The sequence below is a fragment of the Thunnus thynnus genome, chromosome 9 (assembly GCF_963924715.1).
Source record: "Thunnus thynnus chromosome 9, fThuThy2.1, whole genome shotgun sequence".
NCBI lineage: Eukaryota > Metazoa > Chordata > Actinopteri > Scombriformes > Scombridae > Thunnus > Thunnus thynnus.
The window spans coordinates 29,899,642-30,024,051 of record NC_089525.1 but is presented as its reverse complement, the minus strand read 5'-3'; the positions used below and the strand labels follow the sequence as shown (position 1 = coordinate 30,024,051).

The window sequence follows — 124,410 nt, the reverse complement described above, 5'->3', positions numbered from 1 at the left end:
GTATTGATCAGTTCTACAGTAAATAAACAGTGTGATCAATCAAACTACAACTAGTGACCTACGCTGACCCACTGACAGACTCAGAACAGTCGAAACATTATACAAGTTATGAATGGTGATTGACTATCTGCTTGTGTAAATGTTAGTTTCTCTCTGCAAACACACACACACACACACACACACACACACACACACACACACGCATGCACTCGGTGACCTTCATCAACACATTCATACCGCTTCAAAAGATCTTTTCACCTTTTTGAGATGAAATGTTCAAACAAGATTTTACACCTTCGCGTCACTGACGCAGTATCCCTCCTTTCCAACTAAACACTGTGTGTGTGTGTGTGTGTGTGTGTGTGTGTGTGTGTGTGTGTGTGTGTGTGTGTGGGTGGAGTAATAGCCCATCACAGAATGCTAATAAGAAGTCTGTATAGGAGATTGAAACATCAAATGATGCCTCTGTGTCTCACAGCTGGGAGAGACAGACAGACAGACAGACAATTAGTACATTGTTTACTGACATTTATCAATCTGTCGAGGACAGAAATTACAGTTCCCCACAGCCCACTATTAGTGAAACTGGGCACAGTGAACAGGAGGGAAGCCTGAGGAAAAGACAGTAACACTGAGCCAAATAAAACCAGATAGATAGATAGATAGATAGATGGTTAGATAGATAGATAGATAGATAGATAGATAGATAGACAGCATGTCAGACTACCAACTTACCAACTCTCCAAGTTGGTGTGGTCTTGAATAAGCTCATCTCTCTGTGTCAATGCACTGTAAACACACACACACACATTCTCATGCCCAAAGACAGAGAACAGAGGGAGCAATATCCAGCATCGTCTGTCTGTCGAAGGCTGACCAAGCAAGGAAATGTTTGTCTAGTCTGGTACCTGCTGAAGTTAAGTGGAAAAACACGAGATTGGAAGCACGAGATCCAAAATATCAACAGCATGACGTTCCCAGAGCGACTGTTTCCCTGCATATTGAATTTAGTGTTGCAGTAGATACTCAATACCACAATACCAAACAGGAAGAAAAAACACACACTACAACACTACAGATGTAACAATGAGCATTAGCCAACATGTTATTAAGTTAAATATGTGTTCTTTGTAAAAAAAGACACTCAAAGTCAGAGCAGGACTGATAGCTATGAGAATAAGTTAGCTAACATAGCTAGCTTGCAAACATTAGCCAGCAGGCTCAGTATAGCTAAGCTCCCTGCTTAAATCCACTAGCTAGCTGGGAAAATAAAGTTCTCAATGCTAGCATATCTCTTATACCACTATAAGGACAATATATAACCAATAAAAGTGTTATGATATATTGTCACATTGCTTTTTTGCCTCACATATACTGGGTGCTATAAAAAAAGAGCTCCAGTACATACAGCAAGGAGATTATGTACATGATGGAAAGGCACATTGTTTTGTAAGCACATTGTTGTAACATAAGACTTGAATAAGTGCCAATGAGTGTGGTTTCCAGTAAGTTTCCACAGTCTCACACCCAGGTTAATCCATCCACCAGAGGAAGGTTTATTATACTTAACATGTGAAACAACATGTCCAACACATAGTCTACCATCCACAACACATCCATCACAAGCAACAATAAAACACATTCCCCCATCGGCCGGCTCAGCTCCAGCCTGTTTGTGCTGTTTGCCAGACACATAATTAGCGGGTGGAGAACATATTACAGGTGTGATGAGACTCACAGGTACGGTATGTTGCACCTCCAACACCTCTCATAAATGTTCACAGTGACATCATGATAAAAAAAAAGGCATAACAGTTGACAGATTAAAGACGAAAATACATTAGAAATATCACAAATTATCTTCAGGCACTGAAGTTTCACTGTTCAGCAGATTTTGGCTAATTTCCAATTGTCATGTTTACATTTTAATGATTTTTGCTAATGAATAAAGTGATTTACAGTGATTGCAACTTACATCCTAGATGGGAATATAATGATGTGGAGTTAATACCGCAGGTCAGAGGTTGCAGCACCTTGCTGGACTGTAAAACAAAGTCTAGTTCCTTTATTGTGACTGTCATAAAGAAAATAGGCTGAGCAATGAACGCACAGAGAGCATGTTTGCAGGAATTAAATTAGAAAAAAAAAGCCACGACTCAGGTATTTTTATTTCACACTAAACTCAACCTGACAAAGCAGGTACCATCATGTGATATTTTCTTGTTTTGCCATGGATTTAGTGGATGAAAAAAACTACTCTACGGTAAATTGTTGAGTCAATATTGCAGCGCTGCTTCCCATGGACTCTGATTAGATCACCTCTCCTCTATCAGACTCAGCACTGTTTGGGTTTTGGTTGAAATCCTTTATGTTGGCTGCTTACACTGTCAACAGTTTTTGGTGTTTAGTGACAGAGTGTAAGTCCGCGTCGCTGTTGACATGTAAGCCTTATTACAACCACAGCAGCAGGAACTCTGCATGCCTTCACTTCTTAGTTAAATAGACTTTTCGCACATTCATTCATTATTTTTCCCAAACACTTCAGAGTATGACACAAAATGTTATTTTTATGAATGAAAAGAAGCAGGGAAACAAAAGTGTGTTTTATGGAACATCCGACTAAAAACATGAATGCGTTCTTATGTTTTATCACGAACCAGGTCGTTAAATACCTATATGTACAGTAAGAGGCTTTGTGTTGATATGGGTCTATGTGCACGCATGTGATGTCTTCATTTACAAAATACTGCCTACACAGTTGAGTAACAGTTAATATTTCAAAGCTAGTTTCCAGCCTGTGAAGACGACTCAAGTATTTTAAAACCAACTAAAGCTTTAAAAATGTTTTAAAGTAGTATTTTTAGTTGTTTTAAGCTTTATTTCTATTGTTTTAATTGATGTTTCATTTTAGTTTTCATTTATTTTATTATTGTTTCTCTAAAATTCTATTTGTATCTTTTAAATATCTCTTATGCACTATGGACAGCACTTTAAATTGCTTTTGTGTATGAATTGCACTATATAAATACACTTTGTTTATCTGTTTTTTTTAAAATTGGTGCATTTTTCATTTTGGAGAAAGCACTAAAATACTATAAAAGATTTTTAGCATGTGTTCGTTGTTAATCCGGCAGAGCGTGTTAAGGTGCTTATATCTATTTCCATCTGTGTGGGGTTACATACCTTCGTGTATTGATGTGTGTGTGTGTGTGTGTGTGTGTGTGTGTGTGTGTGTGTGTGTGTCCAGTCTGGCTGGCACCCAGCGGAAGCATGTGGCAAACCCTCGTTCCAAAAAGCCCACTGTAAGGAACGGGCTTAGCTTTATACACTTTGAGATCCAGCTCAGGAATTACAGTCATGCTCTAACAGGAGTTTACAGCTCCATCACCATCGCAGCCAATAAACAAATTCCTCACTGGAAACTAAGATGCTTGAGCGGGAGAGGAGGGGTGAGAGCTTTTAAAGACTATCTGCTCATTCAGAGGTTACAAAAGAATCTTTTTAACTATCTGGGGTAAGACGGAGAGGTAAAATGTGAGCATCGTCTCAAATAAAGGAAAATCTTTTTTTTTTTTTTTAGCCATTGTTGTTCTGCTGAGTAGCATTTTGTCTGGGAAAGTGTGACTATATGCTGGTGAATCCAGGTATAAGCAGACAGAATATGCTGACACACTGTCTGTGCTCACTGCCCCTCAATCTGATAACATTCTTAAAAAGGGTGCAATGAGTTTAAAGAGGATGGTTAAAACCACATTAGGCGCTGAATATCCACCTGTCTCATCAAGATAAACCATCACAGAAGACTGCTCCCTCTGTGGATTCAAATTATTTGACTAAATGAAATTCTGATGTCATGTATGGTCAGATTTCAAACTATCATAAGACAAGTTAAATCTTAAAAGCAAATTACAGTGAGGAGCCCTTTATCAAGGGTGAACTGCTGTCATGTGGGACACTAAGCTCCAGCGGGTGCAGGTCTTCCTCAAACAAATGAAAGTCAATAAAACAATGAGTGATCAAAATCACATGACTTCTCAAATGTCCAATCATCCTACACTCACTGGAGCTTATAGCAATCCACTGCAAGTCGGAGGTCAATATAATTCCAAGTCGGTATTCCCGATTTACAATCTAAATGCGTCCCAGTGCATCTGCTCAGGAAAACATCAATCCAACCCGAAACTACAGCAGCTGATTTAACAGCACCGCACACTTTAAAAGAGATGGGAGGAGTAGATGAGTACTTCTATCAAGACTTCTATCAAGTACAAATCAACTGAATGGAAACATGGCAACTACAAAGCTGTTAGATCATGTTTCACAATAGAAACACTACATGAAGTAAAAATTGATGAAAAGGTAATTCTGCTTACTGTTTTACTGCGTGTGCCGTCATATTGCTGTGACGTCAGGTGTGTTTCTGCTGGTGAACTTGGGTTAGATGGATCTTGCTCAAGTTTCCGACTTGGAATTGCAACTTGAATGAACGTTAAATTGCGCTTTTCCGTGCCAGAGGTCATTTTTTTACGAGCTCTGAGTACAATATATTGCAGCATAAGGTGTCCCACATTACTGTGATTCACTCCATCTAAAGTCTCATCAAGCTTTTTTTTTTTCTTGTTTCATCCTTTTTGCGTCCTGTACTTGAATGTAAAGCGTCACAGACTGAACTTACCAGTAAACATGCTTTCTGGGTATTTTTTCCATGTTTATATCCGGTTGCCATTTGGTTTTTGCCAAAGAATGAAAGTGTTTTGTCCAGTTTTATAAATCCCATGTTTCTGTGCTTTAATGTGTTTTCCACATAAAACAGGATGCTGTGTGGGGACGTGTGAACATTTGGAAGGACTTCAGTTGAAGATTTGAATGACTGAGGAAGAGGTGACTGGACTGTATCAACACAAAATTTAAAGCATACTCCCATTTTATGAAATTTTAACTGTAAATACACCCCTTGAGTGCAAAATTCAATCAGAAAAAGCATTTTGTGGCTTAACAGGAGGAGAATATGGTGAGATTTTGACATAAAAATACATGAAAATCCTTTTTTTATACACATATTTAGCATTTAAAGATGCACACAAGGCCACAAGATAAAATAAATGCATTTATGTTATTTTCATGATGAGACCTGTACTGTAATTCCACAGTCAGCCAATGCTTCATTTGATTTTCAATAGGTAGACCATGATCCAGCACCACCAGGGATAAACTATACTCCATGTAGTGCATTGCTCAGAGAGAAATAGATTCTGTTTGTTCAATTTTTATAGTCTACATCATGATGCATTTCAGGGAGTTTTATGAGGAAGAACACTAATGATGAAGTTACATCAAACTTATGGGCTTCTCTTGACTTATTTAGTTTCTTTTGTCACTCATTTCTTTAATGTTTCTCTTCTGTCTGTCTTCTCTCTGCCTTGCCCTTATTCCTCTATGTCTTGTCGAAGTAGTGCAGCTTGTAAAGAACCTTCAGCTGCTTTCTCTGTGTGAAATGTGCGATAAAAATAAAGTTTTATTATTATCCAGCGCACTAGGACAGTAGACTAGGCACTTAACAGCTATGCTGAAGCAGTCTGGGATTCCGTGTCCTGTTCAAGGGCAGCTCAACAATAGATGCTGAGGCAGGAAGGAAGTGTTGCTCCTTTCTGACCTTGATTTTCAACACAGCAACCTTCCAGCCGTATAATTACTTCCCCACACTCACAGCCTACAGTTGTTTACTGATAAAACAAAGATTTTCTATCATGTATACTGGGGCAGTTTGCACAAATGGAGCAACAAGATGTCTTAGCAAAGATCACTGCAGGTCTAGTGCGTGAGTATATTATCAGGGCGTTGGTGGGCCTCCTGGGCAAGGGGCCAAAATAAACCCCACAAGGCAGGAGGTGACTGATCCCAAAAAGATGTGAATGCAGCTACTGTGACTGTTTGCTCCCCTCTAGACCCTCAGCTTCCTCCACACCTCCTGTCTGCGTCTCTGCATGCACACATAAACATGCATGTGCACATACCAGTGCAGAGATAAATGCACCGACACACATGTACACAAAGTGCTGCGTGATCCCCCTGTGATCTTTACACTTGACATCTTTTTCATGGCAGCAGCATTCTTCGTGTGTCAGGCCTCTTATGGACTCAACCTTCAACTGTTTATCGACCTTGAATGACCAGCATACCAGTTGGCTGGCTAACTGGTATGCTGGCCTCTTGCCTGGGAGGATGACTGGAGGGGTGATTATGTCGCTGGTTGACTGGGTTTCTGGTTGGTAAACTGGTTGGGTGGGACAGTTGTTGAGCTAGCAGGTGCCTAGTTGGCTCTCTGCTTGGCTTGGTGACATCTGGCTGGATTTAATGGTAGTTAGCTTGCTGTCTACCTCCCTGGTCTGCTGCACAACAGCCGACCGGTTGCCAAAGCAGCGGCTGCCTGAATGCTTGGCAGTGAGCTGGCTGATTACTACCTGTGTGTGATTGGCTGTTTTGCTGATAAGCAGGGTAGGCAGATGGTTGGCAGGAAGCTGATTACATTACTTAAAATCTCTCTACTCGTGGAATAATCTGCAATGTCACCTAGAAATCAAGACTCGTATACCTTTCTGTAACTTTAAGACCATTCTGTGATTGCTTTTACTGAGCCTCTATCTTGTTTATTGTCAGTTTTCAGTTTTGGTTATTGACTCATGTTATTTTGTTTCTATTATACTTCTAAACTGTTAACAGGGTGTTGCCGGAAAAGTACTGTATGTTCAGCCAACACTGCCTGTATAAATAAAGGTTAAATAGAAATAAATAAAAGAGGAAATTGGCTCAAGAGGACTCAATGGGTTTGACGAATTCAGGAAAGGTTTGGGCACATTTTCAGGTACCTTCAAGCTTGACATATTTTGTTTATGTCAACAAGAAAAGACAGGAAAGAACTGCCGCCCTTCCTCCATTTTTGTTGTTGATGGTTGCGCGTCACGGCATCCCCTTCGATTGAACAGCACAGAAATATCTGCGATGATGTCGAGCTTTTATCTGCTCAGAGTTAAACTGTTTTTTGAGTTGCTCAGGATGCTCATTCACAAAATGCAAGATATTGGGTGGATACAACGCGACTTTCCCAGAGTGCAAACTCTTCAAACTCATTGAAATCAACCAGAAAAAATCAACTACCAAGAACGCTTTGTGAGATTGTCACATTGAGACAAATTTATAGTTTCCACGTCTGCCTAGCCACGAGGGAAAACTTTGTCAATACCTCATGTCAAGAAGGGACTGTCTGGATGTCAACTGTATGAGCCTACAAGTGCATCAACAGCTTTGTCTATGCTGCTTATGAATTTGTCTACTTCCAGTTGTTTCTTAATAATTTAAACAAAAAAAATCTTCTGTCTGGTGCTCCTTCTCAGTCGGCTACTGGGGAATTTGAGTCACTGTCCTCTAATGTTTGATGTTTTGCCTCGTTTGTAAGTCACCTTGGATAAAAGAATCTGCCAAATGACAAAATGTAAATGTAAAAAGCTCTACAGTATCATCCTGGCTAGTTGGCTGATGATTTGGCTGGTTGGATACTTGGTAGTTTAGTTAAACGGCACATTGTGAAGGGAGCAACTGACTGGTTATTGGCTGGGTAGATAGTTAGCCGGCTAGCTTGTTGGATGGTTGACTGCATTTAATAATCCAAGAGGAGGTGAGGTTAGTTGGCTTGCTGACTGGTTGCTGTGGTTTGCCAGCTGATGTCATGGTGCATCGGCGAGCTGGGTAGCGACATATGTGAGTGGCTGGCAGGTTGGTTGGCATTCTGTGTTAGTACACGGGTGGGTGGGTGTTGGGCTGTCAGCCTGATGTTTGCCGGTTTTCTGGGTGACCGACTGGTTAACTAGATGTGTGGATGATTGGACAGCTGGCTGTGATGGTAGAAGTAATCAGAGAGAGAGACTGAGAGGGGAGGGAGGGATGCCTGAAATGTTCATAATTGCAATGATGCAGTTTGACATGTGGAACACTAAGTGTATTAATCCAGCGCACTGCAGCCCTGTCACCATGCATCTGTCTACTCTGCTGACACTGGCTGTGTGTGTGTGTGTATGTGTGTGTGAGAAAAGTGCTTTTATACAAATGTGTGCAGTTTTGTGTCAGTCTGTGTGGGTGTGCACACAAAAATATGAGTGTACATTTGCAGATGCATGTGTGTGTGTGTGTGAATGTGTTCTAAATCAGTTCCACCACAAGCTAGTCAGTTTGTAATATACACCATGTACTCTGGGCAATCTCAGAAATAATGTAGAAGCAGAGAAAGGGTTTCTTGCACAACTTCGCCTACTTCCAAGGTGCATAGAGAAGGATGTCAGAACTCCAGAAACACTTGTAGTACATAGAACAACTTTATTGTTAGACTGACGTGTTTCAGCTTGTGGTCTTCATAGGGGTCATCATGACACACATTGCAAACAACATTTAAATAGAGTAAAAAAAATATAAAAGACAACCAATCATGCACATCCTCACACATATCAGCCAATGGGGCACCTACCAAGATGGGTTGGGTATATGGTCATGCGGCTTCAGGCCATTTGTTGTCCCAGACTGGCAGAGAGGCACGGGGAGTGTCCAATAAGGGACATGGGTGACACCATATTTAGTCCATAAACTGGAGAAGTGCAACTGGGGGTGTTACTTCAGTTTGTACAGAGGAGGCTTTAACTCTTCATTGTCAAAAATAAAACTGACACATCCTCTCTCCCTCTGTCACACACAAGCCAACACACCAAATTACTGTATGCTTTTCAGTGTCCCAGTCTGTTTTATGTATGTGTTGCATGAGTCACACCCGCTGTAGTTCAGATTATTGTATTCCAGTTCCCAATTCTATGTGACATACAAGATAAACTGTAGCCTGCTTGTATTTCTCTATAACAATGGATCATAACAGAATAATGAAACATAATCTGATTAGAGGCTTGATCGCATGTGGCTGCTTTAGTTGACAGTGATATCATAACCAATAGAATCAATGACAAAAGCTACGAAAAAAAACGACATAAATTCTAGTAATCATGAATTATCCTGTAAAAGATGTGGCTGGCAATTTTCTTATCGTCAACTCATGTGCAGAGCCAGACCAACAATGAACTTATCCTACTTTTAATTATTTTGTGTGTATCTAAAGCCTGATATATCTTATTCCTCTGTGCCATTGTTGTCCAAAAAACTATTAAAAACACATCAATGAGCCACACCGCTGCACTGGGTGACATGTTCCTTCATTATGAATGGTTGGTTTGTTTAGAAACGGCCCCAAAGACCAATAACAGCGATCATGTTTTCAGTCCCCGGAGAGCAGTTCTGTGTAAGGCAGATGCTATTGTGCATGTGTGGGAACACATTTCCATTTACAGAGTTTCACTGGCTTGTTGTGCTACATATCACAACCTCTTGACTTTGTGCCACATAGTAAATTTAAGTTAAAGTGTTTGCTTTACACAGAACTCTGGAGTCTTTGGAGCCGTTTCAGGGTGAAGGAACATCTCACACAGCGCAACCTTGTGGCTCATTGATGTGTTTTTTATCATTTTTAGACCAAATCAGAGGTCTTCGGCACAGAGTTATAAGATATAACACACAATACTTGTAAGTAGGATCAGTTCATGCATTGTTTTTGATTTATTGGGTGATCATTTTCAGGGTAAAAATTTATTTCTAATTGCTTGGGGGAACAGTGTCCATTGCCGAGACATAAAAGCGGAATGGGAGGCACTGGTTTTATATGTATTTTATATGTAGTGAAATGGTTTGACCTCCTCCCTTTTACTGGTGAAACGTGTCATTTATCTCCTGCTGGTTAAAGGATAAAAAACGATCTCGGGAGGAATCGGAGAGGCAGCTGTGAGTCAAGGCCAACAGAAGAACATCTTATTGACAAAATCACTTAAGCCCCCTCCCACCTCTCTCTCTCTCTCTCTCTCTCTCCCTCTGTCTCTTTTTCATATTGATATACGGGAATCCTTTACTGAGCTCCTTCGCCCTTTCTTCTCCCCCTCCAACCTATTACCTCACTTTTTCTCTCTCTTCCTCTCCTGACCGTCTTTACATTGACTGGGTTTTTATGGGTTTAGTGATCAACGCAACCTCCTCTTTCTCCTTTTTCTTCCTCCTCCATGGTCTTCTTTATCAGCTGCTTCGCTTTTATTTTCTCCTCTTGGTCCCTGGTTTTACTCTGTCTCCCTCTTTTGACCACATTGTCCTTCAACTCACCCCTTTTAGCTCACCTCTTCTTGTTTCTCATCTTCCTCCCCCCTTCTTCCCTACCCCCTCTTACATCTTCTCCTCCCCCTATTCCTACTCCTCCTCCATCACCCTCTTCTTCCACCTTCCATCTCCTCGTCCTCTTTCTCTCTTCTTCTTGCCTTTTCTCCTTCTTTCATTTCCAAAGCATCTTTACTTCTCCGCCCGTCTACTCCACCTCTATTTCCTTCATCTTCCCATCCTCCTCTTCTAAGACAGATAGCCACTTATCCTTTTTTTTATTTCGTTTTTTTTTACAGCTCAGCGAGGTGGAGCTCAGGGTGAATCGAGCAGAGCAAGGTCACAGCGGGCTTTAGCTCTTTCTAGGAAATAAGGAGAGAGAGACTGAGGAAAGAGAGACGGGGAGAGAGAGGGTCTCGACCTCTAGTTATTGCCTTGTTGTCTCTCTGCAGCCTCATGTGTCCAGGTTACCGGGAACAAATCATCCGAGACTGTACCCACACGTACGAGAACAGCCACGGCCATTTGTTCAAATGTGTTTTTCCTGGAAATCAACCCTTGGTGACTGTCCTCTTTCAGCAACAACAATGGAAGTCGCATTACTGTCGAAGCACAGCAGAACCTCTCAGGATTTCACAATAACATGCGATGTAGTTATATATTACAGTATATTACAATAATGAGGAAGTCAAGTGTCAGAGGTGACTGGCAGTAATAAAATGTCCAACAAGGAAATAGAAGAACTGTAGACAGGAAGAAAGGATGGTTTGTAATAGAAAAGAGAATTTAAGAGTGATGTGAAATAGATTCACGATGAACCGGATGACACACAGAGCGAACACTGCACTGACATACTATTAGGAGTCAAGATATTTCTATTCCACAAGTCAGATTTTTTACCAGAAGTTAATCAGGTATTCACGGCCCCGTGACCGACCTCGCTGCAAGTTTCCTACTAATCCATTGAGAAGTTTCTGCTGGAAGACACACAGACAGAATCAGGTCAAAAACATGAACTCTATCAACTCTGGTAAACCAGGATTAGTCACCTGATCTGGTTAATACTGATATCAAGCTGTCATCTATTTGTGCTGATGTGATTCATATAATAAAAGGTGCATATTTACGCTTTAGGTATTTAGCTGTTTTCTCTGTATGATGGGTGCAGTTTCCACAGTTTTCAGCCACTGTGTTTTATCTTTTAACTTTATTTTTCCAGCTTTCAGTCAAATTGTCCGCGACTCATTTCAGTTCATTTTGTAACACTTGGCTGTGACGGCCCAAAAATCCTAAACAAAGCAGGCCTGTACCCTTTTACAACAAAACATACGTGTGGAACTAAAGCATCTGCTGCAGCTAATTGGAAAGATTTTGAAACATAAAAAGCAACTATAGTGACAGTAGATCAAACGTTAAAGCCAAGATCACAAAGATTACACGCATAGAAAAAATACAGAAGTAGAAATTGAATGATTGAATGAAAACAAAGTGAATATAAAAGTAAAAACCATTAATGAAGCAAAGTAAACATATGGAATAAACCGGATTAAAGTCACCTGACGACATCTTACATCAAATCTTAGATCACAATGTAAAGTATTTAAACATGTGATCAGACAAAAAGTGAAGTTTTAAAAAGTTCAGGTTTTCTGAACTGAGTTTAAAGTAAACAATGCGCGACATTACATGGAGTAAGACTGGCTCACTGCTGTTATTTTGAATATTCATTCAGTCGTATCACATAACATAACAGCATTAAGCTCAGACTGTATTCAGTTTCCTCCATATTTCAACCAGGCTGCTATTCAGCTGTGCTCAGTCTCTGTATAATGTAACACACAGTAAGACAGCTAATGAAGAGTGACAGTTCAGGCTGTAAGATGAGAATGATAAGGGTGTGTGTGTGCGTGTGTGTGTGTGTGTGTGTGTGTGTGTTTATGCTTTGCAAAGAAGCAGGGCTGAAGGTAGAGAGTTGATGTTTGTGTGTGGCGTCGTGTATTTGTGTGTTTGAGTGTGTCCAAATTTAATGACAACAATCATCTGATATGTGTGAGAGCATGAGGGTCTCTGCCTAAATATAGACGGCACCACATCATCAGGCTGTAATGTTTTCTTCAGTGTGTGTGTGTGTGTGTGTGTGTGTGTGTGAAAGTTTGTTAGACACAGTGTGGATCGGTTTACTGAGATCGTGTGTTTTTATTTTTTAACCTTTATTTATCCTGAGGGAGTCTCAGCAGCACTGTATTTTATATTAAGTGTCATAAAATATGACAAATCGTCCTTTTGTTTTGATGTCCTCTGGTCTCTCATTTCTGGTGTATTTTTACTCCAGTATTTCTTTAGTAACTGAGAATAAACATGTTGATTATCCTTGATTTTTGTCAACAAACTGTAGTATACACTGGTATGGTCAGTGGATATAAATACTACGATACCCATGAGCCTCAGCCACGGTTTGCTATGGAGAAAAAGCCAGTCAAAGGTCAGAATCAGAGCTTTAACAATTCAGAACATTTCGTTGTTGCAGTTGCAACCAAAACCTTCCCCATGTTTACTAGATTCATCTAACACTGACCCATAATCCAAAAGTGAACACAGGAGGCCTTCGAGTTAGTTAAGATGCCATGTAACCGCCACCTCCACGGCTTGGATCCAGCAGCAGACCTTTGCTGCACGTCACCCACGTCTCCCTCTCCCTTCATTTCCAGTCATGTCTTCACTGTCGCTGTAATGAAGGACATAAAATGCAACCCTCACCCTCCCGAAAAAGAAAACAAACTGCTGAACGTCTTATCAGGTTTCTACAAATTGCAATTTCTACACTTCTAAGCTTGATGATTGGATGTTTCCAAATGCTCCTTGGGAGTTGTAGTTGACCTCTCTCCTCAAGTTTGTATGTCCACAGGCCTGTATCTTTGACTTTTTATCAAATATCCAGTCAATTCCCAACACACTTGCTCATATTTTACATTGATGATTCAACCAAGAAAGTTTTATACTCATCCGAGCCTTGAAGGTGATCCGAGGAAGTGATGGGTGGATCAATACCAAAAGTATCAATACTAACTTCCTGCTAAATTGCCTCATACACATTATTATCAATGTCCAGTGTCAAAGAAGAGATCAGCTGTCATGCATATAACACCTTCCTTTGGTGCCCAACTTTAAAATTCGAAAAGAGAAATTACTTCAAAATTATTTTTATTTATTATTGCAGTGAAACGGAGGGAAAAATATGGGATTTGCCTTGAATTATTACAAATTAGTGAGCCATTCATTGTGCAATTTCATTATAGCTGGGTTATGAATACAAAAAAATGTATGAAACTAATGAGCTTGAGCTTCCAATGATGACTACACACACACACACACACACACAAACACAAACACACACACACAAACACAAACACACACACACACACAAACACACACACACACACACAGAAGGGCAAAAACATAATTTGAGTTGGCAAACAGCAGACAAAACATGACGCATTTGTCTATCAAGGGACAGAAAACACACACACACAAACACACACACACACACACACACACACACGCACACACGCACACAGACAGTCGGTCATGTTACAAATGAGTTGGTGTCTCTTACTTACAGCTCACAGCAGCAGCAGCAGAGCTTCAGGGATAAATGTGTGTGAGAGTGTTTATATTTGTTTCTGTTTATATCTGTTTGTCTGCACGTGTGTTTGTGAGCGAGTGTACTGTACACACACAAACACACACACACACACACACAGAAATACAGTAGAGGTTAAAGCCACTGACCTAATTTCACTCACGTTTATAGAAGGAATGTATTGATGTCACTTGTCAACATGACACCACCCCTCTGGCATCCACTGAGTGGCAAAACAAACTCACGACAGCGGCTATAAGTGAACGTATAGAGCTGAGATGATGGGAAGAAAACAAACTAACAACAGCTCCACACTAGTGAAGCAACTTTAGACTAAAAACAACTGAAAGTTTAAACTGTAGATACCTGATCCTATGGAACTTTTTCACAACAGTTAATTTGATAAATCACTACTGTAATAGATTATATAATGGTTTCTCTTTTTCAGTGAAGTGTCCCAGTGAAGCAAGTGAGCCGACATGCATAATATCAGGGCTTTAGGACTGGTAAACCTAAATGAAATGTGCCTATAATTAATGTTATTGTGGCTATCATATGTTGCTATGAGCAGTATGGACCTTTTCACATCATTAATAATGGCTCTGTTCTATTCTAAATGCATTTCCTGCTTTGAAAATGCAAAAAAATGTCTGCTGTGAAAAGCTTCAATTAAAAGATAGATTTATAATGATTCAAGTCCGTCTTAAAACAACAGTCAAGAGCCAGAATGAACATTAAAAAAGGTTTCGCTGTCGTTCGTCCTGTTCATACCGACCATTAGAGTCCCCACTTTCAGTGTAAATGATGGGGAACAAAATCCACAATCATGTGCAAAAATGTATTCAGACTTTTTTCTCTGAGGCCAATATGGGGCTTCATTAGTCTGAGTTAGTCAGATTAAATGGATATCTTCCAAAGTAGCAGCCGTTTAAGTACAAAATTCCCTCATTTTGTTACAAACCTTCTGCTATAACTCAACAGTGAAACACTGTCCAGAGAAGCACAAAGAAGGGATTTTATTCTAAAAACACTGTAACTTTGTAAAGGATCCACTTTGTTTGACTAATCCAGACTGCTGAAGCCTAAAATTAGCTTCAGATAGACTTTGGAATACATTTTTTGCACAAAACAAAGAATGTGGATTTTCTTACATTGAAAGCAATAATTAGGAAGGAATCTCCTAATGTTTGTTAAGAACAGGAGGAATCACTACAGCAAACACCTGAGTATTGTTTTAAACAGCAAATATGCATCTGTCTGCAGAGAAAAAGGTCAAAGGTTAAAGTATTTGTCAGCCTGATCTTAATCACAGAAACTCACAAGGACTTTCTGCTTGTGTGTGAACAGGTTTTGTTGCAGAAAACAGCGCTTGTTTATTTACACAACCTCTTAGAAAGCGCTGCTTAATGTTGCTTCTCTCCTGATTAGCTGTCAGGAGTCTACAAACTTGTGCCTGAATCTTTGTGCCTTCTGTCTCTGCTGTTGATTACAATAGATCTTTTTTTTTTCACAGTCTAAGTTTAGACTTGTCAAACACAGGTTTAAGTAAGAGCATTAATTAACAACGGCTCCATTATGTTTATATGTGTCAAGGTCTTGTGCCTGCTTGCTGAATAATGGAGCAGAGTCATCGTTAATGTTCTTAGTTACACCTGTGCATTAAAAGCAGGTTAAAAAAACGTGCAGAGAGAGAAAAGTCTGTTCTGGCTAAGAGCAAGAAACAAAGCATGCACGCAGACTTTGAGGTGCAGTGGCTGAATTCAAAATAGGGCTGGAAGGTGATGAGGTGGACAAAATATTAGAGACACCCTTCTGGCAAAAGGAGGTCACATGTGTGGGCTCTTTCGGAGGCTTCAAATGTCTTTATCTCATAACGATGTGTCAATTTCTGTCATATAAACACACACATCCTCTCACAACTTACAGCGAGCCAAATTTGATTCATCTTAAAAATAATCAGGCATACAGGAACAAAATAAACCTTAAAAAAAGTCCTATAGATAAATCCAGTAGCTGTTTTATGTGTGAAAGCAGAGACGTCTCCAACAGATGAAGGTAATCTGTATAAATGTAGAAGTTATTCAGTCTCTAAACATAAAACTAAAATGAATTATGACGCAGGCTTTGTGAAGAAATAACATGAACGTAGCACTTCTGTCCGACCTCCACAGTCTGGCTGTTAAAGTGTGTTTGGAATAACTTAGCTAATTAAACCCTGCAGGAATTACTTGTTAGCTTATGATTTAATAAATCAAACTCCGTGATTTTTTTTTTTTTTTGCATTTTAATCAGAACAAAAGCATCGTTTAGGATAATAAAAAAAAATAAAAAAATCTGAAACACAAGATACTGTAAAAGTAGAATTCTGAATGAAAAATGCAGCGAGCTAGCGGGAGAGATCAGCGGGGTGGCAGCTCTTGAGGATTTAATGAAGATATATGAAAGTTAAATTGATTTTGTGGAGCAGAAGCTTGTGACTTATACTTCCTGTGTCGGTTTCTTGTTAGAGCAGCTGATAAAAACTCATAGTACAGTAAAGAGACGTCTGTAAAAACTGGACTAGCTGAAAAATCAAATAAAGATTATAAACTGTATTTTAATAGGCATATGATGATTGTATTTTGAACATATTACTGCTTTTACGGGATCTCTTGGACATATTTCTTGGCAAAAAATGTCCAAACACTGAGATCCTTTTACATAAATTACAGCGTGCAGGTTTACAAGTGAGGTGCCACCGCAGTAATGGCGACTGGCCTACTTCTGCCTGCAAACTGGATTCATCTATACTTATGATACAGTAAATTAATGATAAAATGCTGCATGATGCATCCTTAAATTCCTGGTGATGCACAAGTGTGGAAAGGATATTAATATTGTGCGTTTATGTGTGTGTGTATTAGTGTGTGTGTGTGTGTGTGTCATGTCCGCTGAGCCCAGCACCTCTCCATCTCCTTAGGGGGCTTGACTTTGGCTGCTCCTAATTTCAGACATCAGCTGTCACCGCAAGCACAAGCACACACACACACACACACACATAGACACACACGCACGCTTTACACCTCATCTTTCACAAGTGTGTTGTGATGTTGTGACAAAGTTTGACTGCAGCGTCAGGGCCAATCCAGTGTGTGTGTGTGTGTTGGTTTGTGTGTTTTCTCTCTCTTGCTTTCCTCCTCTTTAACTATAAATCATGACGTTCAGGATCAGCTGTAAATAAGGCAGCGACCGTGGCAGAGGCGCAGATGGCTTGCTCTCACCCTGAGGCCGCCCTTAGCAACATGAACAGTTTGGTTGGCCGTCGTTGCACACACGCACACACACACACGTATACGCAGTTTCCTTACCAGGATGAAGACACAACATGCTGGTGGCAAGAAGATAACAAACGGTCCTTAAACACACTTAAAGGTCCAGAGTGCAGGATTTAGTGACATCTAGTGGTGAGGTTGAAGATTGCAACCAACTGAACACCCCTCAACCCCTCCCTTTCAGTCGTGTAGGAGAACCACGAGGAATTGAGAATGACCTCGATGTAAAGGTAGGTGGGAATAAAGATTAGTTTGTCAGGTGACCGCGTCTCCTCAGTTTAACTATTTTCCAACTTTTCTATTTTGCTCTCTGCAGCAAAACACACAGCCGTGTTGCAGCGCTGTCACGCCCTGCTGCAGTGCAACAAGATGCATTGCTGTGTTGAAATTTATAAAAACATGTTTCTCCTGCCAACAAGTCTCTGAGTAAACAAAAACATACATAGCTACCCCATATCTGAAAAACATTATAAACAATACTTATGGGATTTCTTTAACGATTCCTTGGTTTCTATTCTATTTCTCGTACAACTATCTATTTGAAAATGAAAGCCACAGACTCTATATAAAGATGTTTGTAGCGAGGTGTGATGTCACCCGTTGGTTTGCATTGGAGCCGTTTTGAAGTCTAGAGCTGCAGCTTGTGGTCGGCACCATCTTTTCCATTTGGAGCCAGGAGCTTCCAGACAAGAAGAGCAGGGTGTTTTGTCTTTGAGGCTCTGGAAACACGCCCTGCTACATTGAACCCAAGCTAACGCTAGTTTACTGGGAATACTCATGGATGTATAAAGAGAACTGGATACAGCGTCGGAGGCGGGGCCCCGTTCATTCCTATGAAAGTTGCTCAGTGGTGCATGAAGCCAAAAAAGTTCGACTTCCGCGTATAAAATTACCTGGATCTTCCTGGATCATTGGGCCCATAGAGCAAGCACTGTAGTGTCTTTCACCAGCCGAACCGGCTACTTCTGGTTTAGCCCTCCGGCTAACTTGAAAGGGGATAAAACAATTCAATTGTGCAGTTCTTTTAGGCTTTCAAAATGTGATCAGACCGAATGAATAGAATTCTGATAATGAGACAAGTCATTTCGCAGGGGTTGTGATGCTCAAAAACATGTATCCGCTGATTTATGGACGTCTCTTTCACAATGTAAGTCTATGGAAAAAAGTCTTTTTGGGCCCAATTACATCACATGACGTTGTAATTCCACGGTTTGGCCGCTATGTCAAATTGGCCTCACAGCCCGCCGCTGTTCCTGGGGGCTTGAGAATACTGAGTGCTGCTCACTTGGGCTAACGTTAGCTACGTTAGCTAAATTGTGCTAACAGGGCAAAATCACTGTTTATTCTTCAAACAGAGGCTCCAAAGGTCTGACTCAGTGTGTCCTGGAGCTGGGGGGAACAGCAGGAGAGCAAACTGTCAATCACAGCTGACATTATATTATATTGTTCCACATCTTTCTCTCCTCAGTTCCTGTCATCTTGCTACTGTCATTTATCAATGATGGCATATAATTCTTAAAAAGTCTATATTTTTATTCTAGGGTTTTACTGGAATATCTTTGCATGATTTACAGTCCAAAAAACTTTATTTATCTTATACTGGCTCTTTATGCAGCCCTTCATTTCCCTGACTTTTGACTTGTAGGGAGCATTTTTACATATATTCCCCTCAGGTTTTGGACCTTTGACCACTGTTTAACATATACATCCAACATCATAACGTTATAAAAATAACAGAAAATCACAAAAAGCTTAAACTCACCAGCTTATAAATGACAAAGCATATTTTCAGCAATGTCTTATGTGTCATATTTCAGTAGCCTAATAACAGATGAGTACCAGCCAATTTTTTTTTGTTTCAAGTACCCCAGTGACTGTTTCATAGACAAACTGAATGAGTCAGAATATCTGCGGCTAAATGACTGCAGAATCAGCCGTGTTGTGGTGCTTGAGGACCAAATGTTACCCAACTGTGGAAACCAGTCCAGGAAGCAGGCATGCCAGATTTAGGCCATTGTTAGGGCAAAACCATTTAGAGAACTTGAGGATAGTCAAGCCCTAGTTTCTTTATTGCTACATTAGGACTATTTTAAGGTAATTGCATTCATTTATATACTTTTCATGACTATAATCCCTCTACATAAATACAATTCCTCTATTGCACTTGCTTCTCCACCTACCTCAGTCTCTCACATCTTCATTTTTTCCCTCCTTTGCATCTTTCCTGGTGAATCATTTTTCAAATCCCAGAGAAGACGGACACTGGAAGCTCTAGGTTATGATGATTCTGCACAGAAAAAAACAAAACAAAACAAAAACACACATAAACTGTGTTTCCTGAGATGTCAGACCTGGATGCAGTTCCTCTGTTGCCCTCCAGGCAGCAGTGTGAGCTGTGTGTCTATTTTTAGCTCGCCATCAGCTAGAGGACAAGATATTTATAGCATGAGATCTATTCACTGTTACACTGCTGAGGCTCAGCCACACACACACACACACACACACACACACACACACACACACTGGGAGGGCACATCCTTGCACACACGGAAAAAAACATGACCGATTTATAAACACACACTCATGCATGCAGTCATTCAGAGGCGATCAGATGCCTTAAGACATTTTTCTGCATCAAACCACCGCTGACAGAAAAAAAATGTTAGCTGACACAAGCATTAATGAGCACGACACGTTTACACACATGCTCATGACACTGTTAAAACTGGAGAAACACGCATGAACGAGGACATATGTGAGCCAAGATGTGAACACAGAATCAACAATGTTCGCCCCGCACAAATATACGCACACAACCATAAGATATTCATGCATGCATGTGTCCGCTTTTACACTGATACGCACAGAAACTAGTGGTCCAAGAGTCGCCGCACACTCATGCGAGCATGCACACAGCACGCCTTGATGTGCCTCCACACAAACACAGAGGCAGCGTTTGTTCACTAAGTGCCACTCTAAAAGCCCCCGAACCAGCTCTCCAGTTCACACTCCAGTGCCCGCTGGAGCCGGCTAATGCTCCCTGTGGAGACGCTCTGCACACACACACACACACACACACACACACTCATCTGCTCAGATTCCACTGGCAGCTCCAGTCTTAAACACAGAAGACAAAACACGCTCAGCTGACATGATGCAGCTGTGGTCAGCATGCAGCGGTGCCCTGTGCCAACACACATCGAGGTTCTAGCCATTAATAGACCACAGAGATAAATACTTCTTCTTGGATATAATTCAATGATTGAACATATTTATAAGATGATAATCAAGGTAAGTTATGTTATGCAGGCTGCCACGTTCACCGCCACCGTGTTCAGACCACTATATACTCACCATAGAGAAAGAAAAGCTTTTTGGCTAAAACCTGCTGCAGTTTCTCAGAAGTCTTTGCACCGGCTGGGAGGATCAGGTCAGGACAAAACACTCCCTTTCACTGCTGCCTGGGCTGTAGCTGGCTACTCAGTCAAGTACAGAAGATGAAAGAGAGTGTCTGAGTCAGTTAGGCCTAAAAAAAGAAAAAAAAAAAGTCAGACCGCAGAAACAGCAGAAAAAACTCGAGTGAATACTGCTTTTGTATTTTTGAAGAAGCAAATCTCTGAAGATGGATAAAGAACCTCTGAGTGATCGCTTGATTACTGTTTGGCATCACTAACCAAATGATCTATTATACAGCTACTCTGTTTCTGACCACTAATGGCACTATGAAGCAATGTTTTAAAGAGCCGGTTCCATTTAGTTTGTATATCGTACTCTGCAAACACGAGTATAATGCACATGTACGCACACGAGTATGTATCTGACGTCATGCATTCCTGCTGACTGCAGAGGGCGACGTCCTGCTGGGTTCAGACTAGATTGAAGTGAAGTAGGTATGAATTATACACTCTACAAAACACTCTATACACTCTACTAACTACAGACTACACATGTCCTGTCCTCTCATATTTTTAAAATTACCTCAAGAATCAGAGATGTTTCTACTACTACTGCCACTACTTTCTTCTCTACAGTCAAAAAAAAATCAAGGCAGTTTGTGCCACTAAAACCTGCGCAACTGTCCAGGAGAGACAGTCTTTCTCTGCACAGTGTAAAGGCCCCTTTACACTTTGTGATTTTGGAGCCTGACTGAGACAAAAGCAGACAATCGTGAGAAAAACGTGGTAAAATATTTAGTTGTCAGTCCAAACTGGTGCACTGTGAGACACGTGCACTGATGACTGATTTGGACCTTTGGAGACTGAAGACTCGCCACACATTCAGCGCACAATCTGACATGCATCATTGATGTCGTGCGGTCTGACACAGATTGCAACCAAGATTATATCATAAGCATCTTGTTCAATGTGACACATAATAAACTTACATGATACATGTCTTTACACAGTCTAAAAGTGCCTTTAGACTAGCGTGTTCATTGTGTGAGACAATCATGGTACTGGTTGGCAGTGGTGGTAATCTGTGAAGAAATACAGAAAGGTGGGAACGAAGAACAAAAAAACCTGTTAGCTGATATAAACATGGATGTCAAGTCAAGAGTTAACAATGCAGGTTTCAAACTCAGTTTTACAAATGTTTTATAAGGAAGCTGTGTGCAGTCAATATTTACATATATATATGTATTTGTGGGCCTCTAGGATACAAAAAACTTGTTTTGCTGAAAATAAGCAAAAATTTGCTTTCTTGCTAGTTTCATGTCTGTGTTTAGAGTGGAGCTGGAGTCAGGAAAGGATTCATTTAGCTTAGCATAAAGACCTGAGACAGGTGGAGACAGCTAGCCTAGTAAAAAAAAAACCTGCACATCTTAAACTCACTAATTAACACATTTGTATCTCATTTGCTTAATTTGTACAAAAATAAAAAAGTAAGTAAGCTTTTATTTATGTAGCACTTTTTAAAACACACAGTTACAAAGTGCTTTACAGACACATACACATGCAAAATTGAAACAGATAGATTAATAACACAGACAAACACGACACAGAGAGAAATCAACCAAAGTGGAATAAAACTGGACACGAGGACAAGAAGGGAGGTCTATAGAAAGGCTTGATGATATAAACGGGTTTTGAGGCGTCCAAGGATTCGGCAGATCTAACAGATTGTGGAAGATGATTCCACAGAGTCGGGGCTGAGAACACAAATGTGCGGTCACCTTTCAATAGATAGAAGGCCGAGATTTGAGGATCAAAGAGGTCGTGAAGTAGAACGGGGAACAAGGAGCTCAGAAATGTAGCTAGTATAGTTTGTTCTGAATTATTCTGAATTTATTCTGAAAATAAAACTTTACCTTTAATGTCAAGAGAGTCCAAACCAATTTGTGTTTTTGTCACTTGGAAGATTTACCCAAACTTCTAGAAGTCATGCTGGTTCCTGCTGGTTCATTTACTTTACTATCATGTCTGTGTTTTCATGCCATTAATATTTGTCATCTTGTGTTTTTCTCTCTTTCCTTTGTCTCAATTTTCTTTTTTTTTACTTTAATAACATAATTAAAGTGCAGCCTAAAAAAATCAGCTAAAATGATGCAGACAGACAAACAGACAAACAGAAACCCATTAGGGCACCTGTAGCTGGGGGTTTGCTGTCAGTCTATTCATGATGCTCGTTAGCATTACAAAGTGAGCCGTCTGTGATGGCGACCGAGAGAACAAAACAGGTAAAAGCAGACCTCGCTAACGGCGTCTGACAGGCAGAGAAAAACACAAAATAGTTTAGGTTTTGTATGTGGGGAATATATTAAAAAAAAAAAAAATGCTGTCACAACATTTTTCTTCCTACTTTTATGTCTCTGGAAGAGATTTTTGCTGCCGAGCTGTTTTTACATTCACACGTCAGGTGAACGGTTTCACTGAAGGCAACGCTCAAGTCTCCTGAAACAGAAACAACAGCTGAACACAAGCGCAGCATATAAATGTGTGTATGTATGCAGCTTTCTATTGTGCATTCATTTTGCACTCTGCTGCACTCAAGGTGTATGAAGATGAAAGAGGTACGTGTACTCTGCAAAAAAAAAAAAAAAAAAAACTCCCAGCAGCTGTGGTGAAAAAATGACTAAGAAGCCCAGAGAAGAAGAGGATTTAACAATTGTTTTATATATTGAGCTGAAAAATAAGAAAAAAAAAGATAAAATGACTGATGTTGGACCGCTAAATCAATGCTGGGAACAAGGTGGAGAGTTGGAGACACATAAAGTCAATAAACAAGATGAGAGGAGAAGTAAACCCGATATTTTAGATGATGTAGTGACAGCTGGCGTGTAAAGAATCTGACTAGTTGGGGCAGCGGGCCTGATCACACCTCCGAGTCTGAAACCTGTGAGGAGCTTTGTTTACTCTATAAACATGTTCGGTCTGTAAGAATCTGCCAGAACTAGTTGCTGACTGCTCGGCTTCATCCAGGAGCTTCACAGAGGAGCAGTGATGGTCGGTCGTCTACTTCCAAGCTTGTCTAGGATTTCAAGTAGCTACCTGCAAGTTGAGAACTCGTCGGTTTGTTTCCCGTAGATTCTCGGGAGGTGGATACCTAAATTTTAAAAGGTTGAGGTTTATACAAATTTGATGGATAGTATCTTGAAAAAGGAGGCGACTCATTAATCATTGATTTGGTGATTTACTGGTCAAAAAACTGAGCTAAATTTGTCAGGAAAGTTATAGTTTTTAAGTCATCTAGTTACATGAAGTTAAAACCTGGTTTATACTCTAATATAGGCATTGAAACAACAGTTATATGTCCCTTACACATCTAAAAAACAAATACTCTTCAACCAAACTTAACCTAGATATTTACACATATTTTGACCTCCAAATGACATTATCATCATTTACTGGGAGGGTTGTAGTGGGTGAGCAGCTCTACATAATCATTGTAATCATTTATCATGCAAAAAAAGCTCCTTAAACGTGAGGATTTTCTGCTTTACTTTGTCATTTACTGTATATATATTTCATTGTGCATTAAATGTTTTCTGGTATGAAATGAGACAACGACGCTGAACAGGTTTCAGTTTAGTTTTATTGGAACCACACAGTCGATTCACAGCTGCCCAGATAGACGTTACTGCTGCACTGCAGAAACTCCCATCTGCTGCGTGAACGTATGTGAGTGTGTATGTGTGTGTGTGAGTGTGTGAGTGTGTGTGTGTGAGTTCAACATCATAACTTTGGCACAAGACCTCAAAGACTTCATGATTCATTTCAGGGTCATGCAGCCCTGCAGCGTCAAATAAGTTAAAACAGCAAAATGACTAAACACGAGTTATAAAACAATAAATTATAAACAGAGAGAAGCTGTACAGACTGTAAAACCAGATCATCAGCAGGTTAAACATGTTAAAACAACATCAGGTTAAAAAAAAACAACAACAATAAGTCACAGGTAAACTGAACAATATTAACAGAATATACATGATTACATTTTGGCTTGGCTGCTGTCTCAGGCAAGCACTAACACTGACAAATGAGAGGATGGAGGTCAGACACACACACGCGCACACACGCACACACACACACTCTCTCTCTCTCTCTCTCTCTCTCTTTCCAGTTACACAGTGAAATACAAAGGCTCTGTTAAACACATCCAACAAAGGTCTCTTAACTCCCTCTAGTGGTGGAAAGGTGAAAAACATAGCTTCCTTTGGCACACACACACACTAACACACACACACACTAACTAACACACACACAAACACACACACACACACATTCCTGTAGGCACATCATCATACCTGTAAGGCCAGCGATCATGCCCAAATTACTCAAATTAACTTATCCAGTTTCTGATCAATAATTCAGATTGTCATGGTAACATCCACACTTTGCTACATATACGTGGTCATATATTATCAGCTTGTGGTTCTCAGTATTTTTCAGGAGTGTGTGATGAGATGATTAATTTAAATTTTTGTGGTAAAAAGCTTGATTTTTGGTTTTCAAAGGGAATATGTTTAAAAAAGGATTAAGAAGTGCAGGAAGGATCACTAACAGCGGTTTCACACGCTTGTTAAGTGTGATAAAAATATATTTAACAGTTGAAAGGATCCCAAAATGTAAGATTTACTGACATTACCTGTTTTTAACAACATTTAATGACCTTTTGAAGAGGTAAAAGGCAGACACATGTTGTCCAGTTTGGGGTATTTTCTTAATTTTCCTTCATCTTACTAACCTTGAGGACATTTAGCATTTTGGCAGATATGTAGCAGCACACACACACACACACACACACGCGCACACACACACACACACACACACACACACACACACACTGTCCCTCCTGCTGCTCTGCTCCGTCCTGACATTCAGACTGATGGGAACAGCTAAGCTCCAGCTGAGCAGCTCTGAATCCCGGCCTAACCCGCTCTGCTTCATATCAGCAGCTGATACAGCACAATCCAACAAGAGAGGACTCAAATTAAATGCAAAACATGCTCGCGTGACCAGGAATGTCATTAATAGTCGCTGTCAAGCAGGCTCCATCATGTAGAGAGTGATTTAAGAAAACATTAATGTTTTGTTCTTCCTCAAAAATGTCCTATTTGATTGTGGGGTCAACTGCAATTCAATCAGTGTTTTTGGACAGTTTTCTTGGAGGCTGAACTCAACAACAAACTCAAAATCATTATGGGCTGGTAAAGTTGATATGATTAACATGTTAGAAAACTATTGCCAGGTTACACAAGTGCAACATTCATTCATTTTGAGGGAAATATTTGGCTCTTTAGTTGCTAAATGCTCCACTACGTTCAGCAGCTAGAAGCTAACGGTGTCTGTTTGCTGTTTGTTGCTGAGCGGGTAGCGTACAGTGTACAGTATATGGTGTTTGGTGGGTTAATCAGAGCTTTTTCTCTGAGAAAAGCCGCCTGCTGCTGCTGAAACTAAACCAGGACAGTAAAGTTTGGGTCAGCTCCATTGAGCTGCAGATTTGGTGATGACTTCAACACTACGCATGACCACTTTAACATCACACGTAGTGATTTGAGCCACTGTTAATATAAAAATAATAATTAGTGCAGCTTTCAAATTCTAGTCAAAAAACAGGGAGATTATCAATTTGATTGTTTGATTGTGTAGTATATATATATATTTATATCTTTTACATGTATAAAAAGTCTCTTATATACAGTCTGGTGTTTAAATGTAAGTAGTTGGTGGTTGGTATAGTTTTGATTAATGTAATCTATTTTATACTTAAAGCTGTTAGACTGTCAGATTTACCTAAAAATCTTGGGTTAACCAACGACTGTCATGGATATGATGGACATCTAGATCTTTTCTCCATTAGATAATATTTTAGCTGTAGATTAACTCACCATACATAAGAAATGACTGGAGATGAAGACTTGACTCCAAATCCAAAAGGCATGTTTGCAGGGTCAGAGAGAGTATTTACTTTCTAAAAGAGACAGGAATCAGTTCTCAGGATGTTGCAGCAAGGTGGCAGGTAGGTTATTTTCTGGACTAGAAGCACAGAAATAAAATATATAAAACAGAGACGTTCACTCTGCGGGGAAGGAACCGTTTAGCTCGTCGTCTGTTTACATCGCGATGAGGAGACACTGAAAACCTTCTGGCAAACCTTCACTAAACACACACACACACATGCATGAACGTTACTGTAGCGAAACGTTTTCACAGTCCTGCCAACTTAAAGAAATGTCACAACGACACACGCAACACGCACACACATACGTTAAAACTGCACCAGCTACTTTCTCTCTTTGGGACTGATTTTGCACCATTTATCTGTATCCTGTAACCATCCTGTATATATTTCCTACATTATTATATTTACTATCATCCCTACATGGCACACAGCACTGATCCCATGTTGTAAATAGACCACAAAAATGTACAGTACAGTATGCAGGAGAGGATTATTATTGCACTCAAACATATTCAGCAGACATGACTATGACTGACCAGTGTGTATCTGTTTATAATGAGTTTTAGTGACTTTCAGTGGTGTCTCATCATATGTTGCGCTGTGGAGAAGGATATTTTGAGTTTGTACTACAGAAGTAACTGTAAAGAAGTTGAACTTGAATTTAAATCAGCTTACAGGCAGAGAAGGAAACAGAATCAAGCTAACAGGATAACTTTGTGCTACCGTCTCTTCCTCCCTGCCTGCTATTCCATCCTTTTCCCATTTTCCCTCCAACTCTTTTCACTTTTTCCCCGTTATGAATTCCTTCCTCTCTCTTTACATCTCCACCTCCTACTCCCCTCTCTCTCTCTCTCTCTCTGTCTGTCTCTCTCTCTTGCCGTCTCTCTCCTACTCGGCCCTGGAGACATTTTGCATTTACATCACATTACACAGTCTGAGATGATGAGAGCGCGGCATACCTGTCAGTCTCGATACAGTGCTGCTCCTGCCTCCAGGTGAGGAGGAGGAGGACACTCTACACACAAACACGCACACACATGCACACACTCACCTGTCAACCCGATTTCATATCAAACAGATGCACACACACACACACACACACACACACCTTTCGCTCTCTGTGTTGCAGTTAGCTCGCTAACACACTTGAAGAAAAGCATGCAGCCGATAGATTTCAATACAATCTCTCCTGCAGAGGATCATGGGATATGAGTCTTCATATGACCTCTGCTTGCCTTCAAAATAGTTTCACATTGTCTCTGGTGCTTTGTAACACTGGCCAAAAAAAAAAAAAAAAAAAAAAAATTTGCAGTGCGACCTTAAGACGCAGGATTAAATTCCATCTCAGAGCAGATCCAGAGCTGCTGCTTCCTTCCTTCTCTCCAGTGTGTCGTCTGTATGTTAACACGACTTCACTAAAGGATTTTCTGGGGCCAAAGCCAGAATTTTCTCTCATATGTCTCAAGGTTTTCTACCCACACTAGCGTTTTTTAGATTGTTTTACTGGTTTGCTGTCATCAATTAAGCGTCACAACGATAGCAGGTGTGTGCGTTGAGCCTTACGTCTTCACTTTGGAAAGAGATCTTGAGAAGATGAATTTTTTGGTGTTTTAAAAAGCAGATTTGGATTGGAGTTAATCTTAGTTAGTGCAGAAATGGCCTAAAAAAAGGTCAATAAGCCCTTACTTGTAAAACTTTAGCAGACTTTGTTCAACTTTCTTTTCCTTGTAATTTGAAAATCTTACAAGATACGAGATGGTTAAGAACTAGAAGCAGAATTTGGCCTTTCTATTGCTCACACAGTTGCCAGTAAATAATTGTAGGTTATTTAATGGCTCTACAGTCAGTTTAAACATTTTACTGACAATCAAAATAACTGATATGTAGGCTCATGCTACTGTTTGAGAAGCAGGTGCAGCTTCGTTGCAAAAATACTGCTGTAAGTCTTCAAATCTACCGGTGAGACTTTTGTCTGTACATCCGTCCCTCCTAGCAGTAGGGCTGGTAGGTGCCGGGCGGCCCCGTCCCAATTGGCGTGATGATAAGGTAGTTGGAGGGCACGTAGCCTCTCTGCCCTCCTCTCAACTCCACCAGGCTCCATTCATTGTTCCCTCTCTTGTCGTGTGGCTCCAGGACACGAACCGGCTCACCAGCCCGCATCGACACTTCGTGGTTTCCTCTCGCCATGAAGTCATAGGCAGCGAATACCTGGAAAAGAGGACGCAGAGTTAAAAACAAAAAGTCTACAGCCGTGGTAGCAACCTTGTTAAGATGACAATGTAGAGGCAACTTTGTGATTCCTAGATCTTCACTACCAGTAAAATATAAAATATAGCTGGAGGATGATGTGACAGGAATGAATCCAAAGACATCTCCAGCTCAGTTTGTCAGACTTTGCTCAACTTTGATTAAATTTTAGCATGTTAGCATGCTGAGAGTCATCATGTTATCACGGGATGTTAACATTCAAATGTCTAAACATTGAGCATGTTAACATTCTCACAATTAGCATGTTAATAATGATATTAACTTGTTAGCAAGCTAACATACATATACTTAGCCGGGTAATAAATTCAATATGATCTTTTACTGACTTTCAGAAATATCATATTGTGATGATGTGATATTAAGTTTATCGTTTTATCACTTCTGTTGATCAAATTAATGATTCAGAGAAATTAAAAACAATACATTTAGTGATTTAAGTTTCTGTTTTACACATATGAAGAGTTTGGAGTCATGTGAGGCATAACAGTGGAAATGGTCAAATTCTCTCAACTTCATTTTCATTAATGTTGTATTTTAGTGTAACATGCTAATGTTTAGCATCTTAGCATACCATGTTAACATTGATGTAGAAGTACAGTTGAGGCTGATGGGTATAGTTTTAGAGATATCTTCTCATGAACTGATGTCAAAAGAATTCACAACACACGACTTCATGAAATGAGGTAAAGGTAGCGCACACACACACACACACACACAACTGCAATTCATTGTAATGCTCTTTGAAAAGGTTAAGTCCACTAGTTATGTCTTGACAAACCCCATCTCATCACACAGACACACACACACACACACACACACACACACACACACACACACACACACACACACACAGACACACACACACACACACAGACACACACGCACACAAACACACACACAGAAGGAAGGCGTCCTAATGAGTCCTGTGTTGCTATGACAGAGCGCTCCAGCCCTGCTAATAGCTGAGTTTAGCCGGCTGCTCGGTGTCATTAACAAACCCTTCACCTCAACTCACCTCTCAGCTACGACATCAGCTCTGCCCTGACGGTCTACGCTAATTAGCATATAATTAGCATTTTGCCGAGTAGAAGCAGGGAGGAGAAAAAAAAAAAAAAGAGTAGAGAGTGACCATGGCTATCAGCTGTGGAGTGATTCATGTTGCTGCAGTTTCAGATGGAAATGAACTAGTCGAGTGTAGTGTAGATAATCAGTGCCTCTTTGTGGTGGAATATGGTTATGACCATATGGTGAGGCCACAAGTGAGGGTAAAAGTAAGAGCGTTAGCATTAAAATGTCAGAGGGTGGTCTCTGACAGACTGAAGCACTAAAGCCATATTGGAACATTATATCAAGAAGCTGTAAAAACTTTCTTTAGGATTTTGAACAGGAACGGGAGTCTGGAGATGAGTATAGTTTTGAGGGTTTGCTTTGTCTCCGTCCTGTCAGCTCGGACTTTCAATGACCTCTTATTTTGGCAAATCTCTGGTGTTATTGTCAGACAGAAATTATTTACCAAGGCTACCGGTAATTTGTGGGCTGTGGCATAGAGACACTGAAATTACTGTTACACGCACAAAGCGTCTGACGGCATTAACACTAAATAGGTCAGTGACAGGACTGTTATGTAATCTGCCACAGACACCAAATATGTGACTGAGAATTAAATCAAGAGACCTTAAAGGGCATATACACAAAAAACTTCACATGTTTTAAAGGGGACATATTCTGCACTTTTCCAGGTTTATATTTATATTCTGGGGCTCTACTGGAGTATCTTTGCGTGATTTACAGTTCAAAAAACTTTATGCAGCCCCTCAGTTCAGCCTCTGTCTGAAACAGGCTGTTTTAGCTCCTGTCTCTTTAAGGACCCTCTCTCGAGGAGCCCTCTTTGCTCTGATTGGCCAGCTTCTGGAAGCTGCCCCTCAGCTGTATGTAAACAAACAATAGTAGTAGGATTTAGCTTCTTTTTCTCATTTTTCGCACATGTTCGAACCAAAATCCGATCCAAAATATGCCAACACCCCGTCGAACAACCTTAGGTTTCCTAGACAACAGAAGTAGCGGTAACTTTTTAGCTTTTCACATCTGCATGTCTCATGTTTTGTAACACTGAACATGTTTAACATGATATCCAACATCATCACGGTATAAAAATAACAGAAAATCACAAAAAACATGATCTGTCCCCTTTGCCACTCCTATAAAATCAAACAGCAACACAAGAATCACTCATTGCATTACGTCATGACCCAACTTCCTGTTTCGACAGGAACAGCAACATATTAAAGAAGTTGAGGTTTTAACGTTGCTGCCACCAACTGTACATATATACGCCCCTGTACAGATACGCCCCACAGTGGTCAACCACAGTACTGCAACCCCCTGCAGCCCATAGACCACCGTTATAACAGAGACACCAAACAAGGTCAGTTATTACTATTTGTGTTATAATTTAGTACCATGAATATTTAATATCCAGGAAAAACTGTGTCAGTTAACGGTGCCAACTTCGAACACACTTGTCATAACACATCAGCGGCCGCTACACTGAAGCACTCGACCGTGTCTTTGAAGGTTGACGGCTATATATCAGCTCCATACTCGTCAGCTGCAAACACACAACCGGTGTCCGCGGCGTTATTTGAAAACCTTGAGTTTCTGGGGGTGATAAACAGAAGCTCAGCGTTGATGGAGGAAAACGGAGTGAAAAACACTCATTTTTCAAATTTATCTGCATTAGTGCGGCCGTGTCCTGAGGTTGTGTGTGTTTTTGTATATGAGCAGACTCAGGGTCACGAGGGATGGACATGAGGGAGGAGAGGGGCATGAAAAACCGCCCGTATAAGGTCAGCGGAGCAATCACTCACTTTAACAGGCGGTGTGGAGGCATATCTCTCTCACACACACACACACATGCACACACACTCGTTGCCTAATGCAATCCCGCTTTCTCATACACTCTCCTAAATCTAAATCTCTCTCTCTCATGTGCACACCCACATAAACCACCGCAAATTTACAATCTATGACACTCCCCTCTCACACTCACATGTGTTGCTAATGTAAATCAATCTCACACACACGCACACACACGCACATACTCTCTATCTCAGCCTGCAGTGCTGCTTGGCATAAATTAACTCTCAACCTCTCATACAGTAACCCACTTACAAGGTTAAACAGCTAATTATGGACCTTTCCATTAATAACGCACACATACACACACACACACACTATCTATCCCTAACACACTCCGGGATGCCCTCTTACAGATATGGAAACACACATGAATGCATTTACAGATCATTGGATATCTCTCGGTTTCTTTCTTGCACGCTCATGCACGCTCATGCACGCGCACATATGTCCACCCATGTGACAGACTGTTTAATTTAGGGAATTAACACACACACACACTCACAGTGAGGAGCCTGATGTCAGATAAATTACAGATCATTTAAACCCGCTGCAGCAGGCTGAGGGCAATGTCACAGCCTTATGCATGTATGGCCCTTCAAGTTTACTATAAATAAGAAGCATTTGAGCTCCCTAGCAACATATTAAACACTAATGAGGCCCCGAGATAAGATAAATGATGCATTAGTTAAGCAATGTCAACATATTTCATTTCACATACTTTTATGGTGTTGCAAATATGATCTATGCATCTTGCAGCATTAAAGAGCTATAAAAGAATCGCTATCTAACTCATTAATATGCAAATGTTTGCAGCAAGGTGCTCCAACATCTAATCAGATCATCTACACAGTACAGAGAGCCTGCTTGCATGTCAGTGTTAAGTTTCCATCATGTATTATTTTTAAGTTTTATTTGAAGTCGGTTGCTAAAAGACATTAGACACTGGTGGTTGAGTCTGTCAATCAGTCAGTGAATCAATCAATCATTTAATCACCTGGAAGCAAGGCTGGATCGGGACCGTCATCGGCCGGCTCTCGGGGGTGTATGAGTGTCTTCTGATTCCCGTCGTGCTCTCGGGCAGGGTCAGGTGAGGTGAAGGAGGCGGGTCCTCTGCTGGCTGATGATAACGAATCAGCTTCGAGGAAGGAGCGTAACCTCTTCTGCCTGCGTGTGAGATAAACACAGATACAGGATGTGTTGAGCATGTAAAGGCTGTAAGACGTATTCGGTATTAATGTATGGAAAGTATTCTGTAAACAAAACATTTAATTTTCCTCATGATTTACTGTTGTGATATTTAGTCAGTAACCAATGAGCTGCATTTCAGAAAAGCTGCACCGGCAGTAGAATATTTGGTCAGCTGCTGCTCTCATTCCTCCGTTTGTCTCTTAACACCTGGTTACCAAACATCTGGTTTACTACAGACAGCAGTTAGACAGAGTACGACTGTAAATATAGAAAGATATACAGTAACATGGCCAGCCAATAAACATCATAATGTCCCATTTGCTTATAATAACCACCTGCTCTCTTTCTCTCTACTTGAATCACAAATTATGTTCTTATAAATTTGTCTGCACGTTTCATTTTGTTATTTTCATTAACTGAGTCACAGACACAACATTTCCTCAAAACAAGAATAACAGTTTGTGTTTGATAGAGTTCAGTCTCTAACTGGGTGAGACTACACACGCTGCTTTTTTTTTGCATTGGTGAGGTTGCATAAGATTTACACAACTTCAATTGCATGAATGTAGTTGCAAAACAGTTTCAACTGGACTTCACTCAACTTCTCATCCAAGTGTATGACTGATAATGGTGTAACAATTTGTAACTCTCAGTTTCATTCAAATTTCAGAGGTAATGACAGCACTTTTTGAGTAAATACAAGAAGAACTCAGTCGACGTTTGCACGGGCAGAAACAGCCAGCATTAATGAATAAAAAAGAAGAGAGTCTGAGTGACAGGTAAGAACATGACAAAACAAAGGGAAAAAAAGGGTTTTGTTGGGTAATATTTCAACTGGTTAACCAGTATGATGCCGCTCTTACCTCCTGCATCTACCAGCCATCTCCGTTTGTCTCCGCGGGTATCGGCCTCACTGATGATGGCCACCAGCTCCCCTTTGGCCAGGTTCAGGTCCAGGTCTCGGCTGCCCACCACCGTGCTTATCACCTGGTAGATCTTTCCAGAACCGTGCTTATCTGTGAGCTGCTTCAGACGGTGCTGAGAGGACGGGCTCAGAGGCTGAAAGAGAAAAACACGAGAGAATTAGAAGAGAGTAGAGGACAGGACAAAACACAATACGGTTGTATGTGAGAACACTCAAGAGTGAGAAATAGGGCTGTAGTCAACCAAAGAAATTCTTGGTCGACTGAAATTGTACATAATCTTCAACTAATCGATTAGTCGCGGGGAGGTTGGATGTAAAGGGGCAGAGTGCGCAGTGAACTCAGCAGCCACACATTTCTCTGTTCTCTATTTCTCTGTTTTGGGTCTTCAGGTTAAGCTAACCCATTGTTGCTAACTTTGGAGCTAACCCCCTTTACTTTTCCAGCACAGACGTGACTTTATAGCATTTATTAACTGACATATTGTAGTCTGTACTGTACATTTACTGCCAGACTGACAACTTACCGCTATCTTTTCCCTCTGCTCTGCTCGCTCTTTCCCCACTCGCTACGCAAACATACTACGCTATGCCGTATTCCTTCACGGAGTTACGCAACCAATAGTTTCCCAGGCAACGACACAGAGGTTGACTCACGTACCGGAACAACGCTGCACAGAGACTCCCAAACGCTATTGATTTCCGAATTAATGGATATTTGACGTTATTTTTGGCATTAGAAATTTTTGGGGGGCCTGGCGGGGGTTCTCGTTGTTATAATAATAGGAGAAACACTTAATTCAATAAACGCTCAGTAAACGTTGAGTACAGTTAGACTTAGCAGTCTCCATTAGGTTGGGCGAGTTCAAAGTTGTGAAAACAAGGGGGTGTTTTGACTATACCCCCCCCCCCCCCCCCCCCCCCCCCCCCCCCGTTGTTTTCACAGGTAATTTGTTAGTCTGTCCCCCCCGCTGCACGAAATAATGGATTAATCCTGGAAGACTACTGATGTAGCACTTTTCTTTTTATGAAAGGAATTTCATTATTCGACCAATGAGAATTTGGTCGGATAAGAGCATATCGACCAACTAGTCGACCAGTCGACTGGGAGACTACAGCCCTAGTGAGAAATGTGGCATAACTAACTAATTTAAGCTGTTTACAAGCACCAAAAATATTAAACTGCACAGGGTTACAGACTAACACTACTGTATCTGGTATGCTGAATTACTTAAAAACATCCCATGTGGAAAGTCCAACGTTGAGGTGTTTTTGAAATCATATAAACCCTTTGTGTCATAGTACATAAAATGAATCATGTGGCACCTTAACTGTGATTTTGCGTGTCTGGCATAATGACAGCTTAGCTACTTTATGGTCAAACACATTAAACATTTCTTTACTATAGTTACAGATATTACGAACAGCAGTTTTGACAACAGACAATGTATGCTGGACTGCAGTGTCTATGTTTAGTCTGCTGTCACGGTCGAGTGTCTCCTGTAACATTTTGTCCTTCCCCCTCCGTGTTGTTGTGTAAATGTTTTGTCCTGAATGTGTCAATGCCAATTAACCAGCTCAAATATCTCGTGCACCTGTTGTAGTCAGTGAAAAAAGCAAATGTGACTGAGGTCACGTATTTGACATCAGCTTGTTTTGTTGACTGTTGCGTTGATGGTATTGTTAACTCGCAGTCTGTTGATGACCATTTGTGTCACTTAACATTTTATCTATCATGGATTTTTGGCTTATACAACAAAACCTGGGTTTCAGAGGGTTAATGAAATAAATTAATCAAATTATCCCTCAGCGTTCATATTCAACAACCTGACAAAACACAATCTGACACGACGCTATTTTAGCTCCATCTGCGCTAACCTGAACGACGGGTGCGTTGAGCGTGTCCTCCACACTTCGACACAAGGTCTCCAGCCTCCTCGCACCCCCTAGCGCCGCGGACTCCGCCCACTCCCAGAATGCACCGGAGTCCAGAGAGCTGTGAGGGAGCTGGAGGGAGAGAAACAGACAGTAGGAGTATGAAAATACCAACAACCTGCCAAATTGTTGTAATTTTTGCTGTAGTTTTTATATGCGTGGGCTGAATTCCTAATGGATAAAAACATCATAGCTATTACTTGATGTTGATGTTACCTGTTGTGCAAAGCTCTGGAACAGTTGCTCCATGTCTGCAGAGAGGTCTTTATGCAGACAGCTGAACGTCCCCAACATGCTCCAGATCATCTGCAGAGCCAAACCGTTAAACCGAGGAAGCTCGTTAAGGAGCAACGTGTTCATCGTCCTGACAGGAGAAGAGAGGAGAGCTTTAGTTGAAGCTAATGATAACTGAAAGTTTTATGTAACTTTGACGCTGATTCAAAACACAATATTTAATTTGGGGTTTTACTAACGTACAATCTTGACATTGGATGGGCTCCGCAAGCTTAAATTTAATTTTCTGATGATTCAAAAGAGGATGTTGTAAAAACAGAACCACAGTCAAGCTTCTATACTTCTGACTGACTCTCTACTCTCACAGTAAAGGAGTGGAAGTCAAACAGCTGAAAACATTCAACAGCATTAAATAGTTCATTACATCTTGAAGTGGATCCAATTCCACTTACGCTGGCTGATAAAACTGGCTACGAGAGCCAAATTGAAAAAAATACTTTTGCTTACAAATCAAAATCCAACTTTTAAATGATGCTACAAAGCTCAAAGTCAAAAGCCTGGTATTATGAGAATTATACTTGTACTTAAGCAGTCCAAATGACTCCTAAATACTACAATTTTAGAAACTGTTGTGGGCTGTTGCCTCACCAATTCCCAGCAGAGCAGCTTATTATAGAAATCATAAAAGTAGTTATAGTTTTAATGAGTTTAGCTCCAATCCAGCGGTGAAGCAGTTTGTCTTGTAGATTGACCTTATGACCTTCTGTTAATGCAACTATGTTTTCACCTGATCAGTTTCAGTCTGTTAATTTTTAAAACTATCTCTCTGTCTACCGGTATGTGTTGGCCACAGCCTGTTCCTCATAGCTCAGGTTGGATTTGGCCTCTATCACTTCATAGTCCAGCAGCTTGTCCAGCCTCTTCCTGATCAGGTTCCTCGGGCCCACCAGGAGGTCACGGAGCGCACATAGAGGCTTGTGGATCAACGTCCTCATTCTCTTTTCCTGGATGGAAGCAGCAGCGATGGTTAGAAAAACTCTTTGTATTCAAGTCTAAAACATCCGGTATCTGAATGAGTTTCAAGTTGACTCACAAACGAAGGAAGGATCCACTGTCTGAGCGCCGTAGTGATCTCCTTGTAGCAGATAGGTGCCTTCTCTCCATCCATGTCCAAGTCAAACTCCTCTGTTTTGCAGGCCAGGAACGCCTGAGGACCGACAGAAAAGAAGGTGCAGATTGTTGGATTACAGATCATCTCAACACTGTCGCAACAAGGATGGAAGGAACAAACAAATTCAATAGGAAGAAGATAACTGGACAGACATTTGGAGATGAAACCACTGGTCAATTAATCACCAGAAAAAATATGATTTTGATAATTGATTAATAATTTCAGTATGTTTTTTAACCAAAAACGCCAAACAGTTGCTGGTTTCAGCTTCTCAAATATGAGACTTTGCTGCTATTGTTGGTCAGACAAAACAAACTGAAAGAAACAAAGAAATAAAGAAACAAAGACAAAAATAACTGGTCTTTTATCAGCAGGAAAATGTGAAAAAAGGGGGGATAAAGGGGATTCAGTGCTGATCCTTGTTGAGAGCTGACAGCTTTTTCCGGGAGAGACGGAGAAAAAAAACCAAAAAAAGCAGTTTCCACAGAGGATCATTTTAGAGCAGAAAGGTAAACAGAAACTCATGTGTTTGACCTCAGGGACTTATGGAGCCTCTGAGTTTACACAGTGTGACTCATAAACATTTGACAACATTTTCAAAAATACATTTCCATTTATATTTGACTTCCCCCACAGGCCGCTAGTGACTGAAGAGAAACTGGTTAAATCTGCATTGAGCAAAAAAAAAAAAAAGAATAGGAAAGAGAGAAGTGGGTGATATTTTGGTATTTCGTGAGAAATAAACAAGAGAAGCAGGACCTGAAAGTGTCGTCAGTTGTTACTTTGTCTCTTTTCAAAACGCCTCTGTGCATCACACTGCTGTCACAACTCTTTAAATACATGAACGCTCGAGTGAGATATGAGCACTTTGCAGTAAATATGATAGTTGTGTGAATATAAACTACGAAAAACACATTTACTGAGGTTTAGTGCCTTGCTAAAGGCAATATACCTCATGTTTATTACGTCCTTCTATGTCATAATGTGTATTATAACCTTCTCTGTCAACCTGTAACTAACTTCTCTTTCTTTTGACGGGGTTTTTTAACACACGAACAGCAAAATGTTAAAGAAATTATTTGCAGCCTACCCGTAAGTGAAGCAGGTACATCTCTACGTTCTCAAGAAGCTCCAGGATGCCGTGCTCCAGAACGTAAAAGAAACCTTCCAGGGCGTCAAACTCCTCATCCACCAGCTTACAACAGAACACACACAGAGAGAGACGTGTTTATTGCCAATACAATGAGATAAAAAAAGATGGTTTATTAGCCTGTATGTTTTGATGTGTGGGTTACAAATACAAGATCACATCTAGTCTTTTCTGAGCTCGGTAATTCCTCCCATGTCTCAAAATGTGTTGTCTAAATGCTTAAAATAATGCAAACAGGAAACAGTTTTCATATGCTTTGGTTGCAGGATGTCAGTTTTCTTTATTTAGCCACTGGATTAGCCCCTGTAGGATAATGTCATACAAAGTTTAAGAACCTATGATTTGAAATAATTACTATAATCACTTGGACTAAATCTTCCCTGTAAACACTGGTTTCCATGTGCATGATGTAACATACAGTCGGCACATCAGAGCATTTTGTCAACATGGATTCTAGACACACAGCTACTCCCCTTTTCCCTTCTGAGCTTTATTACTTCTCTACAAAGTCTTACAACATTCATCATAAACACAGAGCAATCACTCCATTCTGTCCTCTCAGGCAGTGATTACACTTGTTTAAATGCTGCTTTGTAATCACAACACAATGCTTTAAATGACAAGTGAATGCACAGAAAATTGTTTTTTTGCAAAGCTTCAAAGTCATTCTCTTTATATTCTACGTATAAGTCATCCAACTACAACCTACATATGAGAAATGTTAAATAAAAAACTTATCCAAACAGGCAGCAACAACTAAACTAAAGCCACAGGAGACATGAGGGGATGCTAATGGATGCTGACTCTTTGATCAGATCTGATAAAACTTAAACGGACTGACAAGTGTAACCATCACATAGCGCAGCGTAGCAGGTCGGAGCTTATAGCAGGTTCAATAACAAGTCATATCACACATTTCTCCTGCAGGCTCATCACTCTGCTGGTTAATCATTAACTGCTGAAGTGCAACTGAAGGGTGTGTGTGTGTACTGTGAGATTATATATGGCTCAAAGGCGTGGAAGTGTTACCTAGAGGATTAGCATCCAAATGTGTTGCTTCATTTACTCTAATGGGTAAGGCTCTAATGCCTATATATATATATATATATTAGGAGGTGATTGGTCAGGGTCGGTTACAGAACATCATTCTGGAGGTGGAAGGGAGTCTGTGAGTTGCTCAATAATACTTAAGAAGAGTGGGTGATAGTTTAACTAGGGCCATTAAATGTCTGTGTTACCTTAGTAGCCATTCCAGTCTCGTGTTTGAAGTGCTGGCTGAGCCTCGCCGTCTTCTTGGCGATGCTGTGGCTGTTGAGGCGGTTGATCTTGTCCTTGATGGTCAGGGTTTCTGTCTTCTTGTATTTGTCAGCTACAAAACATGAGGGACGCTTAATTTAGAGTTAAGCTAGTAATATAAATAGTAACATTATCGGACAAACTCTGGGTTTAGCTTAAGCACAGATGCCAGCTTAAATGACAGTAGCGGACAGTGCGGATGGTGACCCGTCTCACCGACTTCTCTGAAGCGTTTGTACTCGTTGATGCGACAGTTCAAGGCGATGGAGGTGTGAGCCGTCTGCTCCAGGAGCGCGTACGCTGGGTGACTTCTGTCGGTGTGTTTCTGGATGGTCTGCAGGAGGAGGGGGTAGCGGGCTATTCGCTGCACTGGCATTACCAGGAAGAAACTCAGAGAGGTGGCGTTGACTTCGGGCCTGGAGAGACAAACAGCGACAGTGTTACATGTTAGTGCCACCGTTTATCCGGTTTCTGTTTAAGGCAATATTTAGCGCGGTTAGTCCCAGTGGGAATCAAAAGAAAATTATATAAACCTACGCTGAGGTCTTGATGACCTTGACGATCTCGTTCCAGAGCACTTCCTTCTGTTTGTAGCTGTTCTCCACCACCGTAACATGGTTGTAGTTGGCCAAGTATTCCTTATAGGCTGCCTCGATGTCTGAGGACAGGCTGAGGAATGAATCACCTGTCAGGACGGTAAAAAAAATACCAATTATTTATGGATGAGCTATTAAAATTAGCAATCAAATTAGCTTCACTGTGTATTTAACTGTTATCATGGCCATCATCCAAACAGACAAATAGTCTTCATGGTGAGAAGATATGAAATGTTATCATGGTAAGAGACACGTTTAGACTTGTTTTAACATTTTGGTCCAGAGAGTTAACAGTACAGCAGATATTTTCAAGTATTAAATCTTCAGGATGATATGTGTGTTCATTTATTTAGAGATGCACCCCTTAGCATCTCCTCTAGTCGCCTTTCTGAGACTGTAGACTCTCACATGAATGTGAAACCCACATCTGACCCACAGATGTGTGAAGACTTTGTTTATTTCCTGTCAACAAGTGTGATCAGAGCACTTGACCTACATAAGAAAGGCCTCACCGAAAGCAGCTGCGCCCTCATCACTTCCTGGTGGTATGCTGAATGTGGTCATGTTACCAGGTAACGAAGACAACTCCAGTCAACGAGGTGGGAGTTTTGAGGCCAATACTGCTAGAAAAATTTTAAAAAAGTGAAGTTGTTTCACTTACAGAGCGTCTCCAGGAAGAGAGGGTCTCCAGTCTGAACCTGCTTCTGGTCCAGCAAGCTGAGGAGTCGACCCGACACGTCGATCACTTCTTCTATGTAGAGAAACATGCTGTCCAGGTTGGCAAGAGGAGGCTGTGATAGACAAACAGACAGAAAGAAACACATACAAATTAATCTTCATAGAAATGCACTGTCCAATCATTGTGCAGACCTGAAACAATCATTAAACTTGTGGGTGTTTCAGTGGATGTTTTGGGATTTTTCTTTAATGATTTTCTTTTATTCCCATATAACATGATTTTTTTTTTGCTCTTCCACATCTATGTCCTTCCGCTATATAAAACCTGATTCCATCATGTTTTATGAGACCTCATTTCAATACCAGAGCATCAGAGTGAAATTTTATGATTTCATTTAATTATAATAAACATATTTTATTTGATGCGATTTATTTATGGATCTACAACAGGCACCAAAATCAAGGGATAATATGTTTAAGTGAGGACGTTAAAGGACAAAATGTTACATAAAATTAAATAAGTACACATTAAAAAATTTTTTTTCTCTATTTTCTGACATTTTATAGACAGAATGATTAATCGAGAGAATGATCTACAGATTAATCAATAATGAGAATAATTGTTAGTTGCAGCCCTGCATGAATGCACCTAAATATAACCAAACAATATAACAAATCATATAAAACTATTTAACTAGTTGAGCTAAGTGGCTACAGATGTTTTGGTTGTGATAGGATACTTAGCTACAAACTCTTAAAACATACAAATAATATATGTGAAATGGTAAAGTTGCAACAAATATTATTCTGGAAATGCGACATAAATCATAAAACATACAATAGCGACTAAATAAATAAATATTATTAGAATAAGCATCAAATTTCAGGTTTCTAGCTGAACTGCTGTGTTATTATTTAAAAAAATATCTTTCAAAAATAAGATCTACTCACATATTTTAATAAAATATCTAACGAACAGGTACAGTATAACGAGACATGCCTCTATATGTGTGTGTGTGTGTGTTTGCTTCCTTTACATACAAGACAAATGCGAACGCACAGCTGATAAAGATGCATGTTGTTCTGCTCCATTCTATTCTAATGAGAGAATAGTGGGCTCACTCTGAACAATCTGCACATTGCCACTGAAAACAAACCAGCAACTTTTCTGTCTCACAATGGCACCATTCATTCACATATTTATTCTGTTTCTCCGTCCGGGGCCCTCCTCCACTCTGCTGCTGTCCTCTCTCTGTTCTTTCTCCGTGTGTCCTTCCTCCATCCATCATATCCTTTAAAGCTTTTTTCACCTCCATCATCATCATTTTGTTTCCACGCATTTCATTTTGTCTCTCGATATTACGACAGACAAAACCGTTACAACGTTGACAAATCTCTCTTAATGCCTGTTTCATCACCCCGTCCTCTATTCGCCACTTTCTCTCCGTCTCTTAACAGATGAGCAGCCCGTAATTTAGCCCTGCCTCTCCTCCTTTTTATTTTCATTTTATTTTCTTGTCCCTCATGTGCTGTTCCCCTCGCTGTGATATCGTTTTCATGCTCGTCCACCACTCAAGTCCTTCCGCCCCATAAAGCCTGATTCCATTATGTTTTTACGAGACCTCATTTCATTACCGCCGCGATAATAAATGATTATTTAGAAGTAATAAGCAATACCTCAGACGTAATGAAAAGCTAACGTCAATAAAGCGTGGAGCAGCCTCTGCGATAGAGTCCCTCTGGATGCTGCTGCGCCAATCAGCTAGTGATTACTTTTTATCTAAAAGGCGCAATCAAAAAGGTTTCTCCATTATGAAACAAATCACAACACAGGGCTGTACCTGATATCACTCCAGACAGATCTATTAATAGAGGGATAAACGCTAGACGACGATTAAACTGGGGAGGTGGATGTGCCAGACATGTCAACAAACATGCTGCGTGCCCGGTCAAGGGAAGAGATGCAACTGTATGGAAGTTGTTTGTAGGTTTCTGCCAGACTTGTTTGAGATAGCAGAAGAGTTACGTGAACTTTCAACTGGGACAAACTGTGCAGATCGAATTTACACCTGACTGAAATCCTATCACCAATCCAGCTGATCCAACGCCATCCTGACAGTTGTTTCTGCCTGCACTGACACCCTACATTAACAAACATTTTTAATTATATTCACATGTGAATAGCAGGTATATTTGGGTTCTCAAGTTATTCATGTTTGTTGAGGCTGTTAGAGGTTGTTTTTTTAATGACATCAGTTCTGCAACACACAAAATGTAGATTTAGCATCTATAAGTAAAACACTTCAGTGGGTGCATTGAGCTGAACATGAACTGAGCAGCTCAAGACTGGATTCAAAAAGCTTTAAAACCAAATTAAAGCATCGTTTGTTAAGTGAGTTTGAATTTGATAAAAAGGCAAAAAATACAGCATATTCATTTATTCATGTCTGAATCATGGTCAGAGCTAATTTAATATCAAATTAGCATTATCAGTTAGCAGTTTAGTGAGTTTAAACTAAAAAAAAAAACAGTTTTATAGTTGTTCTCCAATGCAACAACTTCAAATAATTGTTCATCTAATTGTTGTAAGAAAGGAAAAAGGCTTTCAACCTGCTACTACTTGAGAAATACTGCAAATAAAGAAGTACATTAGTAAAAGAGTATTGTTTTAGGAAGGAGTTAAATCAATGATATGAATAATCTTGCCAACATTAGTGCTGTATTTTATCTATTTATCCATTCATACCTGTAGTTTCTGCAGGTTGCTCCTGATGGTCACTGTGCTGACATATTCACTTATTTATGTATGAAACATGGTCAGAGCTAATTTTAATATCAAATTAGCATTATCAGTTAGGAGTTTAGTGAGTTTAAACTAAAAAAAAGACGGTTTTATAGTTGTGCTCCAATGCAACTACTTCAAATAATTGTTCATCTAATTGTTGTAAGAAAGGAAAAAGGCCTTCAACCTGCTACTACTAGAGAAAAAAAAAGAGTACTGTTTTAGGAAGGAGTCAAATCAATGATATGAATAACTTTGCCAGCATTAGTGCTGTATTTTATCTATTTATCCATTCATACCTGTAGTTTCTGCAGGTTGCTCCTGATGGTCACTGTGCTGACTTGCAGCAGTCGAAGATAATTCCTCTCAGACTGCACCAGCTCCTCGATGGCCATCAGCTGTCTCTGGGCTGCCCTCTCTTTAGCCGCCGCTTCCTCCTCCTCAGTCTTCTTTTTAGCCTCTTTTAACTCCTCCGCCGACCTCTCCTCTGAGGAACCATCCTCTGAGGAAAGTCTCTCGTTTGAGTCCACAGTGGAAGTGTTTTCATCTACAAGTTCTGATTCTTCGGCCGGTGCGTCCACAATCACAGAAACTCCCGAATCCTCGTCCGGGTTGAACGTCTCCTCTCCAGACTGATCTTCCTCTGCGGATCCATCCTTCTTCTCCTGGAGTTTTTCTTTCATCGGATCTTTCTTGGTGACCTTCTCTACAGCTCCGATGGGAGACAGAGCAGCAGAGGATGCTGGTTTATGAAGAGCCAGCGTGAAGGAGGAAGGCTGAGGCCTCCTGGGCACCTCCATGATGGAGACCACTGTCAAAGAGAAACACTGTCAGTGTGTGAATACATCAAATTTTATGTTTGCATTTAAAGATAATATTTCATCATGATAAACAGGTTCTAGGCTTTATGTCTAATCATAATGAAGTACCTCTCCTGCATGATTTAAGTTTAGAAAGACTGGAGAACAAAAAACATTTACTTAAACAATCAATCAAACCTACATTTACTGACATTTCCAACAGCCCATGTAGCTACCTCACTATCTCAATTTTCCTATCGTTTTCAGCCTTTAAAATGACACCGCAGACCTCTTCTTGATGTTATCACAGTGTTACTGTTCCTATGCCAACAAGATAGTTGCTAAGCCACAAACTTCAATAAGCTGATTCTTATTTTTCAGAAGCTGAAATATGATCAACAAAACAACTTATTCTGTAAGACTAAAGGCAGGAAACAGTTGATTTCCTTTTACTGTTCTTCCTTTTTTTAGAGTGTAATTAAATCACTTAATTGTGATGACGTATCGGCTGTAATGAGCAGCACTGACATGAAGCACAGCAGGGAGAAATATCTGAAGACATTTGAAGCGGTACATTAGTTCAGACAAAACTATAATTAGCAAACATAGTTGACTTGTTACTCTGCATGTGTGTTCACTGTCAGTTACATACAGTCTATATTAATGTTACTTTCTGTTATTTTATTAAAATACAAGTTAAAAAAACACAAATACAGAAATCTTTCACATGCAAAACCTAAAACTGTGCTATGGAATTTTAAGTACTGATAATACATGAGTCAAGTTTTATTTATATAGCGCTAAATCACGACTGAAGTTATCTCAGGACGCTTCTAACATAGAGCAGGTTCAGACCTGCAGATGGTCTAGACCTGGATGATTGCAGATGTAGCCGTTGCGTGATTCCCCCCCCCCCCCCCCCGTCTCTATCTCTCCTGAGTTACTCACTGCTGTGTTATTCAAAACAGAGGAAGAGACACATCAACACATTTATCACTGACTAGGCTGCATCTGTCTCTCTGTTCTGTGTGTCCTTGGGAAAATTACAATTTGTAGGAGCGGTTTGAAACATGTTAAATGAGTTGAGGACAAGCTGCTGAAGAGATTCAGTAACTGTTTCAGTCTGTAAGTAACTGTTTACAAGTTAAAAACTAACATGTCTGTAGTATGAAGAGAAATTACATGTTCTACCTTCTATATACAGAACACAAAAGTGAGGAAAGAGTTCAAGAAAAGTTTTTCTAAACATCTGGTTTCTGATAAGTCTTCCGCATGAAAGATTCCTGGAATTGCACGGCACAGAAAACAGTCCTGCATTTGATTTCAGGTTTATTACTTGGAAGTAAAGTTCAGAAACATGATGGAAATGACCGCTTGTTCTAAAAAGAGGCAGAAAAACAAGAGAAACCGCCTTTTGTTACCTGTGTTAATGTGGCCCGAGCTGTGTGATGACAGGGCTTTGTGTATAGTAACATGCAGGAGGTGAGAGGAGATGTATTGTCATGGATCCTCTGAGCTGGAACACCACGTGTGAAACTCACCAGGAGGCTGGCAAGCTGCTTACAGAGCGACTAACGCCGCTACCGCTGTGACAATTAGCCATTACATGGTTCGGCTGAACAGCCCTTCTGTGGCTTTAAAGAGAAGACTCTAATGACAGTTTTATTTTTGAGTCAGTGATTAAATTATAACCTCTCCATAAGAAATGACTCATGACAACACTTAAAGGATCAGCAGCTTCTACACGTCATAGTTACAGAAAGTACAACTAGCACGCTTTTTGCCCCGTTACACTACTGAAGTCTCACTATTATCTGCATCCTGACGCACGACTGCACATAAAAAAGGTTTACTTTGTGATAGTAGTGCAATGTTTACTTTTCTTTCACTGTTTGCGCTCACTTAACACTTGTGAAAGTCAGACTTATGTCACTACAGATGGACTGATCTTGCATCAATGTCACAAGAATGAATACTTGTGCATTTACTGTAGTTGTGAAGTAAATGTGATTTTACTTCAAGGCGGATGATTAAATGATTCAATATAAGTTCTCATACACAGCTGTGCAGTTGTTAAGTGTTATTGTTTCTCTGCCTGTTTGTGATTACGTAATGGTTGTCTCTAGAGGCTCTAGTTATGTAACTAGAGCTGAAATAATGAGTCAATTAATAGATAAGTAATTTCACAAAATTTATCAACAACAAATCAGAAAATCAATTCATCGTTTGTGATTCATCAGGCAGGAGATATTTATTTCCTGTTCTTCTCAAATGTAAAGATCTGCTGCCTCCGTTTGAAGATAAATGTAAATTAAATATCTTTCGGTCGATGAAAACAAGTCATGTGAAGACGTCATCCTGAGTTCTGGGAAACGGTGAAGGACTTATTACACATTAATTACAGATTAATGGATGATGAAGATAATCATTGGTTGCAGCCCTCTATAGATACAGAACAAACACTGATTAAACTTTGACTATTGAATAAAAGCTAATAAGAACAAGTCTTAAAATAACTGTTGTAACTTTATATGAGATGAATATAAATAAAGATACATGTTTGAACATCTTGAAGACGAATGTGTCAAGATGTATTTAAAATGTTTGTATCCTTGTATTAACTTTATATTGATACATTACAATTTGTTTTACTTGTACTTTTAGTTTTATTTTAAACATTTTAAATTGTGTTTGCAACTTAAACTATTTTTAGATTTTTTTCTTCTTTATTTTTATTACTTGCATTCAACCGCTTCCATGTTAAAGAGGTTTTATTGTGATTTTTGTCATTTTCATCCTTTCTTAATCCTCCTCTCACAGATTTATCTTTTCCCTCCTCCGAAAGGTTCAGAGGTTTAGCAACATATGGTGACCCAGAGTTTGGGATAACTGAGATTTACGACACCGAAAAAAAGGGAGTAAACTGAGGTTTTAGCTCTTTATAAACCATATAATTATATTCTAAAAGTTAAATCAAACAAACACACACCTAGACGGATTAATCTAAAGACACAAAAGCTTTTTTTACATCTCAAAACAAATGTGTCAAGAGCTTCAGGGTGAGACATCTGCTGCCCACAAACCAACACCAAAACTAAAGCAAACTCTCCACGAACCTGACAATAACAACATGTGAGTGTGAGACTGACAGAGTATCATTAAAAAAAAAACATTTACATGAGATCAAGCTGCTATCATTACCTTGTGCAGAATCCCTGATTCAGCTGCGGTGCACCTCGATCTGCCTTGTTGTGCTCTGTCCCAACTGAAGCAGAAATCTGCTGCAGAGGAGACGCTGCTGCATGGAAAACACACACACACACACACACACACACACACACACACACTCCGGTGTAACTTTCTCCAGTGACTCACACACAGCAGGCTGCTGCTGGGCCTCATGTGGCAGGAGTGTGTGAGTGTATATATTCACGAGTGTGTGTATGAGTGTGTGAGGGAAGAAAGGGGGGATGGGAGTGGAAAGGAGGGTGGGCCGGCGGTTTGTAGAGGAAAAAGGGGGGGCGGGGGGGGGGGTGGGGGAGAGAGGCCGGCCACACACACACACACACACTCATGCTGCTGAATAAGCTGATTGACTGCAGCAGCTGGTGGGAAGAGGAAGTGGCACTCACCCAGGCAGAAGCCGATTGGCTGACAAGTCTTCACAGTGGGATGAAGGACCAATCGGACGACACCTTGAGAGGCTTCATGGAACACTTAACGGACCAATGAAGACACGGCATTGAAGTGATTGAAGTTTTCCTCTCACAGGAAACAAAAGCACTGCGGGACGTCCCATCCTCTTCCAATTGCCAAAGGGATTGTCTGGATTTTCTGCTGGAAGGTAACAACAAAGACTTAAAGCTCATTTCAACCGGAAATAAAAGATTTATGCCAGTTGTGTGTAAAGTTTATTTCAAACTGTTAAAGGAAGTGTGTACACACTGAGCACCAACAAGTTGGTGCAAAGGTATTCAAATGAAAGTTAAAGAGGACTGTCCACAACATAAATAACAACATAAAGTGAATGCATTTACTTCATTCAATATTAAAGGGTGAGTTCACTCAAATATCTCCTAAAAGTATCCAACCATGCAAATATATCTGATTTTTATGGTGTTATTTTGAGACATGTGTCCCAAAACAATAGAAGAGACATTTCCTTTGTGGTGCTAAAAGCATTAAAAACATCACTAGACTAACCCTAACCCTAACTACAGCTGTACTAAAGCACAGCAGTGTTTTAAGCTAAATGCTAACATCAGCATGCTAACATGCCTCCAATGACAATGCAAACATGTTAATTTTTATCATGTTAAGAATCTTAGTTTTGCTATTCAGCACTAAACACAAAGTGCAGGTGAGGCTGATGGGAATGTTATTAATTTTGCAGATATTTGGTCAAAAAGCAAAATATTGGACAAATTAGGATTTTTTTTTGGAAATTTTGACCTGATGATGGCGCTACATGGAAAGCTAAGGGATCACCAAAGTTATACTATTTCATCCTGAGGGGGGGATCATGGATGTCTGTATGCAAAGCCATGTCAATCTGTCCAATATTTATTGAAATATTACTCTTAAAAACCAAAATGTCAACCTCAGGGTGATGCTAGAGGAAAAGTCACATAATCACAGAAGTCATCAGGATTCATGCTCTATGAACCATGGACATCTGCACATAATTTAATGCCAACCCATCTGTTAGATGTTGAGATATTTCTTTCCTCTGGGCACCGTGAATATTACCATGAGAATTTCACGGCAGCAGGCCGACATCTCCAACCAGCTGCTAGCGTGACTATAAACACACTAGTGGATATCAAAAAACGAAACGATGGCTTGATGCCACCGAGGGTTCATAATTTTTTCTGAGTATCTCCTTTCTGTGTACACTTATCATACACAGCTTCTCTTTTGTAAGATACTATATAAACAAAGATTACTTTAATAATTTACTTTAATAATTTGATATTATCACATACAGAAAGCAGAGAGACTTATTGGTTTAAAAGGTGTAAGGCTGATATTTCTGGCTTGCTCCTATTTGATTGTTGAATATCATCATGGTAGCACTACAGAATATCCACTGACAAGTTGGAAAGCAGGTCCATAGAAAGTTTAATCTTCAAGAGACAGTAAGAGGATCTTATTGTTTCATTCAGCTTCGGTGGTTTCCTCTGGTATGGCCCCGTCATACCATCACAAGATCAACCTGTCATCTCTCACAATAAACCTTCCCTCAAAGCAGGAAATCTGTTGTTTGATATCGTTCAGACAGGAAATGCTGCTGCAAATCCAAGAACAGGTTTGAGGTTTTAATGTTGACAGAACAAACAGGATGCCATCATCATCATCATCGTCGTCATGTCTTTCAGTTTTACCGTTGTCATCTTCCTTTAGGCTTTAGATGTTTTATTACTAGAAGAGCTGGTTAGTGTCAAAACTGGACGAGCAAACTCTCCGACAATCCAGGATAACAACTGACAAAACAATGTTGATTCAAACCACAACATCTCTAATCCAGGGTCTGGATGTCACTGAGGACCTGCACGATTCTGACAGATATAATTCAGAGTATTTTCATTATTGATTCATCTGTCGATCTTCTCAATGAATCGATTTTCCTATACAGTTTTCTTTACCTTCAGACCATAGACTGAATATGGATAAATATGGATGTAACCACCGTGACGTCACCTACTGGTTTCTGAAGAGTGGTTTTGAAGCTAAAGGTCACCATCGCCATCTTGGCATCTTGGTTAGACTCCACCTAACTCCCGGCTAATCCAAAACGGGCAAAGAGGTGGAGCTGAGGCGGGCCGAATGAAGCCTGGTTGCTGAAACAAGCCAAATAGCAGCTAGCGCCCTGTCGCTCAAAGTGGCCACGTCCTTACCTTAATTATTCACAACTTTACAGCAATGGATGAGTTATAAAAAGATTCACCCCCCGTACAGTTGTCATGAAAGGAGAAATTAGCTATAGAGACCAAAGTTGTTTATGTTTATTTTGCTGTAAAGTTGGGCATTTTAACATGGGGGTCTATGGGGATCGACTCACTTTTGGAGCCTAAAATGGCCATTCAAGGAACTGCAGTTTTTGGCACTTCCGCATTGGCTTAATTTTTCAGTCCCATAGGTTGCCGCTTGCTTCAGACGATTCAACAGAACATTTGTTCACCATTTCTGTCTTTAAAATAATAGTAAATGGTAATAAAACAGAAAAAAACACACAGACTTAAATGGCCATCTCAGCATGTGCCTATAAACCCTGAGAACATGATGTGAGCACGAACCCGACCCGAGACAATGAAGTACTTCATTGCAGTCAGACATGGTGAGTGTGGAATGAGGGAGGCAGGAAGGTAGCGGCTAATCTGGGTTCATCAGATTGGTATGACAGTGAGGAATGCTGCAGGACGGGATTCTTCTACCAGCTGACTTGTGTTGATCATGATGACAACTTAGGGTGTGTTGTTGCACGAAAGTAAGGTTTCTGCAACGTGGCATTAAACTTCAGGCATTTGTCCAACACTCACATGGGAAACATATGGGACAGCAAAGATCAAAACATCTTCTGGAGAACCAAAACCTTTATTTCCAAGAAGAAAAACATTCCTAGAAAGCAGTCAGGGAGGCAAAACCACTGTCCAGACAGCAAGAAACCTCTGAATGCTTTATGCTTTTTGTCATTGACAATGGAGGACAAAGTTTAATTTCTATCTGTATGCAGATATAAATTAAAGGATAGGTTCACAATTTTTCAGGTGTGTCTTAAAACAACAATCAGGTGTCCATGTGAACAGTGAAAGAGGTTTTCCTCACTGTAATCATTCCTCCTGTTCATCCTGGCTGTTAAAAGATCCCATTTAAATGTGCTTTCAATGTAAGTGATGAAGTCCATATAGTTATTTTGAGCAAAAAAATGCATTTAAAGGTTTGTCTGAAGCTTATATGAGGCTTCAGCGAGTGGACATTTGCCACATTTACAGTCTTTTTAGCATCAAATTCCCTCTTTGTGTTTCCCTATCGGGCTGCGGTGGAAGTATAGTAACAAAAACTGATTGCAATGTTGAAAGATACCTACTTGATTTGACTTATTTGGACGGCTGAATTGTCACGATTCCTGTGTCTCCCTACCTGTTACGATTCCCCAGTCGCTCTCTCTCTCTCTCCCTGTGTGTTTGTGTGAGTGAAGGTTTATTCCAGAAAGCAGGTTTAACAAGCTCCGAGCTTAACCCTGAACTCTGAGTTGATGAACCGTGACATGAAAAACTCTTGAGTTTTTAGTTCCAGAGCGGCTGATCAGAGTCGGTTCAATCAGCTCTGAGTTATGTTCACTCTGAGTTAAGCGTGTGTGTGATGAATGAAAAAAGTCAAATCATTAATGGAGCTCTGATATTACAATTCACCATGGCAACAAGTAAATAAAAGACAGAGCCTCTGTTTTAATCCAGTGGAGGTAAAGATATTAATGCTTTAATGTTTAGACGTCTACTTGGATTTTTGACGGTATTCAGTGACTTTATTTGAACTATTTCAACAATGCAATGAAAACTATGATAGGAATGTTGCATAAGTGCAACCGATCAGATCATGAGCGATAAAGATCATTATTCATTGATCTTATCTTTCTAAACATTACACATTATGTGCAATAAACATTTCAGTGTAGGATTGTTTTAACAACCTCTGGTCAACGTCCACGGACACAGTGTTATAAAAAACTTCCGCTCGAAAAAACAAGGACATGCACAGATTTTACTCTGAGCTGAGGATGAATTCACGATGTGTAATATTTGGATGTGAGGGCAGAACTGACTGACTACCACATATAGTCAAATATAGTCCTTGAGTAACAAACTAATAACCAGGATGTTGATTCTGACATACAGTAAACCTTTGCAAATGAATGCGCTTCAATAAGCGCTTTGATACAGACTGAATGAATGAGGAAATGAAACAGCGTATCTGGTTCTGTACAAGGGAGGAGACAGAGAGAAACTCAGGGTTTGTTGGAGAAAACCTGCCAGCAGGTTTGCTTCACAGAGTCAGTTACCATGGTAACTGACCCTGAGTTTTACCTCTTTTTCTGGAAGTGAAAACACAGAGTTTCCCTCATCTCAGGGTTAACAAACTCAGAGTTTTCACTAAACCTGATTACAGGAATATACTCCAGGTCTGCTGAAGTCATAGCAGAGCATCACCAGCTACAACCTGTTCCATAATCAAGACCTCTACTTATACTCAGCCTTGCCAGATCGAAGCCTCTGCACCATCCCGTCTGCTCTGGCTCCAATCCTTGTCTCGTCTCGTCTCGTCAGCCCTCCTTCCCTGCCCTGGATCCCCATTCCACAGATCCTGCTCCCAACCTGCTTACCTCTGTCCCAACCTCCTTTTGCCGCAGCCTAGTTCCAAGCTACCAACCTGAGCTTCCCCTGGCCTGCATCCCATTCTCCCCCCTCCTTGTAATAAATACTTTGTCCTACCGTGTCTCCTCACCTCTGTGTGCGTGCATTCGGGTTCTCCTGCACCGCCCCCCATGTAACATGAAGCTTCATATTAGCTTCAGATAATCTTTTAAATACATTTATGCAAGGAAGGAAGCTTGTGGTTTTTTGCCCCCACCACTTTATGCATTATGGAGGGTTCTTCTAATAGCCTATATGAACAGGAGGAATGATTAAAACAGGAAAAAAACTATTTCAACTACTGTTTTAAGACAGACTTGGAAAAACTGTGAACCTGTCCTTTAAGAATGCCCTATATTGTAGGTCAAGAAATAATCACTGAATCTGTCAACATGCTTCTGAAATATCCTGCTCACTACAGACAGACAAACAGGACCAGAAACATTGGTGTCCTTGGTGGAGGTAATAAGAAAAGGATGATGAGAAGCAACACAAGGGTTCCTTGTTGTTAGACGGACAGATTTCGTTCACGTCTGTTAGCTGCGGTCTACATTTGTCGAGCCAGTGCTGGCACTTGAGAGCAAAACACTGATTCAAATTTTTTTTTAAGATCTTGGAAGTTTTGATTCATGATTTTGTGTCCGTGGAACACATGTAAACAAATATCATCTGTAATTTAGACAAGATGGCAAGATGGGTGCATTTTCCCATAAATGATTTGTACAGATCTTGTTCAAGCGTCACATGTCAAGTGGTTCTTGGAAGGAAAGTTTGTGAGTGAGAAGACAGTAGGTGACTGATGTTATGACTGGAGTGGGAAGGTGACTCCAGAAATAGAAACTAAAGGTGGAGTCAGAGGTGGGTGGAGTGATGACTTTACTCGAAGGCTAAATGTAGAACTATGTTTCTTGTAATTGCAGGGTTGGACCAGTTTCTGACTCTGTGTGTCGAGTCTTCACATAAAGGAAGCTTGACTTTGTTGGTATGCTATTACATGGTATCAAGCATGTTCATAATTGTTGTAATCTACCACAGACCGAATCAAATTACAGCTGCTACAGAACATGCTCTTCTTTAACGCTGGAGTCGTGACGTAAATAACTCATCATTTGCTGAACTTGAAGTTGCAAGCCTGCTGTCAACCCGTGCTGACGTGCCGTTGCTGCGGTGACAAACGGTTGAGAAAAGGTGACAAAGCTTAAAATGATCGCATCCTGTCTGCTCCGTCAGCATTAAACATCTTCCCCTCTCAGGTTGCTGCAGCGTTAGTCAGAGCAAGAGAGGAATTATTTTAGGATGACTGTGAGTGACAGAGGATTAAAGGTGTCATCGCGACTTCACTTTGTTTTGTTTGGTCTGAACAATAGTGAGGAAAGTTCACGCTGCCTCATTTGACTTGTTTCACACTTCATGTCATGGACTCAAAGGCTGCATGTTTACTGGACAGAAGTTTGGTGCACTGACTTAAATGAAGACATAATGACAAGTTATCAGACAGTTCTGTATCCATAACGTACAGGTTAGATGCATTATACAGCTAAAAGCGGTGCATTGGTGCACTTTTGGTCTGTTTTTCATGACTTCTACTTAAAGGAAATCCATTTCAGACTGTTACTAACTTTGTGGCAACAGTTTGGGGAAGTCTCTTTCCTGTTTCAACTTGACAATGCATCTGTATACAGAGGTCAATAACTGTTATTCCACTTTTGTGTGTGAAAACTTGACTGGCCCGCACAGAGCCCTGACCTCTACCACATACAATACCTCAGTGGTGAACTGGTCAGCCGGCCACATCTTTCTCCCACTAAGGGAGAAACTGAAAGTAAGAAGGTATTCCTACAATGATGATAAACTGATCATAAGATATAATATTACCTGTATGCGTTAGGTTTCTTCTCTCGGTGTAGTTCCACTCAGGACATCTGTAGCGGCAGGAGGAGGAAACATCGTGGCAAGCTTGGCTTCCTAATCACCGGAGAAGTGAAATAAACCAACTCAGACAGACTAAACAACATTTTTCACAAGTATACAGTGTGTTTATCGCTGTCCGCTTCAAACAACCACCGACTATCCCTCAGGAATCTTTGCAGGCGGCTTTCCTGTCTGTCCCATTTTACATCTGACAAGAAAATGGTTTAAGGACAGTCATCATAGTTGCCTTGTACATTATACATGACTAGAGCTGCAACTAACGTTTATGTTCCTTATCGGTTAATCTGTTGATTATTTTCTCAAGTAATCAAATAGTTGTTTCCTTTATAAAAAGTCAGGAAGTGATGAAACACGTTTATCACCGTCTCCTAAAGCTCAAAATGCAAACTTAAATGTCCTGTTTTGTCTTGTTAGTCCACAACCCCAAAATACTCTGTTTTCTTTCATAGACGACCGTAAAACATTCACATTTAAGAAGCTTAAAAATCTGAAAAAGATGACTCAAAACAACAAAATGATTATCAAAATCAGACGATCGACTAATAGATTAATCAACTAATCATTGCGTCTCTACTGGAGTTACCTGTTAAAATTTAACATTTGCAAATATACTTAAAAATATGTTTACGTCAAAGTATAATCGCCAATTAATATTGGGACATAATCAAGATTGTATGTGAGAATTTTTTGTGAAATATGTGCTCATATTTTTTTTTAAATAATACTAGCTCCAAGTGCAACAGGTGGACATATTAAAGGAATGCCATTTAACCCCCAAGCTACTGGTGTAATTAAAATATATAATTCTCCAAAAATCTTCTAATTATCCACCATAAAATAGATGATTAGTTTGTAACAGTCTCTGCTGTAATTAACACTTTACCTGACAGCATAATGTCATCTTCTGGGGATAATTAGCTATAAAAATGACACCAGCCAAAACAGCATCTGCCTCATTATGAATGAGAGGAGACAGAGACAGAAACAAACAATGATTTTTAAAATGTATTTAAGCATTTTTCTTCACTTAAAGCTCCATCAGTCGGTAGAAATGACCGCTGAGGGTTTTTTAACAGAGTCTCGTTAGCAAACTGCCGCAGAGCGGGATAAACAAAAAGCCCAAACCCTCGTTTGGTTTAAGGTTGGGGAATAATGCGTCTGTCTGCTGTCGTGTGTTTGGATAAAGACACACAGAATGACAGAGAAATGTAATGAAATGTTTACCTCGCCGTTACCGTCCTCTCATCGCGTATTAAATCCCGCTGAGATGTCTTAAGTGGGCTCTGTGTTTCTGATGCTGAACTCTCGTTCACCTGTTGTCAGTCAGCAGCCTGTAAATCTCGCGACAACAACAAACCACCATGACGTCCGGTCTCTACCGTACAAAATAAAAGCTTTAAAAAAGCAACAACATCCGTTTTGTTTTCAGAGTAAAAACCGATTGAAATGTAGACTCATACAAAAGCAATCCCTCTCTATTATCACTTATGACCCACACCCACTAGGAGTGTGTGGCTGTATGTATCTGCATGCAGACTTGCCCTCTGCCTGTATTTTCTTATTTTCTTATTATTTTTGCTGTGTTTGGGCGCTTCTGGGTGTCAACCTTTGGGCAGTGGGTGTGTAGCCCCCAGTCAATAACAGCGCACAGCGTATGAGGTCAGGACTCATAGCATAGCGACCAGGTTACAATACTGTCTCCGTCTTTCTCCTCTGCTCTGCTCTGCTCTGTGTCTCTGTGTCATGGATGTATACAGAGCTGCAGGTCTGTGTGTCTACTTGACCGAGGGCAGAGCTGAGCTACACACATGCAGAGCAGAGAGGCCACAGCGGGCAGGATGAAGCCCTGCATTCACACAATATCCGGCAATGCTACACCTTCCCGCAGAGTTGTGTGGAGTTGTGGACGTGTTTATGTGTGCTTCAGAACGTCACCACCATGAAACAATCAGAAAATAACGTTTTATTTCTCTGATCCACAGCTTTGCTCTCACTCGCTCTCTTCATTCACTCTCTTTCTCACTCTAGTGTCAAGCAGGGGAGGAGGGGCCAACTGACAAATCCTGCATAGTATAACTTTAACAAAACACCTGTAGAAAAAAAAGATTAATATAAACATGAAGCTAGTCATATGCATATAATATGATAAGACTGGAAGTATGAAGTGAGTTTTCAGAGGTATATGATATAACATATGTACAGATGAACATGTAAAGCACTTTGTAACTTCTTTAAAAGTGCTATTAAGTGCTATTATTATTAATAATATACATATATAGATACATATAGATATAGATAGATAGATAGATAGATAGATAGATAGATAGATAGATAGAGATAGAGATAGAATTTTTTAATGTGGTTTGGGGGGCTTTTGTAAGTTATTTCGGGGTACAATTAGCTAGAATAGTAACATAATTCAATATTTTTCATATCTAAACATCATAATAAAGCTATAGCTGTCTGGGACCCTTTTAATTGGGGCCCCAGGCAGTGACCTACCTTGACTACTGGTAAAGTCCGCCCCTGATCCAGACAGTAACATTACTGCTAAGTAAAAGAAAGAAAATATGTAATGTTAGGTTTTCTGTCTGGAACATTTTAATTCTTGTATGTATGGAATTTACCAAAAACTATTACCAGTTCAATTAAGAAGATAAGATTTATTTTTTTATTATATTTTATCATATTTTTTATATATTTATTATATTATATTTTTTTTAAAATAATTTGCTGTATGTTCACTCCACGCCTGTAGGGGGCGACACCGCCGTCACCGTCGCGTACCTGAGTCAGAGGTCACAGCGCCACATGCATGTTGTTGTGTTGTTGATGCTGGATACTTAACAGATTTTATTACTGCAACCTGTTTCTCCTCGGTAGGTTTTTATAAGTTTCACATCAGTCATATTCTGTTTGGTTTGTTGAATTCTTGTCGCTTAATATCATGTCGTTCCTTATAGTTTAAAGGTAAGCTAATATACCTAGTTCCATTTTCGGACACGCTGTAACTTAACTCTCCCCATTGCTAAAACCACCAGTTTCCATAAAACTGTTAACAAACCATTTACACTGTCAAAGTATTTGTAAAGCTACGATGTTATGTTGTATTATAATTTGTGTCTGACTTTCGGTGGATTGATTTTTGTCTCTGATTCTTGTGAAGAGCACTGAGACGAGGCTCAGTGAAGTGGTTAACGGTTCAATGTAACGTTAACGGCTCAAGAAATCATAAAATTGTCTATGTAACTGTTAATTCTAATTATATTGGTTAATTTGGTTATAAGTCGTTAACTAACCTCATAAAGGCGTTGTCATCTAAATTGTTAAAAATGGAACCGTGTCGGACAGGGTTGTGTCCGATAATGGACTACTGTAACTCAGCACCTGTATTAGCACCAACGTGATGAAACATGCAGTATTTTCCGAGTCCAGTGATGTTTTGTAACTGTTCGGCCTGATACCCATAGTACTGAGATTATAATCGAAGCCAACACTTGTTGGTTTACTCGATAAATTGTTAAAATTATTTGTTAACACCATTTAATTTCTTTGTGCATGTCAGACATTGAGCCCAAAATCCTCCACAACAAGGCTAGGCCAAAGTCCACCGTCCAGTTATTTTTGACTGAATACCTCAATATTGCAGATAATATAATAGTTAAGGAATGGCTGTTGGTGCTTTCTGAAAATATTTCACTCAAGGAAAAAGATGACGAAGCATTTGCTGTCAGATAGTCATGGACTCCACAGTTCATTTACAGTGAAATGTAATTTTCATCCAAGAAAATACATCATTGAAGCCATTTCACCATGTTACAGTCACCAGTTACTGATAAATCACCCAGATCTATCTGTCAGTGGTTTGTTGAAATGTTTTAATTTTTGCTGTTGCAGGTCTTTTGCAGTCTTTGGGACCAGACTGAGGTGCGGTGTGTTTTCCCTCAGTCCTGAGGTTAAATGAGGAACCTAAAGCTGCTGAAGAGCCTGCGGAGCTCGGAGCTGCAGGGTCCGGGCTCCCCGCAGTGTTTCTCCGTGCGGGGCGACACTAGCTCGCTGCTAGTTGCCTCTCAGTACTCCATCACAGAGTTCGACCCCCGGACTGGGCAGGTAAGCTGACTGTTTCTCAGCCTCAGGAGGCGATGGAGTTTATTTGAACAGCCAGCTCATTTTAGCTTTCTGATGTTAAAGTTTAAAATTTAAATGTGTAAAAAGAATAGTTAGACATTAGATGTGGAGGTGAAAGTCTGCTCATATTCTGTCTGATCTTATCGACTCTCTGTTCTGTTCTGCAGGTGGTGAGCGAGGCCTCGCTGACAGCGGACGGTTTCCTCCCGGAGGACGGCACCGGTTTGGTGGTTGGACTGCAGGACTTGGCAGAACTTGAGTCAGCATGTTTAGCCACAGCCAGCGGTGATGTCGTCCTCTTCAACCTCAACACCTGCCAGGTCGGTAGCATAGAAAAGTCAGAAAGTAAACACATTTTGTGTTGTTGTCACTTCCTCTAAGGGCTGTTTGAAAGTTCGCTTCAGGGTCGATGTTTGTGTTAGTTTGAAGTTACAAAGGTTAGAATTAGAGGAAGGTTCAGGTTCCTCACTAAATGTGTTTGGTTCTGTTTCACAGTTAGAGTGTGTCGGCAGTGTTGACAGCGGTCTGACCTCGATGAGCTGGAGTCCTGATGAAGAGCTGGTTGTTCTCACCACTGGTCAGTATCTTGTACAACTGTCAAAAGCACGTCATTCATAAAAATGTTAAATTGCTGTTTAAACTGCTGTCTCTCAGTTGTAGTGACAGATTATCTCTACATTTAGTCTTGTCTTATTAGTGGGCTCAAGACCAGTACTTACTCAGTCCAGTTTTAGAAACATTTAGAAAGTTGTTACCCTTAAAGATGGAGGAGAAGCTGGTCTTCACAGTGAGCTGGGTTATTATAAAGCAGAGGTAGTCATTGGAAGTAGAGGTATTTTAAGGTAGCACCACATCTTTTGGAAACCGTCAAAGATGAACAAAAGTTTCAGTTTCCTGTTTGACATTACGATGGTCAAACACACTCTTACTCTCTAAAATACAAACTGACTGATGGATAAATGTTTCCCTTCTTATTTCTAACAAAACATATTAAACAGCGTTACAAATGAATAAATCTTAATAATTTGTGCTTGCAGGTCAGGAAACTGTCATCATGATGACCAAAGACTTTGAGCCGATCACTGAGGTCGGAATCCACCAGGACGACTTTGGTGAAGGTACCAAATGACTCTGTTTAGATTAATGGTTCCCAACCTAAGGTTCAAGACCTACAGAGGGTCACAAGATGATTCATGGATTCTAGAAATATTTGTGTTATGGTTGAATGATAATATATTTGTATAAAACTTGTCATCTATGTTGTGCGTATTGCAGGAAAGTTCATCACGGTGGGTTGGGGGAAGAAGGAGACTCAGTTCCACGGTTCAGAGGGGAAACAGGCAGCACAAAGGAAGAACCAGGTTAGTGCTCTTCAGAGTATCAAAACGTCTGAAAGGTTTATGAAATATTTGTCTAATATGAAAACATCCTAAATGTACCCACAGGAGGTTCAGCCGGCTGCAGTCTGGGACGACCGCAGGCCTCGGGTTACGTGGCGAGGTGATGGTCAGCTGTTTGCCGTCAGCGCCGTCTGTCCTCAGACTGGAGCCAGGAAGGTCCGGGTCTGGAACAGAGAAGGTGTTTTGCAGGCCACCAGTGAGCCTGTCAACGGCCTGGAGCAGGCGCTCTGCTGGAAGTACGAGAGCTGTTAAAGCAGTTTTCTTTTTGTTATCTTCAGTTTCTGCTCTTTTCCATTTGAAAAAAAACTGTATGAATGTGGGAGAGACTCTGGATTCTCTCATGAATAAATAATCAGTCACATTAAAAATAAGCAGCGTTAGCAGTTGCCTGTATGCTGGACGCTCTGGGCTGACTCTGTTGTATAAGAAGTGTGAATCCATGTTTAACCTCGTCCTGGTGTTTCAGACCATCAGGCAGCCTGATAGCGAGCACTCAGCGTCATCCCAACAAACACAGCGTGGTGTTCATGGAGAAAAACGGACTGCTGCATGGAGACTTCACTCTGCCCTTCAGCAAAGACCAAGCAAAGGCATGTTCAGCTAAATCTGAAGCACACAAGACATACTGAACAAAACAAAATACTTCTGATTATCACTTGTCAGCATGGCAGTGATCAATCTTGAAGTTTATGTTATCAGATTATTTGATTGATGTGTGTGTTTCAGGTGAAGGAGCTGCTGTGGAACAATGACTCCACTGTGTTAGCTGTTTGGTTGGAGGACATGACTGCTGGGGAGGACGGACAGGTCAACACTTACAGTGAGTTCAGCCAAAGTTTAGCTGCAGTGTGTAGCAACAATTAATGTCGTCTGCCACAGTGTCTTTTTTTAAATTATATTATGACTAGGAGTGACATGTAAAGTATAAAAGTAAGAAGAATTGTACAGGATACGCGGGGGTTTAAATTAATTATGCTGACACCAACTATGATCTAATTCAGATTAAGCTAACCGGATAATTTGCATGATAAATTATCCAAAATATTGTCTTGAATTTCATGTAAATGTAGTGAATGACAGATGCAAAATTCAGGCAACAGAAAGTGTTAAATTCCAGAAACATGGTTATAAGAGACGTTTTCTGGAATAAATAAAATGTTTATTGAGGTCAGGTTTGTGTTCCTGTTTGTGCTGAATTCACTTTAAACTTCTGTCTGCAGTCCAGCTGTGGTCGGTGGGGAACTACCACTGGTATCTGAAGCAGAGCCTGGAGTTCGGCAGAGACCCTCAGAAGGCTCCGGTCTGCGTCTGCTGGGATCCTGAGCGCCCCCTACGGCTCCACGTTGTGACCCGCAGCTGGACCAGCGTCAGCTATGACTGGGGCTGGACGACGGACAGGAGCCCCGGGCTGGATGCTGCAGACAACGCCAACGTGGCTGTGATTGATGGAGGTATGAGGACCAATGAGACGAGAGGGAGAAGCAACCGATGGACGATTCTGCCGTGACGGGCTTCATTAATATTTGTCTTAACTCCCCTCAGAAAAAATCCTGGTGACGACCTTCAGGCAGTGCGTGGTTCCTCCTCCCATGTGTTCGTTCGAGCTCCAGTTGACCTCACCGGTCAACCAGGTGACCTTCCTCTGCAAACCTCAGCGCACCAATCAGCTGTCAGCATTCACCGCTGATGGAAACATCTCAGTCTACAGCCAAGGTGGGTTATACATTGCTTTGTATAATAAGGTGGTCATCAGAATGAATGCAATTAAATTAGTTGAATGATGAGTTCAAACCCAACATTTTTTGTTTATTTTAGCTCATTTGTCCATGTCAAACAGTTTGTTAGACCTTATTTAGTGGGTTTTGGCCAGTTTGGGTTCAAAGTTTGGCTTTTATTGTATGTATTTTATTTTGTCTTCTTTTGTCTTTCCGTTCATCGTGACATTTAGCTTTTTACTTTGGCATTTGTCAGTTTAAAAAACAAAGTGTGCCTATTTGTAGTCGGTATATATCACTTTCTGATCCTCTTTATTTCACCCACAAACCTCTCTGTGTTGTTCCAGGTTCAGGAGAACAGCCTGAAAAAACAGCAGATGGATTCAGGACTGTGTCTAGTCCCCTGGTCCTCCAGAAAACCCTCAGGTAACACAACAGCCTGCAGTGCTGCTGTTTCTGGCTGATACACACTTGGCTGTCTGATTCCTGCAGTGTTACAGCTGATTCACTCTGTGAAATTCACCTAATTAATCGCTGTCATGGCAGCTTTAATAAATAGCATTGTGTTGAATGTCACTGCAAATAACCGTCGTCTCGTGAAGGTAGACTCACTGGCATTCAGCTTATGGGTAATGATGCTAGAAGTCGTTTTAATGTCAATTATTTTTTCATTGTTTACTATGTTTCTCTCCCGCTGCCTTTCTTCCTCCTGCAGAGTTGCGGTTCTCCAGGAGGAGCCTCTGGCCCTGCGGCAGCTGCTGTGGCTGGACGACGAGCTGTTTGTGGGCGTGAGTTCCGGTCTGCTGCCGACCTCCTCCACGCTGCTGCTGCTCCGCCCCGCTCAGGACGCCACTGACACCCTCTCTGTCAGGTCAGCGACATATGTGTTCTGAAAAATCGCATTGAATCTGTTCAACTGAATCGTTCAGCAGCCGTGTTTGAAATCAGGACTCAGCTGTTTGTTTTTACGCTTCAGGTCTGAGGTAGAAGTGGCCGGTGTAGTGGTCAGTATGGTTCACTGCTCCCAGACCGGCACTGTGGCGCTACAGCTGGAGGACGGACAGATAAGGAAACTGCTCTATGGTCAGTTAGCAACACTCTTCTTCTGCTGCTGTATTAGGTGTTTTAATGCTAATGTTAATAGATTTTGTAGCAGGTATGTGCTTTGGTATTAAATGGCTTTTCCACCATTTTTTCCAGTTTTATTTTTCTGAACGTATGTTGATCCAGCTGCTTTTATAGCTGAGGAGAAAGTCACTATATATGCATGTAAAATCCATCAGTTTACCTTGTTTTTTTTCTGTGTAGACGGTCCTGAACCGTCAGTGGAGGATTGGCGTGACTTCAGTGGATGCACCATCAACTTTCCTGTTCCTTGTGTTCAGACGGCCCTCTGCAGAATCAGCGGAGAGGTAGAAACACATCACCTGCATTCTGGAGACTCATTAAAACAATGAATTCAGAAAGTAAAAGCGCTATCTGCAAAGGACACCTGGTGATAATGAGTGATCTCTAATACATTTAGAGACCTGTGGGGATCTGAATCTGTGAATCATTGTGTGCAGGCTTGAATGTGTCTTTTGTCTACAGGAGTGTCTGCTCGGTCTGACGGACAGATCCCACCTGTACGCTGGAGACACAGAGGTATGCTGTCAACTGTATTTAACAAATCCAGTAAAAAGCAGCAATCTGCTCATATAAAATGTTGATGTAATTTGGTGTAACAACATAACTTTGTGGTCTGACTTTGGACAGATCAGCAAATATTCATCTTTACCATGTGCCTCTTTGTTTATATCTGCTTCTTATTCAGCTCGCCTCCAATGTTTCCTCTTTCGCTGTTTGCAACGACTTCCTCATCATCACCACACACTCCCACACCTGCCGCTGCCTCCAACTGAGCACGCTCAGCGTCAAAGGTATGGACACACACATGTGGACACGTACATTAACAAACCCAGAGTGGGAATCAGTCCCTGTCACAAAACAGATGCATGCAATGAGTAGTGAGGATGGTGTTGCAGCTGAGTTGTATGACCTTTGACCCCGCCAGCTCTGCAGGCAGCTTTGGCCTCAGACGGAGGTGAGAACGACGAGACGCTGCGGCGGGTGGAGAGAGGATCCAGGATCGTCACTGTGGTGCCGCAAGACACCAGAGTGATTCTGCAGGTCAGCTTAACACATTTCCTGTATAAAAACCACGACAGCGCAACAAATGTGATTGTCTATGACTGCGTGTACATAACATTAATAGACCAAGATTTATTTTTGTATCTGTATGTCCAGATGCCGCGTGGGAACTTGGAGACCGTACATCATCGAGCGCTGGTGCTGGCTCAGCTCAGGAAGTGGTTGGATTGGTGAGTTTGATATTTTTCCATCATATCACCTGCTTATTTTTTACAAGATATGTTGAGAGTCACATAACTATTGAATGTAGCCAAAATCTTGGTGACAGTCCTACAGGCCAACACTGACCTTTTTTAATACTGAAGCATAATCTGTGTAACTTCATGTAAATGTCACCTTTTTTCAGTTTGAGATTCAAAGAAGCTTTTGATTGCATGAGGAAGCTGAGGATCAACCTGAACCTTATTTATGATCACAACCCAAAGGTACGAACAAGGTTTAACATGTAGTGCAAGTTTCTTATTTTCTTGTCAGAAGTAATAATCATTTTGCAGACTGGATTTCTCTCAAGCTACTGTCTGTTTCTGACCTTGACCAGTACATACATAAATAAAAAATCTGTCTCCTCCTGCAGATTTTCCTGGAGAACATAGTGACCTTCATCACACAACTCAACTCCATCAACCACATCAACCTCTTCCTCACTGAGCTCAAGTAAGAGTCGTTTATCACACAATAAAGCTCTTGTTTAACTGGTATTTTACTTGTTAAGACTATAAATGTTTTTGCTTTGGTTTCCAGAGAGGAGGATACGACCAGCACCATGTACCCTCGTCCTGAGAGCAACCCAGTCCAGCCCCAGCCTGCCACTGGGCTGAAGAAGGTGGACGTGGTGTGTGATGCTTTACGGAGCGCCATGGAATCCATGGATCCAAACAAGTCAGTGATACTGTGTTTTGTTTGTATCTTTTATTCTTTAAACATGTGCCAACAGATGACACAGATACAAAACAGATGAATTAACATTAACTGTATATATGAATATTAATATAACAGTAGATAGTGCAGTAATGTGATATAAAATCATCATATTGTCTGTCCAGGTTCTGTCTGTCTATACTGACGACTCATGTGAAGAAGACGGTTCCTGAACTTGAGATCGCTCTGCAGAAAGTCCACGAACTCCGAGGTGAGAATATCTGAAACACCTGCAGACCTCCAGCCATTCACTCAGCTATGATAACACACACACAGTAGCAGATATTGTGAGTAGAAGTGAGCTTTCTCTGTGTATATTATACTGTATGTTTGTATTTATCCAGAGAACCCTCCTGACGCTCCCAATGCTGTGAGTGCCGAAGAGGCGTTGAAGTACCTCCTCTTTCTCGTCAACGTCAACGACCTGTATGAACACTCTCTGGGAACGTACGACTTCGACCTCGTGCTCATGGTGGCTGAGAAATCCCAGAAGGTACGAGACAGCGGAGGAGGAGGAGGAAACATCTTCACCTCACGCAACGTCAAAAAGTGCTTTAAAGCAAAGATAAAAAGGGAAATCCTCATGATCAGTTATTCTAATGAGGTTGTTACTGAACCCAGTTGATGGTTTAAAATGGACACATTTTGACATCCAGTTATTTCTCTCCACATACCACCTGTAATATTTATAACCTCCGTATCCTGCTAGAAGCTTTAATGGCAAAACATTTTGTCCTCGTTAATATTCAGACTTATGCACCAAAGCACCAGAGATGGAGCCAATATGAAACAAGATGAATTTAAGCTACCAAATATATCAAAAACTTCCTTATTAATATGTTAACGTTCACAGAAAGATGCTGCAAAATCAAATTAAATAATCAGCTCTGACGGGAGAAAAGAAATAAGTTTTCGTTGTGCGTTAGTTCTCAATGTTTGTTTTGCATCTTTACTGATCTTATTGGGGAATTTTGTTCTGTGTTTATGGGAAACACAAACAAGCCATTAAAGTATACTGAGATGATATCAAATTAATAAGCACTAACATGTAATTTGTTCAAATTAACAGCAAATCATATTTTTTTACAAGGATTTCTAAAACACTCCAGGAAGCCAAATATTCAAAAACACCAACGTCATCTTTTAATCACTCTGATGATTAAGCTGCGATTTGTGGATGAATTAGACAGCATGTTATCTGTTTATGTCTGTTAATTATTGTCCACGATCTCTGCAGGACCCCAAAGAGTACCTTCCCTTTTTAAACATGCTGAAGAGCCTGGAGCCGAACTACCAACGCTACACCATCGACAAACACCTGAAACGCTACAGGAAGGCCCTGCTTCACCTCAGCAAGTGCGGTCAGTCTAAATATCTCTGTCAGCTCGACACCGTTTGTCTGGAAGATCTTCCAGTTGCAGGACTCGGCTGTTTTCCAAACATAATAATCATTCCTCATACAGCTTTGTGTCAAACATTTGATCTTTCTCTCGATCCTTTCACAAAACAGATCTGAAGTGAAGACAAAATAAGTAGTAAATGAGATTATTGTGCTTTTCAGAGTCCTCAAAACACAACCTGATGTCTTGTGTTTTTATATCCAGGACAGGAACATTTCCCCGAGGCTGTGCAGCTGGTGAAGGAGCAGAAACTCTACAGTGAAGCTCTACGACTGTACGCAGCAGACAAAACTCACTACAAGGTACAGACACAAACACAGCTGCGTCCGCTCAACCCGAAGAACATCAACCCCTGATTCACTCACCTGACTTTGACCTCCTATACTTTCCCCCCTTTGACCTCTAGGCTCTGAGCTGCGCCTACGCCGAGCACCTGGTGGAGCAGCAACAGGCAGAGCAGGCCGGCCTGTTGCTATGGCGATGCGGCGAGCCAGCCAGCGCCCTGCAGGCGTTCGCCAGCAGCTCCAGTTGGAGAAACGCCATCTGTGTCGCTCAGCAAATGCCGCTGCCGCCAGACCAGTTAGCTCTGCTGGCCAGAGACCTGGCAGGTAACCATGACAACAGGTAGTCAGACAGAGACAGACACAGGTCAGACAGACAGATAGCGGTTAGCTCGTTAGACACGGGATTACTTTCCCTTTAAAACCTATAATTGACTGTTTCTCTCTCTTGTAGAGAAGCTGACTGAACAGCGGCGGTTCTCAGAAGCTGCTCTGCTGTTGGATCAGTACGCCAAAGTAAGTTCTCACTGTTTGTCACCGGAGCAAAACCAAACAGATGATGTCAAAACAGACATTTCGAGGGTTTGATTTCAGTTAAAATCTGCTACATCATCCACAAAAATTCTGTGCATTAACTGTACATGTACGCACACATTTGATCGTAAATTAAGACATCTGCAGCAGCCTGTGGAAGCTGAAGGTCTAAACGTTTCTATCTTCAACAGGACTGTGAGGAGGCCATCTTGGCTCTGATCACTGGTGCAGTCTGGGAGGAGGCGCTCCGATTGGTCAGTAAATGAAATAACCAACAACCATTATTTTGGTGCTGTTACCAATTTGTAGAATGTGCTAAAGTGTTTAACATAAAATTTAAGCATATTTCAAAACATGTAACAAAAAATACTTCAACTAGAGCACCGTCTTCTTCTATGTTCTTCTTTATGACTTACATGAAGCTTATATGAGATATTTTCTTTGTTTGCTTCAGATTTACATGCACAACAGGCAGGACATCACTGAAACCAACCTGAAACCTGCTCTGTTGGACGGTGAGGACAGTTCACACTCACGTCATTAATGCTTCTCTATTCCTGAACACACTAGAGATGAAATAAGGATTCAAACAAACAGAAACTTTTGCTTTGTGATAACGTCTTGTGATGTCGTCTTTCGTCAGCCGTCAGCGCTCAGACCGTCTTCCTGGAGACTCAGGTTGCGACGTTCACACGACACAGAACCCGTCTGGCTGTGGTCCGAGAGCAGAAAGAGAAGGCCAGACTGAACATGCTGGGTGAGAAGAAGTCAGAATTAACAGGACATGTAGAATCTGATCCAGTATATTTGATTGTATGTCAAATCTGTCTCTGTCTTCTTCACCCAAAATGATCTTTTTAAGGATTCAAGGACTCAAATGTTTTATTTGTCACACCCACAAGCAATATGGGTAGTGAAATTAAGTGTTGCATAGTCAATTAAGGCCGTACGAAAAGTGTGAAAAATAAGAATTTAGAGAAGGAGAAAGTCTAAAATAAAAAAATATGTATGTAGAAATGTACATATCTCAATAAGATATGTACAGAGGGTGATGTGATAGACAAGAGGAGAGAAGCTGTTTCTTTGTCTCTCTGCGTTGGACTCATGGCTACAGAGACATTTGTCAGAGTGCAGAAGCTACAATAGTCTGTTGCCGAGGCGATGAGCATCGTAATCCTACTAGATCTGGATCTGCACCTGCTGGTTAAGTCCTGCAGAGAGGGAAGTTCACTCAGCTGACAAATCATTCAGATCAGTCTCTGTAGGCTCTACAGTCCTGAGCAGTTAGGATGTTTTCACAGCACCAAGTAGAAGAGCTTTATTGTTATTTTATTATCTTTAGTATTTAATTTTAGTATCAAATCACATTTTCTCCAAAATACGGCATATTACAATCCACTTGTAACCTGCATTTTGTTTTGAGAGACCAATGTTAACAGCTTTATACCTGCTAAAGATAATAAAGATTATGTTTATATTCTTTACTTAAAATCACCATGACAACCTGCATTTACAGCAAATCTGTCTTTCCCATCAGATGAGGACGGTCCAGACTGTCCTGATGCTGAGCTTTACTCTGAAGCCAGCAGTGTGATGACCGGCTCCAAATACTCCCAGAGTAACTCCCGCATCTCCTCGTAAGACAAACACACTCACAACATAAACACACAAATCTTGTTGTCGCTGTTTCTTTTTTTTTTTTTAAATGTAAAGGTTTTTATATTTTTGCTGCCAGGGCTGCAGTTTCAGCACAAATATGGAATAATAATGTAATAATGCTAACTGGCCAATCAGTCTCTATCCCATGTTGCAAATAACATAATTGATCCTGATTTAATTTAACGCTGGTTCAATGTGAACGCTCGGTCTGCAGGAGATCATCGAAGAACCGGCGGAAGGCCGAGAGGAAGAAGCTGAGTCTGAAGGAAGGAAGTCAGATGGAGGACAGAGCGCTGATGTACGCTCTGAGTGAGATCATCACCACTGTGGACAAGATGAGAGGTACGTACACAGTTCTGTAATGTACACTATGGAGACTGCAGTAAAAACAGACAGGAAGCAGCCAGGGATGATGGGAAATGTGGTCTTATTTTGGAGAAACAGCATTCACAGAATCTGAGCTATTTGAACTATTTTTATTTCCTTCTCAGAGCAGTTTTCTGTAGCTCACAGTGATAATGTCTCGCTTTATTTCTCAACCTCTCTCCTACAGAGGAAGTTCACAACCTGCTGAAGGCCCTCGTGCTCTTCCAGTTTGACAGACAGGCTGAGAAGCTTCAGCTGGCGTATGAAGAGGCTCTGCAGATGATGGAGGCAGCCGTTCCTGAGGTTTGGCCAGAGGGCCTGCAGAACAACCAAACCCCGGTAACTATGATGTCATATTTAACAATATACTCACAGTAATCTGCTGTTTCACATGTTTCTATCTAATGCTCAATTTTTTTTGTTTAACCGTCGTCTGGTTCCTCTTCAGCTCACTGGGCCAAATTCAACTGCAAACAGCATCATGGCTTCTTTCCAGCAGCAGCAGCAGCAGCAGCAGCAGCAGAAACCTGTAGCTCCACAACAAGGTTAGCAGGCTGTGTGGTGTTAAAACATGTTTATATTTCTTTATGTTGACCTGTTTGCTCACTATTTGAATCAATGCATATCTGATCTGTGCCACATGTGAGCAAACACATGTAACAGTCAGTAGGAATGTATGGAGATTCATTTTCAGGAGTTTTTTCTTTTTGTAATATTATCTCATCGTTTTTATCTTCCCAGATGCTGAGGTCCCGACGGCACCAAAGATGAGAAACGGTGTGAAGTGGAAGCTCACTGTTCTTAAGTAAATTAGTTTTGTTTTAATGTTTTTTTAAACTGTAAAGTAAAATGGTAATTATGTATTAATAAAGATCCAGTCACACGTCTTCTCTGGCCTTTTTTAAAAAAAATTTAATTCTCTGGAGTTTAGAAACAAAACAACATGATGTTACATGAAGATATTTCCAGCATCACAGCAGAAAATGTTTCTTTCAGTGATCTAAAACGATCAATACAGTCTCAGGTATCAGTCAATAATCAATGAGTGAAGTCTTCCTAAAGCCGCCATGTTGCACCAGCGTCAAAATCATTCACAGTGGAATTCACAGGAAATTTCTACACTTACAGAAGCAGGAAGTAGACGAGGATACAATAAACAAGACACAGTGACTCCCTACAGGATTATATCTCACCAGGAATAGTTATAATAAGAATATTATTGTTAATATCACAGGAGTGTATAAAAAATATGATAATTGGTAGGCTGTTTTAGGAGTTTTGTGCTTTCAGATCATTTTATGAATCGCTTCTAAGTTGAGATGATTTTCTAGACCTTTTCAGTTCATAAATGTGTCGTGTCATCAACCTAAAACATCACTGCTTTTCTCTAGAGCTCCAGAATAGTTGACATTTTAATATTTTTGAGCAGGCCTTTTATATTCTACCTTACAAAAACCTCTTTACATCTGTCACATGAAGGTTTGAAACTGTAAAAGTTTTCCCTCCACTCAAAAAATTCATAACGTTTTCATCACTTCCATTTTTTTCATTTCTTAAATGATACATTTTGTATTGTGAATGATGAATATAAGACAGGAGAAATGTTGACACACAGCTCTGTTTTTCATTATCTCTCAACAGTTTTAATCAAATTGGCTTTAAAAGAATCAAATCAATTGATAATTTATCACTTCTATTTCCAATTTCACATCCATTTTTACCCCTCTTTTAATTCCCATGCATTTTCATCACCTCCATTGTTGTAATTCATTAATTAGTCATGTAATTTGTTACTTCCACCCTTCATAAATTAGGAGCCAATTTTGGTCTGATATTCAACTGGTGTGATGTGGAAACTTGAAGCCTGGAATTTTTATTGAGTGAGAATTATGTCATTTAAAGGATTTTAACAAGACAGCTGAACTTTTTTGTAGAAAAATTATATCAGACACAAATGATTATTCCTAGTAGAGTATTATATATAGGCTACGCGTTAAAACATGTCTGGAGGGGATCTTTCAGTAGGCTATGTATACAGTTACATCTTACAAAGTGCAAATTAGTGTTTTTATTTGAATAAGGTTGTCAATGAGACGCACGTGTCATAGTGAATTAATAGTAGGATGTGGATACAACGTTAAACCTCCACTAAAACTCTTTTTTAAAGGAAACACAGCAGGTTAAAAGACTAAATGTCTGGTTGGAGCAGAGCCGGGGTCCTCGGCGCCTCCGTCGCTCTAGCCGGCGGACTCGCCTATCTTATCTGGGACTCTGTGTCCTCCTCCCGGGAGGAAGACTGTGAGATGGGGCGGCGGCTGGGACCAGACGGTCAAAATTCCGGAGATGAAGAGGACAGACCTCCGGTTGGAAGAGCTTTTGTTATTGATGGTGAAACGTTAACTCGATAACTGTAAATTCGCCATTTTGACCGTTAAAGTTCTTCAGTCACTGCTGTAACTGCCGCACGAGCTAGCGTTAGATCACTGCTGGTAACCATAGCAACAGCACCGATGCTCCATGCTCAGTGGATTTATATTTATTAACTTATGAATTTATTTATATTTATATTTATTAACCAAACTAAATAGTTAGATGGGAAGTTCAGCTTGACCTTGAAAATAACTGTTGATAAAACAATCTCACCTCATGGTCTATTTAGTCTTAGCTTTCAGTCATATCACATGATCGTCATCACAATTTTTTCCTTGTTTTTTGGGTATAAAAGTCATAATACTTTCAAAAGCCCTGATAATCCCAGCTTCCACTGAGATCTACAAGTTAAAACAGGTTCTTTTCTTTTTCATTTATTGAAGTTAAGTCAAGTTTAAAATTATGTTTTTCTTCTTGTTCCTTCACTTGGATGAACTTCACTGTGCACATTGTTCACACTCAGCTGCTAAAATTGTAAAGTTTCTCTGTGCTCACCTTAAATCTGAGTGTAAGGAGCAGGTCTACAAGCATGATTTTTAACATCACAACTAGTTTGGAAGCCAATTAAATATTCAACTTACACAAGTGTGATGTGGAAACTTGAAGCCTCCATTGCACATACACTGAACATGAACTTTACATTGAAGTAGGAGACATCTTCTCATCCAGAGATGAAATATATTTGCATATTCATAGATTCTGAAATTTTTAATGAGGAAGAAAGAGGAGATGTCATTTAAGGATTTTAAAGTGGTAATTGTACATTTTTGTGTATTTGTTTTTGAGGAAAAATCATATCAGACAAACATTGTTCCAAGCAGAGTATTTTTATATGTCTTAAAGGACCAGTGTGTAGGATTTAGTGGCATCTAATGGTGAAGTTGTAGACTGCAACCAAATGCGTACCCCTCCCCTTCCAAGCATGTAGGAAAACCTACGGTGGCTGCAAAACTCACAAAAAACGTGAAAGACCCTCTTTAGAGCCAGTGTTTGGTTTGTCCATTCTAGGCTACTGTAGAAACATGGCAGTGCAACATGGCAGTGTATCTCAGTACAGTATTTTCTCTTCAGTCTGTACAGCAAATATAATTAAAGGTCTTCATCTTTGAGTTAATACATTATAGACTATTAGCTTATTGCTGTCCATGCAGACATATAACATACAGTCAGCAGTTTATTGAAGAGCTACACAGCTCTCACCTGTATGCCTTTCCTTTACAGTGTAGGAAGAATAAAGCAATTTAAATTTAGGCTGTCCTGCACCATTAAGTTAATTCATAATTATTGAAAGTTAAAGAAGTATGCAGCAGGGCTCAGTTGAAGCAGCAGTTTATACAGCTACAATCATTAAAATATACTATGAAGAGATCAGTTATCCAAAAGTTGAGATATCCAGTTTGCAGTTTGCTCTCTTGCACCATATCTGATGTGCATGTTTACTGGTGTCTGTGTGCTGCAGCCCAGGCCTGTGGTGTCAGGTGGGGCACGGGTGCTGTTTCTGGGCCTGGATGGAGCCGGTAAGTCCAGCCTGCTGCACTGTTTGGCCACCGGCGGCTGCCTGGAGGAGGACACTAAGCCGACACATGGCTTCAATGGTATCTCCGTCTACAGAGAAGACATGCACATCGAGTTCCTAGAGAGTAAGTCTGACCTCTCAAAATATCATCATGCTATTTGGTGTTTTTGGATTTTTGTTGCTCTAAACCTTTTAGCACCAAAATCTTTAAATCCAGTCTGTCTGTTGTCTGTCTGTCAGTTGGAGGTAAAGAGGAGCTGCGGCAGTACTGGCACAGGTACTTGTGCACAGCTAATCTGCTGGTGTTTGTGGTCGACTCCTCCAAACCGCATCTCCTCCCTGTTGTTAAGAAGCATTTACATGATCTGCTGGCCTCTGACCCCTACCTGCCTTTAATGGTTCTGGCCAACAAACAGGTGAGCATGACAGGAAACACTCCAGACTGTCTTCAACAAGAACTGGCAGGCTTCTTGTCCTCAAAAAACCTCGCAAAGTTCATATTTGGATACGTTTAATTTAGCATCTGCTCAACTTCTGATCCAACTGTAAACAAAATCTGCACTGCACAGCTTTTAGAAAAAATAAAATGCTGTTTTGCCATCTTTACTTGTACACTTTATTAATATAGTTTACATAGGAAATGTATAAAGTGCCAAAAAATTAATGATTTTGACTGAAAAGGTCTGACTTCTGTCATATTTCTACACAAATAAATGGTCCTCCAATCTAATAATAAGGGCTGAACTAAAGGGTTTTGAACTTTAATTACATTCAACGTTTTAGTAATTCAGCTTTTTAACTCAACAAAAGATTATCGTCTCTTTGGATTTCAGGGTGTGTGAACAATTCAAATAAAGAAAAAAATGTAGTTCATGCATGGATATCTTTGGAGACTTGAGGTCTTGAGGGTTGACACAAAAAAAAGATTATATTCTATTTACATAATATGAAAATACATTCAAGGTAATTTCACTTTAACTGAAGTCTGTAACCTCATATTTTTAGTCGGATACATTTGGGGAATAATTGAGACTTTTTTCATTCATTCAGATGTCTCGTCATGTTTGACTCATGTTTCCAGGATCTTCCAGGAGCCTGCAGCATCGCTGAGCTGCGTGACGCTCTGTCCCTGTCTGAGGCCGGAGACCGCATGTTGTTCCTCTTAAGCACCGACGTGAAGACAACGGAGCTGAGCTCGTTCATTCAGCAAACTCGAGACCTGATGATCTACATGATTTATGACAGAGAATAAAACCCCATGACCTCCGTTCATGAGCGTTTGTCACTCCATCCTGTGTTTTTAATGTTTGTTTGTTGATTTTATTATGTTACCTGCACTTTTTCCACTTTATTGTTGGTTTCACTTCCCAAAGTTGATGGAAACTGCTTTATTAATGTGTAAGAAATGAAAACTTTTATGTTGTTATAGCTGGGATTATAAAACTACTAGACGTTGGATGTGAAAGTGTAAAACCTCACTTACTTTGAATAGTGTACTTATTCTTCTTTTCATACATCTTATACCCTCACAACAAAAAAACCAGATCATAAGTTCTTTTTTTCCAGACTCAACTGTTTTTATGTTTAAAATCGTCACCAAAGATTTTCTCCAAGTAGCTGATTGTTTTAAAAAATCATGTCACAGTACAAGTAAAAGAAAAGCTTTAAAATTCAATTCAACTTTCATTCCAATTTTATTTATATAGCACCAAATCATAACAAAAGTTATCTCAGGGCACTTTTCACACAGAACAGGTCAAGACTGTACTCTTTCATTTACAAAGACCCAACAATTCCCACATGAGCGAGCACTTGGCGACAGCGGTAAGGAAAAACTCCCCTTTAACGGGAAGAAACCTCAAGCGGAACCGGGCGGCCATCTGCCCTGACCAGTTGTCAAGACAGATGGCTGCATGAATGAATGAAGATGAATCATTGTAGGTGATACTCAAAGAATCCTGGAAGTAAATCAGTTGTTTTTTGGGGAGATTGTGAGATGATACGGTGGATTTATTTCAGGCCATCTGTGAACCTGCTGGGTGTAGCAGCAAGGACCAAACATTACGTAATACCTTGGGATTGTAGTTTTTGAACGACCTTACTATGATGATATGAGTTCATTGCTATATGTGTTTTGACTTTATGTTTGAAAAGGGAGGAGTATTTGTCTCTCTCTTCTTGGCCTTCTGGTGTAGCTTTGTGTGTTTTATGTTTTTTTTTTAAATGTCTCGACACTGTTTCCTTTTGGGAAAATATGTCTGTGCATGGTCTCTGCTGTGCTGTCCAAACATTAAGAGACTGTTAAAATTCCTTCATTGGGTGTGAACGTCTTCAAACAGCAGGAAAATCAGCACTTTATCCACATAGTCGCCTCATCTCAAATAGTGTGCTGGTGTACAGAGCCTGAAGAACTGAACATGTAACCTTCTTGATAAAACAATTCAATCTGAAACATGGAAAAGACATGTAATGTGACTAAATTTAAATTATATGGCTGGCGAACTTCAATATTTTTCTTATTATCAAAAAACTCATGTGCAAATCAGCAATGAACTCATCCTACATACAAGTATTGTGTGTGTATCCAAAGCCTGATATCTTAATCCTCTGTGCAGTAGACCTCCGTTGTCCAAAAACTATTAAAAACACCTCAACAAGCCACAATGTTGCACTGGGTGACATGTTCCTTCACCCTCCAAAAGGCGTGCTTACAGTAGTTTGTTAAGAAACTGCTCCAAAGAGTAATAACAGCGACCATGTTTTCATTCTCCAGAGAGTATTTCCTGTAAGACAGATGCTAGAAATTCAGTATTAACACTGGAACATGTCACCCAGTGCAACAGTGTGGCTCATTGAGGTGTTTTTAATAGTTTTTGGACAACAACAGAGGTCTACTGCACAGAGGAATAAGGTATCAGGCTTTGGATACACACACAATACTTATAAGTAGGATAAATTCATTGTTGGTTTGGCTCTGCACATGAGATTTGTTGAAGAAAAATATAGAAAATTGCCAGTCATGTCCTTTAACATCAACCATAAACTGTTTCCTCAGTTGCTCTGCTGCTCCACAGCAGAGGATGAAACTGTTCATAACTGTTTACATGTGTAAAAACATTGTGTTTTGCTGAAGCATGGTGCCCAGCTGTCTTGTCCTGGATAAATAACAACTTAAAAAAAAAAAAAAAAAAATGACATGACTCCAGTGAAGATAGGTTGTTTTTGAACCCAGAATGAACTGAACTAAGTCCTGCTTTGTTCTCAGATTATCCTCCATTATTATCATCATCATCATCATCACACCTTCTTTGCCCTTTTGGCGGCAGCAGCACGTCTCCGGTTGATGGCTTTGGTGGTGACGCGGAGTTTACGAAGACGTAGCTGGCGCAGCCGGAGCTGCAGGTCCTTGGGGAGTTTTCCCCCCTTCGCCAAAATCTCCTTTAGCCTCTGCTTGGGCATCTTGGTGAGGCGGAAGTCACAGATGGTGGGGTAGAAGTCGTACATGACCTGGCAGGTGCGGGAGGAGGGGAAGTAGCCCTCTGCGCTGGCTGTCACCCGGTACTCACCAGGGTTCAGCAGTCGCCAGTAGTCACCATCAGCCACTGGAAGAGGAGATGGCAGAGGATGACAATTGTGGGCAGTGACCTGAAGTAATACTCAGGATATATATATATTATATATAATTTAAATCAAATACCATTACATTATATGGCAAGGTGGAAGTATATCCGCCAAATCCATTGGCTTTTGTACTGTTAATACACTTAATTCAACTTATTACTACAACACATTTCTTCTTTTTTATATAGAAGTGTGTAAGAAAGTGCACCAATCAAATTAGCTTTAAAGATAACTTTCAATTGTTTATTTTGGATGAAAATTGATAAAGAGGATTAAATATAAAACTACTTTTAACAGTAACTTGTACATTTGTTACGTATGTGCAGAATGTTTTCTTTATGTTTTCCAACCAAAAACTTTATTTAATGTGAGATGTAAGACAGTACCTGATCTGATGTGATGATCAATATCTTCAACCTTGATGATGGCGTCTGCGATACCAGCTTCTGTGTCTTTATCCCGAACCACACCTTTAATTCCTCTGTGGACCTAAAAAAAAAACATTAAAGAAAAACAATGAGCTATTACTGTTTTTTCGGTGTTGTGGATATAAAATAGAAATTTGCTGGTGAATAAGTCACAAATAATAGATATTGTAAACATTTTCATTTTGCTCTGAGATGTGACATCACCCTGTTTGTTCAGGGAGGGATGTTTGCCTAATGGACGGTTACACTGTAACCCAGGTTCTCTGATTGGAGAGACTCTCCACCCTACATATTCCATATGTATGGGGACTGAAGCAGCTAATGTGGATTACTCTTTAAGACACATGACCTGTGGTTGCCATGCACTGATTAGCTACTTGTGGTTATATAAGCACCGTGCGTGGCCTCTCCAGTTAACCTTGATTGGAATGCATTTCAGAGCGGCTCTTAGCTGGAGAGATAGTCTCTCAATGCACACGTTGATCATGACCATCCTCCATTCTCAGCACAACAAACACACACACACAAAAAAATGTGAATGCTTGTGAACTGAGAGGAAAGTATGTCTATTGGCTGCAGCTGATACACTCAAACCACACTTGGCCATGTTGGTGTAGCGATCAGCTGGGAAGCACACCGTCCACTTCCTCCGACGAGGTTGGATTTCACGTGAGACATTGACTTTGCAAGCAGACCGGCAAAGCCCACGCTGCAAGCTGCCACGCTTCCACCAGCCTTTGTAGAAAAGACAATGCATCGATCCAGAGAGGAGCCAGTAAGACCAGCTCTCTTAACACACACATGCTAAAACATGCACAACTCAAATGCTCTCAAGATACACACACATCTGACTGCTTGACCATGGAAATCAAGAAATCAGAGAGGCCACACATGAGTGGTGCTTATATAACCACAGGTTGCTAATCAGAGCGAGGCCACCACAGGTGATGTGTCTCGAAGAGTAATCCACCTCAGCTGCCCCCGTACACGTGGAATATGTAGGGTGGAGGGATGGTCTAGACACGATAGAGAACAGAGTGTTTTAATATAAAAGGATTAAAAAGAAAAAGAGAAAAGACAAGTTTAAAGAAGAGGAACTAAAGACGAAAAGCAATAAAAGATTATTAAATGATCAATATCTTTGCAGATCTAAGCAGTAGCATCCAGACCTGCTCCATGTAAACCAGCAGAGACTCTCTGTTGTTCTCCCACTCAGTAGGAAGCTCGCTGGCGTGAGGAAATTTATCGCAGGACAACTCCACCGTCACCTCGAAGCAGTTGGTATGCAGGTAACTGAAATCATTCATACCTGCAACGACAGAACAAACAGACATCCAATGCCATTTTGTGAAGTTTTGTTTCATCACATTAACATAGGACTGCAGTGAAAGTGTCATCAGTCAGCCAGGTAATGAGAATATGAATATAGTATTCAACCCTTTCAATACTTCCATTCATCTACCTGCCTCTCAAAGTCTCTTATTAGCTTCAAATGTGAATGTTTTGCACATTTTTCTTTTTCAGAGTGACAAGGGTTGTTTAAAAATGAAGTCAATATTTATGATGGTTTATACATTTATACTGTAGGTCTGCCTTGAAATATTAACTTACATAATACATTTATTGAAATGAAGGTGTCAAATATGAAAGCTCATTACGGAGCACTGATCCAACTAATATGCGAAATCTGAAAGGTTTTTGATGTGACTGACAATAACTATTTACAACAGCAACTTAAAATCAATAAATAACACAGGTGTTATGCATTATTAAAGCTCTACAGTAACTTTTACTCAAATTTGCTAAAGTCAAATCATTTCTCTAACCTCTCTGTCTTATTAGAGGTCAAGGATGAACAACTACACTGAATTATTTATGAAAAACATCATAACTGATAACTAATATGTATGTATGTACTGATAACTAGTATGATAGCACACCAAAAACAGGACTCTTCATATGTTGATTGACAGTAAGATACACCAATTAGTTCATGTGTAAGCCTCACTGGAAGGGTGAGGCTGACACAAAGCAAACCTCACCATCATCAATAGATATAATAATGGTATATTAATTTTAAAACTGAATAGATTTGAGCTTTAAATCAATTTAGATCCAGTTAAGTTAACACATTCTTACTTCCTGGTACGTTGTGCCAGTCGGCTCCGTTGATGATGTTGTTGTATCTGAGGAAGTCCCTGTTGTGGCAGGGCCGCCGGTCTGGATTGGACATCATCTGGTTATATGACATTAAAAGAACATGTTAAGTAGATAGTGGTTCCATCTGATCCCTAATTCAGTCTCTCTCCTGAAGATCAAGGTTTGAAAAATAAGAGCAGAGAGTGACAGGACAAGGACTATCAACCTGATTGGTGCTGGCGTACGCTGTGGCCAACCAGCGGAAGAAGCTCTCGTCAGGAGTGGGTGTGTGCGCGCGAGGCGCCCAGTCCTTGGTCATGTCATACGGGTAGGTGACCACCACCTCTCCACCATGGAGGTTGGCACTTAGAACAAATGGGATGTTCTGCATCCAGTTGATGACAGCTCGAGTTTCTGATGCCACCTAGTGACGGAGATTTAGACAAAGAAACTCAGTAGAAGAAGACAGACTTAACAACTTTTAATAGAGGATTTCTTTCATCATCATCATTCTAAAAAGGTGAACCATGTTCCTGAAGTTTTATGTCCATATTCAAAGCTACATGGGCTTTATGAGACAATACCATGAGAGGTTGTGGCAGACAGTAGCCATGTTTCCATCTCATTTTCAAACAAATTTTAAGTGAACTTTTGAAATGTTGCAAAAAATAAAAGAAGTAGAGGTTTGCGAACCAGAAGCAAAAACCATCGCCTTGGCCATTTATGAGAGAAAAATGGAGAGGGGTCTTTAGGAATTTGTTTAAATTGGGCAAATTGTAATTGTTCTTTCATGTTCATGCTGTTGTTGCTACTACCAGCCATGTTTTATGGGAATATCCAGGAAGACGATGACAGCTGATCAGTCATGTGAGTTAAATGTTCAGCAACATATCGTCTGTACCCGTGTCTTTTTTATATCCGGCCACTGGAGGGCACCAGAGTTGCAATTTTACAATTCTACACATGGCTGTAATGCAACATGTAGCAACATGAGACATAATTTACTGGTAACACTTGACTTTAAGTCGCCCTGTTAGGCATTTATAAGCTAGTCTAAACCGTACACTTTAATTTACAGAGACCCAACAATTCCTCCATGAGCAAGCACTTGGCGACATCGGTAAGGAAAAACTCCCCTTTAACGGGAAGAAACATCAAACAGAACCCGGCTCTTGGTGGGCGGCCATCTGCTTTGACCGGTTGGGTTGAGAGAGAAAGAAAGAGGGAGGAGGGAGGGGGAGAATATCAATATAGTGAATCACAGTTGTAATAATATAAAAATGTCCTTATATTCGCTTATAATTATATTTTAGTGTGTTATAAACCAACCATTAATGCTAAATAGGTGGACTTAAAGTCAAGAGTCACCCATTTATCAATTCAGTTAATCACTAAACAAAATGAGACAATCATCAATATGTTTAGTGCTGTTGTTTCTATATAAATAGTATAAATAAAGCTAGTGTTTCTCAACTTTAACTTGAGACTGATTTTCCTATAAACCCTGTTCCTGTTGCATAATAATGTTTATGACAAACTGAAACAGATAATCATGTAAAAAAAATTAATTTAAAGCTATGCTGCCTTTACAATGTTCTCATCAAATATGAGAGAAAACTAATGGGATAAAGAGCTAAAGAGGCAAGAACGGAGAGTTTTTATTTTTAGAAAGAGAAAAACATTGCAAGGAGAAGAGGATGACAGATATTTGGAGCTGATTTTCAACACTCCTCTTTCCAAAATGTGGTATTTTGTATTTAAAACTTACAAAGGCCTCCTCTGAGGTGTATTTCTCAGGGATGGGAAAGTAGTGGTTGATGAGTTTAGAGTGGTCCGTCTCCAGCTCGATGGCGGTCCACATCCCTGAATTGAGGTCAGCAAAATTGTGGTTCATGTCAATACCTTCGTAGCTGTAACGTCCAGTGGCCCAACCTGCCATCTCTGAGCCCTGAATAAACAAAGAAGGATGGAGCCTGTGAAGTTAGTCATGTTTATGTCTGGTCACCTTATTCATCTACAAAACACGATCTCGGACTAAATGCAGTTCCAGGCACCTCTTTAAAGGCTATCTCATATCCGTCGGGGTTCATGGAGGGCAGGAGGTGGATACGAGTCTCTTTGATCAGGTGGACGATGCGCTGGTTGCCTTGTTTGTACTCGTGGCACATGTACTCCATCAGATTGAGCAGAATCTCCCGTCCCACCACCTCGTTCCCATGCATCCCTGCGACATAACGGAACTCCGGTTCTCCTGCAGGGGACGCCGACACACAGGGACAGGGTCTGATATACTGTACAATCTGATATTTCAATGCTTTTACTTATGCTGTTGCTGATGTGCAATGTCCAAAAATGGCCAAATGAGTTAATACAGATAGAATAAGGTCTATCTAAAACTTTTAAATCAAGACAGAGCAAGAAAGAATGCACAAGGCAAATGTTTTTAAGAATGCTCCTTGTCCCAACAGCTGATAATTACAATATGTTGTTATCAGATCAGCCTGTCACATAATCAATCGTTCATGTGCAGTTAATATCACATGCAAAAAGGATGAAGAGTTTCCTTGAAACTTTCTGTGTTTTCAAAATACAGCTGCATGAAAGTCATGAAAGACCCAGAGCTGCTTCCTGTTCGGTCCACATACATTGCACTGGCAGGCAGCTCCTAAATCTCACACATCCTCCTCAAAACTGTTTATGAGGAAGAGTCTCAGTTCACTCTTCTGCTAACAAAACACTGTACACTGAGATGAGTTTCTCATGTAGTGGCTCTGAGGGTTGGCTGATTTGGGTTTGTCCAGATTCTTAGAAAATAAAAGCATATAATCATCAGCAAGCATCTATGTTAGGATATGGTAAATAATCCCTATTTATTTAGAAGTTTTTAGTTTGAAAAGGTTGGGTTTGTAAATGGGCTTCTATATTTAGAGAGCAACAGTGTAGAAATAAAGAGAGAAAGACATTCATAGTTCAACTGCGGAGAGGGAAGGAAGGGGCCAGATGGGAAATATGACTACTCTGAATCCAATTTGCGTGTTTCTACTGTAATGACTGAGATGGCAGAATGGCCATGAAAAAAATGAAACCTCAGTCATTGGAACCAAGAAAGCACCAAACCAACATTGATCTCTGGAAAAAGACTTTGAGGTGGACAAAACAATTATGTGAATCAGGAGAATGGAGGGAAAAACAGATGAAAACAAAAGTCTGCAAACTATCCGCAGAGCCATTAAAAAACACTTAAGACTCAATGATTGTTTAAACAATTGTTACCTTTCATAATAACAATTAGGATTACATAACAACACATTTACACGACTGATCAATCTATCTTCCACTCTCCCTCCTCTCCTCCATGCTGCCTTCACTGCCATGTGTTTTGGCGTGGAAAGCTCTCCACTCTGCTGCCATGTGGGCTTAGCAGAGGAGGCCAAAGAAAACATTTGTACGCCTCAGAATAAACGAAGAGGAACTCAGCTCTGTACGGGTCTATGTTTCACACAGTGCTGGAGTAGTTTTGGAGGACTGGAATACAGTAGCAGCCATTGTAGAAGTCCTATGTGACCCTCTGACCCCTGAAGCAGGATCTGGCCTTCATTAGACGAAATGATTCCTCCCACTGCAGTGAAGCATGTGGTAGTTTTAGATAAAGAAGTTGAACTGCTTTCAATGCTGCTTTTTGAGTATTGGTTATGAAAAATCATAAGTGAACAATAAATAATGACACATTATAAAGGTCAGGATAAGGATTTTTAGCTTTTGGTTAATGAAAATGTGGATCTTCTACACTTTAGAGACAAATCACGGTGAAGCAGATGTAGGCACATTTGGAAAGTTTTCTCTCACGTCTCGTCTCCTCAGTGTGTCTCACCCAGTTCGTGCTTTCCTGGGTTATCAGAGATCTCCATGACGTAGAGCTTCAGACCCGCGTAGCTCTTCCCGATGCTGTAGATGCGGGTGATGTCAGGACACGCCTCGTTCACCGATTTCATCAACTGGGAAAAGAAAAACAATAAAAAAAGCTGTTCAGAGGAGCGAGATTGTGACTGTCGTCTACCAGAAACTGCTTAAGTGTACTCAGAACAGTGTTCAAGGAGGAGCTGTAAAAAAACACATTTTGTCATTGATTATTAATTTAATCAATTAAATGCATCAATAAAGCCACATTATTATCAATAACTAAACTTTACATTTTGTCTTTACGATTTCTCGATGCAGTTTGGACTCATGACTTATTCCTCTCTGTGCATGCAGGTGGATTTTCTTTCTGCAGAACCCTCCTTCAGTCTGATATTCCTTCTCACTTTTTGTCAGTGTTATTTGTGAGCATCAGTGATTAATATATTGTAGTGAGGAAGCATGCTGCACAAGAACATGGAGGCATGGGATTGAATCCCAACAGAGGGTCTCAAATATTGTTTCTTACACATGAAAATGAAGCATAAAAGCCATAAAAACATCTTGAAACAAAAGCTTGATAACAAAGATGACCGGAATTGACCTGACTCTCCTCGTATCAATGCCACTGATGCTTAAAAAAAGCCTTCTGTCATCGAGGATTAATTTATGCAGTGTGGTTAAGTGTGTAAATATCATGAATTCACCTTCACAAACAAAGTAATGACTGGAGGTCTCAGCAGAGAGCATCTGTCTGGTGAGATTGCAGTGGCCAGTTGATTGAGCTAAATGATTAATATGCAATTATTATTTCATTAAATGACCCCTAGCTGCCTGAGTTGTGTTAAAATGCTAAACGAGTTTCCACGTGTGGAATGTGGATCAGTGTTTGCCTCTGTGGACTGTTTTCTGACCCTCAGATGCCGGGCGGCATCTCCAAACAGACCACTGGTAGTAGCAGCACAGTGAGGACGCTGCCTCGAAGGAGTGAAACCTCCCATAATATTTGTTTTACGGTCACACACTGAAACCAGATCACACACTCTGAGAGCTTTCTGGACTCACTGCAAAAAACAAAAACTAGCTGGTTTGTCAACATGGGACAGAGTTTTATTTATAAAGAATATTTCTTGATGGCGAAGCTTTAAGTCATACATGCCCACCTTTCTCATCTCCTTGTAGTTGTGGTGCCTGAAATCCAGTTTGTCTCTGGACTCCATCGGCTCTGTCTGCCAAGCGTAGATGTTATTAGGATCTATAAAATGAGAAAAGTGTGTGTGTGTTACAGCGGCCAAACATAGTGTAAATAAATGATAAAAACTCTTTCCAGCAGTTTGCCTCTTGTACCTGGGACCGTGCAGCCCAACACCTCTGCTCTCAGGCAGATATCACCCTGAGTCCCGTTCTGGTACCAGGTCTGTGGGTTGATGCGGATGTAACGCGCTACTGTGGAGGTGTTGAAAAGGGCGAGTACAGCTATCTCTGTGTTCTGGTTCCCTTCAAACACCTGAAACACAAGAAGACATGGTGAAACACAGGGAATTTAAGAGTCTTGTGGACAAATGGTTAAAGATGATCTTGATTTTTAGCTTCCATTGGTGCATGCTCGCCATCTTCTACTCTCCTTTGCTTCGGGGTGCTTTGTTTTCTTTCTGAACACTTTTGAATACTTGTGTTATGCTCAACAAAATACAAAAAGACCTATAAAGTGCCTTGTGGGAAGATGTCTATTTTTACTCGATTGTTCCTATAAAACATTAAAACCTTTTTGAAAAACATCCAGTAAATGGTTACAGTTATATAATGTTGCAGGCTACTGGTCTGACGCCCTTTGGAAAAAATCTTTGCATGATTGACACTTCACAGTCAGCTGTGGCTGTGGTAAACATGCCAGAAAGACCAGTAAAATAAACAAACCTAACCAAGTCTGAAATGTTTCCAAACCTGCACTGGCATCCTGAATAACCAAAGGGAAGAGAGGAGTTTCATAAATGTAACCTTCCCTCCTAACAAAAAGGAGGAACTTACAAGTGTTTGTTCCCTGCAGGATGTATACATAAGGCTGTAAAAGAAAACATTATTTTGTACAAAAGTACAAAGTCTTTCCTTCCATCAGTTCTCCATCATGGCAGCCTGTCTCCCATTTAAGTTTTCCTTTACAGGCCTTTGTTGGAATGATGGGAACAGCTTGTGGATAAATTACACTGTAATGACTTTCCCTTTCTTATTTTCTTCCATATACTGGCATTCAGCATCTGCTGCATGAGTTTCAACATGAAGCATTATGGTTAAAATGTAATCAAATGAAAATTAAGACTCAAATTAAATTTGACCAAAACCAGTAAAACATGCTGTATGAGATTCTACTTCTGCAACGTAGAGCGTATAATGATATATTACTTCATATATATATAATTACCAACTTAGCAACTACAAGATGGTTACATCATATGTTCACTTACGGTAGAGAGTTTATAACCTCTTGGTAATCCTTTATTTTATGGATCTCTTAGTTGTTGTTTTTTTATATACAAACTTCCAAGAAATGTTCCTAAGAACTTGCTGGTATGTACAGTAGCTGTTAATTCTGAGGACACTTCCTAGAAAATAATGATGTAATTTCATACTACAGTTTAGTTTTGTTCAATTGGTATAGTTGGTATACGCAGTCATATTTAACATTTAAAGACATAATTAAGAAATTAACTAGTAGTTAGATGGAAAACAGAAAAGAGTATAGGTAAATCAGTTTCTTGGAGACAGCTGAAAAAGTTATTAATAACTTAGCAATTCTTCATAATTATTCAACTTTCAGAGATCTTGCTGTACCAACTACCACTCTCTATGCTTTCAAATTCAGGGCTGCAACAATCATTTTCATAGAGTTAATCTATCAGTTTTCCTATGAATTGATTCATATTTTAGTCAAGAACATGTCAGACAGTTCTTACAGATGTCTTGTTTTGCCTCACCAACACTAAAATATACAATTTACAATGATATGAAACAGAAAAAAGCAGCAAATCCTCACATTTGAGAATCTGGAGCCAAAAATGTGCATTTTTGCTTGACAAGAGTTTTAAATTATTAACTGATTATTTATAAACAAGTAAAGGATAGTTTCATCTCTGCAAATACGTTGATGTTTAATCACAAGTCTGCTTGACTCGTAGCAGCTTCTTTGTAGCCAAGAAATTCCGATGCAGTCTTTTTATTTTCAACTCTACAAATCAACACTTTGCCTTCTTTAGTGTGAAAACCAGTAATCCTCTGAGTAACCCTAGAACCTCTGTCAGCTTCAGACAGAACCGCAGAACCACATGATTGAAAACACACCTGAACACATGTAATGACACATATTTAAACGAAAAAACAGGCGACATTGAAATTATTTATTTATATCTACATAAAATTAAAGGTGCATTTTCATAGATGAATTAGGACCAGCTGGGAATGAGCGGAGCGTAGTTGGCAAGTCATTTTAACATTTAACTCCTGAGCTGATGGAGGACGTGGGGAATGAGGAAGGGTGAAATGGGTGGGTAGTAGGGTGTGGGGGGAAGGTGGTGGCTTCTGGGGTTAGGGGGTTAGGGTGGAATGGGGAACAGGAGGGTGTAGGGGAAGGATGGGGTTGGGGTTAGGGGGTTAGGATTAGGGTGGAATGGGGAATAGGAGGGTATAGGTGAAGGTAGGGGTTGCTGGGGTTAGGGGAAGGGTTAGACCTCCTTGTTAGCCAGTGTCCTCCATTTCCTCCTGATCCTGCCTGGTAGTTCCTGGAAGAAATGGTTCTTTTCCAGCTTGGTGTCTCCATCAGGAACTTCATCTGCAGAACATCCCTCATCCTGGGTGTCCTTTCCCTGGGCCTCCAGAGGGTCCTGTATGTTTTGCTGGAGCCTGGCGGCAGCAGACACCTTCCTGAGGCCTGCCATCACCTGGTTGGCCAACATCTGACTGAAGCGACTGATGACGTTGTCGTACTTCTTAACTGACTCTGCCCAGTCGGCAGCAGATGTAGCGCCGCTTTGAACTTGGATCATGTGACCCATTCCCCAGGACGGTGGAGGGAAGAGGAGCGACGTCAGCAGGCGTTTCACAGCTTCCTCAACGAATAAGTACACCTCCTCGCTAGGAGTGACGACACCGACGGCACCTGTCGTCGGCTGGCTGAGGTCTGAATCGGACCGAGCGTTTCTGTTTGGATCCTGAGAGTCAGCCAGACTTTGCGCCTGCTTGTGAAACATGCTGCTGACCTTGTCCGCCAGCAGCTTAGAGAACGTGACCAGCTTGTCGTGGCTGATCAGCTCTTCCAGCCTGGTCAGCGGTGCATCAACACTCTGGCCGATGCTGCCATCTTGTTTCAATGACAGCTCTGTTTCGCTCATGAAGGAGCTCACCACATCTGCCATGCCGCTGACCCTGGATTTTCGTGAACCAGTTTCCGTGCTGTGGACGCTGTGCACAGCAGTGTCTTCCTGGGTGTTCTCGTCTGTCATGTCCCTTAGGGAGGTAGACGTTTCCGTTTTGCACTCCAGTTTGTCTGAAACCTTTTTGTGGAAGTTGAAAAAATTCTGCAGTTTCTCCTGCAAGCTGAGTTTCAGCACCAGTGCCGTGGAGGCTACTTGGTCCTCCGACACTGTAGTGTTTTCAGTCTGCTGCCACGGGAAGGTAAACCTTCTTGGCTGTGGCTGACACAGCTGATTTACACTGTTCACTACAGCGTCCAGCATCTCTGAGGCTGCAGAGTCCACTGAGGCCAGGACAGGTTCACATGAGGTGGACAGTGCCCTGAGGCTCTGTGGGGAAAACATGACCAGTAACCTCATGAGGAATCCCTTCAATACCGTCAGGCTGGTACAGCGAAACCTCCTGCATGAAAGGTCTTTGACGACCTCTGCAGGAGACACACTCGTTGGATACCTTATGTCCTGTAGACGTGACCCATCTCCGTTCTCAAGGTTTGCCTCCTCTTGTGTTTCATCCTCTCGGCTTTTCTCAAAGGCGTCTCTTACTTTGCCGGTAGAGCGCTGAAATTTCTTGTCAAGGTACCAGCAGCAGCAAAAGTAGCCCGATCCGAAGTCCTCCAAACTGTCCTGATCAAACTTGTCCAAACACTGGTCTTCTGTCTCTTCCGCGGTACATTTCGGGCATCTCATTTTGACGGCCAGGTGTCTCAGGATTCTCCCAGCAGCGCTTTCTGTCTTAACACCTGCCTCCTTCTTCTCTTGACAGATGGCCAAGCTGTCAGCCAAGGCCGAGATCACCTCCCCCGGTGCCGACTCCAAAAACTGATGGACATCCTGCCATGACGCCACCTCAGCGAGGGCCTCGCCCGCTAAGCCCAAGGACTTCATGGTGGCAGACATGACCTCAGCCACCTGTTCCTGGGCCGGCTCTGCTCTCGTTTCAGCGGGGCTCTCATGAGGCGGCGTGTAGGCAGCGAGTACAGACAGACCCTGGTTCACCTGCTGCACAACCTCCACCAGCATGCTTCTGGCAGACGACTGGGAGGTGGAGCTGCCTAACGCCTGGGCCAGATTCTCCTCACTGACTCTAAAATACTTCTTGAGAGGATCTTCAGCGAGGTGTCTCAACATCACAGGGGAAGATCTGCAAACAAATGAACAATCACTGATTAGTTAAATCACACAATCCGCAAGTGCCTTATTGATATTTGCTAGTAAGTGCTTTTTTACAGACCTAAGGCTCCAGAGCATTTCACCATTTCACCTGCATATTTGAGTAAAAAAAGACTCACAGTCTAAATCAAAACAAAAACATGCAACAGCATTTTCTTTTAGCACTGCCATTATTGTCATTACTGATTAATCTTTACGTTATTTGATTAATTGTTAAGTCTATAAAATTAAACAGGAAACAGTGAAAAATGTCGTTTGAAATTCCTCTGAGCCCCAGACGACATCTTAAAATGCCTGACCAACAAAGATACATACAAACTATACCAAAGATCAGCTCATTTTCACACGGGAGCATTTTTGCTTAATAAAAGAACAATTAATGGATTTTTTCCCATTGACTAATCAATTAATCAACTAATTATTTTAAGCACTATTCTCTCTTAATCAGGAAAACAACTCTACAGGAAGACTCGTGTGCTAAAATGTCCTGCTGGTTCCTCTGTTTGTATTTTGCTTAAATCCACTGCTGTACTGTTAATGATTTTATTATTTCTTCATCAAATTAATTGACTGAGTTTATTAATAAACATTTTAAAATGGCAGTTTAAAAGGAATATCTTGCTTTCAAATCTATTTCATAGTCTTTTATTATCATAAGTTATTAAATTAAATAGTAATAATTTGTTAACAGACAAACTGAAGGATAATTTTGGATTTGGATGCCTATTTAGGACCCAAAAGGCTTGGACTGACCCTGACTACACCCTCTCCTGGTCTTACACATATAAGGATAGTTTTGGTGTGAGGTGTATCTGGGTGGACTTTCCAACCTGCTGTCTTTGCTCCGAGGTTCCCCCACGCTGTGATGGTGCTGCTCGCTTGATTTGCTGGCCGAAGCCTCTGAAACATCATCGGTCTGCAGACGGACCATCAGGGCAGGGACCAGCAGCTGGAACACCAGCTCAGACACCACCCTGATGATCCTCCTGGACACCCTGGCCATGTGAGCCTGAGTCAGCTGGAAGGAAAACACACAGAAGAAGCTGTTTGATATCAAGTGCACTGAGCAGATTTAACTGCAGCTTCTGTCTTAAAACGTTTCCAACACCAGAAATAAGATATTGAATTATTTCAACTGCTCTAAATTCACTAACAGAACCTGTAAATTTAATATCTTTGAACACCTTTTGAGCACTTTTCATACTAAAATTACTGTTTTTAAAGTGTTAAAACTGTATAGATCTTGGCAAAATGTATGATTTATTTTAGAAAACAGTCCCAAAATATTAAAAATCAAGAGATCAAAGGTCAAGTTTATGTTACAGTAAGGTGTGCGTCCATCATGAGATCATTTTCAAAATAAGACATCCACCATCTGAGAAAAAAACCTGCACATACAGTATATCTGGGAAAACAAGGCATAAAGTGAAACTCCACCCAAAATGTGCAGTACAGACAAAAAAAACTATTAGTTTTGTTTTGTTGTTTTGCTAAATATTTGAATTGAAACAACACTTATGAGATGAAGTGTTGACTTCAATATAATAATTGCAACCTTTTTCATATATTCATTAGTTCCCCAATTTCAGGGAACAAATTAATTTAAATAATGTCTTCACATTTATTTGGTGGCAAATCATTTGCAGTGTGTGAATAGTCTTAAGTTTCCAACTTACAGACATCAGGAGACACAACAGACAAATTTTGGGAGGAATTTCACTGTAGAGAGCTGGTTGGAAAAACACATTTTCATCCTGCTCCACTAAAACACATTTCCCAGGACTAACCAGGAACTTATCATATTAAAATAACTGTTTTTTAAGTGTTAAAACTGTATCGATCTTAGATTTAAAAAATAAATAAATAAATAAAAATAGAAATCATCATGAATCATTTTTAATCTTTATTTTTTAATGTTGTCATTTCTTTAACATCTTATAAACCTTTTGTAACTGATCCAAGTTTTATCGAACACAAACTAAACTCTTAATACTGTTGAATCACTTTATTTTTAAGCTGTTCAGCGGTGCTGCTGAATGGATTCATCTGTAAGTGTAAGTTCATCTTAAGTGTTAAACTATCTACTTCATTTACTTGGTATGACTTCAGACTTTAACAGAAACCAGACTTTCTGTAAAAATGCTCAGACATATCAGGTGTGTTGTAGTAACTTACTGGTTCTCTCATCCTCTCCCGGATTCTTTCCCACTGTTGGTCCTGCAGGCTGTCGATGAAGGATGAAAGGATGTCGGAGCAGAGTAGCTCCTCTTCCTCCCCCTCCTCCTTATGGAATATTATATCATTCAAAAAGGTGTACTTGAAAACATGGTTTTATATCTGTAACTTTAGTTTTGTAAGTTTATAAAACGGTTACAAACATAAATGTACAAGTTTACAGAAGTAAGGTTACACATATAAAACCCTGTTTTCAAGTAAACCTGTTTGAATGATATAATATTAAATACCTCGTCGCTCAGCACCATCTCTGCCAGAAATGTCGTCGCCGCTGCCCGCCGTTCACTGCGGGATGCCGGTAGCAGCGAGCGCGTGCCGGTGCTCCGGTCCACACGTGTCTGTGTCTCACCGCCGCCCTCCATCGTCGCGTGGACACCCGCGAGCCACAGAGTTAATGTGGAGAGGTGGTCCCGGTGGGTGTTTGGATTAAGTAGCTAAACATTGGACTTTAAAATGGGACACTTCTGTTTGTTTCAACCCGATAGTTACTTTTTTTTTAAAGAATGACCACGATCGATAAGTTTATTATTGTAACCATGGCGACGAAGCTCCACTACTTATTTTGACTCAAACCAAAATGTTTCTCTAACTCCAACAGGCTAGTTATGTTAACCCAAACCATAATCCTTCAATCTTTCAGTCAGTTTTAAAACAACAGACAGGAGCCAAAATGAACATGTTTTTCTTGCTGTAATCATCTCTCCTGTTCATACTGACCATTACTGATGGAGGACCAAATCCACAGTCCTTCTGCTGTGCAAAAAAATTTACTTAAGAGTTTATCTGAAGCTAACATGAAGCTTCAGGCGTTCAAATGAGACAAATCAAGTAGATATCTTTCAGTCTTTTTAGTGCCAAAGTCCCTCTTTTTGTTACTATTCTTCCACCGCAGCTCAACAGGGAAACACTGTCCGAGGAAACACAAATTCGATGCTAAAAAGACTGTAAATGTGGCCGATATCCATTTGACTATGTGGACACACTATGGATTTTGGCCTCCATCATTTACATCGAAAGCACATATAAAAGAGGATCTTTTAATAGCCAGTATGAACAGGAGGAATGATTACAGATTGCACAGGTTGCATTTGAGTTACATCTTCACTCTCCAGCTAGTTTTATTGTAGGAAAAATTATAACTTTATCATTCTTGTCAATACATGGAGGTGACCTCAATTGGAAGCGGCAGCACTTTGAAAGTGAAATGTGGAAGTGGGTAAAATAAATGAAAGAGAATCAGAGAGGATCTAATGATTAAAAAAAAAAAAAACAACTTACAGCCTCTTCGGTCCCGTTCATACACGGCTTCCAGACCACAGAGTCGTTACTGAACTGCACCTTGTAGGAATGCACCATGTTCCAACTGTGTGAACAAGACGTATGTAGTTCTTTAGTATCACATGTGATGCACACACACACACACACACACAAAACCTTGCAGAGGAGCTCGGGTCCAAAATAAGGCATCCCCCATTTGAGAGAAAAAACTGCACATACATATATCCAGGAAGACAAGCTTGGTATATGTGTGATGCTCCACCCAAAATATACATTACTTTTCATATATATAGTTTCCCAATTTTAGGGGACATAAATTAATTTAAACAATGTCTTTATATTTAGAATCTGCATATTATTTGCAGTGAGTGAATATGTTAAGTTTCCAACTTATAGACATCAGCAGACAGACTCTCTCAGGTCTGTTCTGCAGCCGTTCATTTCTATTTTATTACCACCTTTCAAATCTACATGGGTAAATGTTTGAAACTTGAAAGATAGCCTTTGGGGTGAATATCACTTTACAGAACTGGTTTGAGAGACACATTTTCATTCTGCTCTATGAAAATACATTTCCCAGTGTTCACTCAGTAAATGGTGCTCGGTGACTTCCAGTACTGACCTCCAGATGGAGTTGCGACCCTGCAGGATGACCCCAGTGAAGCGAGTCGGCCGCAGAGCGTCGACCTCGAACCACTGGTTCTTGTCTCTGTACTGAGCGCACCAGGCTCCATCATAGATATCTCCATCCTCTATCCCTGACTGCAACACACACACAGGAAACACATCATGTTACTCTGTAGATAGCTCATAGTATGTTAAACTTTTGGTTTGCCGTCAGTCTGTGTGGTTACCTGGATGTTGAGTCGGCCGCGGTGGGGGCCCAGACCTCGACGCTTGTAGGACGACGCTCTCAGCTGAGTGTCTTTGACCCTCAGTGACTCCAGACCCAGCGGAGGACATTCTGACACAGTCAACAGATGTTTATTTACCATATGAACATCATCATATCATGTCAGTAAAGAGTAGCAAAGTAAGAGGAAGCCACGTTTCCAGAGGTAAAAGTCAGACTAGTAGAGCGTTGGCATTTAGATGTTTATTAAACATCTGTTCAAGCATCTGCACAAACAATGAAAGACTGTTTTGAAAAGAAAGAGATTGCAAGACTTTTTTAGGAAAGAAGCCAACTACAATACCCATAGAGCATTGTGGCATCAAACCTCTGCACTGCTTTAATGGTGGTGTTTAAGCTTTCTTGAACTTGTTCTGGATTTTTGATCAATCTTGGACCAATTCCACAACTAATAGTGCTGATAACAGCCATAACATCATCTCCATAACAGATGAAAGTCATGGCTGCTGTAGTGTTTAGCGCCATTAGACAAACAAAACTGGTGGGGGAGAGTAAAAAAAAGTCCAATTTCAAATCCAAACTTCAACTAGTGCAAAGAAAACTTCTGGAACCAGCATCTCCACATACTTCACTGCTCTGTATAATATCACAGTGTATGCAGGTTTGCACACTGCATGTACTGCAAATACACAAACACACACATGTACATATATAATATTGGACATATGTACACAAACTTGACCTTATGAGAGGAGAAGAAGGTTTGTGTTTCTATGTAGGTTAAATGGTATATAATGCACAGGTGTTATGTAACACTGAAGGAGATTTGTCACATTTTATCAATGTAACAAATTACAGATGAGAAAAAAACATGAATAAATGAAGATATAACAAAATTGCATTTAAATTTAAATATGTGTTAGACAGCACTCTTCACCACCATCATGCAAAACCTATAATTTCTGTCTTTAGTTGAATATTTTTACTTGTATTTGAATATTTCTTATACTGAGATGTTGAAACTTACTCTTCCGACACTGATGTTTTCAAATATCAAGCCAAAGAAGCAAGTTTAAAATAAAAGTGAAAAGGAGGGCAGGAAAGAGAAATGTTGAGATGTCTTTAAACCTGTCCAGCGTCCTCTAAAGCCGCTGACAGACTCTCGTTGTCTGAAGGGTTCAGCTTGGTTCAAACTGCCTCCTCCTGCCAGGAAGCTTTACTGGCTGCTAAAGAGTCTCCGGCCAAAATATAGAAGCAGTATAAATTAATTCTAAATGTAGGTGGTATTTAGTATTTAAAGACCCTTCCCCCCTTTTTGCCTTGTAGTCCTGCAGGATCTCTGCTGAGCTGGTTGTGACTCGAAATGTTGCTCAGCTTCTAAAAAAAGTAATGTCTCTTTGTTGCAGTTGACCGCTGGATTCCTGCCAAACCACAGATTTCTGTTGAAACTACTGATGTTGAGCCAGAGAAACTTGGCAAACATACAATGATGCCCAGAAGATAATACCATTCAATTGATTGTACAGTGAAGCAGCTCATAACTCAGCTTATCTGGGTAAAGAGAGAAACTCTTTATTTCTTTTGGGGGCAAATCTTCTAAGCACTTGTTGGAACTGAAATTTTTTTTATAGGAAGAAGGTCATTATTATGTGTCTTTAATGCTCTCTCAAAGAGAAGGTAAGATAAGGAAGTTAAATCTAGTATTTAAGTCTAGTCTCAGCAGCCCCATTGCTCCTGTTGATCTCACTTATCACATCCGCTCCCCTAAAGCTCTTTTCCGTCTCCTTCTGCCTTCTCTCCTCTCTTTAAAGGGTGACTCCATCTGCGTTTTTTTTTCCATGTTGGTCAAATAGAAACGCCCCCTCATCTGTTAGTCCTCCCACCCACCCGACACACACGCGCAGTTTGCTGGTAGTGTCTTCCTAACATACTCCCTCGCTGTATGTTAGAGCATGAGTTCACACCAAATTCTGCTCAGTTTGCCGGCGGGAGCAGAACTCAGGCTTTATTTTTCAATCTTTGAGCAGCAGCAACATTAAGAGCTCAGTCTGTCTCTGTGGCTACTGGCTAAGCGGGCTCTTTATATCGGTTTATACGTAGCAACGTCATGCAGAAACCTACGTCAGGTTACGTGGGAAAAAGGTTTTAGAAGGGTTCGGGAGGTACTTCGGCCAAAATTTGAATTTTCGAAGATATGGAACAATACTGGGAAATTACAGAATGATGTAAAAACTTTAAAAAAAAAACAAAAACTAATGAATCCGCCCTTTGAAAATGCTGTAATAATTGTGCAACATTTCAAGTGACTCAAACTCACGAGTAGCCAAGTCAAACGTTAAGGCAGTTTACTGAGACCAGTTACAAGGAAATGAGTGTGAGCTTTGGGATTATGAAAGAAAACTGAATAGTAGGTTATCATTTGATGTATTTCTTGAATATATCATACATGTTACAGATAGTTTGTGTTTCACACCTGTTCTAAATCCCTCTTTGCTGTGTCTGTTCTAAACTTAGTTCTTTGCTGTGTCAGATGAAGCAGTTGTGTGTTCAACAGTTAGTTTATTCTGTTGTACTTTTATCTGAGCCGGTGATAAGATGAACTATAGTTCTGTAGATGTTTATGTGTTAATCTGATAAGGTTAGTGTGATTTGTCCTTAATTTAATATGGGACTAATGTTATTTAGTGATGTTATTTGGTGCATGTTTGAGTGTTGTCATATATGGTCGTGGGTTAGTTGAACTTTTGACTTGTGTTTCTATCTGAGGGTTGTTTGGCTGACCTGTAAGGTTAGTGAACAGATGTTTTAAATTCTGCACAAGTGGTATTTAAGGGACTGGTTAAGAGCCAACTTTTCAGGCAAAGAAAAGATAGCTAGGTGGAACTATGATGCATTATACTTCTGATTGTATTATTTGATTACATTATTTCATAACCTGACAATGCTCTCTTTGTGTGATTATTGAGTGATTACAGGATATGTACTGAAAATTGGTGGCCTTTACTGATAGATTGGTATTAAACTTGATAATCTAGTTATAAAAAACGATTCTGCCAAAAATGGCCTCTAGAAAAACAAATGACGGAGGAGTAAACATCTCTTTCTGGTGGTTGAAACTCAAGTTGTTACTGAAACATAAATTAAATCGGAGCTGCTCATCAAAAGTGAATTTATGCAAACTGTCACACTCATTAATTTGAAAAGTGTTCTTAATATTTTGTCCATCCCATTAACTTACATGAGGGTGACAAAATATTAGGAACACTTTTCAATATAATGCACTCCAGTACACCACCACCACCCACTACGACCTCAATAATACACATAAAGAAAACTGACTATCCATATATACAAGAAGGGAGAGTAGTCGGGCTTTTTATAGGAAAGCAGAGATTTAAAGCAGAGTTTATATTTTATTTCTGCCTCCCTTTTGAGATCAAATAGTTACACGTTCTCCAGGGCTCGTAAAGGTGATTTGGGCCTTTTGAATAACAATCCTGTCTCTTTATCAAGACTTTATTTTTCTTATCACGGTCATGGTGTTTTTCCCTCCAAACCTGCCCTGCATCAGCCTCGTCAGCCCCGCCCTGCCTCGCCTGCACTCCAGAGTCTTAAATAAAGATAAATTCTTCGGTTCCTGTGCCTGCTGTCTCCACCTGCTCTGCTCACTGTTACACAAAGAGCATTTCATCTTTTCACAAGCCTACAAAGTCTCTCCTTCATTCTGCATCATAACAGCGTCCTGTTTGGCTCAGTTATCTGGAGGAAATAGTTCCCTTCTGAGTCTCAAGCTGCTGATCCAAAAACCACCAGATTCTTTCACCAAAATTACATTTATGGCAGGCTTTAAAGCAGCTTTTAGACCTCCGTGTTGGATAATAAAGTCAGAAAATACTAATAGAACAGTTACAGCTGAACAATTCAAATATGAAAAATTCAAATGATTAATAAAATGTTTGTTTCCTTGCCCACAAGTATTAAAGGATTATTAAAAGTGACACAGGAAATGTATATATCAGTAATTGAGCATGATAAGTCTAAAGTTCTCCAAAGAGAACAAATAAATAGATTAATAGGCCACAAATAAGTAACGAATATAACATTTTCTCAGTATTTATATATTTGCTTTCTACAGTGCTGCAAACCTCCTGCAGCTGCTGATACGCTGCTTTAGAGGATGAGTATCATCAGACAATGCAGCACGTCTTTCCACAAACTGCGGGAGGTCGCTTTCTTTGCAAGTCGAGCAGAGAGCTCTTTGATGTGAGTCTGCACTGACCGGACGACGGCCGCGTCCACAACTGGATCCTGCATTAATATGACGGACTCCAGCAGAAACCCTCCGCTAAACCTCTCGGTCGGGTCTTTCAGCACGACCTTGCAGACTTTCTTTGTTCTCTTCATGTCTGAGCAGAAGCCTTCAGCCACAGCGAGCCCCTCCAAAGTCTGGTTCACCATTTTTCTCTTTGTGTGTGTGACCCGCTTCTCCTGGTTCAGGTTCTGGAGAACAACCGGACCTGGTTCTCACTTTCTGCCTCGGTTATAGACTCACAACCTGACAATCTGAAGAAGCAGATGTGTCAGCAGACTCTGTAGTTGCTGGTTCGTTGTGTTTTCTACTGTATGTATACACGCACACACAAGTATTTGTAAGACATGAGCTATGTATATATACACACACATTTACAGGAACCGATACACAAAACAGCTGGCAAACCAATTTCAGCTCTCTGGAAGATGAAACTGAGACATGCAAACCAAACAGACTGTACAGGATAAACTACACTATGACACCAAACCTCCACATCATAGCATGTGTGTGTGCATGTTGTTTATATTACCACAATGTTAATCATGAATGAATCATAATGAATGTCCTTAGAAAGTAGTTCAAGTTTGTGTGAGAGAGACAGAAAGTGAGTGATAGGAAGAGAAAAGTGGACAAATATGAAGTTAAAGGAAGGAAGACGAGGAGCTTGTTTGACTACAGGCACTGTGCAGGAAACATGTCTCCAGAGGACAGTTAATAGAGATACGGGACATTTTTTCCACTGTGTATAAAGAAGACTGGCAGCTGCTCTACCTGTGTAGTTTTCAGCAGTTAAGAAGTAAAACCTGCATACAGTACTTTTGTATGGCAACAAAATATAAAATCTCTAAATGAATCCAATGAAATCTCTATTTTATAGCTACATTTTCCAAACTTCTCAAAAGGGAGACGTATTGGATATATACCCTAAATAATGTATCTCCTCATGGATTGAAAGATGATTTTGACATTAGACCTTTTCAGTCACTTTGACTCCCCTGTCTAGTACGCTTGGTTACTCACGTCTTTTTTTGTATTTAAATTATGCCACTGTTATATATATGTTACTTAGGTCACATGATAAAGGCCTGTGAGTTCAGATTATTTTGTCACACATACATTACAGTGTGCTTACAGATGGTAATGAATCCAAAGGAGCCCTTGATAGTAAAATGGTTTGGAGCTAATATACAGTACTGTGCAAAAGAGTTAGGAATTAAAAGTAAACTGAAGATGCTTTCAAAAATGCCATGAATAGTTTTTTATTTATCTATTAACTTCATATAAAGTTGAGTAAACAGAAGAAACCTAAATGAAATCATTATTCGGTGTGACCATGATGTTCTCATCGGTACACCTGCTGTTTTTCAGGTACTCGGCAGGTTGGTTGTTCCTGCATCTTGGAGAAGTTGCCACAGTTCTTCTGTGGATTTCAGCATCTCAGCTGCTTCTGTCTCTTCATGTTAATCCCAGACTGACTCCATGATGTTGAGATCAGGGCTCTGTGGGGGCCAAACCATCTGTTGCAGGACTCCTTGTTCTTCTTGTCACTGAAGATTGTTCTTTATGACTCTGGCTGTAGTTTTAGGGTCATTCTCATGCTGCACAATAAATTTGGGACCGATCAGACGCCTCCCTGATGGTGTTGCATAATGGATATGAATCTAAAGTGCCTAAAACTTTTGCGCAGCACTGTATATATAAATGTAAGATATGAATAAACTAATTTCATAAAGCAATGCTGGCAACAGATAAGAGAAACTACATCACCTATGATACTCTTTTGACTGAATATTTGCAGATAGAGGTGAAGCTGCTCCCAGTCTTCTCAGAGATTTGTTTTTGGTGAGTCGCAAATCGCAGCAACGATGATTTAAAACAACAGATTAAGTTAATTCCTATAAAGGTTTAGATATACAGTATGTCTCCCATCAGCACTGTGGTGTGGTAGGAGAAACACCAGTCACATCAGAAAAATTAACACTTAATAGTGTTAATTTAGCAAATAGTTTTAAGGTTTGTTTGATGCTACTGTGGACGAGGTTTACCTGAAAGAATAATTCAGTATCTCAGCAAGCTTCAGTATTTCTAGGAAAGTCTTTTTAAGTTGATCTTGAACAAACATCTGGATCAAAAATGTTCTCAACTAAGACCACTTGAATTGTTCTGACAGTAAACCCCACATGTTTAAAGCAGATGGAAGCACTGAAAACTATTTGCTACTAATATCTGATTGACTGGTTGACATACTGTATATATATCGAGGCTCATCCCAATACATACGTTCGACTGTCTCCTTGGTCACTGACTGGCTCACACTTTTTTTGACCTGAGGTTTGTCTTTCTTAACAACCTTTGGCTTCTTGGTGATGACTTTGGGTTTCTTCGGGACCGTTTTGGGCTTCTTTGTTACCTTAATGCTCCTGATGGACCTCTTTTCTACAAAAACGCAAACTGTGTTATGCACAGCAAGACACATGCATACCTTATAGTATTAGACTTTATACATTTGTTTATATATACAGTTTAATATACCAAGAAAAACAGTTTTGCAACTTAAACTTAACTTTCAAATAAAACAGTTTGACATTTTGGAAAGTATGCTTATTTTCTAACTTTTAAATGAGATGATACCGCTTTTATCTCTTTCCATTAAATATGAAGCTGGTTATCTTAGCTTAGCATAAAGACTGGAAACAGGGGTAAACCACTAGCCTGGTTAAAGGGGACGAATCGTGCATATTTCAAGGTCTGTATTTATATTCTGGGGCTCTACTGGAATATTCTTGCATGATTTACAGTTCATAAAACTCCTTATTTATCTTATACTGGCCCTTTATGCAGCCCCTCAGTTCAGCCTCTGTCTGAAACAGGCCGTTTTAGCTCCTGTCTCTTTAAGGCCTCCCTCCTGATGAGCCCACTCTGTTCTGATTGGTTAGTTTCCTGAAGCTGCCCCTCGGCAGACTTCCGCCAGCTCCAGAGACTACGTCAACAAATCGTAGTAGTAAGATTTTTACTTATTTTTCTTGTTCTTTACTCAAAATGGAAACTTCTCAAATATGTTTGAGCCCGAATTTGAAATATACGAGTGAACAACTCATGGAACAACCTTTGCAACAAAGGCTACCAAATGGACGGCATGTGTAAACAATATGATGTCATCATGAGAAGGAAGTAGCGTTAACATTGCAAACAACGCGATCAGAGCAGGCTGAAGCCCTGGCTTTTGACTTACAGGGGGCATTTTTAGGTTTTATGTTAACCTCAAGTTTTGGAACTTTGACTATGTTTAACATAGACATCATTACAGTATATAAATGACAGAAAGTCAGAAAAAGCATAAAATGTCCCCTTCAAAAAAATCTGACTACCAGCATCTCAAAAGCTCACTAATAGTCTGTTTTTATACTTTGATTTTGTACAGATACATCATTATAGAATATGGACAGAACCAGGCTAGCTGTTTCCCCCTATTGCCAGTCTATGCTATGCTAACCATCTGTAGCTTCATATTTAAAGGACAAAGATAAGAGTTGTATTGATTTTCTGGTCTAACTTTTCGAAAGAAACAAATAACGTAAGATACAATAAGACTTTATTAGTGATCCCACAAAGGGAATATATGTTACAGCTTACAGCAAAACTGATTAAACAACAACAACAAAATAAACTAAGAGATAAAAGAAATATAATAATCATATTTCCCAAAATGTCAAATTATTCCTTTAACATTGGTTGAAAAAAAAAAATCTTTCACTTCCACCTCCAGAGGATGCTGTAGAGCACAGCAAGCAGCACAAACATGCTTTCAAACCTGAGACTGAATTAATTAATGTAAATGCTGCTGTGGGGGGAGTTTTTGGCTGCAGATGTTTGCATCTATTTACATTCAGCTCAGTGTGTAGATGAATATACAGTCTGCCTGCGTGACAAACATTACACATGATCGGTCTTACAGAGTGTGAGGGGTCTCTTTCTTGTTTTTTTTTCTGCCTGAGGCATCACACCAAGCATCTGGTTTTCATCAGTAGAAAACACAAGGCTAAAATGTCTCACTGCACACAGCGTAGAATGTGGAACATCCTCCCCCAACCCTCGGACACTGACTCTCTGACCGCAGATATGTAGACCAACAGAGAGCTTTTTTACCCTGCGAATCTAAGAAGCTTTGAGGAACCTTGAAGGATTCTTTGGCTTGAAGTTGAAACCTTGAGGCTTCAACATTAACTGCATATCAATGAGTCATGAGCCTTTGAGGTTTTGTTTAAGAGATCTTTTACATATTTGAGTTCGGTCTAGTAAGAAACCCACGGAGGAGGATTATTCCCAGAACCCTGACAGCTGTGAGTTTGGATCTGTTTTTAAAAGATATAAACAAAAAAAAACACATATTCCTCATATTAGAGTTTTGGTTTCTTTGTTCACAGAGAAGGTTAAGAGAGCACATCTTTACTCAGCAAGTTACATCACGGCTGTTTCGTTTTATGAGGAAAGTAACGAGATGCATGAAACCAATGAGCAGTTGACAAAGTTGTAAAAAGTACATTTAGGCTGATTAACTTAACTGCCCTCATGAACATATTTCCATGAAGTAGTAATCATACAACAAAGCTCACAATAAAAGCCATAAATCCTTAAAGGAATATTGAACAAAGGTTTTTGTGTTCAATTTGTTCACTGTAAAGTTATTATTTCCATCATTGGAGATCAATCAAAGACATTTAAACTTACAAAAATACAATTTTGATATGCACTCACCAAATTCCAAAGGACCTTCTTCTTCTTCTTCAGCTTCTTTTCTGGGAGCTACTTTTTTATCACTACCTTCAGTCTGACGTTCAGTTGTTGCTGTGGTCGTAGGGGGTTTAGTTGTTGACTTACTATAAAGTCCTGTGGTGGGAACATTAGTGCTGTTTCCTGTAGAAAAACTGCTCACAGTTGTAGTAAAAGCTGCATCTGAAGCCACAGTGGGTCTCACTGCAGAGTTGTCATCAGCAGGTCTGGTGGAAATCAGAACAATTGATCCATAATGTAGAAATAAAAGCAAAGTGAGGTGCAGAACTCTTGCCATAGTAACTCTTCCCTGCAGAGACCCTCTAACACTAAACACTCATTCAACCTCCCTGACCTGCCGCTCTGCAACGCCGTCAAGACACCTGCGACGCAAAAGCAACTTCCGGTCACAGAGTTTAAAAATAAAAGACATGTTTTTGACATGCTTTTGTGCAGATAATAGTAGTTGGGAAAAAAGAGTGTTTAATTAAGATTCTATAGAAAAGAGAGCTGAAACAATTTGTTAATGAACAGAAAAGTAAGTTTGATTATTGATTTATAACTGCAGTCTTTTTTTTCAGCAAAAATACCCCAAAATTGATCTGATTCCAGTTTCTCAAATGTAGAGCTGCAACGATTAGTCCATGAACAGAAAATTGATCATGGACTCCAGGAAGACTAGCTGTGCTTTAAGGCACAGATAATAGGGATCCTAATATACAAACAAGCACATAAACAAAGATCAGCAACTATTTTGATAATCGACTAATTGTTTCAGTCATTTTTTAGGCAGAAATACCAAACATTTGCAGGTTGCAGCTTCTCAGATGTGAGGATCTGAAGCTTTTCTGTGTCCTGAACTGAGGCTGAACTGAGGGGCTGCTATAAAGTGTCAGTATAAGATAAATAAGGAGTTTTATGAACTGTAGATCATGCAAAAATATTCCAGCAGAGCCCCAGAATATAAATACAGACCTCCCAGAATATAAATATAGACCTTGAAATATGCACGAACGTCCCCTTTAACTTTCAGACAGAACCAATTTACCTAACAGTAAACTGAATATCAGACTGTATATTATTATAATTATTATATTATAATATTGGACTGTTGATCAGACATTTGAGGACATCAACATGGGCTCTAAGAAATTACAACATATAGAGCATTTTTCACTATTTTCTGATATTTTATGGATAAAACAATGTATTGATGAATAAGAAAATCATCTGCAGATTAATTAATAATGGAAATAATAATTAGTTGCAGCCTTACTCAAATGTGAAAATTTGCTGCTTGTCTTTGTCATATATAATAGAAAACTGTTATATTTTGGTTTTGGACAGATAAAACAAAGAATATGAAGATGCCATCTTGGGCTCTGGGAAATTATGACGGCCATTTTTTTGTACTATTTTCTGATATTTTATATGATGATACAATTACTTGAGAAAATAATCTGTAGTTTAACTGATGATGAAAATAATCATTAAACGCATACAGAAAGTCATAACCTATAGGTTACAGCATATAAGGCATGCCAGCTATCATAACAAGTCAGTTTTTAAAACATTGAGCTCATTAAAAAACTACAAGTGGGTATGATGAGATGGAGAATCTGTGATAACTTACATTAGGTAAATAAGACAAAAATACATAGTATCATTATGAGCAGTAAAAAATCGAGCAAAAATTGCGAAAAAAACTTAATTGTTGATAAAACAAATGATGCCAACAGCTTCTATTTCCCTCCACTGATCCATATCTGACGTCTGAAACACTGACATGACATGAGACAGTCCATCATCGTCATTTCTCTTGATTATTTTTTTGGAAATTTCTGACCAATTTTGATTTATGGTTTTATTTTGAAGTCCTTATAGAATAACTGGCGTTTTGCTGGCGGCTGGTTTGACGCATGTCTCTGCAGAGCCGCTGTACCAACAACCGTCCCACCAGAGTTTATTCAGAGATTTAACTCAGTCAACTCTCCTCTTCATCTGAGGAGCAGAGTTTGCAAACCTCTTTCTATCACACAGACGCTGCATGCATGGCTGAAAATTGTGTATTCAAGGTTTTTTTTTTTAAGTCTTAAGTCCCCATACAAAGACTTTTAGTAACGACTATATAGTGACATCTGGTGTCCTTGTTTCTTCAAGCCTTCTAAAAATCACATTTTTTAAGTATTATCCAGTTTTTCCTATATTCCATTTCTCCACTAACACAGGAAACATAAATTAAAGACAACAGCTCTGGTTAAATAACTTTAATGGCACAGATGAGAGATTTATGGGAAATTTGTACATCCAGCAACTTTTCAATCCTTGAAACATTAAGTCTCATTTCAGATGCATACATGTACTCAATGTGGGGAAAAAAATGCCTGACAATAAAATTACTTATTAAACTGAATGTATAATTTGATACTCCTGAAGTTACAGGTCACCTTGAGACCTTCTGCTGACAAAGTAGCTGTTTTTGACAACAAGACGATCCTCGTTAGAACTGAATAACTTCAGGAAACAAACTGTACATATGTATATACACGTTTATATGGAACTTTTTGGGATGGTGACCTTCACTTCTTGCCATGACTAGAAAAAAAAGAGACATCAACAAACACAAAAACAAACACTATTTAACCAGGTCTTCTTTGAAAAAAAATCAAAAAATGCTAATAAAAAATATATTTACAAAAGAATGGAATTTTCAAAATAAGAGTCGAGTATAGTATCTACACTCGCTGCCCCGAACATCTGACAACTCTGAGCAGAAGCCTCAGAAAAAAAAAAAAAAAAGTTATTGAATGTAAAGCTCATAACAGCAGAGCCTTGTTTATTTTAACGGCAACTGAAAAGATAGAAAGGTTTGATGGGTGTTTGTAATAATTTTATGTGTAGTTCACATTTTGAATTTGAGGTTTTTCCTAAATCACATCCACCTCTTGATCGACTCTTACAAATTCATAAATACCATTAAAGTCAAGCAAATCGTTGTTTTGTAAGACACATGTTCAATTATTTATTTGTTGGACAAACTATTAATAGTTTCTCAGACTCACAAGTTCAGGAAAAATAAAAACCCCAAACTGCTGATATTCAGCTGTGTGACTTAAAGATAAAAATACGCACAAAAACCTTAAATCACCCGTGTTCATTCTCAAATGGAAACATGCATCTGAATGTGTAAAAGTGATTTGTGTCACTGAGGTCATCAACATCCAAAACTTTCAGTCCATGTTGACCTGGGAGTGATTCACCCAGAGCTGTAAAAAGTATAAAAGACAAAAACAAAACAAAAAACCAGGCAGAGCAGTGTCCAGAGTGAGAGCAGCTGCAGAGTGAGAACGTCCGGTCTCGGTGTTGAGTTCAACACCTCAAGGCTTCCAGAGCTTCAGCAGACCGTCCTCGCTGTAGGTGGAGATGAGGTTCTGGTGTGGGTGGTGGGCGATGCCGATCACGTCTTTCTCATGGACCTGAAGGTGGAGGAGATGTGAGAAAAGATCCTATCGTTAAAAATTCATTTCATTACAAAGCTACTTAAACCTGCATTCACTGATTTTTTGGCAACGAAACTAATTGCGAACACAAAACTGACACATCAACACCTTTTAAACTGATATGTTGAACATTATCATTCATTTAGAGTCGTGTTTCTGTCCACCTGGTGAATCTAAGTCCAGTATTCACTCTCTTTTAGCTCTGTTTTTGCTCTCTACCAACTCAAGACTGTCTGTTTGCGGTTTGGTGCTGAACAGATAGTGTACAGCAGGTTTTGAGAGCTGCCTGAGAGCAGTGAGAGTGAACCAAAACAGTAAAGTTGCAGCCGCACAGCTTAACAATGAGCTGAGACTCAATATAAAGCTCCGTGAATCCGAGAGGAGCTGCAGAGTCGCTGATAATTCTCTGTATGTTCATCACTACAAGAAAAGCCTCATTACACACTGTCATTTGATACACTGATTATTCCGACTTTAAAAGTTATTAAAAGGTTGAAATTATTTTATTTAACATTTAGCTTTAAGCTACAGTTATATAACTGCAGAAACCACAAACTAATGTGTCACTGGGACAAGGTGTCACCAGTAATGATCACCAGTATGATTTATTTGAGTAATTTTAACAAAATACCCCAGAATACCTTCAACAGTCCATCAGAAGTTAGTTAAATTATGCTGAAATAAGTGCAGAGAATCAAAACAAAATTAACAGGCAAACCTAACATTTGACTTGTGGTAATCCATTTTGCTCATAAAAGTAAAATGTCATCAATAAAATTAAGACCACCAAGCAGTGTTATTTTTTTCCTCTTGAGTCAAATGAGATGGATGAAAAAGCTTTTATATAAGCTAAATGTGGAATTTCAGTAAAAACTCTAAACAGTATCAATTTAAAGTGTTTGCTAAGTAATCTGGTAACACCCTTAAAGTGACCTTCTTGCATAGTATTAACTTTTGTAATAACATTTGAATTATTACAGGAAACTGTGTATCAATACATGAGTGGTGATACTGGAGCATTATATGGTACAGTATATTTACAAATGTACAAAAACACAGTAGATACAAAAGGTTTCATGACTTTTGCAGACCTCGGTCTTCTTCTAAAAACTTGCAAAATGCACAAAGATCACAGAGTTTCGCCCACATCTTCAACTCTTTGATTGTCAGATATTTTTTTTGTTGCAGAAGCAGGAGGAGGAAAAATGCTCTTTGTATTATTTTTGGACACTTTGATCTGCTGCTCTCCTGAGCGCTGTAACGTACCGTCAGCGTTCTCTCCAGCTTGCCGGTGACGGTGCTGAAGCAGTAAAGCACAAAGTCTTCACCCACGCAGTAGATCCACTCGCCGCGGGGTGACAGAGTGCAGCACACAAAGTCACCTCCTTCCCTTTTACCGGAGCTGAAACTCCTCACGATCTGCACCGCGGCAGCCGCAGATGAAATCAAACACACACAGAGAAGAAACATGAGAAGGCAGGCAGGTAGACGCATTCATCACTGTTACATAATAAAGCATGTTTGGAAATATTACTGATGAAGTCACTTTTCTTTGCAAATAAAAATCCTTTTGCCCGGTATTCATGAAAAAATAGAAACTAATGAGATCAAAAAAGCTTTTAAATTTGATATTTAACAGGTTAAAGCTTCTAAAATGAGTTATCTATACAGCACTTAACTTGGATGTGGAGATATTCTTTTGAAAAATATGTTGTTTGTTTTATTTTCTGCTGATACTGCGGGTATTGCACCGCATTGCTTTGTCTCACTTATTTCCTGAGATTCAGTGTGTTGTTGTTGTTGCTGTGAGCTATCACGGCTGCATTAAAACTACTATTAAAAATGAATAATAACCAATTTATCTTACTAGAAACACTGCCTATAAGCTGGTGTTCCATCTTGGGACCAATAAAGCGCTAAATCTGATAAATTACATGCAAAAACTTGGAGAGAACAAAGAAAAGTTTAAGACTTTAAAAGTTAAAATGTTAGAAAAAGGTGCGACTTGAGAGAAACTAATGAGCTGTATCTGTTTATCTGTTTATCACAGGAGATCATCTACTAAATAATCCTACAATTCTTCAGACATTTGTTGTTTTCAAACGAGTGTAGCGGCACACGAGCCGAGTTCAGCGACCTACTGAAGCTCCTCAAAGAGCCGTTTTTACTAAACGCAGATCTCGTCTCTCCTGCTGGACAATGAGCTGTACACTAACCTGTCCCTGCATGTTCATGATGACCACCGTGTTGGAGCGATTACACACTACAAAGTGCTCGGGGTTCTTAGGCAGCAGGATGACGTTGTTGACGGTGATGTCCGTGCCGGCCGACGTGCCCAGAGGTTTGAAGGTGCTGCTGCACTCGGTGGTCTTCACGTTCCACATCTGAGGCAGAAGGAGACACACACGGATAATGATCAACAAGATGTGTATAGGCATGTTGATACAAGATATTTACTGTATGCTTACAGCACAGAATAAGTGATGCTTCTCTTACCTTCACTGTACCGTCAGAGGAGGCGCTGATGATGTGGTGACCGTCTGGAGTGAAGGTGGCCTCGTTGACGAATGAGGAGTGACCGCGGAACTCCTTCAGAGTTTTACCCGACTTCAGTCCGTGGATTCTGATACAGAGGAAAAAGACAAGAAACTAACTACACTGTCGGGACTACAGGTGACTTTAAAACGTGTCAGATATGAGTTTACCTGATTGTCTGGTCGAAGGAGGCACTGAGGAGCTGACTGCTGTCTTTACAGAAACTGATGCATGTTACTCCTTTACTGTGGGCGCGTTCAAACCTCCTCAGACACTGACCGCTCTGGATCTTCCACACCTACACACACATATAAACAAATATAATGTGTTAGTTGATGTTCTGTTGTTTTAACTTGTTTTCTTCTGGTTGATGGAGGACATCTTTAGCTTAATATACTACAGTTATACTGGTAATAAGGTAATAAAGGATTAAGAGGAGGATTTGGAGGAAGAGACTTAATTTTCCTCGCCTACCTTGATCTTTCCATCCTGGGCGCCGGTGGCCAACATCTCTGTGTCCCGACTAAAGCCCATACACAACACTGCATCGTCCATCATCATGAAGTTATCCTGAGCCTGGTACTTAAGATCCTGAGGGACACAATGCATACAACGTCAGATCAAATCAAACATTGATTTGACTGGTGCTTTCATATCAGTGATTCAGATGACATAAAATATATTTTACAGCCACACAAGCCATATTTGTAAGTGCATTAGCCATTATATTTCATAACCTCTTCGCCAAAACACTCACAGTTAATTTGTCTTTTACATGAATCACAAATTACTTCAATCATTTAATTTTAACTGGTGTTATTAAAATGCTTCTGTACTCCACTGGAAACATGCAAATGCAACCTTTCACTTGACTTTTTCATTTAAAAAGTAAACAGAAATCACTTTGAAATATCAAGCGTGAGTGTAGTCATTAGTCTTGTTGGACAGTCTGGTTTCTGTGTCTTTCTTGTGCATCACTCACCTTTCTGATTTTGCCTGTTGTGAAGTTCCAAACCTCGATGAAGCCGTCCACAGAGCCGGTGACCAGGTACTGACCATCAGGGGAGAACCGGGAACACTCTACATGGGATTTCTGTCCAAACTGTGGAGGGAGGATGAGAGAAAATAGGCCATGTCACAACATTTTAAACATTTATATGATTAAAAAAGTATCACCAGGTTGATACTTAGTTAGGCTGAGAGCTTTTTGGCTGATCAGACTGCATTAATCAGAGCAGGGAAGCGATACATCAACGTTGTCTCCCAGCATTCACACTTTGGGACAGGTAGGTACCTTGATGTGTCTGCTGAGCTGCGTGGGGAAACGCTCTTCTTCCACATCTTTGACGGCAGCTTTACCCCTGAACAAATCGATGGTCATTCCAGGAGGCAGAAGACCTTGATGCTGCTGCCACTTCAGAGACTGAAGGAGACGAATGGAGACAGTGGACGACACCAAAATCAGCACTTTGTTTAGATGATAGTGTAACTTTCTAGGGAATCATAATAACCAAACTTTCTCATTGCACTCGCAGGCTTCCAGATCTCTTACCTGTCCGAGCAGAGCCATGAGACGAGAGGGCGGCACCACGCTGACCTCCCCCGCCAGCGCCTGAGCGATGGCTGCACGGCGCTTCTCCTTACTGCTGCCGTCCGGGTACGCCTGGAGGGCAAACATCAACAATCACACTCCGCACAACTTCAACCAGCCATGTATTTCTGCTTGTACAACAGAATGAATCTAACCAGTGTGAGTTTTAAAGGTGGATACAGATGCCTTCAATAATAACTCTACTGTCCTATATTTTATCTGTTATTATTGAGATAGAAGCCTGTTTAACAGTATTTAGCCCATTAGAAAGGCTTGTCTACAATGTCTTTTAGTAATTGATACTGTAAGATAAATGGATTTTGTAAAAGCAGATTAATTCAAAAACATTTCGTCACCATACATCCAAAATTTGGTATTTTCAGTAAATGATGTCAACATGTGACAAAGACAGTTCTGAATGTTGTTCCAGTGACAGAAAATAAAGAGGAAACCTAGAAGACCTGCTGTTTATGTACCAGTCCCTCTACAATAATGCATTATGGATTTCCCTAAAGCTTATCCACACAACATGTGTCTTCCCTGACAGACAATCGAAAGGGTTTTTATTATTGAAGAGGCTGACGCAGGTGATCTGCCACACCACTTGATCTTTATATGGACGGATGAACAAAGATTGGATTTTTTTTGTGTGTGTTTGGTTTGGACTCACCTCTCTGGGATCGAAGTAGGAGCGAGCCAGCAGGTTCTCCAGGTGAATGTATCTCTCCGGCTGGGTTTGTTTCAGCATGATCATGGGGTCGGTCTGCCTGAGGAGCGAACGGGCTGCACCCAGCTCTCTCAACTCGATCAGCTCCAGCACCACCTGGTTGGAAGCAACAACACAAACACTGCGATTCATGACATGAAACATGACTTCTACAGGGACAGCACTAAACATGCTGAGGACACATAACAGGATACTCCAGCTTCATACCACAATATCGCCACACCTTACCTGTTCATAAAGGTCGATCAGGGTCTTATCTGGCAGCTTGAGGGACTGGATGGCTTGCAGGACAGTATCCCAGTGGCCGCTGTTTATGTCTGCAACAAAGCTCTCTATACTGTCCACTGTGTTCAGAGACACTGTGGTCTCCTCTTGCAGGGTGACCAGAGTCCTGTGCAGATTGTTTTCTTTGAGGTACTGCATTATCAGACGGATCACGCTGTGGAAAACAAAAAATGACGTGAGTCAACTGGAAACGCAGTTAAAAGACTTTGATTGTGTGGGCACAGTGAGGTTTCTGTGGGTCATTTAGCAATAAAAAAAAAAAACAAACAAAAGAAGAGAACTGCTGTTGCCTCTTTCTCAGTAACTCATGGATGAATATTATCGCCAAATATGAGCTTATCACAGATATATTAGCATTGCAACATACATGTATGTTAATGGGATTGAAAAAATGACCTAAAAAATAAAGTGCTCAGTGGGTGTATGTTAGCCTAAGTGATGAGAAATTATGGCACAGAAATGAAAATATACTAGCATTGTTTCAAAACAATTAATCAATTATCAGAATAGTTGAAGAATAATTTAATAGTTGGTAATTAATCGATTAATCAACTGATTGTTGCAGCTCTACTAATAATATACTAAATGTTGCTGGAGTTTTGATCTCTTCAGACTTCTTTCTTTCTACGTGTACATTGAAAGGTGTGCAAGGAGTCTCTCCACTACAAACACAAATACCAGACAATACACCTTGATATCTGACTTTTTACTTCTTTAAAATATCGGACACTTCAGCGGGGACAATGTTTGACAACATGAGGCATGAAACCGAGTAATTTCAGTTGGAGACTTTGTTTAAATAAATTAATTGGGATCTGAAGTTACTCGGTAAGTAACAGCTGCTTTAATCTAACACAATCTAGCATTACAGAAACTTAGTTGACACTAGCGTGTTAAATAATGACATAAAGTGCAGATACTGAGTATATCAATAAAATAATGCAACTTTTATGCTTTTTTCGGTGCGAGATGTTTGAATGATTTCGTTAACCTGGCAGTATGATGTTAGCTAATGCTAACTTATCCTAACTCTACTAACGTTAGCTTTCAATCTTCTTTATCTAAAACGGTGCGACTAAAAAGACCCAACATGTGGAGTTTTATACTTCATTTAACATGAACAACAATGCAATTATGCTTTCTTTGCCACGCTAAGAAATAGCAACAATATATGGGGTTAACTTTAGCTACTTAGCTTAGCTTAGCGCGCTAACACTAGTGCACTGCAGCAGAGGATAACGCAGGCCTCACTCAGAGAAAATAGCATCAAATGCGGAGTAATAAGCGGGCGATTTGTTGTATGGTCGACTTGAAATTGGAATTTATTACTTGGGTCACTTACTCTGCGGATTCGACCTCCAGAGACATGGTTATTTATCTCAAAACAACAGTCACAAGATGCTATCGAGTCTGCAGCAGGACGCACGCAGGACAGCCGGAAGTACAGTCGGAAGTACAGGAAGGAGTCAGGAACCTTCAAAATAAAACTCTCACTGGACTGAAGAGTGGATTTTATTTTGTCTTCCTGGTTCAGACTGTGATTCACCACTTTATACATGTGGGGGTCGTTACAAAATACATAAGGAAATAGGGGCAATGTACTAATGGTACAAAAAAGGCTCCTGATGTTTCCCTACACTTTGAAGGGAATTTTAGACAATATGACCATAAAGCCTAAACAAAAAACATATCATGTACACGGATAGGACAAATCAAAAGCATCATGCAATGTAGTTAAGACTGTCAGAGAATCATTAATTCCAGTCTAGGGTGTGATATTGTTTTTAAATGAAGCAGATTGTAACTTAAGAATGTTTAATTCTGTTAAATGTAACTCATGTAACATCAGATCACTCACAACACCAAAATAATTTCTGTCTGTTAAGGATTCGGAGAACATAGTACATGCCCTTATTCTTCCTGCATCGACTAGTGCAATGCTCTCTATATAGGAATTAGTCAATCAGCTTTATCTCGCCTGCAGCTGCAGCAACCAGACTCCTCACTGGTACCAAGAAGAGAGACCTCATCATGCCTGTACTGGCCTCTCTTCACTGGTTACCAGTGAAATACAGGATTGATTTTAGGATGGTTTAATTTGTATTGAAAGCACTGCATGGACTGGCACCAACTCATCGTTCTGAACTTCATTCTCCCAGATGTGCTGACCAATCACTGCTCGTCATTCCACGCTTCTATCTAAAATCCAGGTATGATCGGGCATTTTCCATTGTTCACCCTAAACTGTGGAATAGTTTGTCCATCCATTGATATTTTTTAAAACCTTTCTTAAGATCCATCTCTTTTCTTAAGCCTATTAAAAGTCATTCTGAGACATGATTGGTCACACTCTGCTTTAATTATTTATTTGTTCTCTGCATAATGCACAAATTTGATTTATTTTATTTTACATTTTATTCATTTTCATTTGATCCTCATAATTATGTCTGTGATTTTTTTTTTAGATTAAAGCATTTTGATCAACATTTGTTGTTTTTATGGTGTAATTGTTACATATATATTAATGTTTAAAGTGTATCTGGTGTGTTTGACATAAAAAAAAGAATGTCCACTCTCACATCCCGCTTTACTGCAGTTGCTTGTTTTTTATTAGGTTAAGCAACAGGGGGCGCTATCTGCACAGCTATGGCTCAGTGGCCCTTTTGCCTCTCTTCTCTCTGCCAGTGAAGGTCTTTCAAGGTTATGATGATGTTCAGCCTCAGTCTGCAGTCCCATGCCTGGGTTTGATTGTTTTGGGCAATCATGACATAATCCAACTGTGAGCCCCATCCACATTGGAAAATGAATTTGGCACCAAGAACACAGCAGACTTGGTTTCATTTGCTTTTGCAGATGGAGAAATATATTGGGAAGCGGTGAGGAGAAGCAGAAAGGACAGGAAGGGGAGGAGTGGCAATACTATAACACCGCAGTCATTCTGAATATATTAACCTAAGAGCAGAGGAGAGACGACAATATAATTTCTCCATCTTCCTGGCATGACAAAGCAGAGGCTGTTTGGGGAATGCTTACCAATGAGGGAGACGCCGCCACGCCGGAAGAGTGACAGGAACATAAAAGGCTGTAATGTAATCACCTCATCCTTTCTGGGGAAAAAAAACAAAGAAAATTCTAAATTTATGTGAGGTGCCGTTCTTGGTGAGCGGTAAATTTAGCCAGTTTTCCATCATGATTAGGACACATTACCACCACAAAGAAATGCAGCCTTTCTTTGGTATGTAAAGAAGGAAGCAAACATTTTGTGGAAACAGATAGTGCTCCTACCTGGTGAGTGATGAAAGTCATTGCTATGTATGCATGTCTGGCATCACATGATTCCCACAAGACCTCATTTTCAAGCAGGAAAAGCAAAATATTGTCATTTTATAGTGCATGTTGGGTGTTTATACTTTAGAGGACAGATTAACAATATTTCAAATCTGTCTTAAAACAACAGTCAGGTTCCCAGATGAACAGTGAAACATGTTTTTCTTGCTGCAATCATTCCTCCTGTTCATACTGACCATTAGAAGATCCTTTCATGATGCACTTACAATGTAAGTGATGGGGCACAAAATCCACAGTCTTCCTTCTTTGTGATAAACATGTATTTAAAAGTTTATCTGAAGCTAATATGAAGCTTCAGCGTCCAAATGAGTCAAATCAAGTAGATATCTTTCAACGTTACAGTTCTTTTTAGTGCCAAAGTCCCTCTTTTTGTTACTATACTTCCACTGCAGCTCAACAGGGAAACACTGTCCTGCAGAAAAGACTGTAAATGTGTCAGATATCCACTTGATATGACTAACTCAGACTGCTGAAGCCTCATATAAGCTTCACATCAAATTTTAAATGCATTTTTGCACAAAATGACTGTGTGGACACACTGTGGATTTTGGCCTCCATCACTTACATTGAAAGCACATTTAAAGGGATCTTTTAGCAGCCAGTATGAACCTGACTGTTGTTTTAATATGGACTTGAAAACTGTGAACCATTTCCTCTAACTCTGAACATTACATAAACCCAAACTCTAACTATCTGCAAAACATAAGCACTTATCTGCAATTCACTGCTTCTATATCAAAAGGAAAAAACACTTCACACAATTCTGCTTTTTTGGCACGATCTTCACAAATCCAGTCTTCTGTGTTCTCATGGAAACAAAGCGCAGTCATTTAAAATGCTGAACTGACACTTGACCGCTGACAATAATAACAAATCAAAGCATGGAGCCAAGAGCAACTTATTTAAGAGATGAATAGATGAATGAATCAACAGATGACAACACTGCAGAGTGAAGCAGAGGGGAGGTGAAGGTGACGAACATACCTAAATGTTGGCTGAAATGTGCAAAGTGTTGTGTCACTGTATTTGTGTGGAGTGATACAATTATAGTTAAAAGTGTTTTTTATTGATCAACAGTGTACAGGTGTCATTTACAAAAAATATTCATATGATTTGTGTTTTTTACAAGAAAAACTGCAGACAAACTCACATAGGATGTGAGAAGGCCTGCTGCTGAGATTCAGTTGCATTACTCTTTAATGAGGATTAAGACAGATAAGAATAAATTACAAATAATACCAAATCTTTGCATTGTCTTGTCAGCTAAAGAGGGGATTATAGGTGTGTTGTTGGAGTAGGATGCACTGGCTTTCCTGAGATCTGAACAGCAAAGATGCTTTGCACACATTGTCAGCTAAGCTCTGCGGTTGCAGAGATTCAAATACCAAAAAACTTTATGCCAGGGGTTTGACTCAGGATAAGATGTTGTACTGCTGATTCACAATCCAGATTAGAGTATGAATCATAAAAAAATATGATTCCGAGCAGCCTTTTCCAGGTCACAATGACTAGACTGTATCAGATCAAATGTATGACACATGTAAGGGAGAAAAAACCTGGAACTAGAGCACTTTCGCATTCAGTGTTCCCTGCTGTGAACAGCTTAAGTGAAGCGTTATGTGCCTTGTTCAAGTGCAGCACTGATGACAGAAGGGAGAGACTTTTTTTTTCTTGCAGCAAGCTTCAAATCTGCAGCCTGATTCACTAACATAAGCATGAACGATCTGATGTTTACAGTGTTTTACCATGACGGGATTATGTGAATAAAATATGAGCCACATGTTCCGGTTTCATTTTACCAACATGAAACTTTTAGATAAGGTTTAGATGTATGATGTAGCAAGATTAACTTAATCTGTAAACAAAGACATGTATCTGCAATAGGAAACTTGATACCAATTCATAGTGCTTATTTTAAATGGGGTTATAAATTGACCTGGATTTTGGTCCAGACACTCTGCAGCTTTATCAGAAGGATCATGATCTGTGGTGTGATTGATATGACTGAAGAGCCAGACACAAGTCCTGAATGATTAAATAGTCAGTGCCAATATCCACCAATTTCTTGCTCATTTTTTGATCTGCCACCTGTATAGCTACGGTCTGGTTAAGTTAAAGCACAGTGTCATGTGACAAAATCTCACATTTTGATTTTTCAATTTGTGTCTTACAGCTCTGCATGGCTAATTTGTTAGGTGCATGATATTACCTTTTTACTAACCTGTAACCACATCTTTTATTTTTTTTATCAAGATTAACATCATGATTGTCATATCTTATTTATGTCATATTTCTTATTGTTGCTCTTCATGTCTGCATGCATCATAAATTGGTTATAATCAGTATTGCTTGGTTGTGTTTCGTTGCCTTGTCTTGTTTGCATGACCACATGTACCGAATAGTGGATATTGTTGCTTTATTATTGTACTAATGTTTTGCTGTTTCCTGTTGCTCTGCATGGCTTGTGCACTGTTGAGAATGCTTATTTTGGCATCTTGTTGTCTTCTGGCTGTAATTTTTAACCATCTCTTCATTTTCAGGTTTCAGAACATCTCGCTACAGGACTACAGTTGAAAACACTGACACATTTATAGAATAAATAAATGAAATGAAATCCACAGCCTCATGCTTAAGGCTTTATGCAGAGGTTAACCAACATGATGCTACTTCTGTAATTGCTACTTAGGGAGGACAGTCATTATTCACAAGACTGGAAGAGGTTAGTTGTAAGGAAACTGTAAATCTACGTCACTTAAAGAACTTTAATGCTGCCATTTTTAATTTTTTTTGGTGAGGACAGCCTCAGAGCTAGATAAAAACTGGTGGAGATAGTCCACCAGCCCAACAGATTTTTGAAACCAACGCTTTAACATCATAAATGGCTACTAATGGCTACTTAATGATCTATAATGCATTAATAAAGAATTTATTTACAATTAATTGAGCCATTATTTCATCTTACAAATCATGCTTGCAACTGAACCTGAAATCAGATTGTTGGACTAACATCCACTCATCCATCATACTATTGCAACTATTCTCTTCTATGTGAACTTTTCCCATTTATCTTGCCTTTGTTGCACTGAAAATTAAAAAAGGTTATTTTAATTTTCGTATGCTAGCTTCATTTCACGACATTTCCGGTAACGGACAAAGGCAGGGAATATTACGAGCTAAAACTCTGAATACAGTAAAAATAGCTAAATCAAGCGACTAAGCCTCATTGCTTTGTTTGGTTTTGTTTATGTCTCTTTAAGAGCTTTGCCCTTGAGTGTACCCAGCAGCCGAACACAATGAACAAGGGTCCATTAATTCGCTGTTGAGAAGCTACTCACAGCTCCTTGCTAATGGCCGATTTCTCTGCCAGTCAGTTTGCCCTCTAGTCATGAGTGGATGAGTGGTAGTGGGTGGAAGGTGTGCGTGTATGTGAGAGGTATTGGCGATGGAGGTGGAGCGGGGGGGGGGGATAAATCTTGATAGATCTCCCCTGTTGGGGGAGGGGTTAATCCTGATGGATTTCTCCCGTTGGCTGTTTGCTGCTCGGGTGTGAGCGTCAGTCTTATTGGCATGTCCATTATTCTCAATGGACGCATTAGAAAGCCAAAAGGGACTCGTTGAGAAACCTTTATTGATATTCTCAATCTTCTTGACACAAAAACAGGAATAAGGAGCAACAGTGCTGCAGAACTGTATTCAGTTTTCTGAAGAGGAAGTGCACAAACCCATACAAACACGCAGAATGGGGTTCATTCATGGTGTAGCAGCTTGCATTGGTGTCTGAAAAATTACAGGTCATCAAGGTGATAAAGCACTGAGCTGGAAATGGGATTGTGCCTGTAAGCAGGTGTTCTAGTCAGCACACATGTGGACTGATATATGTTAGTCTCTCAGCAGTCTGGATAAGGGAGACTTTTCTACCCATGACAACGTAAATAGAGACGATCCACTTACCGGGTGAATGCCGCTGCCTCTTGTCAGCTGAAAAGCTCCCGGAGCTCCCACCAACAAAGTGCTGACACAAGTGGAAGGTTTAGAGTAGGGTAAGCTCTCTCTTTTCACTTACTGGTCTATCTCTGCTTGTTACCGTCATGTAACTCTGACATGTACAACTTGGGACGTCTTCTCTGTCAAATTGTTTGAGAATACATCGGAGGGCTTTATGGACATTTTAGGAACGTTTTCAGTAGGGGTCGCAATGGCTACAATGAGCTTTAAAAACCTGTTTACTTGATAAAGGTGTGATAGAAGATTGCGTGACCAAGGAAAGAGTAATTTCCTAACTTAAAGCTTGAAAAACAGCAATAGCTCCAAAGATTTGTGACTCTTGTGACGCTGATTTATTGGAAGCTTTGAAATAAAGTAATCATTATCACACTTTCATTAATCTTAACGCTGTAGTATGCGTCAAGCAAACTAGTTTGTACAGTTTGTCATTTGGCCACCTCTCTAGGCAGAAGTGTTTATACCTGTCCTGAATGGCCACCACAGCCTCTTCTGGTTAAATCCAACTGTCTCCCTGATCTGAACTCTGTGTCCTTGGTATGTCTTTGTAGTCCAGACGTGGTGTATCATAGACATGGGGATAATAGCGATAATAGTGCACACTCTTGGACGGTCTCTCCTTGTTGCACTTGATTGTACACACAGAGATCTTGAGAGACAATTTCATATCCTGCCAACTTTCACATCTTTGCACAGCTGGTCTATTGCCATGCAAAGTAGGCGTAAATGTGAGTGAACTTACAAGAATTGTCAGATATTGCCCTTCCCCGGTCTGCCATCTGGAGGGTTTCAGACACTGCGTGATAATCTGACAACCACTTTGTTTGAAGCATACTTAGGCCTTTAGATGCTAAATATTTGCATCTTAGGACTGTATAGTCAAAGTTTTAACCTCTCAGGTTTGGATCTTCCACACAGGATGTAAAGGTCCTCTTATCCTATATCAGAAACTACCTGGTTAGCTGCTTTTTAGGTTGCACAGAAAACTTCACATACTTGTGCTTTTGGAATGAAGGTAGGGAAGCTAAGGGTTTCTTATCGCACATGAAACTGCACCATATTTGCAGGCTTATGTGTCTGTAATGACTGTGATTAAATCAAGATTTAGGGAAGAATAGACGTTCGAAATTGGGGTCTGTCTATTAGAGTGACATGTTTCTTTTCTGCTCTCATCTTCTAAACCAGTCTCAAGAATCAAATTGACAACCTTCTCTGACCTTTAGAGGAGCACATTCCCGGTATGATATAGTAAAATCCTCCAAGGTGCAGAGCCACACAAAGCCTCTCATCATTCTATTGAGGCTCACAATTAAAACCTAATTGTGTTCAGAAACCCATTCAACAGAGCTCACAGATCCAGCAGGTTGAAATGAGGTTATTATGCAAAACACTGAAGACAAAAGGAGGCTATTTGCAGTTAATTAACGTGGTAATTTTCTTAGTAACTGTAATAATTTATACAGCAGAAGGGATGCGGATACTTAGGCGTCTTTGCTTACTTTTACTGGAGTGATTCCCTCGTTTGCAACCCGGCTTGACCGTGCATTTGTATGGCCCTCGCACTCTTCTAGGGGAGTTATTGATTCCCTGTGTCTCGCTCATTGGCATGCACAGGCACGATAATAAGTAAATCCATCTTCTGTCAGTCCTCGCTGAAGGAAACGCGGTCCTGAGGGGAAGAGGGCAACATATTCAGGTCCAACGTTTCTGTCTTTTGTTAAGGATTAGCATTGCATTGTTCTCTCCTGTACAATCCCAACATGCCGAACTGAGCCGCATGAACGCATGAAGCACAAGGGGACTCAGACACATGTGGGATACTCACCGGTACAGAGAATCCAATAATAGAATAAATTCATCCATGGTGGGTTAATTAAGGTGTGCTGTTGGAGTGGAACAAAGCTAGTTGATGGGATATAAACACTCAAACAAAGTAAGAAACATAAGTGCACTTTGTGAGAGACAGATACACCCAAGCTAATGTACATAGGGGAGATCATTCTGCATCCTGACCCTCTTAAACATACATAAGCCATGAAAAAGTGAACATACTGAACTATCCAACCTATATTTTCCAGCACAAAGTTAGTCTTAAATCCCTAGGTCCCACTTCCTGAAATGCTGTATGAGTTATTTTGTAGCATAGCATGTCAACTGTCCACTTGGCCTCTGAGACCCTGTTGGTTTTGAAAAGAAGTCCTCGACATTTCATTCTTCCACAGGAGCATATCCCAGCATGCAGGCGGTTTCACACTGAAATAATGGGCGGTGGACTGTCACCGCACCCCATGGCAGTTGTCATCTATAGAGACATGACTGGCGTGCTTGGTTCCTTTTCAAATATTGGATCGGGCTGAAAATCACTAGGGTTCTTCAGGGGGGACGACTGAAGAAATGGAACAAGAAATCTTAAATGTCACTGCCTTTCCTCATCTGTCCTATGGCACCACTCTGTGTTATATTACTTTTTCAATGGCATTTTGTCTCTATAGGAATAGACCTCGCTGTCAGAATTGAATGAAAGTAAGGGAATAACCCATTTGCAAAGGTCACAGTCTGATTATGAGAGCTGGATGGCCTTTTTTTCATATCTGCATTTTAAATGATGCATGAAATGATCAGATACTGTCTGTCAAGGTAAAATGACTTGAAGTCTTATTTTCAGCACCTGGTAGCTATACTTTCTTCTAAAGATACAATTTTCATATGTTTTTTTTGGATGGAAAGTACCTTTCAGTACCTGTGACCACACCATTTTCAAAAAATATGGACATTGTCACTAACACATGATGACGAATTTGAGTTTTGTTATCAAGTTCTTGTATTCTGTGTTTTGCTCATTTACATTCCAGTATGAAAAGAAAAGGTCAGACAAAGCTGTCTGGATCAATAATGTTCCTGTCACCTATTTATAGTATCTAAGATTTATCACCATTATCATAATGATGGATTTTGCGCTCTGTATTCATGCGCATCTCCATGAATTCCATATAAATAATGCAAAATACTAATTTAAGTTTGTCTTCTTATCTATCCCCCCATAGGAATAAATAAAAAACAATCAAATCAAGTTTATTTGTCACATGTAATCATGTAAGGTATAATCACAGTGAAATGGCAGTTCCTTTCTTTATCATATACCAAAGAATACACTTAAGAGTACAATCAAAAACAGATACACAGACTTTAAAGAGGTGACCTGCATACCTCACTGCGGGAGAAGCTACACACACATATACACACCAAACTGCTATAATTCCCATGGAAAATGCAGCTAGCACATACAGAGGGCCCAGAGGGTGTTGTTGCTCTTTCTATGGTAATGTGTTGCCCTTGTGGTGCAGCCAATAGTTATATGTTTTGGGAGATATGCTTATATGCATTCTTACTTAGATGAGAGGATCGATACCTCTCTTAACTGGCCAAAAAAAAAAAAAAAATCAGCTGACCTGCACCTTTAAAACTCACTGATAAACACATTGTATCTGGTCCTGAAGTCTTGTGACAGTGAGGTTGCATTTTGTAAAAAACAAGACACGACATCGAACCAAAATGTCAAACAATTGCTTTAAGAGCTATTATACAATATAATATAAATTCTATATAATATAAAATAAAATCTTCTATAATATTAATGATGATATCAAACAACCCACATTTCTTTGGTAAACAGAGTGGATTGATTTAAAATGAACGTATTGCCTATGGAAAAAAAGGGCGCACTTCTTTGAATATTTTGATATTCCGCAATATTATCCTGATAATTGTGGATTATGTGGGATAAGACAAAGATCGAAGTTCAAGGTTCAGTTTTATTGTCATTATACAATACAGGATCGCACAATGTTGTAGCCCCCTCCACGCTACACACACAGAAAATATGTCAACAAATATTAAAATATTTTAAATTGCAATAGAATAAAACCATAAAATTGGCAATAAAATAGAATTAAAAAACTTCAGTATATTATATTTACAAGGAATATACACTGACATGTACAGTACCAGTCAAAAGTTTGGACACACTCTGTATACATATAAATAATATACTTATGCACACAAAGTTTTTTTTTTAATTTTTATTATTTTTTCAACGGTATGTGAGTGAGGGCAGTGAATGCATCTTACATGTTGCATGCTTAACATCAGTCAATGACTTCATTTCAGGCAAAAAAACAGAAACACAGAAATCGGCTGCTGACTGAAGGAGACGTTCTTCTTGAATGCTCACCGATGCAGAGAAAACACCTGCGAACAAAAACATGGACAACTGCACACACATGCAAATGTTTCTCCACCACAAAACACACACACACATACACTCAGACACAAACACACACATACACACATATATACACACACATACACACATACATACCCTGGTGGACTGGAGTGTGAAGCACACGGAGGAGGAGACTGTGAGCATCCGTCAACCTTTCCCCTCCTCATCATCCAGCTTCAAAGGGGAGCCCGATCAGCAGGACGTGAGGAGAAAGAGAACGCTCCGACTGTGGTGTCATGTCTTCCACAGTTGTTTGAAGCCGCAGACATTGATTGGTTCGATGTGATCTCATTCGATACCATCAAATCACAATAAACCTAATAGCGGTTTCCCTGTCTGACTGGAAACAACCATTTTTGACCCTGCAATGTATAGGATTCAGTTTGGAGATTGTGCTGCCATGTATGCTCTATATGTTTATTAATATGCATTAAAGCGATTCATATTTAATCCCCCCCCTGAGAGCAAATACTGCAAGATAGAGAATATGCTGTTTTATTGAATGAAACTCACAGGTGGATGGTGCGTTCACTTTGTTCTATGTGATCTGCGAGAGGTGAAACAGAGGCCAAGCTGTGAGCAGCATGAGCATCATTTTAAAAAGTTTCTGATGCATAAACATTTGGCTCGCAGCTAATTGAACGGGTGGAACAGACTGTGCTCTGTTGTTTCAAGCTTTTGCAGCATGAATGTTAATTACTGATTGAGAGACAGAATCGGCCCGAAGCGTCAGAAAATATCGGAAAGTTGAAATTAATGTTTTGTAACACAAAGTCATTTATGCTTTTTTTATCGGATGTGCCTCACGGTTCAATTCATACCAGTTCATAATCAGCCTTTATTTAAAGCTGGGGGACATGCAGAGAAATGGACTCTAATTTAGTCCAACAGGATGTTTTTGTATGTATTTTATATTTTGTAACATGTTTTATATAGAAATTAAGTGCTAATTGTGGTCACGTTGGTCACACCACCATATGACAGTAAAAATTGTCCCAAGTTCATTTAATTTGAATTGATTTGGTCACATAAGCAAAGTAAACATTAAGGGTTTAGTTCAGCTTCAGTGAACACAGGTGAAGCAACAGCGAACTATACTTTTGATTTCTTAGAAATGGTCACAGTGTTAGCTTTTCTAGTTTCAAACACATCTTCCAGACAAATAAAAATTACAATTGCAGCGTCCTCTGGGATGTTTTGATGTTTGTCATAATAGTATAGTGAGTAAATAATAGTGCAACTGTGTTCTGAAAAATGTTTGCTGCTGAGCTAGCTAGCTTGTTTCGTGGTAGCTGGTAAGCTAGTACTGTAGGTAGCTTTAGGCTAACTACATGGCTTTTATATAACACATGAAGAAATTTCATTCTGCCATTTGTAGTGTGGCCTTTTCAGACTGAGCACAAAACTAACATCTGAAATTATTTGTGTGAACTCAACAGCTGGAATGTTTTCTCAGTGTGTGTTTATTAGCTAATATAAATAGCTAACAACACACACACCAACTCCATGTGCCTGTCTGTGCGTGTGTGTGTGTGTGTGTATGAGACAGCTTTTCATTTATTTTGCTTCTGC

At 40.1% G+C, this 124,410-nt stretch overlaps 6 protein-coding genes across 10 annotated transcripts; 2 read left to right on the top strand and 4 right to left on the bottom strand.

Annotated features, from left to right (window-relative positions):
• Positions 1-24,192: 24,192 nt before the first annotated feature.
• On the bottom strand, positions 24,193-56,200 carry arhgef37 (Rho guanine nucleotide exchange factor (GEF) 37). Of its 3 annotated transcripts, none has more exons than XM_067600010.1 (17): positions 56,087-56,200; positions 54,806-54,895; positions 48,152-48,356; positions 47,721-47,817; positions 44,019-44,530; positions 40,921-41,050; positions 40,201-40,348; positions 39,880-40,079; positions 39,606-39,736; positions 38,308-38,412; positions 37,140-37,253; positions 36,881-37,050; positions 36,029-36,176; positions 35,756-35,884; positions 33,819-34,014; positions 32,762-32,931; positions 24,193-28,788 (listed from the first exon to the last, which is right to left on the bottom strand). In XM_067600010.1, exons 5-17 carry the CDS (start codon positions 44,517-44,519, stop codon positions 28,570-28,572), a joined length of 2,361 nt encoding a protein of 786 aa, XP_067456111.1. In that variant the 5' UTR covers positions 44,520-44,530; positions 47,721-47,817; positions 48,152-48,356; positions 54,806-54,895; positions 56,087-56,200; the 3' UTR covers positions 24,193-28,569. The 3 variants fall into 3 exon arrangements, with proteins under 3 accessions (XP_067456111.1, XP_067456113.1, XP_067456112.1); XM_067600012.1 differs by having other exon boundaries at positions 47,721-47,814; XM_067600011.1 differs by having other exon boundaries at positions 48,152-48,353.
• A 1,430-nt stretch (positions 56,201-57,630) lies between these two features.
• Positions 57,631-70,340, top strand: elp1 (elongator acetyltransferase complex subunit 1). Of its 2 annotated transcripts, none has more exons than XM_067600004.1 (36): positions 57,631-57,741; positions 58,760-58,972; positions 59,158-59,310; positions 59,486-59,567; positions 60,028-60,108; positions 60,266-60,351; positions 60,436-60,626; positions 60,857-60,980; positions 61,117-61,210; positions 61,611-61,841; positions 61,933-62,103; positions 62,453-62,531; positions 62,821-62,976; positions 63,082-63,188; positions 63,414-63,517; positions 63,696-63,749; positions 63,919-64,024; positions 64,159-64,274; positions 64,392-64,462; positions 64,639-64,720; positions 64,870-64,949; positions 65,037-65,174; positions 65,339-65,424; positions 65,558-65,706; positions 66,451-66,574; positions 66,818-66,915; positions 67,020-67,221; positions 67,349-67,410; positions 67,620-67,682; positions 67,883-67,943; positions 68,072-68,185; positions 68,966-69,065; positions 69,302-69,429; positions 69,641-69,792; positions 69,902-69,998; positions 70,195-70,340. In XM_067600004.1, exons 2-36 carry the CDS (start codon positions 58,823-58,825, stop codon positions 70,260-70,262), a joined length of 3,960 nt encoding a protein of 1,319 aa, XP_067456105.1. In that variant the 5' UTR covers positions 57,631-57,741; positions 58,760-58,822; the 3' UTR covers positions 70,263-70,340. The 2 variants fall into 2 exon arrangements, with proteins under 2 accessions (XP_067456105.1, XP_067456104.1); XM_067600003.1 differs by having other exon boundaries at positions 64,392-64,465; positions 64,642-64,720.
• Positions 70,341-73,300: 2,960 nt separating this feature from the next.
• LOC137189894 (ADP-ribosylation factor-like protein 9) lies at positions 73,301-74,669 on the top strand. Its single transcript, XM_067600009.1, has 3 exons — positions 73,301-73,523; positions 73,640-73,815; positions 74,481-74,669. The coding sequence occupies exons 1-3, from the start codon at positions 73,310-73,312 to the stop codon at positions 74,649-74,651; spliced, it is 561 nt and encodes a 186-aa protein (XP_067456110.1). The 5' UTR covers positions 73,301-73,309; the 3' UTR covers positions 74,652-74,669.
• Positions 74,670-75,074: 405 nt separating this feature from the next.
• LOC137189893 (probable carboxypeptidase X1) lies at positions 75,075-103,098 on the bottom strand. Its single transcript, XM_067600008.1, has 14 exons — positions 102,554-103,098; positions 93,488-93,597; positions 93,256-93,395; positions 92,634-92,718; positions 84,832-84,991; positions 84,648-84,739; positions 83,459-83,582; positions 81,642-81,838; positions 81,356-81,535; positions 79,814-80,011; positions 79,588-79,684; positions 78,618-78,757; positions 77,407-77,509; positions 75,075-77,001 (listed from the first exon to the last, which is right to left on the bottom strand). Exons 1-14 carry the CDS (start codon positions 102,864-102,866, stop codon positions 76,697-76,699), a joined length of 2,244 nt encoding a protein of 747 aa, XP_067456109.1. The 5' UTR covers positions 102,867-103,098; the 3' UTR covers positions 75,075-76,696.
• Positions 86,856-92,220, bottom strand: LOC137189892 (uncharacterized). 2 transcript variants are annotated; one of them, XM_067600007.1, is made up of 4 exons: positions 91,586-92,220; positions 91,296-91,400; positions 89,951-90,138; positions 86,856-89,091 (listed from the first exon to the last, which is right to left on the bottom strand). In XM_067600007.1, exons 1-4 carry the CDS (start codon positions 91,715-91,717, stop codon positions 87,201-87,203), a joined length of 2,316 nt encoding a protein of 771 aa, XP_067456108.1. In that variant the 5' UTR covers positions 91,718-92,220; the 3' UTR covers positions 86,856-87,200. The 2 variants fall into 2 exon arrangements, with proteins under 2 accessions (XP_067456108.1, XP_067456107.1); XM_067600006.1 differs by having other exon boundaries at positions 91,296-91,403; positions 91,586-92,219.
• A 1,722-nt stretch (positions 103,099-104,820) lies between the features above and the next one.
• On the bottom strand, positions 104,821-112,672 carry smu1a (SMU1 DNA replication regulator and spliceosomal factor a). The gene is made up of 12 exons (XM_067600002.1): positions 112,549-112,672; positions 111,150-111,360; positions 110,865-111,017; positions 110,156-110,266; positions 109,898-110,026; positions 109,586-109,705; positions 109,078-109,194; positions 108,774-108,901; positions 108,565-108,691; positions 108,285-108,452; positions 107,335-107,487; positions 104,821-106,044 (listed from the first exon to the last, which is right to left on the bottom strand). The coding sequence occupies exons 1-12, from the start codon at positions 112,572-112,574 to the stop codon at positions 105,946-105,948; spliced, it is 1,542 nt and encodes a 513-aa protein (XP_067456103.1). The 5' UTR covers positions 112,575-112,672; the 3' UTR covers positions 104,821-105,945.
• Positions 112,673-124,410: the final 11,738 nt, after the last annotated feature.

Bases quoted from the DNA above. Each gene is read 5' to 3' on its own strand.
- LOC137189893 (XM_067600008.1), bottom strand. From the start codon at position 102,866: ATGGCAAGAGTTCTGCACCTCACTTTGCTTTTATTTCTACATTATGGA. The intron at 80,012-81,355 runs GTAAGTTTTAAA...CTCCGTCACTAG, and splicing joins ACACCTCAGAGGAGGCCTTT to GTGGCATCAGAAACTCGAGC. The intron at 77,002-77,406 runs GTACTGTCTTAC...CTCCTCTTCCAG, and splicing joins TGATCATCACATCAGATCAG to TGGCTGATGGTGACTACTGG.
- smu1a (XM_067600002.1), bottom strand. From the start codon at position 112,574: ATGTCTCTGGAGGTCGAATCCGCAGA. The intron at 111,361-112,548 runs GTAAGTGACCCA...TGTTTTCCACAG, and splicing joins CTGGAGGTCGAATCCGCAGA to CGTGATCCGTCTGATAATGC. The intron at 108,902-109,077 runs GTAGGCGAGGAA...ATGTGTGTGTAG, and splicing joins CCCAGGATGGAAAGATCAAG to GTGTGGAAGATCCAGAGCGG.
- arhgef37 (XM_067600010.1), bottom strand. From the start codon at position 44,519: ATGGAGGTGCCCAGGAGGCCTCAGCCTTCCTCCTTCACGCTGGCTCTT. The intron at 37,051-37,139 runs GTGAGTCAACTT...GCTTCCATCCAG, and splicing joins AGTGGATCCTTCCTTCGTTT to GAAAAGAGAATGAGGACGTT. The intron at 34,015-35,755 runs GTTAGCGCAGAT...TTTCTCTTTCAG, and splicing joins TCAACGCACCCGTCGTTCAG to CCTCTGAGCCCGTCCTCTCA.
- elp1 (XM_067600004.1), top strand. From the start codon at position 58,823: ATGAGGAACCTAAAGCTGCTGAAGAGCCTGCGGAGCTCGGAGCTGCAG. The intron at 62,104-62,452 runs GTGGGTTATACA...GTGTTGTTCCAG, and splicing joins CATCTCAGTCTACAGCCAAG to GTTCAGGAGAACAGCCTGAA. The intron at 67,222-67,348 runs GTAACCATGACA...TCTCTCTTGTAG, and splicing joins GCTGGCCAGAGACCTGGCAG to AGAAGCTGACTGAACAGCGG.
- LOC137189892 (XM_067600006.1), bottom strand. From the start codon at position 91,717: ATGGAGGGCGGCGGTGAGACACAGACACGTGTGGACCGGAGCACCGGC. The intron at 91,404-91,585 runs GTATTTAATATT...ATATTCCATAAG, and splicing joins AGATGGTGCTGAGCGACGAG to GAGGAGGGGGAGGAAGAGGA. The intron at 89,092-89,950 runs GTTGGAAAGTCC...ATTTGTTTGCAG, and splicing joins CCTCGGAGCAAAGACAGCAG to ATCTTCCCCTGTGATGTTGA.
- LOC137189894 (XM_067600009.1), top strand. From the start codon at position 73,310: ATGTGCATGTTTACTGGTGTCTGTGTGCTGCAGCCCAGGCCTGTGGTG. The intron at 73,524-73,639 runs GTAAGTCTGACC...TCTGTCTGTCAG, and splicing joins GCACATCGAGTTCCTAGAGA to TTGGAGGTAAAGAGGAGCTG. The intron at 73,816-74,480 runs GTGAGCATGACA...TCATGTTTCCAG, and splicing joins TGGTTCTGGCCAACAAACAG to GATCTTCCAGGAGCCTGCAG.